Below are 144179 nucleotides of genomic sequence, written 5' to 3'. Positions count from 1 at the left end.
TAGCTGACGACCGTCCTTCCGTCGCTGGTGGTGACCTTGAAGGAGAGGCTCTGGCTACCGAGGTTGGCGTTGCTTTGCCAGTTCTGGCCCCAGTTGCGAGAGAGGGCCTGCCAGTCGGAGGTGGGAGTCTTCAAGGCAACGGCGACGACGTCGCCAGCGCCTCCGACGTTGGTGACGAGAACGAGGTTGAAGAAGCTGTGGCCGTTGACGGTGAAGCGGATTCCGCCGGACTTCACGCAGGGGACGCGCTGGTAGGCGACGGGGACGATGCCGGCGCGGTACTGGGCGATTTTGAGGAAGGCGGGCTGGGCTAAGTCGAAGTGCTCGCGCGGGGGGTTGCACCAGCCGCCGTTGTCGCTGGGGATGGAAGGGTTGGGCGGGCAGAAGTTGGTGGCCGTGACGGTGATGGTTCCGGGTAAGCACCATTTTGGGTCGCCGGCGCACTTGATCGTGTAGCAGGATCCGCAGCTCAGCCCGTTGTTGAACAGCGCCGTGCTTAGCGCCGCCGTGTTCGTCCCATAACCCTGGCTGTATAGGTTTCCGTATCCGCATGCCCCACCTGCATCATTATCCAATTTTTAGTTCAGTTTTCTTCCTCTGTGTCTATCTCTGTCTTTACACCCTCACTCTCTCTTTACAAATCTCTGCACCTATCTCTCCTCTACAACTCTCTACATATATCAGTCTCTAGTACTCTCTCCCTTTATATTTCTCTACGTCCCTCCATTGCTCTCCCTCTATCTCTTTTACAACTCTGTACAGCTCGCTATCTCTCGTTACAGTTCTCTACATTTATTTACTTTTCTAGAACTCTAAAACTCGAGAACTCTTTTTGGGTCATGATTTTCTAGAGAAGCGATGCGGGAGATTCATCTCTTCTCTTTGTTTTTTCTCTCCGTCCATCTATCTCTCTTCCTCTCTGCCACTCAGTCACTCCTCGTTATGTTTATTGGGTACCGATGTCTCTCCATCTAGCTACCCAATTTTTTATCATCTCTTTATTTACTTGCCTATCTGTCTCTGGCAACCGAAGCTGAGAGAGAGAAAAGGATCGATCCCTCACAGAAACTGGCGATCTGTCCATCTCTCTTCTCATGCGCATCTCGTTATCTATCTCTCCAAGGAGAGGGGAAATACGTACCCATTGTGCCGGAGGCGTCGCCGCCGCCGTAGAAGGTGGCGTGGGCGTTCTGCCAGCCGCCCTGGGCGGCGCTCGGCCGGAGAACCGTCGCGAAGAGGAGAACGCCGAGTACGAAGCCCGCCGCTGGTGCCATGGCTGGATGTGTAGAGAGAAAACCTGGCTTGTTTCTGCCTTCTTCTTTCCTGAGTTAGAGAGCGAGATGTAGAGCTGTAAGAGAGAAGAAGAGCTGTAGAGAGAAGAAGAGCTGTAGAGAGATAAAGAGCTGTAGAGAGATAAAGAGCTGAAGAGAGAAGTTGATGATGGGCTGTGGAGGGGAGGTCGGTTGTTTTTATAAAGGGAGAAGGGAGCCTGGGCGGTGGGTCCTATGCAAATACTTTAGCGGTTTTCTCTAGTTGGGAGATCATAAGATTGTCTTTCTTGGTTGGGCCCACCAGGAACATGGGCTGGCTTGTTGCTGATGTGGACCGCCGCCGGAGACCAGCGTTGAAGCGGTTTTCTCTCTCTCTCCTCACTCCTCTCACCATCTCTCCCTCTCTCTCCTCTGCCCCTCTCTCTCCTTCTCTTCCCCTCTCTCTCCCTCTCCCCTTCTATCTCTCTCCCCTTCTGTCTCCTTTTCCTCTCTCTCTCTCTCTTCCCCTCTCCCCCCCTCTATCTCCCTCCCCCTACCTTTCTCTCCCTTCTATCTCCTTCTTTTCCTCTCTCTCTCTATCCCCTTTCTTTAATCCACAAAACTAATCTCCATGTCCAAATCAGGGAGCAAATATTCCAGCTCGCATGTTACTCTATCTGTATAGATATCCAAAGTGAGTCTCTCCTTCGTGACAAAAAAAGAGACGTAGTCCGAGAGAGAAAGTGACGGTTGAAGATCCGGATCGTACGGCTAGACTTGGTGCATTGCATTAGACAGAGTTGATAACTTCCAGTTCGATGGTATTATCAAAACCATTTACTTTTAGAGAAATAGGTCGAGACCTTTGATATTTCTCCAATAAATGATCAGATTTCAAATTCAGAGAATACCAATAGTCAGGAAGTAGCTCCTAGGAAACGATATGGAGCAGCGGTGTTGTAGATAAATGGATAAGCTATAATCTAGGAAAGAAAATTCGACGAGGAAAGATAGAAAGAGATATAGAAGGATTAATAGTCACGACAAATAGATACCGGAGGATGGAGAGAGAGAGACATATAGATCGATACAGAAATAGATAAATAGAGAGAGAGAAAAAGAAAGAAATATAGATGGATAGGTTGATAGTTAGAGAGAGGGAGAGAGAGAGAAACAGTGAGGGGAAGAGGAAGATAAAGAGATAGATACGTGGGTCGAGGCGAGATAGACAAGGAAAGATCAGGGAAGGTAGAGAGAGTTGATAACTTCCAGTTCGATGGTATTATCAAAACCATTTACTTTTAGAGAAATAGGTCGAGACCTTTGATATTTCTCCAATAAATGATCAGATTCCAAATTCAGAGAATACCAATAGTCAGGAAGTAGCTCCTAGGAAACGATATGGAGCAGCGGTGTTGTAGATAAATGGATAAGCTATAATCTAGGAAAGAAAATTCGACGAGGAAAGATAGAAAGAGATATAGAAGGATTAATAGTCACGACAAATAGATACCGGAGGATGGAGAGAGAGAGACATATAGATCGATACAGAAATAGATAAATAGAGAGAGAGAAAGAGAAAGAAATATAGATGGATAGGTTGATAGTTAGAGAGAGGGAGAGAGAGAAACAGTGAGAGGAAGAGGAAGATAAAGAGATAGATACGTGGGTCGAGGCGAGATAGACAAGGAAAGATCAGGAAGGTAGAGAGAGCAAAAGATATCTGTTTGTCACTTGCCAGAGAACGTGATATTGATACGGAGAGATAGAGATAGATTGAAACACATGGTGGACAAAATAGTCACGACAGGGAGGAGTCTGATGTAAGAGAGAAAACGACAGGGTTGAGACAAAATGTCGGTGTTGGTCTAGAGGGAGAGTGAGCAAATGATCAGTAGAGATAAGAGGGTATCGGTGAGAGAAAGAGATAGAGTGAAAAGAGGGTAGAGACGGAAAGAGAAATGCGCTCTTGTTTCAAAGCACCTGGTACTTAACCTGTAGAAATTTAAGCGAGACCGTCCCCTGTTGCAACCAGGAACATTCTTCCCACCAGCCTATCCATCATCTCTCGCATGCCCACGCAAACTTCTCAACAAGACCTTTGTGTGCCTGTTGTTGGGCCTCTATGCGTCCCTAGTGTGCGGGCCTCTCTATGCGCTTAGTGTGCCAGCGATTGGGTGAGAAGACAAAAATAAGGGGTGAATTATCCAATTCTAAACCCTTATCGTTGTTGATTTCAGCTTATGCAATACAATTTATAAAACCCTAACTTAAGACGTATAAAGGTAAGAGTAGGTATCGTCCAAGGAAGCTAGTAGGGTAATTCAATTAGTGATCTAAAATGAATAATTTGACCTAATTAGGGCTAATTTAATCTTCAATGAAGATCAAATCACTATAATTAGACGAAGAATTTGGAAAGGAGGGTAGAGGAGACGGGAAGAATAGAAGAGGTAAGGATCTCTAAATTGACTTCTTAGATCCAATAAAAGGGATCAAAGTAGTCACTTCAATGTCAATTCAATGTCAATTTGTTTTGGGGGGAACTGGTTATCCAAACTAACTTGCCACTTCTCATTAACTTACCTAATCTTTCCCAGGAGTCAAATTCTTTTTTTTCTTTGATGATTTCTTTGTTTTTAAATGTGCAAGTGGAATAGTTAGTTCAATTCAACAATCAATCCTATTTGGTACTTCAGTGTAAGGACTTGTGCATGCAGCTCAAGCCAAGCGATTTCGAGTATCATGCTAATATTAAGAACACCAATCAAGAGATTCATTAGAAAATAATCTAAATTACACGAAAAAATTTAAAAAATAAATACAAAGAAGCAAATATAGTTGATCTGGGCTGGTTCTCTTATCTGTCTTGCACATGTGAAACAGCCCCTTCCATAATGACCTCATCCATTTGAATTTCTATCTTTGTATTTAGGTTAAATGGTAAACACTGCGCTTTACTCCCAACAAGTAATGATTCTTTCGCTCGATCTAGCCTTGATCTGAATGATCCAAACATAGAGATAGAGAGAAGAGGCCAATATGAGCAAACCCATAAATTGTGAACTCAAAACTACTCCAGGATTAAGAGCAATTAATAAATAAATATTGACCTATCTTAGCCATTGGATCAATATATCATTTTTTAATTAAATTTTGAATTACACGCAATGTTGTGTCGCTTCCTGATGGGCTGGAAAATTTTAACTGCATTTTGGCGGTTCTGTCTCGCTGCTACCGTGCCCGAGGAAATAAAAAATAAATAAAATACGTATCAATTTGCACTTACCTGTGCGCTTTTACCGGAGGCAACCTATCTGGTGTTGCAACGTCATCTCATGTGCGTGCATCTTTGTATGCAGACCACGGGCGGTGCACTTAGCGCCTCAAAAGATGCCTCTACCGATTGCATTTAAGTCGCCGATTCTTTTGAACCATCGAGATTTTATCGCGTGGGCCCACTAAAAACTGACGCCACCAAACAATAATAGGAGATAGGCCCTCTAATAACTTTCATATTAAGTATGCTAATATGATTATATTTAGATGTCTATTTGCATTGATCACTCATATTTGCGTGTAATCAAGCTAAAAATGATTTCATCTATTTTTAGAATGAATTCCTGACTTTTCTACATTTTTGTGTCTTTCGTGGAAATTTTCTTACGAGCGATTTTCAAAGAATATAATTTTGAGACAGAATATGATTTTTCTAGAACTTTCAGAAGCGACAAATCCTAGTCCTTGCAGAAGATTGGGGCCAGCCACTCATTAGCTAAGTTAACGATAGGCATCAGCCAATCATTACCCAGCCAATCATTGCTTATAATTTGCGAACCGATGATTGCACTTATGACTGACAGGTTTTTGGGACCACACATTTTTGCATTAGATGACATGTGGACCAAGGCACAAAGGACAAAACATACTTTTATTTCTTTTTCTTTGAAATGGCACGAGCGATGTGGTGCGCGTGTCCACTTATTTTAAACAAAAGAAAGAAAAAATGAGAAAGAGGGTTTTATGTGGCGCATGGCGACGTGCCGCCAGGTCATCCTCGAGAAAGAGTCTTTCTTTCTTTTTTTATTTATTATTTCACTCTTTCTGTTTATCATTTTTAGGTACATTGGACTCCAAAAAGCGCATTCACGGAATACAAAATGCACAGAATTTCAAGCGCTTTGACTTCTTAACGGAAGTGCACGATGAGGAAGCTGGGGAGGAGAAAGAAAGAATCAAGGCCTAGGATTGGCTGAAATGTTCAGCCCTGCTTCAAACAGCCATAACGTTTGATCTACAACTCAGATTGAGCTGAAATGTTCAGCCCTGCTTCGTCTTCTTCTCCTCCTTTCATCCATATCTCGTGATGTATAAATAGAGGCCTGGATCACTGTAAAATTCATCTTGAACTTGCTTTCTACCTGTGTGGGCTGATTGAAAGATAGTGAGTTTTGAGATCCATCAAGTGTGTTCTTGGTGTCCTGGGTGTGTGGGCAGAAGCATTGGAGAAGAGGGTGAGCTTACTAGCCCTCATAAATTGCCCTGATACTGGAAAAACGTAAGGCTCTAAGGTAAGCGTCTTCGCCTTACGTTGTTAATATTCCGATATCATAGTTAGCGTAATTAGGCTTTATCGTATTCTTTTCACTTACATTTTACTTTCTTGTATCCTCGTACCTCGTCTCCCTATCCTGTCCATTTTACTTTATTTCACTACCATCCTTCACACACTCGTCCACCATCGTGTCCTCCAGATTACCTAACTCATGCCCATGCCGCTTCGCATAATTCATGTTCGCTTACTCTTTTCTTTACTAAATAAATGAGCATATAACTTATATCCTTTTACTCGAGATCCCTTGCTCACATACTCTACTTTCCTTTTCATCTCTTTTCCCATGGATCATCGCTATAATAAGAACTTAATTCCTTAATCAGTGTTCCATGGGGACACGGTCCATACTCATCACTAACTAAATATTCTTAAGTAAGCACCATTAAATATAACTTTTATTGAATAATCTCAATTACCAACGATGAATTAACACCCCTAAGTTTGAGATTATCACCATATGTTTCTCTCTCCTCCATATTTCCCTAAGAAAAACCATAGAAAAATTGAGATTAATTCGACAAGACCCCGCAATTATTTTTATTCAACCGCGCGAGTGCGAGCTTTTTTAAGCGCGAATTTGTAACCACAATTTAAAAAGAGTCCCTCTCACTTTAGAAATTACTTTAAACTCCCAAATTGCTTATGATTATATCCTTTTCTACTTAAAAATTCATTTCTTCCTCGAAACAATTCCACACAAATTCAATAAAATTCTAGAAAAATCTAGAATGTTCAGTAATTCATCCAACGTCAATTGACATTAAAATTATTTTTTAAACCTGCATTTCCATTTAAGCAGAGTTATTCCAAGCTTAAATAAGTTCCATAAAATTCTTAAATAAACATGAAATTAGAATAAAATCAGAATTCACTTGGAATAATAATTAACATGTAAATATATGATAACAAGTCTATTTTAAACTCTTTAGATGAAGAAACTTATGCTAATAAATTGAATTAAACACCAAATTTAGGGTGTTTTCAGTGGGCTCCTTGTGTGGCCGTGCTCGATGGCTACTGGCTAAAGTCAGTGTCATGAACTCGCTGGCTGGTGACTCGCTGGACTACTGGCGTGTTTCTTAATTCAACTAGCGCTAGAATACTTTTTTTGTTCTTCTTGTTTTTCACTTAAAGTTTACTGGACTAATAATTCCAAAACATTTTTCGACATGAGATAAACTCTAGTCTTAAAGCACTATTTAGGATTTTAGGAGAACAAATGGTCATGTTGAAGATTTTTAAGAACAAATATATGGAAGGAAATTTATAGAAAAATAGATATAAAAATAATAAAGTAATTCTAAATGTGTATATTTTAGTACTAAAATCACTTTATCACATGTGTCTATTATTGTTGTCGGACCATCAATCAGAAGCACCCCACAAGCACACCAAACGCTCTGACTCAAGGGCTGAAAAACTTAAAAACAAAGCTAGAAGCACAGTTTAAATAGCATAAAGTGTAGTGGCAAGCGTCTTTTATGTTAATTGAAACACAAAATTACACGTGAGTAAAATCAAGTAGAACGCTCTGAACTTATGCTTAAAAACAAAGTGTAGTGGCGTGTGGAGTTCGAATCCACAAGGAATGGGGCATAACAATGTCAAACATTCTGAGGTAATTCAGAAAATTAGATGAATAAATGAGGTTGGCTGAGATATATGAATCATGTATTTAGGAAGAAACTGGACTAGCTTTGCAACAAGTCTAAGATCTGATAATTACGAGTAAATTGAGGACAAGTCGTAGGTAGAAATATAGAGAGAGCAAAGGTGATTAAGGTCTAATTATTACACCAAAAGGTTTGGCAAGCACAGATATGATCTCTTTAAGAAATCAATGACAAGTTTTAGAGGGGATAACAGCCCGCCAAACTCCATACTCCAAAGCTACTGGGAGGATGGACATGTGCCTATGGATCTCACTATGCACATATATCATATGTCAATATTCTCTCAGCAATTCAATATGGACAGAACTGCCCAAATTGAGCCATATGGGCAATCAAAAATGAGTAGGGTGAAAATGTTGGGCGGGTGATCCTCTGCTGTACAATCTGACTCAAAGCGTCCTTAGGCAGCCATATTGCACAGAAAAGTAATTGGATGAGGGAGAAATAGCGGGTGGCCTTTCTCACCATACGATCTAGACGGAATGTCCAGATCGCACCACATGTTCTAGGAAAAAAAGGATTACGCATTAGTCTCACAAGGGTTATTTGAAAGGATTATAACTATATAATATATGTGCGCTGCATAAGATATTTAAAAAATTATATCGAGATGTCACCGCTCTTGCATGCTAATAACATGATAAACCGTGTATATTTCCATACGTTTAGGATTTTTGGTATTATTAACTTATCATTTTATCACTTGAATGAACTAAATATTTGTGCAATAGCTGTAAATTCTAATTTTTGCACATTATGGTTATTTTTTACTAAACTCCTTGACTTCTTTGAAGTCAATAAATTGTATTGCTGATGCGTATTCTATAGTTTCACATGTGCAGAATTTGTATGAATGAGAAGATGGTAATTCTTAAAGAGTTGGAAATTTTTTGAGAGTTGAGTAATTCTCAATAGGGCAAGAAAGGTGCAAAAGGTGCTGTGGGCCTACAAAGAGAGGTCTGAGGAAGCGGGCCACAACCTGGCATGCCCATTGGGCTTCAAAGACTTACAAAGAAAGAAGCTAAAGATTACTACGGGAAGCTCTAAATCAATGGATAAAAAGAGGCAAAAGGGCAAGAAAAGAGCATAGAACATGCCCAAAGTGGTATTTTAGTATTTGTTCCAATGTATAAATATGCTGTTTTCTCCTTCATTTCCCCTCGTTCTGGAGGTGCTCTAGCAAGTGGCTGGCTAGCAAGATAAGGCATATTTCAGAATCCAGGTTGTTCTACATGCTTAATGTAAGGTTATTGAAGTTTTCTCTTAGCCACATCTATTGAATGCATTGAGAAATACCTTATCCTGGAAAAATCTAAGGACTCAGACTTGAGAGGAAGCATTGAGGGCTCAGTAAACTTCCACTGAGGTTTTAAGAACTTAGGTCTACATTTTCCCATGATTATCTAGCCATCGTCCCTTTAAAACAACACTTTCTCACTCTAAACACTCATTTTCCATACTTTCTCCCTCCAGAATCCACCCTTTCTGTACCTAGACTTCATCCATCGGCCCAGTTCATCCTCCCCAATTTCCTAGAAAACTCTCCTTCCTTTGCACTCTCAAACTCCATCTCACACCCCGTCTACCCTCTTCTCCATTTTATCGCTCCATCTCCTCATTTGGACCTTTTCTCTCCCTAAAACCGTTTCGTTCTCTCTCTAAATCCATCTCTATTGCTCTCTAGACTCTGCTGCTCTCTCCTTCGTCCCTAGAAACTTTTCATTAAAATTTTCACTTTTGAACCTTTCAAACTCAAATTATTTCTATCTTCGCTGTCCTTGTCCATTGGTGTGCACTGCACGGCAGCAGCGTGCGCTTAGCGAGCACACTTGCCCGCCGGTCACGCGCCGCGCCACAGCTGCACCCACCGGGCACGGAGGTATCAACAGTGAGCACTTACTTGATTTTTGGTAAGTCCAAAGAGGTCAACCAGTTTGAACTGGTCGAAACTGGATCGAACAAGGTCGAACCCGCCATATAAAAACCGAAAAAACAATAAAATTATATTCATTGATTAAAAGAATATATAATCCCACCACCGCTCTGCCACCGTTGTGTTGATGCTCCAACGCCGCTTCACCACCGCGCGTCTCTGCTCTGCCGCCACTCTACCAACGCCACCGCCGCAGTCGCCCCAGTGATCGCCGAGCAGGTAATTTCTGTTTTTAGCATTTAAAATTATAAAATTAATGTCAGAAAAATTAATAAAATGCCATCAAATACAAAAACAAAATTACACTTCGTCCTAGGGTGTAATAGATTATTTAAACCCTTCACAACCATGATTTAATTTTATTTGAGTGATATTAAACACGTAAATTACATGAGAGTAGGCCGTTTAGGTTTTGAGGGTTTTTTCCCATTCTATGTCTAATTATATGTTTTCCACTAGGTTTCCTTGGTCTTCTGCATACTTTGAATTGTCGATAGAAGGGCATTTAAATTTGGAAGGACATTTGTTTATTCAATAGATACGATGTTTTCTGCTGACGCAATTTCTTTTCTTTCACTTTCTTCTACCACTAAAGATCACCCCTTCAGCTTGGGCCTGCCAATGGCGGCAGGGCCAGCCGAGGCACCCATTCCATGAATAATACAAATCGGTAAAACAGTTTAAAGTGTATGCAGGCGGGCTCCAGACGTGGCGCCGCAGCCCGAACCGGCTAGAACTGGTTGCCCTCGAAGGTCTGGCCAAAGGACCAGCCGCGAGGGGCGACGTCGTAGCTGACGACCGTCCTTCCGTCGCTGGTGGTGACCTTGAAGGAGAGGCTCTGGCTACCGAGGTTGGCGTTGCTTTGCCAGTTCTGGCCCCAGTTGCGAGAGAGGGCCTGCCAGTCGGAGGTGGGAGTCTTCAAGGCAACGGCGACGACGTCGCCAGCGCCTCCGACGTTGGTGACGAGAACGAGGTTGAAGAAGCTGTGGCCGTTGACGGTGAAGCGGATTCCGCCGGACTTCACGCAGGGGACGCGCTGGTAGGCGACGGGGACGATGCCGGCGCGGTACTGGGCGATTTTGAGGAAGGCGGGCTGGGCTAAGTCGAAGTGCTCGCGCGGGTTGCACCAGCCGCCGTTGTCGCTGGGGATGGAAGGGTTGGGCGGGCGAAGTTGGTGGCCGTGACGGTGATGGTTCCGGGTAAGCACCATTTTGGGTCGCCGGCGCACTTGATCGTGTAGCAGGATCCGCAGCTCAGCCCGTTGTTGAACAGCGCCGTGCTTAGCGCCGCCGTGTTCGTCCCATAACCCTGGCTGTATAGGTTTCCGTATCCGCATGCCCCACCTGCATCATTATCCAATTTTTAGTTCAGTTTTCTTCCTCTGTGTCTATCTCTGTCTTTACACCCCTCACTCTCTCTTTACAAATCTCTGCACCTATCTCTCCCTCTACAACTCTCTACATATATCAGTCTCTAGTACTCTCTCCCTTTATATTTCTCTACGTCCCTCCATTGCTCTCCCTCTATCTCTTTTACAACTCTGTACAGCTCACTATCTCTCGTTACAGTTCTCTACATTTATTTACTTTTCTAGAACTCTAAAACTCGAGAACTCTTTTTGGGTCGCGATTTTCTAGAGAAGCGATGCGGGAGATTCATCTCTTCTCTTTGTTTTTTCTCTCCGTCCATCTATCTCTCTTCCTCTCTGCCACTCAGTCACTCCCTCGTTATGTTTATTGGGTACCGATGTCTCTCCATCTAGCTACCCAATTTTTTATCATCTCTTTATTTACTTGCCTATCTGTCTCTGGCAACCGAAGCTGAGAGAGAGAAAAGGATCGATCCCTCACAGAAACTGGCGATCTGTCCATCTCTCTTCTCATGCGCATCTCGTTATCTATCTCTCCAAGGAGAGGGGAAATACGTACCCATTGTGCCGGAGGCGTCGCCGCCGCCGTAGAAGGTGGCGTGGGCGTTCTGCCAGCCGCCCTGGGCGGCGCTCGGCCGGAGAACCGTCGCGAAGAGGAGAACGCCGAGTACGAAGCCCGCCGCTGGTGCCATGGCTGGATGTGTAGAGAGAAAACCTGGCTTGTTTCTGCCTTCTTCTTTCCTGAGTTAGAGAGCGAGATGTAGAGCTGTAAGAGAGAAGAAGAGCTGTAGAGAGAAGAAGAGCTGTAGAGAGATAAAGAGCTGTAGAGAGATAAAGAGCTGAAGAGAGAAGTTGATGATGGGCTGTGGAGGGGAGGTCAGTTGTTTTATAAAGGAGAAGGGAGCCTGGGCAGTGGGTCCTATGCAAATACTTTAGCGGTTTCTCTAGTTGGGAGATCATAAGATTGTCTTTCTTGGTTGGGCCCACCAGGAACATGGGCTGGCTTGTTGCTGATGTGGACCGCCGCCGGAGACCAGCGTTGAAGCGGTTTCTCTCTCTCCTCACTCCTCTCACCATCTCTCCTCTCTCCTCTGCCCCTCTCTCTCCTCTTCCTCTCTCTCTCCCCTCTCCCCCTTCTATCTCTCTCCCCTTCTGTCTCCTTTCCTCTCTCTCTCTCTTCCCTCTCCCCCCTCTATCTCCCTCCCCTACCTTTCTCTCCCTTCTATCTCCTTCTTTTCCTCTCTCTCTATCCCTTTCTTTAATCCACAAAACTAATCTCCATGTCCAAATCAGGGAGCAAATATTCCAGCTCGCATGTTACTCTATCTGTATAGATATCCAAAGTGAGTCTCTCCTTCGTGACAAAAAAAGACGTAGTCCGAGAGAGAAAGTGACGGTTGAAGATCCGGATCGTACAGCTAGACTTGGTGCATTGCATTAGACAGAGTTGATAACTTCCAGTTCGATGGTATTATCAAAACCATTTACTTTTAGAGAAATAGGTCGAGACCTTTGATATTTCTCCAATAAATGATCAGATTTCAAATTCAGAGAATACCAATAGTCAGGAAGTAGCTCCTAGGAAACGATATGGAGCAGCGGTGTTGTAGATAAATGGATAAGCTATAATCTAGGAAAGAAAATTCGACGAGGAAAGATAGAAAGAGATATAGAAGGATTAATAGTCACGACAAATAGATACCGGAGGATGGAGAGAGAGAGACATATAGATCGATACAGAAATAGATAAATAGAGAGAGAGAAAGAGAAAGAAATATAGATGGATAGGTTGATAGTTAGAGAGAGAGAGAGAGAGAAACAGTGAGGGGAAGAGGAAGATAAAGAGATAGATACGTGGGTCGAGGCGAGATAGACAAGGAAAGATCAGGAAGGTAGAGAGAGTTGATAACTTCCAGTTCGATGGTATTATCAAAACCATTTACTTTTAGAAATAGGTCGAGACCTTTGATATTTCTCCAATAAATGATCAGATTCCAAATTCAGAGAATACCAATAGTCAGGAAGTAGCTCCTAGGAAACGATATGGAGCAGCGGTGTTGTAGATAAATGGATAAGCTATAATCTAGGAAAGAAAATTCGACGAGGAAAGATAGAAAGAGATATAGAAGGATTAATAGTCACGACAAATAGATACCGGAGGATGGAGAGAGAGAGACATATGGATCGATACAGAAAGAGATAGATAGAGAGGGAGGAAGAGAAAGAAATATAGATGGATAGGTTGATAGTTAGAGAGAGAGAGAGAGAGAAACAGTGAGAGGAAGAGGAAGATAAAGAGATAGATACGTGGGTCGAGGCGAGATAGACAAGGAAAGATCAGGAAGGTAGAGAGCAAAAGATATCTGTTTGTCACTTGCCAGAGAACGTGATATTGATACGGAGAGATAGAGAGATAGATTGAAACACATGGTGGACAAAATAGTCACGACAGGGAGGAGTCTGATGTAAGAGAGAGAAAACGACAGGGTCGAGACAAAATGTCGGTGTTGGTCTAGAGGGAGAGTGAGCAAATGATCAGTAGAGATAAGAGGGTATCGGTGAGAGAAAGAGATAGAGTGAAAAGAGGGTAGAGACGGAAAGAGAAATGCGCTCTTGTTTCAAAGCACCTGGTACTTAACCTGTAGAAATTTAAGCGAGACCGTCCCCTGTTGCAACCAGGAACATTCTTCCCACCAGCCTATCCATCATCTCTCGCATGCCCACGCAAACTTCTCAACAAGACCTTTGTGTGCCTGTTGTTGGGCCTCTATGCGTCCCTAGTGTGCGGGCCTCTCTATGCGCTTAGTGTGCCAGCGATTGGGTGAGAAGACAAAAATAAGGGGTGAATTATCCAATTCTAAACCCTTATCGTTGTTGATTTCAGCTTATGCAATACAATTTATAAAACCCTAACTTAAGACGTATAAAGGTAAGAGTAGGTATCGTCCAAGGGAAGCTAGTAGGGTAATTCAATTAGTGATCTAAAATGAATAATTTGACCCTAATTAGGGCTAATTTAATCTTCAATGAAGATCAAATCACTATAATTAGACGAAGAATTTGGAAAGGAGGGTAGAGGAGACGGGAAGAATAGAAGAGGTAAGGATCTCTAAATTGACTTCTTAGATCCAATAAAAGGGATCAAAGTAGTCACTTCAATGTCAATTCAATGTCAATTTGTTTTGGGGGGAACTGGTTATCCAAACTAACTTGCCACTTCTCATTAACTTACCCTAATCTTTCCCAGGAGTCAAATTCTTTTTTTTCTTTGATGATTTCTTTGTTTTTAAATGTGCAAGTGGAATAGTTAGTTCAATTCAACAATCAATCCTATTTGGTACTTCAGTGTAAGGACTTGTGCATGCAGCTCAAGCCAAGCGATTTCGAGTATCATGCTAATATTAAGAACACCAATCAAGAGATTCATTAGAAAATAATCTAAATTACACGAAAAAATTTAAAAAATAAATACAAAGAAGCAAATATAGTTGATCTGGGCTGGTTCTCTTATCTGTCTTGCACATGTGAAACAGCCCCTTCCATAATGACCTCATCCATTTGAATTTCTATCTTTGTATTTAGGTTAAATGGTAAACACTGCCGTTTTACTCCCAACAAGTAATGATTCTTTCGCTCGATCTAGCCTTGATCTGAATGATCCAAACATAGAGATAGAGAGAAGAGGCCAATATGAGCAAACCCATAAATTGTGAACTCAAAACTACTCCAGGATTAAGAGCAATTAATAAATAAATATTGACCTATCTTAGCCATTGGATCAATATATCATTTTAATTAAATTTTGAATTACACGCAATGTTGTGTCGCTTCCTGATGGGCTGGAAAATTTTAACTGCATTTTGGCGGTTCTGTCTCGCTGCGCCGTGTGCCCGAGGAAATAAAAATAAATAAAATACGTATCAATTTGCACTTACCTGCGCTTTTACGGAGGCAACCTATCTGGTGTTGCAACGTCATCTCATGTGCGTGCATCTTTGTATGCAGACCACGGGCGGTGCACTTAGCGCCTCAAAAGATGCCTCTACCGATTGCATTTAAGTCGTCGGATTCTTTTTGAACCATCGAGATTTTATCGCGTGGGCCCACTAAAAAACTGACGCCACCAAACAATAATAGGAGATAGGCCCCTCTAATAACTTTCATATTAAGTATGCTAATATGATTATATTTAGATGTCTATTTGCATTGGATCACTCATATTTGCGTGTAATCAAGCTAAAAAATGATTTCATCTATTTTTAGAATGAATTCCTGACTTTTCTACATTTTTGTGTCTTTCGTGGAAATTTTCTTACGAGCGATTTTCAAAGAATGTAATTTTGAGACAGAATATGATTTTTTCTAGAACTTTCAGAAGGCGACAAATCCTAGTCCTTGCAGAAGATTGGGGCCAGCCACTCATTAGCTAAGTTAACGATAGGCATCAGCCAATCATTACCCAGCCATTCATTGCTGCGCAATTTGCGAACTGATGATTGCTCTTATGATTGTCAGGTTTTTTTGGGTCTTCTCATTTTTTGCATTTGATGACATGTTGACCTTGGCACAAATGGACAAATCATACTTTTTACTTCTTTTTTTCTTTGAAATGGCACGAGCGATGTGGTGCGCTCGTGTCCACTTATTTTAAACAAAAGAAAAAAAAAATGAGAAAGAGGGTTTTGCGGCGCGCACTGACGTGCCGCCAGGTCATCCTCGAGAAAGAGTCTTTCTTTCTTTTTTATTTATTATTTCACTCTTTCTGTTTATCATTTTTAGGTACATTGGACTCCAAAAGCGCATTCACGAATACAAAATGCACAGAATTTCAAGCGCTTTGACTTCTTAACGGAAGTGCGCGATGAGGAAGCTGGGGAGGAGAAAGAAAGAATCAAGGCCTAGGATTGGCTGAAATGTTCAGCCCTGCTTCAAACAGCCATAACGTTTGATCTACAACTCAGATTGAGCTGAAATGTTCAGCCCTGCTTCGTCTTCTTCTCCTCCTTTCATCCATATCTCGTGATGTATAAATAGAGGCCTGGATCACTGTAAAATTCATCTTGAACTTGCTTTCTACCTGTGTGGGCTGATTGAAAGATAGTGAGTTTTGAGATCCATCAAGTGTGTTCTTGGTGTCCTGGGTGTGTGGGCAGAAGCATTGGAGAAGAGGGTGAGCTTACTAGCCCTCATAAATTGCCCTGATCCTGGAAAACGTAAGGATCTAAGGTAAGCGTCTTCGCCTTACGTTGTTTATTTTCCGATATCATAGTTAGCGTAATTAGGCTTTATCGTATTCTTTTCACTTACATTTTACTTTCTTGTATCCTCGCACCTCGCCTCCCTATCCTGTCCATTTTACTTTATTTCACTACCATCCTTCACACTCGTCCACCATCGTGTCCTCCAGATTACCTAACTCATGCCCATGCCGCCGCATAATTCATGTTCGCTACTCTTTTCTTTACTAAATAAATGAGCATATAACTTATATCCTTTTACTCGAGATCCCTTGCTCACATACTCTACTTTCCTTTTCATCTCTTTTCCCATGGATCATCGCTATAATAAGAACTTAATTCCTTAATCAGTGTTCCATGGGGACACGGTCCATACTCATCACTAACTAAATATTCTTAAGTAAGCACCATTAAATATAACTTTTATTGAATAATCTCAATTACCAACGATGAATTAACACCCCTAAGTTTGAGATTATCACCATATGTTTCTCTCTCCTCCATATTTCCCTAAGAAAAACCATAGAAAAATTGAGATTAATTCGACAAGACCCCGCAATTATTTTTATTCAACCGCATGAAAAGTAGCTTTTTAAGCGAATTTGTAACCACAATTTAAAAAGAGTCCCTCTCACTTTAGAAATTACTTTAAACTCCCAAATTGCTTATGATTATATCCTTTTCTACTTAAAAATTCATTTCTTCCTCAAACAATTCCACAAATTCAATACAATTCTAGAAAACTCTAGAATGTTCAGTACTTCATCCAACGTCCATTGACATTAAAATTATTTTTTAAACCTGCATTTCCATTTAAGCAGAGTTATTCCAAGCTTAAATAAGTTCCATAAAATTCTTAAATAAACATGAAATTAGAATAAAATCAGAATTCACTTGGAATAATAATTAACATGTAAATATATGATAACAAGTCTATTTTAAACTCTGTAGATGAAGAAACTTATGCTAATAAATTGAATTGAACACCCCATTTAGGGTGTTTTCAGTGGGCTCCTTGTGTGGCCGTGCTCGATGGCTACTGGCTAAAGTCAGTGTCATGAACTCGCTGGCGGGTGACTCGCTGGACTACTGGAGTGATTCTTAATTCAACTAGCCGCTAGAATACTCTTTTTATGTTCTTCTTGTTTTTCACTCAAAGTATACTGGGCTAATAATAACAAACCATATTTCGACATGAGATAAACTCTAGTCTTAAAGCACTATTTAGGATTTTAGGAGAACAAATGGTCATGTTGAAGATTTTTAAGAACAAATATATGGAAGGAAATTTATAGAAAAATAGATATAAAAATAATAAAGTAATTCTAAAATGTGTATATTTTAGTACTAAAAATCACTTTATCACATGTGTCTATTATTGTTGTCGGACCATCAATCAGAAGCACCCCACAAGCACACCAAACGCTCTGACTCAAGGGCTGAAAACTTAAAACAAAGCTAGAAGCACAGTTTAAATAGCATAAAGTGTAGTGGCAAGCGTCTTTTATGTTAATTGAAAACACAAAATTACACGTGAGTAAAATCAAGTAGAACGCTCTGAACTTATGCTTAAAAACAAAGTGTAGTGGCGTGTGGAGTTCGAATCCACAAGGAATGGGGCATAACAATGTCAAACATTCTGAGGTAATTCAGAAAATTAGATGAATAAATGAGGTTGGCTGAGATATATGAATCATGTATTTAGGAAGAAACTGGACTAGCTTTGCAACAAGTCTAAGATCTGATAATTACGAGTAAATTGAGGACAAGTCGTAGGTAGAAATATAGAGAGAGCAAAGGTGATTAAGGTCTAATTATTACACCAAAAGGTTTGGCAAGCACAGATATGATCTCTTTAAGAAATCAATGACAAGTTTTAGAGGGGATAACAGCCCGCCAAACTCCATACTCCAAAGCTACTGGGAGGATGGACATGTGCCTATGGATCTCACTATGCACATATATCATATGTCAATATTCTCTCAGCAATTCAATATGGACAGAACTGCCCAAATTGAGCCATATGGGCAATCAAAATGAGTAGGGTGAAAATGTTGGGTGGGTGATCCTCTGCTGTACAATCTGACTCAAAGCGTCCTTAGGCAGCCATATTGCACAGAAAAAGTAATTGGATGAGGAGAAATAGCGGTGGCCTTTCTAACCATACGATCTAGACGGAATGTCCAGATCGCACCACATGTTCTAGGAAAAAAAGGATTACGCATTAGTCTCACAAGGGTTATTTGAAAGGATTATAACTATATAATATATGTGCGCTGCATAAGATATTTAAAAAATTATATCGAGATGTCACCGCTCTTGCATGCTAATAACATGATAAACCCGTGTATATTTCCATACGTTTAGGATTTTTGGTATTATTAACTTATCATTTTATCACTTGAATGAACTAAATATTTGTGCAATAGCTGTAAATTCTAATTTTTGCACATTATTGTTATTTTTACTAAACTCCTTGACTTCTTTGAAGTCAATAAATTGTATTGCTGATGCGTATTCTATAGTTTCACATGTGCAGAATTTGTATGAATGAGAAGATGGTAATTCTTAAAGAGTTGGAAATTTTTTGAGAGTTGAGTAATTCTCAATAGGGGCAAGAAAGGTGCAAAAGGTGCTGTGGGCCTACAAAAGAGAGGTCTGAGAAACGGGCCACAACCTGGCATGCCCATTGGGCTTCAAAAGACTTACAAAGAAAGAAGCTAAAGATTACTACGGAAGCTCTAAATCAATGGATAAAAAGAGGCAAAGGGCAAGAAAAGAGCATAGAACATGCCCAAAGTGGTATTTTAGTATTTGTTCCAATGTATAAATATGCTGTTTTCTCCTTCATTTCCCTCGTTCTGGAGGTGCTCTAGCAAGTGGCTGGCTAGCAAGATAAGGCATATTTCAGAATCCAGGTTGTTCTACATGCTTAATGTAAGGTTATTGAAGTTTTCTCTTAGCCACATCTATTGAATGCATTGAGAAATGCCTTATCCTGGAAAAATCTAAGGACTCAGACTTGAGAGGAAGCATTGAGGGCTCAGTAAACTTCCACTGAGGTTTTTAAGAACTTAGGTCTACATTTTCCCATGATTATCTATCCATCGTCCCTTTAAACAACACTTTCTCACTCTAAACACTCATTTTTCCATACTTTCTCTCTCTAGAATCCACCCTTTCTGTACCTAGACTTCATCCATAGGCCAAGTTCATCCTCCCCAATTTCATAGAAAAATCTCCTTCATTTGCACTTTCAAATTCCATCTCAAACTCCTTCTACCCTCTTCTTCATTTTATCTCTCTATCTCCTCATTTGGACCTTTCTCTCCCTAAAACCGTTTCGTTCTCTCTCTAAATCCATCTCTATTGCTCTCTAGACTCTGCTGCTCTCTCCACTTCGTCCCTAGAAACTTTTCATTAAAATTTTCACTTTTGAACCTTTCAAACTCAAATTATTTCTATCTTCGCTGTCCTAGTCCATTGGTGTGCACTGCACGGCAGCGCGCAGCGTCTTCGCGAGCACACTTGCCCGCCGGTCACGCTCGCCACAGCTGCACCCACGGGCACGGAGGTATCAACAGTGAGCACTTACTTGATTTTTGGTAAGTCCAAAAGAGGTCAACCAGTTTGAACTGGTCCGAAACTGGATCGAACAAGGTCGAACCCGCCATATAAAAACCGAAAAAAAAACAATAAAATTATATTCATTGATTAAAAGAATATATAATCCCACCACCGCTCTGCCACCGTTGTGTTGATGCTCCAACGCCGCTTCACCACCGCGCGTCTCTGCTCTGCCGCCACTCTACCAACGCCACCGCCGCAGTCGCCCAGTGATCGCGGAGCAGGTAATTTCTGTTTTTAGCATTTAAAATTATAAAATTAATGTCAGAAAAAATTAATAAAATGCCATCAAATACAAAAACAAAATTACACTTCGTCCTAGGGGTGTAATAGATTATTTAAACCCTTCACAACCATGATTTATTTTTATTTGAGTGATATTAAACACGTAAATTACATGAGAGTAGGCCGTTTAGGTTTTGAGGTTTTCCCATTCTAGGTCTAATTATATGTTTTCCACTAGGTTTCCTTGGTCTTCTGCATACTTTGAATTGTCGATAGAAGGGCATTTAAATTTGGAAGGACATTTGTTTATTCAATAGATACGATGTTTTCTGCTGACGCAATTTCTTTTCTTTCACTTTCTTCTACCACTAAAGATCACCCTTCAGCTTGGGCCTGCCAATGGCGGCAGGGCCAGCCGAGGCACCCATTCCATGAATAATACAAATCGGTAAAACAGTTTAAAGTGTATGCAGGCGGGCTCCAGACGTGGCGCCGCAGCCCGAACCGGCTAGAACTGGTTGCCCTCGAAGGTCTGGCCAAAGGACCAGCCGCGAGGGGCGACGTCGTAGCTGACGACCGTCCTTCCGTCGCTGGTGGTGACCTTGAAGGAGAGGCTCTGGCTACCGAGGTTGGCGTTGCTTTGCCAGTTCTGGCCCCAGTTGCGAGAGAGGGCCTGCCAGTCGGAGGTGGGAGTCTTCAAGGCAACGGCGACGACGTCGCCAGCGCCTCCGACGTTGGTGACGAGAACGAGGTTGAAGAAGCTGTGGCCGTTGACGGTGAAGCGGATTCCGCCGGACTTCACGCAGGGGACGCGCTGGTAGGCGACGGGGACGATGCCGGCGCGGTACTGGGCGATTTTGAGGAAGGCGGGCTGGGCTAAGTCGAAGTGCTCGCGCGGGGGGTTGCACCAGCCGCCGTTGTCGCTGGGGATGGAAGGGTTGGGCGGGCAGAAGTTGGTGGCCGTGACGGTGATGGTTCCGGGTAAGCACCATTTTGGGTCGCCGGCGCACTTGATCGTGTAGCAGGATCCGCAGCTCAGCCCGTTGTTGAACAGCGCCGTGCTTAGCGCCGCCGTGTTCGTCCCATAACCCTGGCTGTATAGGTTTCCGTATCCGCATGCCCCACCTGCATCATTATCCAATTTTTAGTTCAGTTTTCTTCCTCTGTGTCTATCTCTGTCTTTACACCCCTCACTCTCTCTTTACAAATCTCTGCACCTATCTCTCCCTCTACAACTCTCTACATATATCAGTCTCTAGTACTCTCTCCCTTTATATTTCTCTACGTCCCTCCATTGCTCTCCCTCTATCTCTTTTACAACTCTGTACAGCTCGCTATCTCTCGTTACAGTTCTCTACATTTATTTACTTTTCTAGAACTCTAAAACTCGAGAACTCTTTTGGGTCATGATTTTCTAGAGAAGCGATGCGGGAGATTCATCTCTTCTCTTTGTTTTTTCTCTCCGTCCATCTATCTCTCTTCCTCTCTGCCACTCAGTCACTCCCTCGTTATGTTTATTGGGTACCGATGTCTCTCCATCTAGCTACCCAATTTTTTATCATCTCTTTATTTACTTGCCTATCTGTCTCTGGCAACCGAAGCTGAGAGAGAGAAAAGGATCGATCCCTCACAGAAACTGGCGATCTGTCCATCTCTCTTCTCATGCGCATCTCGTTATCTATCTCTCCAAGGAGAGGAAATACGTACCCATTGTGCCGGAGGCGTCGCCGCCGCCGTAGAAGGTGGCGTGGGCGTTCTGCCAGCCGCCCTGGGCGGCGCTCGACCGGAGAACCGTCGCGAAGAGGAGAACGCCGAGTACGAAGCCCGCCGCTGGTGCCATGGCTGGATGTGTAGAGAGAAAACCTGGCTTGTTTCTGCCTTCTTCTTTCCTGAGTTAGAGAGCGAGATGTAGAGCTGTAAGAGAGAAGAAGAGCTGTAGAGAGAAGAAGAGCTGTAGAGAGATAAAGAGCTGTAGAGAGATAAAGAGCTGAAGAGAGAAGTTGATGATGGGCTGTGGAGGGGAGGTCGGTTGGTTTTATAAAGGGAGAAGGGCCTGGGCAGTGGGTCCTATGCAAATACTTTAGCGGTTTTCTCTAGTTGGGAGATCATAAGATTGTCTTTCTTGGTTGGGCCCACCAGGAACATGGGCTGGCTTGTTGCCGATGTGGACCGCCGCCGGAGACCAGCGTTGAAGCGGTTTTCTCTCTCTCTCCTCACTCCCTCTCACCATCTCTCCTCTCTCCTCTGCCCCCTCTCTCTCCTTCTCTTCCCCTCTCTCTCCCCCTCCCCCTTCTATCTCTCTCCCTTCTGTCTCCTTTTCCTCTCTCTCTCTCTTCCCCTCTCCCCTCTATCTCCCTCCCCTACCTTTCTCTCCCTTCTATCTCCTTCTTTTCCTCTCTCTCTCTATCCCCTTTCTTTAATCCACAAAACTAATCTCCATGTCCAAATCAGGAGCAAATATTCCAGCTCGCATGTTACTCTATCTGTATAGATATCCAAAGTGAGTCTCTCCTTCGTGACAAAAAAGAGACGTAGTCCGAGAGAGAAAGTGACGGTTGAAGATCCGGATCGTACGGCTAGACTTGGTGCATTGCATTAGACAGAGTTGATAACTTCCAGTTCGATGGTATTATCAAAACCATTTACTTTTAGAGAAATAGGTCGAGACCTTTGATATTTCTCCAATAAATGATCAGATTCCAAATTCAGAGAATACCAATAGTCAGGAAGTAGCTCCTAGGAAACGATATGGAGCAGCGGTGTTGTAGATAAATGGATAAGCTATAATCTAGGAAAGAAAATTCGACGAGGAAAGATAGAAAGAGATATAGAAGGATTAATAGTCACGACAAATAGATACCGGAGAATGGAGAGAGAGAGACATATAGATCGATACAGAAATAGATAAATAGAGAGAGAGAAAGAGAAAGAAATATAGATGGATAGGTTGATAGTTAGAGAGAGGAGAGAGAGAGAAACAGTGAGAGGAAGAGGAAGATAAAGAGATAGATACGTGGGTCGAGGCGAGATAGACAAGGAAAGATCAGGAAGGTAGAGAGCAAAAGATATCTGTTTGTCACTTGCCAGAACGTGATAGTGATACGGAGAGATAGAGAGATAGATTGAAACACATGGTGGACAAAATAGTCACGACAGGGAGGAGTCTGATGTAAGAGAGAGAAAACGACAGGGTTGAGACAAAATGTCGGTGTTGGTCTAGAGGGAGAGTGAGCAAATGATCAGTAGAGATAAGAGGGTATCGGTGAGAGAAAGAGATAGAGTGAAAGAGGGTAGAGACGGAAAGAGAAATGCGCTCTTGTTTCAAAGCACCTGGTACTTAACCTGTAGAAATTTAAGCGAGACCGTCCCCTGTTGCAACCAGGAACATTCTTCCCACCAGCCTATCCATCATCTCTCGCATGCCCACGCAAACTTCTCAACAAGACCTTTGTGTGCCTGTTGTTGGGCCTCTATGCGTCCCTAGTGTGCGGCCTCTCTATGCGCTTAGTGTGCCAGCGATTGGGTGAGAAGACAAAAATAAGGGTGAATTATCCAATTCTAAACCCTTATCGTTGTTGATTTCAGCTTATGCAATACAATTTATAAAACCCTAACTTAAGACGTATAAAGGTAAGAGTAGGTATCGTCCAAGGAAGCTAGTAGGTAATTCAATTAGTGATCTAAAATGAATAATTTGACCCTAATTAGGGCTAATTTAATCTTCAATGAAGATCAAATCACTATAATTAGACGAAGAATTTGGAAAGGAGGGTAGAGGAGACGGGAAGAATAGAAGAGGTAAGGATCTCTAAATTGACTTCTTAGATCCAATAAAAGGGATCAAAGTAGTCACTTCAATGTCAATTCAATGTCAATTTGTTTTGGGGGGAACTGGTTATCCAAACTAACTTGCCACTTCTCATTAACTTACCCTAATCTTTCCCAGGAGTCAAATTCTTTTTTTTCTTTGATGATTTCTTTGTTTTTAAATGTGCAAGTGGAATAGTTAGTTCAATTCAACAATCAATCCTATTTGGTACTTCAGTGTAAGGACTTGTGCATGCAGCTCAAGCCAAGCGATTTCGAGTATCATGCTAATATTAAGAACACCAATCAAGAGATTCATTAGAAAATAATCTAAATTACACGAAAAAATTTAAAAAATAAATACAAAGAAGCAAATATAGTTGATCTGGGCTGGTTCTCTTATCTGTCTTGCACATGTGAAACAGCCCCTTCCATAATGACCTCATCCATTTGAATTTCTATCTTTGTATTTAGGTTAAATGGTAAACACTGCCGTTTACTCCCAACAAGTAATGATTCTTTCGCTCGATCTAGCCTTGATCTGAATGATCCAAACATAGAGATAGAGAAGAGAGGCCAATATGAGCAAACCCATAAATTGTGAACTCAAAACTACTCCAGGATTAAGAGCAATTAATAAATAAATATTGACCTATCTTAGCCATTGGATCAATATATCATTTTTTAATTAAATTTTGAATTACACGCAATGTTGTGTCGCTTCCTGATGGGCTGGAAAATTTTAACTGCATTTTGGCCGGTTCTGTCTCGCTGCGCCGTGTGCCCCGAGGAAATAAAAAATAAATAAAATACGTATCAATTTGCACTTACCTGTGCGCTTTTACGGAGGCAACCTATCTGGTGTTGCAACGTCATCTCATGTGCGTGCATCTTTGTATGCAGACCACGGCGGTGCACTTAGCGCCTCAAAAGATGCCTCTACCGATTGCATTTAAGTCGCGGATTCTTTTTGAACCATCGAGATTTTATCGCGTGGGCCCACTAAAAACTGACGCCACCAAACAATAATAGGAGATAGGCCCTCTAATAACTTTCATATTAAGTATGCTAATATGATTATATTTAGATGTCTATTTGCATTGGATCACTCATATTTGCGTGTAATCAAGCTAAAAAATGATTTCATCTATTTTTAGAATGAATTCCTGACTTTTCTACATTTTTGTGTCTTTCGTGGAAATTTTCTTACGAGCGATTTTCAAAGAATATAATTTTTGAGACAGAATATGATTTTTTCTAGAACTTTCAGAAGGCGACAAATCCTAGTCCTTGCAGAAGATTGGGGCCAGCCACTCATTAGCTAAGTTAACGATAGGCATCAGCCAATCATTACCCAGCCAATCATTGCTTCGCAATTTGCGAACCGATGATTGCACTTATGACTGACAGGTTTTTTTGGGACCACACATTTTTTGCATTAGATGACATGTGGACCAAGGCACAAAGGGACAAAACATACTTTTTATTTCTTTTTCTTTGAAATGGCACGAGCGATGTGGTGCGCTCGTGTCCACTTATTTTAAACAAAAGAAAGAAAAAAATGAGAAAGAGGGTTTTGCGGCGCGCACTGACGTGCCGCCAGGTCATCCTCGAGAAAGAGTCTTTCTTTCTTTTTTTATTTATTATTTCACTCTTTCTGTTTATCATTTTTAGGTACATTGGACTCCAAAAAGCGCATTCACGGAATACAAAATGCACAGAATTTCAAGCGCTTTGACTTCTTAACGGAAGTGCACGATGAGGAAGCTGGGGAGGAGAAAGAAAGAATCAAGGCCTAGGATTGGCTGAAATGTTCAGCCCTGCTTCAAACAGCCATAACGTTTGATCTACAACTCAGATTGAGCTGAAATGTTCAGCCCTGCTTCGTCTTCTTCTCCTCCTTTCATCCATATCTCGTGATGTATAAATAGAGGCCTGGATCACTGTAAAATTCATCTTGAACTTGCTTTCTACCTGTGTGGGCTGATTGAAAGATAGTGAGTTTTGAGATCCATCAAGTGTGTTCTTGGTGTCCTGGGTGTGTGGGCAGAAGCATTGGAGAAGAGGGTGAGCTTACTAGCCCTCATAAATTGCCCTGATCCTGGAAAACGTAAGGATCTAAGGTAGCGTCTTCGCCTTACGTTGTTTATTTTCCGATATCATAGTTAGCGTAATTAGGCTTTATCGTATTCTTTTCACTTACATTTTACTTTCTTGTATCCTCGTGCCTCGTCTCCTATCCTGTCCATTTTACTTTATTTCACTACCATCCTTCACACACTCGTCCACCATCGTGTCCTCCAGATTACCTAACTCATGCCCATGCCGCTCGCATAATTCATGTTCGCTACTCTTTCTTTACTAAATAAATGAGCATATAACTTATATCCTTTTGCTCGAGATCCCTTGCTCACATACTCTACTTTACTTTTCATCTCTTTTCCCATGGATCATCGCTATAATAAGAACTTAATTCCTTAATCAGTGTTCCATGGGGACACGGTCCATACTCATCACTAACTAAATATTCTTAAGTAAGCACCATTAAATATAACTTTTATTGAATAATCTCAATTACCAACGATGAATTAACACCCCTAAGTTTGAGATTATCACCATATGTTTCTCTCTCCTCCATATTTCCCTAAGAAAAACCATAGAAAAATTGAGATTAATTCGACAAGACCCATAATTATTTTTATTCAACCGTGAGTGCGAGCTTTTAAGCGAATTTGTAACCACAATTTAAAAGAGTCCTCTCACTTTAGAAATTACTTTAAACTCCCAAATTGCTTATGATTATATCCTTTTCTACTTAAAAATTCATTTCTTCCTCGAAACAATTCCACACAAATTCAATAAAATTCTAGAAAAATCTAGAATGTTCAGTAATTCATCCAACGTCAATTGACATTAAAATTATTTTTTAAACCTGCATTTCCATTTAAGCAGAGTTATTCCAAGGTTAAATAAGTTCCATAAAATTCTTAAATAAACATGAAATTAGAATAAAATCAGAATTCACTTGGAATAATAATTAACATGTAAATATATGATAACAAGTCTATTTTAAACTCTTTAGATGAAGAAACTTATGCTAATAAATTGAATTAAACACCAAATTTAGGGTGTTTTCAGTGGGCTCCTTGTGTGGCCGTGCTCGATGGCTACTGGCTAAAGTCAGTGTCATGAACTCGCTGGCTGGTGACTCGCTGGACTACTGGCGTGTTTCTTAATTCAACTAGCCACTAGAATACTTTTTTTTTGTTCTTCTTGTTTTTCACTTAAAGTTTACTGGACTAATAATTCCAAAACATTTTTCGACATGAGATAAACTCTAGTCTTAAAGCACTATTTAGGATTTTAGGAGAACAAATGGTCATGTTGAAGATTTTTAAGAACAAATATATGGAAGGAAATTTATAGAAAAATAGATATAAAAATAATAAAGTAATTCTAAAATGTGTATATTTTTAGTACTAAAAATCACTTTATCACATGTGTCTATTATTGTTGTCGGACCATCAATCAGAAGCACCCCACAAGCACACCAAACGCTCTGACTCAAGGGCTGAAAAACTTAAAAACAAAGCTAGAAGCACAGTTTAAATAGCATAAAGTGTAGTGGCAAGTCTTTTATGTTAATTGAAAACACAAAATTACACGTGAGTAAAATCAAGTAGAACGCTCTGAACTTATGCTTAAAAACAAAGTGTAGTGGCGTGTGGAGTTCGAATCCACAAGGAATGGGGCATAACAATGTCAAACATTCTAAGGTAATTCAGAAAATTAGATGAATAAATGAGGTTGGCTGAGATATATGAATCATGTATTTAGGAAGAAACTGGACTAGCTTTGCAACAAGTCTAAGATCTGATAATTACGAGTAAATTGAGGACAAGTCGTAGGTAGAAATATAGAGAGAGCAAAGGTGATTAAGGTCTAATTATTACACCAAAAAGGTTTGTAAGCACAGATATGATCTCTTTAAGAAATCAATGACAAGTTTTAGAGGATAACAGCCCGCCAAACTCCATACTCCAAAGCTACTGGGAGGATGGACATGTGCCTATGGATCTCACTATGCACATATATCATATGTCAATATTCTCTCAGCAATTCAATATGGACAGAACTGCCCAAATTGAGCCATATGGGCAATCAAAATGAGTAGGGTGAAAATGTTGGGCGGGTGATCCTCTGCTGTACAATCTGACTCAAAGCGTCCTTAGGCAGCCATATTGCACAGAAAAGTAATTGGATGAGGGAGAAATAGCGGTGGCCTTTCTCACCATACGATCTAGACGGAATGTCCAGATCGCACCACATGTTCTAGGAAAAAAGGATTACGCATTAGTCTCACAAGGGTTATTTGAAAGGATTATAACTATATAATATATGCGCTGCATAAGATATTTAAAAATTATATCGAGATGTCACCGCTCTTGCATGCTAATAACATGATAAACCGTGTATATTTCCATACGTTTAGGATTTTTGGTATTATTAACTTATCATTTTATCACTTGAATGAACTAAATATTTGTGCAATAGCTGTAAATTCTAATTTTTGCACATTATGGTTATTTTTTACTAAACTCCTTGACTTCTTTGAAGTCAATAAATTGTATTGCTGATGCGTATTCTATAGTTTCACATGTGCAGAATTTGTATGAATGAGAAGATGGTAATTCTTAAAGAGTTGGAAATTTTTTGAGAGTTGAGTAATTCTCAATAGGGGCAAGAAAGGTGCAAAAGGTGCTGTGGGCCTACAAAAGAGAGGTCTGAGGAAACGGGCCACAACCTGGCATGCCCATTGGGCTTCAAAAGACTTACAAAGAAAGAAGCTAAAGATTACTACGGGAAGCTCTAAATCAATGGATAAAAAGAGGCAAAAGGGCAAGAAAAGAGCATAGAACATGCCCAAAGTGGTATTTTAGTATTTGTTCCAATGTATAAATATGCTGTTTTCTCCTTCATTTCCCCTCGTTCTGGAGGTGCTCTAGCAAGTGGCTGGCTAGCAAGATAAGGCATATTTCAGAATCCAGGTTGTTCTACATGCTTAATGTAAGGTTATTGAAGTTTTCTCTTAGCCACATCTATTGAATGCATTGAGAAATGCCTTATCCTGGAAAAATCTAAGGACTCAGACTTGAGAGGAAGCATTGAGGGCTCAGTAAACTTCCACTGAGGTTTTTAAGAACTTAGGTCTACATTTTCCCATGATTATCTATCCATCGTCCCTTTAAAACAACACTTTCTCACTCTAAACACTCATTTTTCCATACTTTCTCTCTCTAGAATCCACCCTTTCTGTACCTAGACTTCATCCATAGGCCAAGTTCATCCTCCCCAATTTCATAGAAAAATCTCCTTCATTTGCACTTTCAAATTCCATCTCAAACTCCTTCTACCCTCTTCTTCATTTTATCTCTCTATCTCCTCATTTGGACCTTTTCTCTCCCTAAAACCGTTTGTTCTCTTTCTAAATCCATCTCTATTGCTCTCTAGACTCTGCTGCTCTCTCCACTTCGTCCCTAGAAACTTTTCATTAAAATTTTCACTTTGAACCTTTCAAACTCAAATTATTTCTATCTTCGCTGTCCTTGTCCATTGGTGTGCACTGCACGGCAGCACGCGTCTTAGCGAAACACACTTGCCCGCGGTCACGCGCGCGCTCGCCACAGCTGCACCCACCGGGCACGGAGGTATCAACAGTGAGCACTTACTTGATTTTTGGTAAGTCAAAAGAGGTCAACCAGTTTGAACTGGTCGAAACTGGATCGAACAAGGTCGAACCGCCATATAAAAACCGAAAAAAACAATAAAATTATATTCATTGATTAAAAGAATATATAATCCCACCACCGCTCTGCCACCGTTGTGTTGATGCTCCAACGTCGCTTCACCACCGCGTCTCTGCTCTGCCGCCACTCTACCAACGCCACCGCCGCAGTCGCCCCAGTGATCGCGGAGCAGGTAATTTCTGTTTTTAGCATTTAAAATTATAAAATTAATGTCAGAAAAAATTAATAAAATGCCATCAAATACAAAAACAAAATTACACTTCGTCCTAGGGGTGTAATAGATTATTTAAACCCTTCACAACCATGATTTATTTTTATTTGAGTGATATTAAACACGTAAATTACATGAGAGTAGGCCGTTTAGGTTTTGAGGGTTTTTTCCATTCTATGTCTAATTATATGTTTTCCACTAGGTTTCCTTGGTCTTCTGCATACTTTGAATTGTCGATAGAAGGGCATTTAAATTTGGAAGGACATTTGTTTATTCAATAGATACGATGTTTTCTGCTGACGCAATTTCTTTTCTTTCACTTTCTTCTACCACTAAAGATCACCCCTTCAGCTTGGGCCTGCCAATGGCGGCAGGGCCAGCCGAGGGCACCCATTCCATGAATAATACAAATCGGTAAAACAGTTTAAAGTGTATGCAGGCGGGCTCCAGACGTGGCGCCGCAGCCCGAACCGGCTAGAACTGGTTGCCCTCGAAGGTCTGGCCAAAGGACCAGCCGCGAGGGGCGACGTCGTAGCTGACGACCGTCCTTCCGTCGCTGGTGGTGACCTTGAAGGAGAGGCTCTGGCTACCGAGGTTGGCGTTGCTTTGCCAGTTCTGGCCCCAGTTGCGAGAGGGCCTGCCAGTCGGAGGTGGGAGTCTTCAAGGCAACGGCGACGACGTCGCCAGCGCCTCCGACGTTGGTGACGAGAACGAGGTTGAAGAAGCTGTGGCCGTTGACGGTGAAGCGGATTCCGCCGGACTTCACGCAGGGGACGCGCTGGTAGGCGACGGGGACGATGCCGGCGCGGTACTGGGCGATTTTGAGGAAGGCGGGCTGGGCTAAGTCGAAGTGCTCGCGCGGGGTTGCACCAGCCGCCGTTGTCGCTGGGGATGGAAGGGTTGGGCGGGCGAAGTTGGTGGCCGTGACGGTGATGGTTCCGGTAAGCACCATTTTGGGTCGCCGGCGCACTTGATCGTGTAGCAGGATCCGCAGCTCAGCCCGTTGTTGAACAGCGCCGTGCTTAGCGCCGCCGTGTTCGTCCCATAACCCTGGCTGTATAGGTTTCCGTATCCGCATGCCCCACCTGCATCATTATCCAATTTTTAGTTCAGTTTTCTTCCTCTGTGTCTATCTCTGTCTTTACACCCTCACTCTCTCTTTACAAATCTCTGCACCTATCTCTCCCTCTACAACTCTCTACATATATCAGTCTCTAGTACTCTCTCCTTTATATTTCTCTACGTCCCTCCATTGCTCTCCCTCTATCTCTTTTACAACTCTGTACAGCTCGCTATCTCTCGTTACAGTTCTCTACATTTATTTACTTTTCTAGAACTCTAAAACTCGAGAACTCTTTTGGGTCATGATTTTCTAGAGAAGCGATGCGGAGATTCATCTCTTCTCTTTGTTTTTCTCTCCGTCCATCTATCTCTCTTCCTCTCTGCCACTCAGTCACTCCTCGTTATGTTTATTGGGTACCGATGTCTCTCCATCTAGCTACCCAATTTTTATCATCTCTTTATTTACTTGCCTATCTGTCTCTGGCAACCGAAGCTGAGAGAGAAAGGATCGATCCTCACAGAAACTGGCGATCTGTCCATCTCTCTTCTCATGCGCATCTCGTTATCTATCTCTCAAGGAGAGGGGAAATACGTACCCATTGTGCCGGAGGCGTCGCCGCCGCCGTAGAAGGTGGCGTGGGCGTTCTGCCAGCCGCCCTGGGCGGCGCTCGACCGGAGAACCGTCGCGAAGAGGAGAACGCCGAGTACGAAGCCCGCCGCTGGTGCCATGGCTGGATGTGTAGAGAGAAAACCTGGCTTGTTTCTGCCTTCTTCTTTCCTGAGTTAGAGAGCGAGATGTAGAGCTGTAAGAGAAGAAGAGCTGTAGAGAAGAAGAGCTGTAGAGAGATAAAGAGCTGTAGAGAGATAAAGAGCTGAAGAGAGAAGTTGATGATGGGCTGTGGAGGGAGGTCAGTTGTTTTTATAAAGGGAGAAGGGAGCCTGGGCGGTGGGTCCTATGCAAATACTTTAGCGGTTTTCTCTAGTTGGGAGATCATAAGATTGTCTTTCTTGGTTGGGCCCACCAGGAACATGGGCTGGCTTGTTGCCGATGTGGACCGCCGCCGGAGACCAGCGTTGAAGCGGTTTTCTCTCTCTCCTCACTCCCTCTCACCATCTCTCCCTCTCTCCTCTGCCCCCTCTCTCTCCTTCTCTTCCCCTCTCTCCCCCCTCTCCCCCTTCTATCTCTCTCCCTTCTGTCTCCTTTTCCTCTCTCTCTCTCTTCCCTCTCCCCCCTCTATCTCCCTCCCCTACCTTTCTCTCCCTTCTATCTCCTTCTTTCCTCTCTCTCTCTATCCCCTTTCTTTAATCCACAAAACTAATCTCCATGTCCAAATCAGGAGCAAATATTCCAGCTCGCATGTTACTCTATCTGTATAGATATCCAAAGTGAGTCTCTCCTTCGTGACAAAAAGAGACGTAGTCCGAGAGAGAAAGTGACGGTTGAAGATCCGGATCGTACGGCTAGACTTGGTGCATTGCATTAGACAGAGTTGATAACTTCCAGTGCGATGGTATTATCAAAACCATTTACTTTTAGAGAAATAGGTCGAGACCTTTGATATTTCTCCAATAAATGATCAGACTCCAAATTCAGAGAATACCAATAGTCAGGAAGTAGCTCCTAGGAAACGATATGGAGCAGCGGTGTTGTAGATAAATGGATAAGCTATAATCTAGGAAAGAAAATTCGACGAGGAAAGAGAGAAATAGATATAGAAGGATTAATAGTCAGGACAAATAGATACCGGGGTATGGAGAGATAGAGACATAGAGATCGATACAGAAATAGATAAATAGAGAGAGAGAAAGAGAAAGAAATATAGATGGATAGGTTGATAGTTAGAGAGAGGAGAGAGAGAGAAACAGTGAGAGGAAGAGGAAGATAAAGAGATAGATACGTGGGTCGAGGCGAGATAGACAAGGAAAGATCAGGAAGGTAGAGAGAGCAAAAGATATCTGTTTGTCCCTAGCCAGCGAACCTGATACTGATCCGGAGAGATAGAGAGATAGATTGAAACACATGGTGGACAAAATAGTCACGACAGGAGGAGTCTGATGTAAGAGAGAGAAAACGACAGGGTTGAGACAAAATGTCGGTGTTGGTCTAGAGGAGAGTGAGCAAATGATCAGTAGAGATAAGAGGGTATCGGTGAGAGAAAGAGATAGAGTGAAAAGAGGGTAGAGACGGAAAGAGAAATGCGCTCTTGTTTCAAAGCACCTGGTACTTAACCTGTAGAAATTTAAGCGAGACCGTCCCCTGTTGCAACCAGGAACATTCTTCCCACCAGCCTATCCATCATCTCTCGCATGCCCACGCAAACTTCTCAACAAGACCTTTGTGTGCCTGTTGTTGGGCCTCTATGCGTCCCTAGTGTGCGGGCCTCTCTATGCGCTTAGTGTGCCAGCGATTGGGTGAGAAGACAAAAATAAGGGTGAATTATCCAATTCTAAACCCTTATCGTTGTTGATTTCAGCTTATGCAATACAATTTATAAAACCCTAACTTAAGACGTATAAAGGTAAGAGTAGGTATCGTCAAGGAAGCTAGTAGGGTAATTCAATTAGTGATCTAAAATGAATAATTTGACCCTAATTAGGGCTAATTTAATCTTCAATGAAGATCAAATCACTATAATTAGGCAGAAGAATTTGGAAAGGAGGGTAGAGGAGACGGGAAGAATAGAAGAGGTAAGGATCTCTAAATTGACTTCTTAGATCCAATAAAAGGGATCAAAGTAGTCACTTCAATGTCAATTCAATGTCAATTTGTTTTGGGGGGAACTGGTTATCCAAACTAACTTGCCACTTCTCATTAACTTACCCTAATCTTTCCCAGAGTCAAATTCTTTTTTCTTTGATGATTTCTTTGTTTTTAAATGTGCAAGTGGAATAGTTAGTTCAATTCAACAATCAATCCTATTTGGTACTTCAGTGTAAGGACTTGTGCATGCAGCTCAAGCCAAGCGATTTCGAGTATCATGCTAATATTAAGAACACCAATCAAGAGATTCATTAGAAAATAATCTAAATTACACGAAAAAATTTAAAAAATAAATACAAAGAAGCAAATATAGTTGATCTGGGCTGGTTCTCTTATCTGTCTTGCACATGTGAAACAGCCCCTTCCATAATGACCTCATCCATTTGAATTTCTATCTTTGTATTTAGGTTAAATGGTAAACACTGCCGTTTTACTCCCAACAAGTAATGATTCTTTCGCTCGATCTAGCCTTGATCTGAATGATCCAAACATAGAGATAGAGAGAAGAGGCCAATATGAGCAAACCCATAAATTGTGAACTCAAAACTACTCCAGGATTAAGAGCAATTAATAAATAAATATTGACCTATCTTAGCCATTGGATCAATATATCATTTTTTAATTAAATTTTGAATTACACGCAATGTTGTGTCGCTTCCTGATGGGCTGGAAAATTTTAACTGCATTTTGGCGGTTCTGTCTCGCTGCCCGTGTGCCCCCGAGGAAATAAAAATAAATAAAATACGTATCAATTTGCACTTACCTGTGCGCTTTACGGAGGCAACCTATCTGGTGTTGCAACGTCATCTCATGTGCGTGCATCTTTGTATGCAGACCACGGGCGGTGCACTTAGCGCCTCAAAAGATGCCTCTACCGATTGCATTTAAGTCGCGGATTCTTTTGAACCATCGAGATTTTATCGTGGGCCCACTAAAAACTGACGCCACCAAACAATAATAGGAGATAGGCCCCTCTAATAACTTTCATATTAAGTATGCTAATATGATTATATTTAGATGTCTATTTGCATTGGATCACTCATATTTGCGTGTAATCAAGCTAAAAATGATTTCATCTATTTTTAGAATGAATTCCTGACTTTTCTACATTTTTGTGTCTTTCGTGGAAATTTTCTTGAAGCGATTTTCAAAGAATATAATTGTTGAGACAGAATATGATTTTTTCTAGAACTTTCAGAAGGCGACAAATCCTATTCCTTGCAGAAGATTGGGGCCAGCCACTCATTAGCTAAGTTAACGATAGGCATCAGCCAAGCATTACCCAGCCAATCATTGCTTCAATTTGCGAACCGATGATTGCACTTATGACTGACAGGTTTTTGGGACCACACATTTTTGCATTAGATGACATGGACCAAGGCACAAAGGACAAAACATACTTTTATTTCTTTTTCTTTGAAATGGTACGAGCGACGTGGTGCGCTCGTGTCCACTTATTTTAAACAAAAGAAAAAAAAAATGAGAAAGAGGGTTTTGCGGCGCGCACTGACGTGCCGCCAGGTCATACTCGAGAAAGAGTCTTTCTTTCTTTTTTTATTTATTATTTCACTCTTTCTGTTTATCATTTTTAGGTACATTGGACTCCAAAAAGCGCATTCACGGAATACAAAATGCACAGAATTTCAAGCGCTTTGACTTCTTAACGGAAGTGCACGATGAGGAAGCTGGGGAGAAAAGAAAGAATCAAGGCCTAGGATTGGCTGAAATGTTCAGCCCTGCTTCAAACAGCCATAACGTTTGATCTACAACTCAGATTGAGCTGAAATGTTCAGCCCTGCTTCGTCTTCTTCTCCTCCTTTCATCCATATCTCGTGATGTATAAATAGAGGCCTGGATCACTGTAAAATTCATCTTGAACTTGCTTTCTACCTGTGTGGGCTGATTGAAAGATAGTGAGTTTTGAGATCCATCAAGTGTGTTCTTGGTGTCCTGGGTGTGTGGGCAGAAGCATTGGAGAAGAGGGTGAGCTTACTAGCCCTCATAAATTGCCTGATCCTGGAAAACGTAAGGATCTAAGGTAAGCGTCTTCGCCTTACGTTGTTTATTTTCCCGATATCATAGTTAGCGTAATTAGGCTTTATCGTATTCTTTTCACTTACATTTTACTTTCTTGTATCCTCGTACCTCGTCTCCCTATCCTGTCCATTTTACTTTATTTCACTACCATCCTTCACACACTCGTCCACCATCGTGTCCTCCAGATTACCTAACTCATGCCCATGCCGCCGCATAATTCATGTTCGCTACTCTTTTCTTTACTAAATAAATGAGCATATAACTTATATCCTTTTACTCGAGATCCCTTGCTCACATACTCTACTTTCCTTTTCATCTCTTTTCCCATGGATCATCGCTATAATAAGAACTTAATTCCTTAATCAGTGTTCCATGGGGACACGGTCCATACTCATCACTAACTAAATATTCTTAAGTAAGCACCATTAAATATAAGTTTTATTGAATAATCTCAATTACCAACGATGAATTAACACCCTAAGTTTGAGATTATCACCATATGTTTCTCTCTCCTCCATATTTCCCTAAGAAAACCATAGAAAAATTGAGATTAATTAACAAGACCCATAATTATTTTTATTCAACCGTCACGAGTAGTCTGAGCTTTTAAGCGCAATTTGTAACCACAATTTAAAAAGAGTCCCTCACTTTAGAAATTACTTTAAACTCCCAAATTGCTTATGATTATATCCTTTTCTACTTAAAATTCATTTCTTCCTCGAAACAATTCCACACAAATTCAATAAAATTCTAGAAAAATCTTGAATGTTCAGTAATTCATCCAACGTCAATTGACATTAAAATTATTTTTTAAACCTGCATTTCCATTTAAGCAGAGTTATTCCAAGCTTAAATAAGTTCCATAAAATTCTTAAATAAACATGAAATTAGAATAAAATCAGAATTCACTTGGAATAATAATTAACATGTAAATATATGATAACAAGTCTATTTTAAACTCTTTAGATGAAGAAACTTATGCTAATAAATTGAATTAAACACCAAATTTAGGGTGTTTTCAGTGGGCTCCTTGTGTGGCCGTGCTCGATGGCTACTGGCTAAAGTCAGTGTCATGAACTCTGGCTGGTGACTCTGGACTACTGGCGTGTTTCTTAATTCAACTAGCCGCTAGAATACTTTTTTTGTTCTTCTTGTTTTTCACTTAAAGTTTACTGGACTAATAATTCCAAAACATTTTTAGACATGAGATAAACTCTAGTCTTAAAAAGCACTATTTAGGATTTTAGGAGAACAAATGGTCATGTTGAAGATTTTTAAGAACAAATATATGGAAGGAAATTTATAGAAAAATAGATATAAAAATAATAAAGTAATTCTAAAATGTGTATATTTTTAGTACTAAAAATCACTTTATCACATGTGTCTATTATTGTTGTCGGACCATCAATCAGAAGCACCCCACAAGCACACCAAACGCTCTGACTCAAGGGCTGAAAAACTTAAAAACAAAGCTAGAAGCACAGTTTAAATAGCATAAAGTGTAGTGGCAAGCGTCTTTTATGTTAATTGAAAACACAAAATTACACGTGAGTAAAATCAAGTAGAACGCTCTGAACTTATGCTTAAAAACAAAGTGTAGTGGCGTGTGGAGTTCGAATCCACAAGGAATGGGGCATAACAATGTCAAACATTCTGAGGTAATTCAGAAAATTAGATGAATAAATGAGGTTGGCTGAGATATATGAATCATGTATTTAGGAAGAAACTGGACTAGCTTTGCAACAAGTCTAAGATCTGATAATTACGAGTAAATTGAGGACAAGTCGTAGGTAGAAATATAGAGAGAGCAAAGGTGATTAAGGTCTAATTATTACACCAAAAAGGTTTGGCAAGCACAGATATGATCTCTTTAAGAAATCAATGACAAGTTTTAGAGGATAACAGCCCGCCAAACTCCATACTCCAAAGCTACTGGGAGGATGGACATGTGCCTATGGATCTCACTATGCACATATATCATATGTCAATATTCTCTCAGCAATTCAATATGGACAGAACTGCCCAAATTGAGCCATATGGGCAATCAAAAATGAGTAGGGTGAAAATGTTGGGCGGGTGATCCTCTGCTGTACAATCTGACTCAAAGCGTCCTTAGGCAGCCATATTGCACAGAAAAAGTAATTGGATGAGGAGAAATAGCGGGTGGCCTTTCTCACCATACGATCTAGACGGAATGTCCAGATCGCACCACATGTTCTAGGAAAAAAAGGATTACGCATTAGTCTCACAAGGGTTATTTGAAAGGATTATAACTATATAATATATGTGCGCTGCATAAGATATTTAAAAAATTATATCGAGATGTCACCGCTCTTGCATGCTAATAACATGATAAACCCGTGTATATTTCCATCGTTTAGGATTTTGGTATTATTAACTTATCATTTTATCACTTGAATGAACTAAATATTTGTGCAATAGCTGTAAATTCTAATTTTTGCACATTATGGTTATTTTTTACTAAACTCCTTGACTTCTTTGAAGTCAATAAATTGTATTGCTGATGCGTATTCTATAGTTTCACATGTGCAGAATTTGTATGAATGAGAAGATGGTAATTCTTAAAGAGTTGGAAATTTTTTGAGAGTTGAGTAATTCTCAATAGGGGCAAGAAAGGTGCAAAAGGTGCTGTGGGCCTACAAAAGAGAGGTCTGAGAAGCGGGCCACAACCTGGCATGCCCATTGGGCTTCAAAGACTTACAAAGAAAGAAGCTAAAGATTACTACAGGAAGCTCTAAATCAATGGATAAAAAGAGGCAAAGGGCAAGAAAAGAGCATAGAACATGCCCAAAGTGGTATTTTAGTATTTGTTCCAATGTATAAATATGCTGTTTTCTCCTTCATTTCCCCTCGTTCTGGAGGTGCTCTAGCAAGTGGCTGGCTAGCAAGATAAGGCATATTTCAGAATCCAGGTTGTTCTACATGCTTAATGTAAGGTTATTGAAGTTTTCTCTTAGCCACATCTATTGAATGCATTGAGAAATGCCTTATCCTGGAAAAATCTAAGGACTCAGACTTGAGAGGAAGCATTGAGGGCTCAGTAAACTTCCACTGAGGTTTTTAAGAACTTAGGTCTACATTTTCCCATGATTATCTATCCATCGTCCCTTTAAAACAACACTTTCTCACTCTAAACACTCATTTTCCATACTTTCTCTCTCTAGAATCCACCCTTTCTGTACCTAGACTTCATCCATAGGCCAAGTTCATCCTCCCAATTTCATAGAAAAATCTCCTTCATTTGCACTTTCAAATTCCATCTCAAACTCCTTCTACCCTCTTCTTCATTTTATCTCTCTATCTCCTCATTTGGACCTTTTCTCTCCTAAAACCGTTTGTTCTCTCTCTAAATCCATCTCTATTGCTCTCTAGACTCTGCTGCTCTCTCCACTTCGTCCTAGAAACTTTTCATTAAAATTTTCACTTTTGAACCTTTCAAACTCAAATTATTTCTATCTTCGCTGTCCTTGTCCATTGGTGTGCACTGCACGGCAGCAGCGTCTTGCTAGCGAGCACACTTGCCCGCCGGTCACGGCGCTCGCCACAGCTGCACCACCGGGCACGGAGGTATCAACAGTGAGCACTTACTTGATTTTTGGTAAGTCCAAAGAGGTCAACCAGTTTGAACTGGTCGAAACTGGATCGAACAAGGTCGAACCCGCCATATAAAAACGAAAAAAAACAATAAAATTATATTCATTGATTAAAAGAATATATAATCCCACCACCGCTCTGCCACCGTTGTGTTGATGCTCCAACGCCGCTTCACCACCGGCGTCTCTGCTCTGCCGCCACTCTACCAACGCCACACGTGATCGCCCAGTGATCGCGGGCAGGTAATTTCTGTTTTTTTGCATTTAAAATTATAAAATTAATGTCAGAAAAAAATTAATAAAATGCCATCAAATACAAAAAACAAAATTACACTTCGTCCTAGGGTGTTAATAGAGTATTTAATCCCTTCACAACCATGATTTATTTTTATTTGATTGATGTTAAACACGTAAATTACATGAGAGTAGGCCGTTTAGGTTTTGAGGGTTTTTTACCATTCTATGTTTAATTATATGTTTTCCACTAGGTTTCTTTGGTATTCTGCATACTTTGAATTGTTGATAGAAGGGCATTTAAATTTGGAAGGGCATTTAAATTTGGAAGGATATTTGTTTATTCAATAGATACGATGTTTTCTGCTGACGCAATTTCTTTTCTTTCACTTTCTTCTACCACTAAAGATCACCCCTTCAGCTTGGGCCCTGCCCATGGCAGCAGGGCCAGCCGAGGCACCCATTCCATGAATAATACAAATCGGTAAAACAGTTTAAAGTGTATGCAGGCGGGCTCCAGACGTGGCGCCGCAGCCCGAACCGGCTAGAACTGGTTGCCCTCGAAGGTCTGGCCAAAGGACCAGCCGCGAGGGGCGACGTCGTAGCTGACGACCGTCCTTCCGTCGCTGGTGGTGACCTTGAAGGAGAGGCTCTGGCTACCGAGGTTGGCGTTGCTTTGCCAGTTCTGGCCCCAGTTGCGAGAGGGCCTGCCAGTCGGAGGTGGGAGTCTTCAAGGCAACGGCGACGACGTCGCCAGCGCCTCCGACGTTGGTGACGAGAACGAGGTTGAAGAAGCTGTGGTCGTTGACGGTGAAGCGGATTCCGCCGGACTTCACGCAGGGGACGCGCTGGTAGGCGACGGGGACGATGCCGGCGCGGTACTGGGCGATTTTGAGGAAGGCGGGCTGGGCTAAGTCGAAGTGCTCGCGCGGGGTTGCACCAGCCGCCGTTGTCGCTGGGGATGGAAGGGTTGGGCGGGCAGAAGTTGGTGGCCGTGACGGTGATGGTTCCGGGTAAGCACCATTTTGGGTCGCCGGCGCACTGATCGTGTAGCAGGATCCGCAGCTCAGCCCGTTGTTGAACAGCGCCGTGCTTAGCGCCGCCGTGTTCGTCCCATAACCCTGGCTGTATAGGTTTCCGTATCCGCATGCCCCACCTGCATCATTATCCAATTTTTAGTTCAGTTTTCTTCCTCTGTGTCTATCTCTGTCTTTACACCCCTCACTCTCTCTTTACAAATCTCTGCACCTATCTCTCCTCTACAACTCTCTACACATATCAGTCTCTAGTACTCTCTCCCTTTATATTTCTCTACGTCCCTCCATTGCTCTCCCTCTATCTCTTTTTACAACTCTGTACAGCTCGCTATCTCTCGTTACAGTTCTCTACATTTATTTACTTTTCTAGAACTCTAAAACTCGAGAACTCTTTTTGGGTCATGATTTTCTAGAGAAGCGATGCAGGAGATTCATCTCTTCTCTTTGTTTTTCTCTCCGTCCATCTATCTCTCTTCCTCTCTGCCACTCAGTCACTCCTCGTTATGTTTATTGGGTACCGATGTCTCTCCATCTAGCTACCCAATTTTTATCATCTCTTTATTTACTTGCCTATCTGTCTCTGGCAGCCGAAGCTGAGAGAGAGAAAGGATCGATCCTCACAGAAACTGGCGATCTGTCCATCTCTCTTCTCATGCGCATCTCGTTATCTATCTCTCCAAGGAGGAAATACGTACCCATTGTGCCGGAGGCGTCGCCGCCGCCGGAGACGGTGGCGTGGGCGTTCTGCCAGCCGCCCTGGGCGGCGCTCGACCGGAGAACCGTCGCGAAGAGGAGAACGCCGAGTACGAAGCCCGCCGCTGGTGCCACGGCTGGATGTGTAGAGAAAACCTGGCTTGTTTCTGCCTTCTTCTTTCCTGAGTTAGAGAGCGAGATGTAGAGCTGTAAGAGAGAAGAAGAGCTGTAGAGAGAAGAGCTGTAGAGAGATAAAGAGCTGTAGAGATAAAGAGCTGAAGAGAGAAGTTGATGATGGGCTGTGGAGGAGGTCGGTTGGTTTTATAAAGGAGAAGGGAGCCTGGGCGGTGGGTCCTATGCAAATACTTTAGCGGTTTTCTCTAGTTGGGAGATCATAAGATTGTCTTTCTTGGTTGGGCCCACCAGGAACATGGGCTGGCTTGTTGCTGATGTGGACCGCCGCCGGAGCCAGCGTTGAAGCGGTTTTCTCTCTCCTCCTCCCTCTCACCATCTCTCCCTCTCTCCTCTGCCCCCTCTCTCCTTCTCTTCCCCTCTCTCCCCTCTCCCCCTTCTATCTCTCGCCCCTTCTGTCTCCTTTTCCTCTCTCTCTCTCTTCCCCTCTCCCCCCCTCTATCTCCCTCCCCCGACCTTTCTCTCCCTTCTATCTCCTTCTTTTCCTCTCTCTCTCTATCCCCTTTCGTTAATCCACAAAACTAATCTCCATGTCCAAATCAGGAGCAAATATTCCAGCTCGCATGTTACTCTATCTGTATAGATATCCAAAGTGAGTCTCTCCTTCGTGACAAAAAAAGAGACGTAGTCCGAGAGAAAGTGACGGTTGAAGATCCGGATCGTACGGCTAGACTTGGTGCATTGCATTAGACAGAGTTGATAACTTCCAGTTCGATGGTATTATCAAAACCATTTACTTTTAGAGAAATAGGTCGAGACCTTTGATATTTCTCCAATAAATGATCAGATTCCAAATTCAGAGAATACCAATAGTCAGGAAGTAGCTCCTAGGAAACGATATGGAGCAGCGGTGTTGTAGATAAATGGATAAGCTATAATCTAGGAAAGAAAATTCGACGAGGAAAGATAGAAAGAGATATAGAAGGATTAATAGTCACGACAAATAGATACCGGAGGATGGAGAGAGAGAGACATATAGATCGATACAGAAATAGATAAATAGAGAGAGAGAAAGAGAAAGAAATATAGATGGATAGGTTGATAGTTAGAGAGAGGAGAGAGAGAGAGAAACAGAGGAAGAGGAAGATAAAGAGATAGATACGTGGGTCGAGGCGAGATAGACAAGGAAAGATCAGGAAGGTAGAGAGAGTTGATAACTTCCAGTTCGATGGTATTATCAAAACCATTTACTTTTAGAGAAATAGGTCGAGACCTTTGATATTTCTCAATAAATGATCAGATTCCAAATTCAGAGAATACCAATAGTCAGGAAGTAGCTCCTAGGAAACGATATGGAGCAGCGGTGTTGTAGATAAATGGATAAGCTATAATCTAGGAAAGAAAATTCGACGAGGAAAGATAGAAAGAGATATAGAAGGATTAATAGTCACGACAAATAGATACCGGAGGATGGAGAGAGAGAGACATATAGATCGATACAGAAATAGATAAATAGAGAGAGAGAAAGAGAAAGAAATATAGATGGATAGGTTGATAGTTAGAGAGAGGGAGAGAGAGAGAAACAGTGAGAGGAGGAAGATAAAGAGATAGATACATTAGGTCGAGGCGAGATAGACAAGGAAAGATCAGGAAGGTAGAGAGTTGATAACTTCCAGTTCGATGGTATTATCAAAACCATTTACTTTTAGAGAAATAGGTCGAGACCTTTGATATTTCTCCAATAAATGATCAGATTCCAAATTCAGAGAATACCAATAGTCAGGAAGTAGCTCTAGGAAACGATATGGAGCAGCGGTGTTGTAGATAAATGGATAAGCTATAATCTAGGAAAGAAAATTCGACGAGGAAAGATAGAAAGAGATATAGAAGGATTAATAGTCACGACAAATAGATACCGGAGGATGGAGAGAGAGAGACATATAGATCGATACAGAAATAGATAAATAGAGAGAGAGAAAGAGAAAGAAATATAGATGGATAGGTTGATAGTTAGAGAGAGAGAGCGAGAGAGAAACAGTGAGAGGAAGAGGAAGATAAAGAGATAGATACGGGGGTCGAGGCGAGATAAACAAGGAAAGATCAGGGAAGGTAGAGAGAGCAAAAGATAACTGTTTGTCACTTGCCAGAGAACGTGATATTGATACGGAGAGATAGAGATAGATTGAAACACATGGTGGACAAAATAGTCACGACAGTGAGGAGTCTGATGTAAGAGAGAAAACGACAGGGTTGAGACAAAATGTCGGTGTTGGTCTAGAGAGAGTGAGCAAATGATCAGTAGAGATAAGAGGGTATCGGTGAGAGAAAGAGATAGAGTGAAAAGAGGGTAGAGACGGAAAGAGAAATGCGCTCTTGTTTCAAAGCACCTGGTACTTAACCTGTAGAAATTTAAGCGAGACCGTCCCCTGTTGCAACCAGGAACATTCTTCCCACCAGCCTATCCATCATCTCTCGCATGCCGACGCAAACTTCTCAACAAGACCTTTGTGTGCCTGTTGTTGGGCCTCTATGCATCCCTAGTGTGTGGGCCTCTCTATGCGCTTAGTGTGCCAGCGATTGGGTGAGAAGACAAAAATAAGGGTGAATTATCAATTCTAAACCCTTATCGTTGTTGATTTCAGCTTATGCAATACAATTTATAAAACCCTAACTTAAGACGTATAAAGGTAAGAGTAGGTATCGTCCAAGGAAGCTAGTAGGGTAATTCAATTAGTGATCTAAAATGAATAATTTGACCTAATTAGGGCTAATTTAATCTTCAATGAAGATCAAATCACTATAATTAGACGAAGAATTTGGAAAGGAGGGTAGAGGAGACGGGAAGAATAGAAGAGGTAAGGATCTCTAAATTGACTTCTTAGATCCAATAAAAGGGATCAAAGTAGTCACTTCAATGTCAATTCAATGTCAATTTGTTTTGGGGAACTGGTTATCCAAACTAACTTGCCACTTCTCATTAACTTACCTAATCTTTCCCAGGAGTCAAAGTCTTTTTCTTTGATGATTTCTTTGTTTTTAAATGTGCAAGTGGAATAGTTAGTTCAATTCAACAATCAATCCTATTTGGTACTTCAGTGTAAGGACTTGTGCATGCAGCTCAAGCCAAGCGATTTAGTATCATGCTAATATTAAGAACACCAATCAAGAGATTCATTAGAAAATAATCTAAATTACGAAAAAAATTTAAAAAATAAATACAAAGAAGCAAATATAGTTGATCTGGGCTGGTTCTCTTATCTGTCTTGCACATGTGAAACAGCCCCTTCCATAATGACATCCTCCATTTGAATTTCTATCTTTGTATTTAGGTTAAATGGTAAACACTGCCGTTTTACTCCCAACAAGTAATGATTCTTTCGCTCGATCTAGCCTTGATCTGAATGATCCAAACATAGAGATAGAGAGAAGAGGCCAATATGAGCAAACCCATAAATTGTGAACTCAAAACTACTCCAGGATTAAGAGCAATTAATAAATAAATATTGACCTATCTTAGCCATTGGATCAATATATCATTTTTTAATTAAATTTTGAATTACACGCAATGTTGTGTCGCTTCCTGATGGGCTGGAAAATTTTAACTGCATTTTGGCCGGTTCTGTCTCGCTGCGCCGTGTGCCCCGAGGAAATAAAAAATAAATAAAATACGTATCAATTTGCACTTACCTGTGCGCTTTTACCGGAGAGGCAACCTATCTGGTGTTGCAACGTCATCTCATGTGCGTGCATCTTTGTATGCAGACCACGGCGGTGCACTTAGCGCCTCAAAAGATGCCTCTACCGATTGCATTTAAGTCGCGATTCTTTTGAACCATCGAGATTTTATCGCGTGGGCCCACTAAAAAACTGACGCCACCAAACAATAATAGGAGATAGGCCCCTCTAATAACTTTCATATTAAGTATGCTAATATGATTATATTTAGATGTCTATTTGCATTGGATCACTCATATTTGCGTGTAATCAAGCTAAAAAATGATTTCATCTATTTTTAGAATGAATTCCTGACTTTTCTACATTTTTGTGTCTTTCGTGGAAATTTTCTTACGAGCGATTTTCAAAGAATATAATTTTTGAGACAGAATATGATTTTCTAGAACTTTCAGAAGGCGACAAATCCTAGTCCTTGCAGAAGATTGGGGCCAGCCACTCATTAGCTAAGTTAACGATAGGCATCAGCCAATCATTACCCAGCCAATCATTGCTTCGCAATTTGCGAACCGATGATTGCACTTATGACTGACAGGTTTTTTTTGGACCACACATTTTTTGCATTAAATGACATGTGACCAAGGCACAAAGGACAAAACATACTTTTTATTTCTTTTTCTTTGAAATGGCACGAGCGATGTGGTGCGCTCGTGTCCACTTATTTAAACAAAAGAAAGAAAAAATGAGAAAGAGGGTTTTGCGCGCCTGACGTGCCAGGTCATCCTCGAGAAAGAGTCTTTCTTTCTTTTTTTATTTATTATTTCACTCTTTCTGTTTATCATTTTTAGGTACATTGGACTCCAAAAAGCGCATTCACGGAATACAAAATGCACAGAATTTCAAGCGCTTTGACTTCTTAACGGAAGTGCACGATGAGGACGCTGGGAGAGAAGGAAAGAATCAAGGCGTAGGATTGGCTGAACTTCAAACAGCCATAACGTTTGATCTACAACTCAGATTGAGCTGAAATGTTCAGCCCTGCTTCGTCTTCTTCTCCTCCTTTCATCCATATCTCGTGATGTATAAATAGAGGCCTGGATCACTGTAAAATTCATCTTGAACTTGCTTTCTACCTGTGTGGGCTGATTGAAAGATAGTGAGTTTTGAGATCCATCAAGTGTGTTCTTGGTGTCCTGGGTGTGTGGGCAGAAGCATTGGAGAAGAGGGTGAGCTTACTAGCCTCATAAATTGCCCTGATCCTGGAAAACGTAAGGATCTAAGGTAGCGTCTTCGCCTTACGTTGTTTATTTTCCGATATCATAGTTAGCGTAATTAGGCTTTATCGTATTCTTTTCACTTACATTTTACTTTCTTGTATCCTCGCACTCGTCTCCCTATCCTGTCCATTTTACTTTATTTCACTACCATCCTTCACACACTCGTCCACCATCGTGTCCTCCAGATTACCTAACTCATGCCCATGCGCTTCGCATAATTCATGTTCGCTACTCTTTTCTTTACTAAATAAATGAGCATATAACTTATATCCTTTTGCTCGAGATCCCTTGCTCACATACTCTACTTTCCTTTTCATCTCTTTTCCATGGATCATCGCTATAATAAGAACTTAATTCCTTAATCAGTGTTCCATGGGGACACGGTCCATACTCATCACTAACTAAATATTCTTAAGTAAGCACCATTAAATATAACTTTTATTGAATAATCTCAATTACCAACGATGAATTAACACCCTAAGTTTGAGATTATCACCATATGTTTCTCTCTCCTCCATATTTCCTAAGAAAAACCATAGAAAAATTGAGATTAATTGACAAGACCCGCAATTATTTTTATTCAACCGCATGAAAGTGAGCTTTTTAAGCGCGAATTTGTAACCACAATTTAAAAAGAGTCCCTCTGACTTTAGAAATTACTTTAAACTCCCAAATTGCTTATGATTATATCCTTTTCTTAAAATTCATTTCTTCCTAAACAATTCCACACAAATTCAATAAAATTCTGAAAAAATCTAGAATGTTCAGTAATTCATCCAACGTCAATTGACATTAAAATTATTTTTTAAACCTGCATTTCCATTTAAGCAGAGTTATTCCAAGGTTAAATAAGTTCCATAAAATTCTTAAATAAACATGAAATTAGAATAAAATCAGAATTCACTTGGAATAATAATTAACATGTAAATATATGATAACAAGTCTATTTTAAACTCTTTAGATGAAGAAACTTATGCTAATAAATTGAATTAAACACCAAATTTAGGGTGTTTTCAGTGGGCTCCTTGTGTGGCCGTGCTCGATGGCTACTGGCTAAAGTCAGTGTCATGAACTCGCTGGCTGGTGACTCGCTGGACTACTGGCGTGTTTCTTAATTCAACTAGCCACTAGAATACTTTTTTTTTGTTCTTCTTGTTTTTCACTTAAAGTTTACTGGACTAATAATTCCAAAACATTTTTCGACATGAGATAAACTCTAGTCTTAAAGCACTATTTAGGATTTTAGGGAGAACAAATGGTCATGTTGAAGATTTTTAAGAACAAATATATGGAAGGAAATTTATAGAAAAATAGATATAAAAATAATAAAGTAATTCTAAAATGTGTATTTTTAGTACTAAAAATCACTTTATCACATGTGTCTATTATTGTTGTCGGACCATCAATCAGAAGCACCCCACAAGCACACCAAACGCTCTGACTCAAGGGCTGAAAAACTTAAAAACAAAGCTAGAAGCACAGTTTAAATAGCATAAAGTGTAGTGGCAAGCGTCTTTTATGTTAATTGAAAACACAAAATTACACGTGAGTAAAATCAAGTAGAACGCTCTGAACTTATGCTTAAAAACAAAGTGTAGTGGCGTGTGGAGTTCGAATCCACAAGGAATGGGGCATAACAATGTCAAACATTCTGAGGTAATTCAGAAAATTAGATGAATAAATGAGGTTGGCTGAGATATATGAATCATGTATTTAGGAAGAAACTGGACTAGCTTTGCAACAAGTCTAAGATCTGATAATTACGAGTAAATTGAGGACAAGTCGTAGGTAGAAATATAGAGAGAGCAAAGGTGATTAAGGTCTAATTATTACACCAAAAAGGTTTGGCAAGCACAGATATGATCTCTTTAAGAAATCAATGACAAGTTTTAGAGGGGATAACAGCCCGCCAAACTCCATACTCCAAAGCTACTGGGAGGATGGACATGTGCCTATGGATCTCACTATGCACATATATCATATGTCAATATTCTCTCAGCAATTCAATATGGACAGAACTGCCCAAATTGAGCCATATGGGCAATCAAAATGAGTAGGGTGAAAATGTTGGGTGGTGATCCTCTGCTGTACAATCTGACTCAAAGCGTCCTTAGGCAGCCATATTGCACAGAAAAAGTAATTGGATGAGGGAGAAATAGCGGGTGGCCTTTCTCACCATACGATCTAGACGGAATGTCCAGATCGCACCACATGTTCTAGGAAAAAAAGGATTACGCATTAGTCTCACAAGGGTTATTTGAAAGGATTATAACTATATAATATATGTGCGCTGCATAAGATATTTAAAAAATTATATCGAGATGTCACCGCTCTTGCATGCTAATAACATGATAAACCCGTGTATATTTCCATACGTTTAGGATTTTTGGTATTATTAACTTATCATTTTATCACTTGAATGAACTAAATATTTGTGCAATAGCTGTAAATTCTAATTTTTGCACATTATGGTTATTTTTTACTAAACTCCTTGACTTCTTTGAAGTCAATAAATTGTATTGCTGATGCGTATTCTATAGTTTCACATGTGCAGAATTTGTATGAATGAGAAGATGGTAATTCTTAAAGAGTTGGAAATTTTTTGAGAGTTGAGTAATTCTCAATAGGGGCAAGAAAGGTGCAAAAGGTGCTGTGGGCCTACAAAAGAGAGGTCTGAGGAAACGGGCCACAACCTGGCATGCCCATTGGGCTTCAAAAGACTTACAAAGAAAGAAGCTAAAGATTACTACGGGAAGCTCTAAATCAATGGATAAAAAGAGGCAAAAGGGCAAGAAAAGAGCATAGAACATGCCCAAAGTGGTATTTTAGTATTTGTTCCAATGTATAAATATGCTGTTTTCTCCTTCATTTCCCTCGTTCTGGAGGTGCTCTAGCAAGTGGCTGGCTAGCAAGATAAGGCATATTTCAGAATCCAGGTTGTTCTACATGCTTAATGTAAGGTTATTGAAGTTTTCTCTTAGCCACATCTATTGAATGCATTGAGAAATGCCTTATCCTGGAAAAATCTAAGGACTCAGACTTGAGAGGAAGCATTGAGGGCTCAGTAAACTTCCACTGAGGTTTTTAAGAACTTAGGTCTACATTTTCCCATGATTATCTATCCATCGTCCCTTTAAAACAACACTTTCTCCTCTAAACACTCATTTTTCATACTTTCTCTCTCTAGAATCCACCCTTTCTGTACCTAGACTTCATCCATAGGCCAAGTTCATCCTCCCCAATTTCATAGAAAAATCTCCTTCATTTGCACTTTCAAATTCCATCTCAAACTCCTTCTACCCTCTTCTTCATTTTATCTCTCTATCTCCTCATTTGGACCTTTTCTCTCCTAAAACCATTTCGTTCTCTCTCTAAATCCATCTCTATTGCTCTCTAGACTCTGCTGCTCTCTCCACTTCGTCCCTAGAAACTTTTCATTAAAATTTTCACTTTTGAACCTTTCAAACTCAAATTATTTCTATCTTCGCTGTCCTTGTCCATTGGTGTGCACTGCACGGCAGCAGCGTCTTCATGAAGCACACTTGCCCGCCGGTCACGCGCGCCACAGCTGCACCCACCGGGCACGGAGGTATCAACAGTGAGCACTTACTTGATTTTTGGTAAGTCAAAAGAGGTCAACCAGTTTGAACTGGTCGAAACTGGATCGAACAAGGTCGAACCCGCCATATAAAAACCGAAAAGAAACAATAAAATTATATTCATTGATTAAAAGAATATATAATCCCACCACCGCTCTGCCACCGTTGTGTTGATGCTCCAACGTCGCTTCACCACCGCGCGTCTCTGCTCTGCGCCACTCTACCAACGCCACGCCGCAGTCGCCCCAGTGATCGCGAGCAGGTAATTTCTGTTTTTAGCATTTAAAATTATAAAATTAATGTCAGAAAAAAATTAATAAAATGCCATCAAATACAAAAAACAAAATTACACTTCGTCCTAGGGGTGTAATAGATTATTTAAACCCTTCACAACCATGATTTATTTTTATTTGAGTGATATTAAACACGTAAATTACATGAGAGTAGGCCGTTTAGGTTTTGAGGGTTTTCCCATTCTATGTCTACTTATATGTTTTCCACTAGGTTTCCTTGGTCTTCTGCATACTTTGAATTGTCGATAGAAGGGCATTTAAATTTGGAAGGGCATTTAAATTTGGAACGACATTTGTTTATTCAATAGATACGATGTTTTCTGCTGACGCAATTTCTTTTCTTTCACTTTCTTCTACTAAAGATCACCCCTTCAGCTTGGGCCCTGCCAATGGCAGCAGGGCCAGCCGAGGCACCCATTCCATGAATAATACAAATCGGTAAAACAGTTTAAAGTGTATGCAGGCGGGCTCCAGACGTGGCGCCGCAGCCCGAACCGGCTAGAACTGGTTGCCCTCGAAGGTCTGGCCAAAGGACCAGCCGCGAGGGGCGACGTCGTAGCTGACGACCGTCCTTCCGTCGCTGGTGGTGACCTTGAAGGAGAGGCTCTGGCTCCCGGGGTTGGCGTTGCTTTGCCAGTTCTGGCCCCAGTTGCGAGAGGGCCTGCCAGTCGGAGGTGGGAGTCTTCAAGGCAACGGCGACGACGTCGCCAGCGCCTCCGACGTTGGTGACGAGAACGAGGTTGAAGAAGCTGTGGTCGTTGACGGTGAAGCGGATTCCGCCGGACTTCACGCAGGGGACGCGCTGGTAGGCGACGGGGACGATGCCGGCGCGGTACTGGGCGATTTTGAGGAAGGCGGGCTGGGCTAAGTCGAAGTGCTCGCGCGGGGGGTTGCACCAGCCGCCGTTGTCGCTGGGGATGGAAGGGTTGGGCGGGCAGAAGTTGGTGGCCGTGACGGTGATGGTTCCGGGTAAGCACCATTTTGGGTCGCCGGCGCACTTGATCGTGTAGCAGGATCCGCAGCTCAGCCCGTTGTTGAACAGCGCCGTGCTTAGCGCCGCCGTGTTCGTCCCATAACCCTGGCTGTATAGGTTTCCGTATCCGCATGCCCCACCTGCATCATTATCCAATTTTTAGTTCAGTTTTCTTCCTCTGTGTCTATCTCTGTCTTTACACCCCTCACTCTCTCTTTACAAATCTCTGCACCTGTCTCTCTCTCTACAACTCTCTACATATATCAGTCTCTAGTACTCTCTCCCTTTATATTTCTCTACGTCCCTCCATTGCTCTCCCTCTATCTCTTTTTACAACTCTGTACAGCTCGCTATCTCTCGTTACAGTTCTCTACATTTATTTACTTTTCTAGAACTCTAAAACTCGAGAACTCTTTTTGGGTCGCGATTTTCTAGAGAAGCGATGCGGGAGATTCATCTCTTCTCTTTGTTTTTTCTCTCCGTCCATCTATCTCTCTTCCTCTCTGCCACTCAGTCACTCCCTCGTTATGTTTATTGGGTACCGATGTCTCTCCATCTAGCTACCCAATTTTTTATCATCTCTTTATTTACTTGCCTATCTGTCTCTGGCAACCGAAGCTGAGAGAGAGAAAAGGATCGATCCCTCACAGAAACTGGCGATCTGTCCATCTCTCTTCTCATGCGCATCTCGTTATCTATCTCTCCAAGGAGAGGGGAAATACGTACCCATTGTGCCGGAGGCGTCGCCGCCGCCGTAGAAGGTGGCGTGGGCGTTCTGCCAGCCGCCCTGGGCGGCGCTCGACCGGAGAACCGTCGCGAAGAGGAGAACGCCGAGTACGAAGCCCGCCGCTGGTGCCATGGCTGGATGTGTAGAGAGAAAACCTGGCTTGTTTCTGCCTTCTTCTTTCCTGAGTTAGAGAGCGAGATGTAGAGCTGTAAGAGAGAAGAAGAGCTGTAGAGAGAAGAAGAAGAGCTGTAGAGATAAAGAGCTGTAGAGATAAAGAGCTGAAGAGAGAAGTTGATGATGGGCTGTGGAGGAGGTCAGTTGGTTTTATAAAGGAGAAGGGAGCCTGGGCGGTGGGTCCTATGCAAATACTTTAGCGGTTTTCTCTAGTTGGGAGATCATAAGATTGTCTTTCTTGGTTGGGCCCACCAGGAACATGGGCTGGCTTGTTGCTGATGTGGACCGCCGCCGGAGCCAGCGTTGAAGCGGTTTTCTCTCTCTCTCCTCACTCCCTCTCACCATCTCTCCCTCTCTCCTCTGCCCCCCTCTCTCTCCTTCTCTTCCCCTCTCTCTCCCCCTCTCCCCCCTTCTATCTCTCTCCCCTTCTGTCTCCTTTTCCTCTCTCTCTCTCTTCCCCTCTCCCCCCCTCTATCTCCCTCCCCCTACCTTTCTCTCCCTTCTATCTCCTTCTTTTCCTCTCTCTCTCTATCCCTTTCTTTAATCCACAAACTAATCTCCATGTCCAAATCAGGAGCAAATATTCCAGCTCGCATGTTACTCTATCTGTATAGATATCCAAAGTGAGTCTCTCCTTCGTGACAAAAAAAGAGACGTAGTCCGAGAGAAAGTGACGGTTGAAGATCCGGATCGTACGGCTAGACTTGGTGCATTGCATTAGACAGAGTTGATAACTTCCAGTTCGATGGTATTATCAAAACCATTTACTTTAGAGAAATAGGTCGAGACCTTTGATATTTCTCCAATAAATGATCAGATTCCAAATTCAGAGAATACCAATAGTCAGGAAGTAGCTCCTAGGAAACGATATGGAGCAGCGGTGTTGTAGATAAATGGATAAGCTATAATCTAGGAAAGAAAATTCGACGAGGAAAGATAGAAAGAGATATAGAAGGATTAATAGTCACGACAAATAGATACCGGAGGATGGAGAGAGAGACATATAGATCGATACAGAAATAGATAAATAGACAGAGAGAAAGAGAAAGAAATATAGATGGATAGGTTGATAGTTAGAGAGGAGAGAGAGAGAAACAGTGAGAGGAAGAGGAAGATAAAGAGATAGATACGTGGGTCGAGGCGAGATAGACAAGGAAAGATCAGGGAAGGTAGAGAGAGTTGATAACTTCCAGTTCGATGGTATTATCAAAACCATTTACTTTTAGAGAAATAGGTCGAGACCTTTGATATTTCTCCAATAAATGATCAGATTCCAAATTCAGAGAATACCAATAGTCAGGAAGTAGCTCCTAGGAAACGATATGGAGCAGCGGTGTTGTAGATAAATGGATAAGCTATAATCTAGGAAAGAAAATTCGACGAGGAAAGATAGAAAGAGATATAGAAGGATTAATAGTCACGACAAATAGATACCGGAGGATGGAGAGAGAGACATATAGATCGATACAGAAATAGATAAATAGAGAGAGAGAAAGAGAAAGAAATATAGATGGATAGGTTGATAGTTAGAGAGAGGGAGAGAGAGAGAAACAGTGAGAGGAAGAGGAAGATAAAGAGATAGATACGTGGGTCGAGGCGAGATAGACAAGGAAAGATCAGGGAAGGTAGAGAGAGTTGATAACTTCCAGTTCGATGGTATTATCAAAACCATTTACTTTTAGAGAAATAGGTCGAGACCTTTGATATTTCTCCAATAAATGATCAGATTCCAAATTCAGAGAATACCAATAGTCAGGAAGTAGCTCTAGGAAACGATATGGAGCAGCGGTGTTGTAGATAAATGGATAAGCTATAATCTAGGAAAGAAAATTCGACGAGGAAAGATAGAAAGAGATATAGAAGGATTAATAGTCACGACAAATAGATACCGGAGGATGGAGAGAGAGAGACATATAGATCGATACAGAAATAGATAAATAGAGAGAGAGAAAGAGAAAGAAATATAGATGGATAGGTTGATAGTTAGAGAGAGGGAGAGAGAGAAACAGTGAGAGGAAGAGGAAGATAAAGAGATAGATACGTGGGTCGAGGCGAGATAGACAAGGAAAGATCAGGGAAGGTAGAGAGAGTTGATAACTTCCAGTTCGATGGTATTATCAAAACCATTTACTTTTAGAGAAATAGGTCGAGACCTTTGATATTTCTCCAATAAATGATCAGATTCCAAATTCAGAGAATACCAATAGTCAGGAAGTAGCTCCTAGGAAACGATATGGAGCAGCGGTGTTGTAGATAAATGGATAAGCTATAATCTAGGAAAGAAAATTCGACGAGGAAAGATAGAAAGAGATATAGAAGGATTAATAGTCACGACAAATAGATACCGGAGGATGGAGAGAGAGAGACATATAGATCGATACAGAAATAGATAAATAGAGAGAGAGAAAGAGAAAGAAATATAGATGGATAGGTTGATAGTTAGAGAGAGGGAGAGAGAGAGAAACAGTGAGAGGAAGAGGAAGATAAAGAGATAGATACGTGGGTCGAGGCGAGATAGACAAGGAAAGATCAGGGAAGGTAGAGAGAGTTGATAACTTCCAGTTCGATGGTATTATCAAAACCATTTACTTTTAGAGAAATAGGTCGAGACCTTTGATATTTCTCCAATAAATGATCAGATTCCAAATTCAGAGAATACCAATAGTCAGGAAGTAGCTCCTAGGAAACGATATGGAGCAGCGTGATGAAGATAAATGGATAAGCAATAATCTAGGAAAGAAAATTCGACGAGGAAAGATAGAAAGAGATATAGAAGGATTAATAGTCACGACAAATAGATACCGGAGGATGGAGAGAGAGAGACATATAGATCGATACAGAAATAGATAAATAGAGAGAGAGAAAGAGAAAGAAATATAGATGGATAGGTTGATAGTTAGAGAGAGAGAGAGAGAAACAGTGAGAGGAAGAGGAAGATAAAGAGATAGATACGTGGGTCGAGGCGAGATAGACAAGGAAAGATCAGGAAGGTAGAGAGAGTTGATAACTTCCAGTTCGATGGTATTATCAAAACCATTTACTTTTAGAGAAATAGGTCGAGACCTTTGATATTTCTCCAATAAATGATCAGATTCCAAATTCAGAGAATACCAATAGTCAGGAAGTAGCTCCTAGGAAACGATATGGAGCAGCGGTGTTGTAGATAAATGGATAAGCTATAATCTAGGAAAGAAAATTCGACGAGGAAAGATAGAAAGAGATATAGAAGGATTAATAGTCACGACAAATAGATACCGGAGGATGGAGAGAGAGAGACATATAGATCGATACAGAAATAGATAAATAGAGAGAGAGAAAGAGAAGAAATATAGATGGATAGGTTGATAGTTAGAGAGAGGAGAGAGACAAACAGTGAGAGGAAGAGGAAGATAAAGAGATAGATACGTGGGTCGAGGCGAGATAGACAAGGAAAGATCAGGGAAGGTAGAGAGAGCAAAAGATATCTGTTTGTCACTTGCCAGAGAACGTGATATTGATACGGAGAGATAGAGAGATAGATTGAAACACATGGTGGACAAAATAGTCACGACAGTGAGGAGTCTGATGTAAGAGAGAGAAAACGACAGGGTTGAGACAAAATGTCGGTGTTGGTCTAGAGAGAGAGTGAGCAAATGATCAGTAGAGATAAGAGGGTATCGGTGAGAGAAAGAGATAGAGTGAAAAGAGGGTAGAGACGGAAAGAGAAATGCGCTCTTGTTTCAAAGCACCTGGTACTTAACCTGTAGAAATTTAAGCGAGACCGTCCCCTGTTGCAACCAGGAACATTCTTCCCACCAGCCTATCCATCATCTCTCGCATGCCGACGCAAACTTCTCAACAAGACCTTTGTGTGCCTGTTGTTGGGCCTCTATGCATCCCTAGTGTGTGGGCCTCTCTATGCGCTTAGTGTGCCAGCGATTGGGTGAGAAGACAAAAATAAGGGGTGAATTATCCAATTCTAAACCCTTATCGTTGTTGATTTCAGCTTATGCAATACAATTTATAAAACCCTAACTTAAGACGTATAAAGGTAAGAGTAGGTATCGTCCAAGGGAAGCTAGTAGGGTAATTCAATTAGTGATCTAAAATGAATAATTTGACCCTAATTAGGGCTAATTTAATCTTCAATGAAGATCAAATCACTATAATTAGACGAAGAATTTGGAAAGGAGGGTAGAGGAGCGGGAAGAATAGAAGAGGTAAGGATCTCTAAATTGACTTCTTAGATCCAATAAAAGGGATCAAAGTAGTCACTTCAATGTCAATTCAATGTCAATTTGTTTTGGGGAACTGGTTATCCAAACTAACTTGCCACTTCTCATTAACTTACCTAATCTTTCCCAGGAGTCAAAGTCTTTTTTTTCTTTGATGATTTCTTTGTTTTTAAATGTGCAAGTGGAATAGTTAGTTCAATTCAACAATCAATCCTATTTGGTACTTCAGTGTAAGGACTTGTGCATGCAGCTCAAGCCAAGCGATTTCGAGTATCATGCTAATATTAAGAACACCAATCAAGAGATTCATTAGAAAATAATCTAAATTACGAAAAATTTAAAAAATAAATACAAAGAAGCAAATATAGTTGATCTGGGCTGGTTCTCTTATCTGTCTTGCACATGTGAAACAGCCCCTTCCATAATGACATCCTCCATTTGAATTTCTATCTTTGTATTTAGGTTAAATGGTAAACACTGCCGTTTTACTCCCAACAAGTAATGATTCTTTCGCTCGATCTAGCCTTGATCTGAATGATCCAAACATAGAGATAGAGAGAAGAGGCCAATATGAGCAAACCCATAAATTGTGAACTCAAAACTACTCCAGGATTAAGAGCAATTAATAAATAAATATTGACCTATCTTAGCCATTGGATCAATATATCATTTTTTAATTAAATTTTGAATTACACGCAATGTTGTGTCGCTTCCTGATGGGCTGGAAAATTTTAACTGCATTTTGGCGGTTCTGTCTCGCTGCGTGTGCCCGAGGAAATAAAAAAATAAAATACGTATCAATTTGCACTTACCTGTGCTTTTACCGGAGGCAACCTATCTGGTGTTGCAACGTCATCTCATGTGCGTGCATCTTTGTATGCAGACCACGGCGGTGCACTTAGCGCCAAAAGATGCCTCTACCGATTGCATTTAAGTCTGGATTCTTTTTGAACCATCGAGATTTTATCGCGTGGCCACTAAAAACTGACGCCACCAAACAATTATAGGAGATAGGCCCTCTAATAACTTTCATATTAAGTATGCTAATATGATTATATTTAGATGTCTATTTGCATTGGATCACTCATATTTGCGTGTAATCAAGCTAAAAATGATTTCATCTATTTTTAGAATGAATTCTGACTTTTCTACATTTTTGTGTCTTTCGTGGAAATTTTCTTACGATTTTCAAAGAATATAATTTTTGAGACAGAATATGATTTTTCTAGAACTTTCAGAAGGCGACAAATCCTAGTCCTTGCAGAAGATTGGGGCCAGCCACTCATTAGCTAAGTTAACGATAGGCATCAGCCAATCATTACCCAGCCAATCATTGCTTCGCAAATTTGCGAACCGATGATTGCACTTATGACTGACAGGTTTTTTGGACCACACATTTTTGCATTAAATGACATGGACCAAGGCACAAAGGACAAAACATACTTTTTATTTCTTTTTCTTTGAAATGGCACGGCGATGTGGTGCGCTCGTGTCCACTTATTTTAAACAAAGAAAGAAAAAATGAGAAAGAGGGTTTTTGCGCACTGGCGTGCCGCCAGGTCATCCTCGAGAAGAGTCTTTCTTTCTTTTTATTTATTATTTCACTCTTTCTGTTTATCATTTTTAGGTACATTGGACTCCAAAAAGCGCATTCACGGAATACAAAATGCACAGAATTTCAAGCGCTTTGACTTCTTAACGGAAGTGCACGATGAGGACGCTGGGGAGGAGAAGGAAAGAATCAAGGCGTAGGATTGGCTGAACTTCAAACAGCCATAACGTTTGATCTACAACTCAGATTGAGCTGAAATGTTCAGCCCTGCTTCGTCTTCTTCTCCTCCTTTCATCCATATCTCGTGATGTATAAATAGAGGCCTGGATCACTGTAAAATTCATCTTGAACTTGCTTTCTACCTGTGTGGGCTGATTGAAAGATAGTGAGTTTTGAGATCCATCAAGTGTGTTCTTGGTGTCCTGGGTGTGTGGGCAGAAGCATTGGAGAAGAGGGTGAGCTTACTAGCCCTCATAAATTGCCCTGATCCTGGAAAAACGTAAGGATCTAAGGTAGCGTCTTCGCTTACGTTGTTTATTTTCGATATCATAGTTAGCGTAATTAGGCTTTATCGTATTCTTTTCACTTACATTTTACTTTCTTGTATCCTCGTACCTCGTCTCCCTATCCTGTCCATTTTACTTTATTTCACTACCATCCTTCACACACTCGTCCACCATCGTGTCCTCCAGATTACCTAACTCATGCCCATGCCGCTTCGCATAATTCATGTTCGCTTACTCTTTTCTTTACTAAATAAATGAGCATATAACTTATATCCTTTTGCTCGAGATCCCTTGCTCACATACTCTACTTTACTTTTCATCTCTTTTCCCATGGATCATCGCTATAATAAGAACTTAATTCCTTAATCAGTGTTCCATGGGGACACGGTCCATACTCATCACTAACTAAATATTCTTAAGTAAGCACCATTAAATATAACTTTTATTGAATAATCTCAATTACCAACGATGAATTAACACCCCTAAGTTTGAGATTATCACCATATGTTTCTCTCTCCTCCATATTTCCCTAAGAAAAACCATAGAAAAATTGAGATTAATTCGACAAGACCCCGCAATTATTTTTATTCAACTTGTGAGTCTGAGCTTTTAAGCGAATTTGTAACCACAATTTAAAAAGAGTCCCTCTGACTTTAGAAATTACTTTAAACTCCCAAATTGCTTATGATTATATCCTTTTCTACTTAAAAATTCATTTCTTCCTCGAAACAATTCCACACAAATTCAATAAAATTCTGAAAAAATCTAGAATGTTCAGTAATTCATCCAACGTCAATTGACATTAAAATTATTTTTTAAACCTGCATTTCCATTTAAGCAGAGTTATTCCAAGGTTAAATAAGTTCCATAAAATTCTTAAATAAACATGAAATTAGAATAAAATCAGAATTCACTTGGAATAATAATTAACATGTAAATATATGATAACAAGTCTATTTTAAACTCTTTAGATGAAGAAACTTATGCTAATAAATTGAATTAAACACCAAATTTAGGGTGTTTTCAGTGGGCTCCTTGTGTGGCCGTGCTCGATGGCTACTGGCTAAAGTCAGTGTCATGAACTCGCTGGCTGGTGACTCGCTGGACTACTGGCGTGTTTCTTAATTCAACTAGCCACTAGAATACTTTTTTTTTGTTCTTCTTGTTTTTCACTTAAAGTTTACTGGACTAATAATTCCAAAACATTTTTCGACATGAGATAAACTCTAGTCTTAAAGCACTATTTAGGATTTTAGGAGAACAAATGGTCATGTTGAAGATTTTTAAGAACAAATATATGGAAGGAAATTTATAGAAAAATAGATATAAAAATAATAAAGTAATTCTAAAATGTGTATATTTTAGTACTAAAATCACTTTATCACATGTGTCTATTATTGTTGTCGGACCATCAATCAGAAGCACCCCACAAGCACACCAAACGCTCTGACTCAAGGGCTGAAAAACTTAAAAACAAAGCTAGAAGCACAGTTTAAATAGCATAAAGTGTAGTGGCAAGCGTCTTTTATGTTAATTGAAAACACAAAATTACACGTGAGTAAAATCAAGTAGAACGCTCTGAGCTTATGCTTAAAAACAAAGTGTAGTGGCGTGTGGAGTTCGAATCCACAAGGAATGGGGCATAACAATGTCAAACATTCTGAGGTAATTCAGAAAATTAGATGAATAAATGAGGTTGGCTGAGATATATGAATCATGTATTTAGGAAGAAACTGGACTAGCTTTGCAACAAGTCTAAGATCTGATAATTACGAGTAAATTGAGGACAAGTCGTAGGTCGAAATATAGAGAGCAAAGGTGATTAAGGTCTAATTATTACACCAAAAAGGTTTGGCAAGCACAGATATGATCTCTTTAAGAAATCAATGACAAGTTTTAGAGGGGATAACAGCCACAAACTCCATACTCCAAAGCTACTGGGAGGATGGACATGTGCCTATGGATCTCACTATGCACATATATCATATGTCAATATTCTCTCAGCAATTCAATATGGACAGAACTGCCCAAATTGAGCCATATGGGCAATCAAAAATGAGTAGGGTGAAAATGTTGGCGGGTGATCCTCTGCTGTACAATCTGACTCAAAGCGTCCTTAGGCAGCCATATTGCACAGAAAAGTAATTGGATGAGGAGAAATAGCGGTGGCCTTTCTCACCATACGATCTAGACGGAATGTCCAGATCGCACCACATGTTCTAGGAAAAAAGGATTACGCATTAGTCTCACAAGGGTTATTTGAAAGGATTATAACTATATAATATATATGCGCTGCATAAGATATTTAAAAATTATATCGAGATGTCACCGCTCTTGCATGCTAATAACATGATAAACCGTGTATATTTCCATACGTTTAGGATTTTTGGTATTATTAACTTATCATTTTATCACTTGAATGAACTAAATATTTGTGCAATAGCTGTAAATTCTAATTTTTGCACATTATGGTTATTTTTACTAAACTCCTTGACTTCTTTGAAGTCAATAAATGTATTGCTGATGCGTATTCTATAGTTTCACATGTGCAGAATTTGTATGAATGAGAAGATGGTAATTCTTAAAGAGTTGGAAATTTTTTGTGAGTTGAGTAATTCTCAATAGGGGCAAGAAAGGTGGAAAAGGTGCTGTGGGCCTACAAAAGAGAGGTCTGAGGAAGCGGGCCACAACCTGGCATGCCCATTGGGCTTCAAAAGACTTACAAAGAAAGAAGCTAAAGATTACTACGGGAAGCTCTAAATCAATGGATAAAAAGAGGCAAAGGGCAAGAAAAGAGCATAGAACATGCCCAAAGTGGTATTTTAGTATTTGTTCCAATGTATAAATATGCTGTTTTCTCCTTCATTTCCCCTCGTTCTGGAGGTGCTCTAGCAAGTGGCTGGCTAGCAAGATAAGGCATATTTCAGAATCCAGGTTGTTCTACATGCTTAATGTAAGGTTATTGAAGTTTTCTCTTAGCCACATCTATTGAATGCATTGAGAAATGCCTTATCCTGGAAAAATCTAAGGACTCAGACTTGAGAGGAAGCATTGAGGGCTCAGTAAACTTCCACTGAGGTTTTTAAGATCTTAGGTCTACATTTTTCCTTGATTATCTAGCCATCGTCCCTTCAATACAACACTTTCTCCTCTAAACACTCATTTTCCATACTTTCTCTCTCTAGAATCCACCCTTTCTGTACCTAGACTTCATCCATAGGCCAAGTTCATCCTCCCCAATTTCATAGAAAAATCTCCTTCATTTGCACTTTCAAATTCCATCTCAAACTCCTTCTACCCTCTTCTTCATTTTATCTCTCTATCTCCTCATTTGGACCTTTTCTCTCCCTAAAACCGTTTCGTTCTCTCTCTAAATCCATCTCTATTGCTCTCTAGACTCTGCTGCTCTCTCCACTTCGTCCCTAGAAACTTTTCATTAAAATTTTCACTTTGAACCTTTCAAACTCAAATTATTTCTATCTTCGCTGTCCTTGTCCATTGGTGTGCACTGCACGGCAGCACCAGGCGTCTTAGCGAGCACACTTGCCCGCCGGTCACGCGCTGCCACAGCTGCACCCACCGGCACGGAGGTATCAACAGTGAGCACTTACTTGATTTTTGGTAAGTCCAAAGAGGTCAACCAGTTTGAACTGGTCGAAACTGGATCGAACAAGGTCGAACCCGCCATATAAAAACGAAAAAGAAACAATAAAATTATATTCATTGATTAAAAGAATATATAATCCCACCACCGCTCTGCCACCGTTGTGTTGATGCTCCAACGTCGCTTCACCACCGCGGCGTCTGCTCTGCCGCCACTCTACCAACGCCACCGCCGCAGTCGCCCAGTGATCGCGGAGCAGGTAATTTCTGTTTTTAGCATTTAAAATTATAAAATTAATGTCAGAAAAAATTAATAAAATGCCATCAAATACAAAAACAAAATTACACTTCGTCCGAGGGTGTAATAGATTATTTAAACCCTTCACAACCATGATTTATTTTTATTTGAGTGATATTAAACACGTAAATTACATGAGAGTAGGCCGTTTAGGTTTTGAGTTTTCCATTCTATGTCTAATTATATGTTTTCCACTAGGTTTCCTTGGTCTTCTGCATACTTTGAATTGTCGATAGAAGGGCATTTAAATTTGGAAGGGCATTTAAATTTGGAAGGACATTTGTTTATTCAATAGATACGATGTTTTCTGCTGACGCAATTTCTTTTCTTTCACTTTCTTCTACCACTAAAGATCACCCCTTCAGCTTGGGCCCTGCCAATGGCGGCAGGGCCAGCCGAGGCACCCATTCCATGAATAATACAAATCGGTAAAACAGTTTAAAGTGTATGCAGGCGGGCTCCAGACGTGGCGCCGCAGCCCGAACCGGCTAGAACTGGTTGCCCTCGAAGGTCTGGCCAAAGGACCAGCCGCGAGGGGCGACGTCGTAGCTGACGACCGTCCTTCCGTCGCTGGTGGTGACCTTGAAGGAGAGGCTCTGGCTACCGAGGTTGGCGTTGCTTTGCCAGTTCTGGCCCCAGTTGCGAGAGAGGGCCTGCCAGTCGGAGGTGGGAGTCTTCAAGGCAACGGCGACGACGTCGCCAGCGCCTCCGACGTTGGTGACGAGAACGAGGTTGAAGAAGCTGTGGTCGTTGACGGTGAAGCGGATTCCGCCGGACTTCACGCAGGGGACGCGCTGGTAGGCGACGGGGACGATGCCGGCGCGGTACTGGGCGATTTTGAGGAAGGCGGGCTGGGCTAAGTCGAAGTGCTCGCGCGGGGGGCTGCACCAGCCGCCGTTGTCGCTGGGGATGGAAGGTTGGGCGGACAGAAGTTGGTGGCCGTGACGGTGATGGTTCCGGGTAAGCACCATTTTGGGTCGCCGGCGCACTTGATCGTGTAGCAGGATCCGCAGCTCAGCCCGTTGTTGAACAGCGCCGTGCTTAGCGCCGCCGTGTTCGTCCCATAACCCTGGCTGTATAGGTTTCCGTATCCGCATGCCCCACCTGCATCATTATCCAATTTTTAGTTCAGTTTTCTTCCTCTGTGTCTATCTCTGTCTTTACACCCCTCACTCTCTCTTTACAAAGCTCTGCACCTATCTCTCCCTCTACCACTCTCTACCTATATCAGTCTCTAGTCCTCTCTCCCTTTATATTTCTCTACGTCCCTCCATTGCTCTCCTCTATCTCTTTTACAACTCTGTACAGCTCGCTATCTCTCGTTACAGTTCTCTACATTTATTTACTTTTCTAGAACTCTAAAACTCGAGAACTCTTTTTGGTCGCGATTTTCTAGAGAAGCGATGCGAGATTCATCTCTTCTCTTTGTTTTTCTCTCCGTCCATCTATCTCTCTCTTCCTCTCTGCCACTCAGTCACTCCCTCGTTATGTTTATTGGGTACCGATGTCTCTCCATCTAGCTACCCAATTTTTTATCATCTCTTTATTTACTTGCCTATCTGTCTCTGGCAACCGAAGCTGAGAGAGAGAAAAGGATCGATCCCTCACAGAAACTGGCGATCTGTCCATCTCTCTTCTCATGCGCATCTCGTTATCTATCTCTCCAAGGAGGAAATACGTACCCATTGTGCCGGAGGCGTCGCCGCCGCCGTAGAAGGTGGCGTGGGCGTTCTGCCAGCCGCCCTGGGCGGCGCTCGACCGGAGAACCGTCGCGAAGAGGAGAACGCCGAGTACGAAGCCCGCCGCTGGTGCCATGGCTGGATGTGTAGAGAGAAAACCTGGCTTGTTTCTGCCTTCTTCTTTCCTGAGTTAGAGAGCGAGATGTAGAGCTGTAAGAGAGAAGAAGAGCTGTAGAGAGAAGAAGAGCTGTAGAGAGATAAAGAGCTGTAGAGAGATAAAGAGCTGAAGAGAGAAGTTGATGATGGGCTGTGGAGGAGGTCGGTTGGTTTTATAAAGGAGAGAAGGAGCCTGGGCGGTGGGTCCTATGCAAATACTTTGCGGTTTTCTCTAGTTGGGAGATCATAAGATTGTCTTTCTTGGTTGGGCCCACCAGGAACATGGGCTGGCTTGTTGCTGATGTGGACCGCCGCCGAGCCAGCGTTGAAGCGGTTTCTCTCTCTCTCCTCACTCCCTCTCACCATCTCTCCCTCTCTCCTCTGCCCCCCCCCCTCCCCTTCCCTTCCCCTCCCTCCCCCCCTCTCCCCCCTTCTCTCTCTCTCCCCGTCTGTCTCCTTTTCCTCTCTCTCTCTCTCCCCCTCCCCCCCCCTCTATCTCCCTCCCCCTACCTTTCTCTCCCTTCTATCTCCTTCTTTTCCTCTCTCTCTCTATCCCTTTCTTTAATCCACAAAACTAATCTCCATGTCCAAATCAGGAGCAAATATTCCAGCTCGCATGTTACTCTATCTGTATAGATATCCAAAGTGAGTCTCTCCTTCGTGACAAAAAGAGACGTAGTCCGAGAGAAAGTGACGGTTGAAGATCCGGATCGTACGGCTAGACTTGGTGCATTGCATTAGACAGAGTTGATAACTTCCAGTTCGATGGTATTATCAAAACCATTTACTTTTAGAGAAATAGGTCGAGACCTTTGATATTTCTCCAATAAATGATCAGATTCCAAATTCAGAGAATACCAATAGTCAGGAAGTAGCTCCAAGGAAACGATATGGAGCAGCGGTGTTGTAGATAAATGGATAAGCTATAATCTAGGAAAGAAAATTCGACGAGGAAAGATAGAAAGAGATATAGAAGGATTAATAGTCACTACAAATAGATACCGGAGGATGGAGAGAGAGAGACATATAGATCGATACAGAAATAGATAAATAGAGAGAGAAAGAGAAAGAAATATAGATGGATAGGTTGATAGTTAGAGAGAGGAGAGAGAGAGAAACAGTGAGAGGAAGAGGAAGATAAAGAGATAGATACGTGGGTCGAGGCGAGATAGACAAGGAAAGATCAGGAAGGTAGAGAGAGTTGATAACTTCCAGTTCGATGGTATTATCAAACGCATTTACTTTTAGAGAAATAGGTCGAGACCTTTGATATTTCTCCAATAAATGATCAGATTCCAAATTCAGAGAATACCCATAGTCAGGAAGTAGCTCCTAGGAAACGATATGGAGTAGCGGTGTTGTAGATAAATGGATAAGCTATAATCTAGGAAAGAAAATTCGACGAGGAGAGATAGAGAGAGATATAGATGGCTAAATAGTCACGACAAATAGATAACGGAGGATGGAGAGAGAGACATATTGATAGATACAGAAATAATTAAATAGAGAGAGAAAGAGAAAGAAATATAGATAGATAGGTTGACAGTTAGAGAGAGGGAGAGAGAGAGACAGTGAGATGAAGATGAAGATAGAGAGATAGATACGTCTGTCGAAGCGAGATAGACAAGGAAAAATCAGGGAAGGTAGAGAGAGCAAAAGATATCTGTTTGTCACTTGCCAGAGAACGTGATATTGATACGGAGAGATAGAGATAGATTGAAACACATGGTGGACAAAATAGTCACGACAGTGAGGAGTCTGATGTAAGAGAGAGAAAACGACAGGGTTGAGACAAAATGTCGGTGTTGGTCTAGAGAGAGTGAGCAAATGATCAGTAGAGATAAGAGGGTATCGGTGAGAGAAAGAGATAGAGTGAAAAGAGGGTAGAGACGGAAAGAGAAATGCGCTCTTGTTTCAAAGCACCTGGTACTTAACCTGTAGAAATTTAAGCGAGACCGTCCCCTGTTGCAACCAGGAACATTCTTCCCACCAGCCTATCCATCATCTCTCGCATGCCGACGCAAACTTCTCAACAAGACCTTTGTGTGCCTGTTGTTGGGCCTCTATGCATCCCTAGTGTGTGGGCCTCTCTATGCGCTTAGTGTGCCAGCGATTGGGTGAGAAGACAAAAATAAGGGGTGAATTATCCAATTCTAAACCCTTATCGTTGTTGATTTCAGCTTATGCAATACAATTTATAAAACCCTAACTTAAGACGTATAAAGGTAAGAGTAGGTATCGTCCAAGGGAAGCTAGTAGGGTAATTCAATTAGTGATCTAAAATGAATAATTTGACCCTAATTAGGGCTAATTTAATCTTCAATGAAGATCAAATCACTATAATTAGACGAAGAATTTGGAAAGGAGGGTAGAGGAGACGGGAAGAATAGAAGAGGTAAGGATCTCTAAATTGACTTCTTAGATCCAATAAAAGGGATCAAAGTAGTCACTTCAATGTCAATTCAATGTCAATTTGTTTTGGGGGGAACTGGTTATCCAAACTAACTTGCCACTTCTCATTAACTTACCCTAATCTTTCCCAGGAGTCAAATTCTTTTTTTTCTTTGATGATTTCTTTGTTTTTAAATGTGCAAGTGGAATAGTTAGTTCAATTCAACAATCAATCCTATTTGGTACTTCAGTGTAAGGACTTGTGCATGCAGCTCAAGCCAAGCGATTTCGAGTATCATGCTAATATTAAGAACACCAATCAAGAGATTCATTAGAAAATAATCTAAATTACACGAAAAAATTTAAAAAATAAATACAAAGAAGCAAATATAGTTGATCTGGGCTGGTTCTCTTATCTGTCTTGCACATGTGAAACAGCCCCTTCCATAATGACCTCATCCATTTGAATTTCTATCTTTGTATTTAGGTTAAATGGTAAACACTGCCGTTTTACTCCCAACAAGTAATGATTCTGTCGCTCGATCTAGCCTTGATCTGAATGATCCAAACATAGAGATAGAGAGAAGAGGCCAATATGAGCAAACCCATAAATTGTGAACTCAAAACTACTCCAGGATTAAGAGCAATTAATAAATAAATATTGACCTATCTTAGCCATTGGATCAATATATCATTTTTTAATTAAATTTTGAATTACACGCAATGTTGTGTCGCTTCCTGATGGGCTGGAAAATTTTAACTGCATTTTGGCAGTTCTGTCTCGCCATGCCCGTGTGCCCGAGGAAATAAAAATAAATAAAATACGTATCAATTTGCACTTACCTGTGCGCTTTACGAGGCAACCTATCTGGTGTTGCAACGTCATCTCATGTGTGTGCATCTTTGTATGCAGACCACGGGCGGTGCACTTAGCGCCTCAAAAGATGCCTCTACCGATTGCATTTAAGTCGTCAGTTCTTTTTGAACCATCGAGATTTTATCGCGTGGGCCCACTAAAAAACTGACGCCACCAAACAATAATAGGAGATAGGCCCCTCTAATAACTTTCATATTAAGTATGCTAATATGATTATATTTAGATGTCTATTTGCATTGGATCACTCATATTTGCGTGTAATCAAGCTAAAAATGATTTCATCTATTTTTAGAATGAATTCCTGACTTTTCTACATTTTGTGTCTTTCGTGGAAATTTTCTTACGAGCGATTTTCAAAGAATATAATTTTGAGACAGAATATGATTTTTCTAGAACTTTCAGAAGGCGACAAATCCTAGTCCTTGCAGAAGATTGGGGCCAGCCACTCATTAGCTAAGTTAATGATAGGCATCAGCCAATCATTACCAGCCAATCATTGCTTAGCAATTTGCGAACCGATGATTGCACTTATGACTGACAGGTTTTTGGGACCACACATTTTTGCATTAGATGACATGTGGACCAAGGCACAAGGGACAAAACATACTTTTATTTATTTCTTTTTCTTTGAAATGGCACGAGCGATGCTGATTTCGTGTCCACTTATTTTAAACAAAAGAAAGAAAAAAAGAAAGAGGTTTTATGGCACTGACGTGCCGCCAGGTCATCCTCGAGAAAGAGTCTTTCTTTCTTTTTATTTATTATTTCACTCTTTCTGTTTATCATTTTTAGGTACATTGGACTCCAAAAAGCGCATTCACGAATACAAAATGCACAGAATTTCAAGCGCTTTGACTTCTTAACGGAAGTGCGATGAGGAAGCTGGGGAGGAGAAAGAAAGAATCAAGGCCTAGGATTGGCTGAAATGTTCAGCCCTGCTTCAAACAGCCATAACGTTTGATCTACAACTCAGATTGAGCTGAAATGTTCAGCCCTGCTTCGTCTTCTTCTCCTCCTTTCATCCATATCTCGTGATGTATAAATAGAGGCCTGGATCACTGTAAAATTCATCTTGAACTTGCTTTCTACCTGTGTGGGCTGATTGAAAGATAGTGAGTTTTGAGATCCATCAAGTGTGTTCTTGGTGTCCTGTGTGGGCAGAAGCATTGGAGAAGAGGGTGAGCTTACTAGCCCTCATAAATTGCCCTGATCCTGGAAAAACGTAAGGATCTAAGGTAAGCGTCTTCGCCTTACGTTGTTTATTTTCCCGATATCATAGTTAGCGTAATTAGGCTTTATCGTATTCTTTTCACTTACATTTTACTTTCTTGTATCCTCGTACCTCGTCTCCCTATCCTGTCCATTTTACTTTATTTCACTACCATCCTTCACACACTCGTCCACCATCGTGTCCTCCAGATTACCTAACTCATGCCCATGCCGCTTCGCATAATTCATGTTAAACACTCTTTTCTTTACTAAATAAATGAGCATATAACTTATATCCTTTTGCTCGAGATCCCTTGCTCACATACTCTACTTTCCTTTTCATCTCTTTTCCCATGGATCATCGCTATAATAAGAACTTAATTCCTTAATCAGTGTTCCATGGGGACACGGTCCATACTCATCACTAACTAAATATTCTTAAGTAAGCACCATTAAATATAACTTTTATTGAATAATCTCAATTACCAACGATGAATTAACACCCCTAAGTTTGAGATTATCACCATATGTTTCTCTCTCCTCCATATTTCCTAAGAAAAACCATAGAAAAATTGAGATTAATTCGACAAGACCCGCAATTATTTTTATTCAACCACATGAAGTGCGAGAAGCTTTTTAAGCGCAATTTGTAACCACAATTTAAAAAGAGTCCCTCTCACTTTAGAAATTACTTTAAACTCCCAAATTGCTTATGATTATATCCTTTTCTACTTAAAATTCATTTCTTCCTAAACAATTCCACACAAATTCAATAAAATTCTAGAAAAATCTAGAATGTTCAGTAATTCATCCAACGTCAATTGACATTAAAATTATTTTTTAAACCTGCATTTCCATTTAAGCAGAGTTATTCCAAGCTTAAATAAGTTCCATAAAATTCTTAAATAAACATGAAATTAGAATAAAATCAGAATTCACTTGGAATAATAATTAACATGTAAATATATGATAACAAGTCTATTTTAAACTCTTTAGATGAAGAAACTTATGCTAATAAATTGAATTAAACACCAAATTTAGGGTGTTTTCAGTGGGCTCCTTGTGTGGCCGTGCTCGATGGCTACTGGCTAAAGTCAGTGTCATGAACTCATTGGCTGGTGACTCGCTGGACTACTGGCGTGTTTCTTAATTCAACTAGCCACTAGAATACTTTTTTTGTTCTTCTTGTTTTTCACTTAAAGTTTACTGGACTAATAATTCCAAAACATTTTGACATGAGATAAACTCTAGTCTTAAAGCACTATTTAGGATTTTAGGGAGAACAAATGGTCATGTTGAAGATTTTTAAGAACAAATATATGGAAGGAAATTTATAGAAAAATAGATATAAAAATAATAAAGTAATTCTAAAATGTGTATATTTTTAGTACTAAAAATCACTTTATCACATGTGTCTATTGTTGTCGGACCATCAATCAGAAGCACCCCAAGCACACCAAACGCTCTGACTCAAGGGCTGAAAAACTTAAAACAAAGCTAGAAGCACAGTTTAAATAGCATAAAGTGTAGTGGCAAGCGTCTTTTATGTTAATTGAAAACACAAAATTACACGTGAGTAAAATCAAGTAGAACGCTCTGAGCTTATGCTTAAAAACAAAGTGTAGTGGCGTGTGGAGTTGAATCCACAAGGAATGGGGCATAACAATGTCAAACATTCTGAGGTAATTCAGAAAATTAGATGAATAAATGAGGTTGGCTGAGATATATGAATCATGTATTTAGGAAGAAACTGGACTAGCTTTGCAACAAGTCTAAGATCTGATAATTCTGAGTAAATTGAGGACAAGTCGTAGGTAGAAATATAGAGAGAGCAAAGGTGATTAAGGTCTAATTATTACACCAAAAGGTTTGGCAAGCACAGATATGATCTCTTTAAGAAATCAATGACAAGTTTTAGAGGATAACAGCCCGCCAAACTCCATACTCCAAAGCTACTGGGAGGATGGACATGTGCCTATGGATCTCACTATGCACATATATCATATGTCAATATTCTCTCAGCAATTCAATATGGACAGAACTGCCCAAATTGAGCCATATGGGCAATCAAAAATGAGTAGGGTGAAAATGTTGGGCGGGTGATCCTCTGCTGTACAATCTGACTCAAAGCGTCCTTAGGCAGCCATATTGCACAGAAAAAGTAATTGGATGAGGGAGAAATAGCGGGTGGCCTTTCTCACCATCTGATCTAGACGGAATGTCCAGATCGCACCACATGTTCTAGGAAAAAAGGATTACGCATTAGTCTCACAAGGGTTATTTGAAAGGATTATAACTATATAATATATATGCGCTGCATAAGATATTTAAAAATTATATCGAGATGTCACCGCTCTTGCATGCTAATAACATGATAAACCCGTGTATATTTCCATACGTTAGGATTTTTGGTATTATTAACTTATCATTTTATCACTTGAATGAACTAAATATTTGTGCAATAGCTGTAAATTCTAATTTTGCACATTATGGTTATTTTTTACTAAACTCCTTGACTTCTTTGAAGTCAATAAATTGTATTGCTGATCGTATTCTATAGTTTCACATGTGCAGAATTTGTATGAATGAGAAGATGGTAATTCTTAAAGAGTTGGAAATTTTTGAGAGTTGAGTAATTCTCAATAGGGGCAAGAAAGGTGCAAAAGGTGCTGTGGGCCTACAAAGAGAGGTCTGAGAAGCGGGCCACAACCTGGCATGCCCATTGGGCTTCAAAAGACTTACAAAGAAAGAAGCTAAAGATTACTACGGAAGCTCTAAATCAATGGATAAAAAGAGGCAAAAGGGCAGAAAAAGAGCATAGAACATGCCCAAAGTGGTATTTTAGTATTTGTTCCAATGTATAAATATGCTGTTTTCTCCTTCATTTCCCCTCGTTCTGGAGGTGCGCTAGCAAGTGGCTGGCTAGCAAGATGCGGCATATGTCAGAATCCAGGTTGTTCTACATGCTTAAGGTAAGGTTATTGCAGTTGTCTCTTAGCCACATCTATTGAATGCATTGAGAAATGCCTTATCCTGGAAAAATCTAAGGACTCAGACTTGAGAGGAAGCATTGAGGGCTCAGTAAACTTCCACTGAGGTTTTTAAGAACTTAGGTCTACATTTTCCCATGATTATCTATCCATCGTCCCTTTAAAACAACACTTTCTCACTCTAAACACTCATTTTCCATACTTTCTCTCTCTAGAATCCACCCTTTCTGTACCTAGACTTCATCCATAGGCCAAGTTCATCCTCCCCAATTTCATAGAAAAATCTCCTTCATTTGCACTTTCAAATTCCATCTCAAACTCCTTCTACCCTCTTCTTCATTTTATCTCTCTATCTCCTCATTTGGACCTTTTCTCTCCCTAAAACCGTTTCGTTCTCTCTCTAAATCCATCTCTATTGCTCTCTAGACTCTGCTGCTCTCTCCACTTCGTCCCTAGAAACTTTTCATTAAAATTTTCACTTTTGAACCTTTCAAACTCAAATTATTTCTATCTTCGCTGTCCTTGTCCATTGGTGTGCACTGCGGCATGCGTCTTCATGAGCACACTTGCCCGCCGATCACGCGCGCGCCAGCTGCACCCACCGGCACGGAGGTATCAACAGTGAGCACTTACTTGATTTTTGGTAAGTCCAAAAGGTCAACCAGTTTGAACTGGTCGAAACTGGATCGAACAAGGTCGAACCCGCCATATAAAAACCGAAAAAAACAATAAAATTATATTCATTGATTAAAGAATATATAATCCCACCACCGCTCTGCCACCGTTGTGTTGATGCTCCAACGTCGCTTCACCACCGCGCGTCTCTGCTCTGCCGCCACTCTACCAACGCCACCGCGCAGTTCAGTGATCGCGGAGCAGGTAATTTCTGTTTTTTAGCATTTAAAATTATAAAATTAATGTCAGAAAAAAATTAATAAAATGCCATCAAATACAAAAAACAAAATTACACTTCGTCCTAGGGGTGTAATAGATTATTTAAACCCTTCACAACCATGATTTATTTTTATTTGAGTGATATTAAACACGTAAATTACATGAGAGTAGGCCGTTTAGGTTTTGAGGTTTTCCATTCTATGTCTAATTATATGTTTTCCACTAGGTTTCCTTGGTCTTCTGCATACTTTGAATTGTCGATAGAAGGGCATTTAAATTTGGAAGGACATTTGTTTATTCAATAGATACGATGTTTTCTGCTGACGCAATTTCTTTTCTTTCACTTTCTTCTACCACTAAAGATCACCCCTTCAGCTTGGGCCCTGCCAATGGCGGCAGGGCCAGCCGAGGGCACCCATTCCATGAATAATACAAATCGGTAAAACAGTTTAAAGTGTATGCAGGCGGGCTCCAGACGTGGCGCCGCAGCCCGAACCGGCTAGAACTGGTTGCCCTCGAAGGTCTGGCCAAAGGACCAGCCGCGAGGGGCGACGTCGTAGCTGACGACCGTCCTTCCGTCGCTGGTGGTGACCTTGAAGGAGAGGCTCTGGCTACCGAGGTTGGCGTTGCTTTGCCAGTTCTGGCCCCAGTTGCGAGAGGGCCTGCCAGTCGGAGGTGGGAGTCTTCAAGGCAACGGCGACGACGTCGCCAGCGCCTCCGACGTTGGTGACGAGAACGAGGTTGAAGAAGCTGTGGCCGTTGACGGTGAAGCGGATTCCGCCGGACTTCACGCAGGGGACGCGCTGGTAGGCGACGGGGACGATGCCGGCGCGGTACTGGGCGATTTTGAGGAAGGCGGGCTGGGCTAAGTCGAAGTGCTCGCGCGGGGTTGCACCAGCCGCCGTTGTCGCTGGGGATGGAAGGGTTGGGCGGGCAGAAGTTGGTGGCCGTGACGGTGATGGTTCCGGTAAGCACCATTTTGGGTCGCCGGCGCACTTGATCGTGTAGCAGGATCCGCAGCTCAGCCCGTTGTTGAACAGCGCCGTGCTTAGCGCCGCCGTGTTCGTCCCATAACCCTGGCTGTATAGGTTTCCGTATCCGCATGCCCCACCTGCATCATTATCAATTTTTAGTTCAGTTTTCTTCCTCTGTGTCTATCTCTGTCTTTACACCCCTCACTCTCTCTTTACAAATCTCTGCACCTATCTCTCCTCTACAACTCTCTACATATATCAGTCTCTAGTACTCTCTCCCTTTATAGTTCTCTACGTCCCTCCATTGGTCTCCCTCTATCTCTTTTTACAACTCTGTACAGCTCTCTATCTCTCTTGACATGTCTCGACAGTTATATACTTTTCTATAACTCTAAAACTCGAGAACTCTTTTTGGGTCGCGATTTTCTAGAGAAGCGATGTGAGATTCATCTCTTCTCTTTGTTTTCTCTCCGTCCATCTATCTCTCTTCCTCTCTGCCACTCAGTCACTCCTCGTTATGTTTATTGGGTACCGATGTCTCTCCATCCAGCTACCCACTTTTTTATCATCTCTTTCTTTACTTGCCTATCTGTCTCTGGCCACCGAAGATGAGAGAGAGACAAGGATCGATCCCTCACAGAAACTGGCGATCTGTCCATCTCTCTTCTCATGCGCATCTCGTTCTCTATCTCTCAAGAGGGGAAATACGTACCCATTGTGCCGGAGGCGTCGCCGCCGCCGTAGAAGGTGGCGTGGGCGTTCTGCCAGCCGCCCTGGGCGGCGCTCGACCGGAGAACCGTCGCGAAGAGGAGAACGCCGAGTACGAAGCCCGCCGCTGGTGCCATGGCTGGATGTGTAGAGAGAAAAGCTGGCTTGTTTCTGCCTTCTTCTTTCCTGAGTTAGGGAGGGAGATGTAGAGCTGTAAGAGAGAGAAGAAGAGCTGTAGAGAAGAAGAGCGGTAGAGAGATCAAGAGCTGTAGAGAGATAAAGAGCTGAAGAGAGAAGTTGATGATGGGCTGTGGAGGGGAGGTCGGTTGGTTTTATAAAGGGAGAAGGGAGCCTGGGCGGTGGGTCCTATGCAAATACTTTAGCGGTTTTCTCTAGTTGGGAGATCATAAGATTGTCTTTCTTGGTTGGGCCCACCAGGAACATGGGCTGGCTTGTTGCTGATGTGGACCGCCGCCGGAGACCAGCGTTGAAGCGGTTTCTCTCTCTCTCCTCCTCCCTCTCCCCATCTCTCCCTCTCTCCTCTGCCCCCTCTCTCTCCTTCTCTTCCCCTCTCTCTCCCCTCTCCCCCTTCTATCTCTCTCCCTTCTGTCTCCTTTTCCTCTCTCTCTCTTCCCCTCTCCCCTCTCTCTCCCTCCCCCTACCTTTCTCTCCCTTCTATCTCCTTCTTTTCCTCTCTCTCTCTATCCCCTTTCTTTAATCCACAAAACTAATCTCCATGTCCAAATCAGGGAGCAAATATTCCAGCTCGCATGTTACTCTATCTGTATAGATATCCAAAGTGAGTCTCTCCTTCGTGACAAAAAGAGACGTAGTCCGAGAGAGAAAGTGACGGTTGAAGATCCGGATCGTACGGCTAGACTTGGTGCATTGCATTAGACAGAGTTGATAACTTCCAGTTCGATGGTATTATCAAAACCATTTACTTTTAGAGAAATAGGTCGAGACCTTTGATATTTCTCCAATAAATGATCAGATTTCAAATTCAGAGAATACCAATAGTCAGGAAGTAGCTCCTAGGAAACGATATGGAGCAGCGGTGTTGTAGATAAATGGATAAGCTATAATCTAGGAAAGAAAATTCGACGAGGAAAGATAGAAAGAGATATAGAAGGATTAATAGTCACGACAAATAGATACCGGAGGATGGAGAGAGAGACATATAGATCGATACAGAAATAGATAAATAGAGAGAGAGAAAGAGAAAGAAATATAGATGGATAGGTTGATAGTTAGAGAGAGGGAGAGAGAGAGAAACAGTGAGGGGAAGAGGAAGATAAAGAGATAGATACGTGGGTCGAGGCGAGATAGACAAGGAAAGATCAGGGAAGGTAGAGAGAGTTGATAACTTCCAGTTCGATGGTATTATCAAAACCATTTACTTTTAGAGAAATAGGTCGAGACCTTTGATATTTCTCCAATAAATGATCAGATTCCAAATTCAGAGAATACCATTAGTCAGGAAGTAGCTCTAGGAAACGATATGGAGCAGCGGTGTTGTAGATAAATGGATAAGCTATAATCTAGGAAAGAAAATTCGACGAGGAAAGATAGAAAGAGATATAGAAGGATTAATAGTCACGACAAATAGATACCGGAGGATGGAGAGAGAGAGACATATAGATCGATACAGAAATAGATAAATAGAGAGAGAAAGAGAAAGAAATATAGATGGATAGGTTGATAGTTAGAGAGAGGGAGAGAGAGAAACAGTGAGAGGAAGAGGAAGATAAAGAGATAGATACGTGGGTCGAGGCGAGATAGACAAGGAAAGATCAGGGAAGGTAGAGAGAGCAAAAGATATCTGTTTGTCACTTGCCAGAGAACGTGATATTGATACGGAGAGATAGAGATAGATTGAAACACATGGTGGACAAAATAGTCACGACAGGAGGAGTCTGATGTAAGAGAGAGAAAACGACAGGGTTGAGACAAAATGTCGGTGTTGGTCTAGAGGGAGAGTGAGCAAATGATCAGTAGAGATAAGAGGGTATCGGTGAGAGAAAGAGATAGAGTGAAAAGAGGGTAGAGACGGAAAGAGAAATGCGCTCTTGTTTCAAAGCACCTGGTACTTAACCTGTAGAAATTTAAGCGAGACCGTCCCCTGTTGCAACCAGGAACATTCTTCCCACCAGCCTATCCATCATCTCTCGCATGCCCACGCAAACTTCTCAACAAGACCTTTGTGTGCCTGTTGTTGGGCCTCTATGCGTCCCTAGTGTGCGGGCCTCTCTATGCGCTTAGTGTGCCAGCGATTGGGTGAGAAGACAAAAATAAGGGGTGAATTATCCAATTCTAAACCCTTATCGTTGTTGATTTCAGCTTATGCAATACAATTTATAAAACCCTAACTTAAGACGTATAAAGGTAAGAGTAGGTATCGTCCAAGGAAGCTAGTAGGGTAATTCAATTAGTGATCTAAAATGAATAATTTGACCTAATTAGGGCTAATTTAATCTTCAATGAAGATCAAATCACTATAATTAGACGAAGAATTTGGAAAGGAGGGTAGAGGAGACGGGAAGAATAGAAGAGGTAAGGATCTCTAAATTGACTTCTTAGATCCAATAAAAGGGATCAAAGTAGTCACTTCAATGTCAATTCAATGTCAATTTGTTTTGGGGGGAACTGGTTATCCAAACTAACTTGCCACTTCTCATTAACTTACCTAATCTTTCCCAGGAGTCAAATTCTTTTTTCTTTGATGATTTCTTTGTTTTTAAATGTGCAAGTGGAATAGTTAGTTCAATTCAACAATCAATCCTATTTGGTACTTCAGTGTAAGGACTTGTGCATGCAGCTCAAGCCAGCGATTTGAGTATCATGCTAATATTAAGAACACCAATCAAGAGATTCATTAGAAAATAATCTAAATTACGAAAAAATTTAAAAATAAATACAAAGAAGCAAATATAGTTGATCTGGGCTGGTTCTCTTATCTGTCTTGCACATGTGAAACAGCCCCTTCCATAATGACCTCATCCATTTGAATTTCTATCTTTGTATTTAGGTTAAATGGTAAACACTGCCGTTTACTCCCAACAAGTAATGATTCTTTACATTCGATCTAGCCTTGATCTGAATGATCCAAACATAGAGATAGAGAGAAGAGGCCAATATGAGCAAACCCATAAATTGTGAACTCAAAACTACTCCAGGATTAAGAGCAATTAATAAATAAATATTGACCTATCTTAGCCATTGGATCAATATATCATTTTTTAATTAAATTTTGAATTACACGCAATGTTGTGTCGCTTCCTGATGGGCTGGAAAATTTTAACTGCATTTTGGCAGTTCTGTCTCGCTGCGCCAGTGTGCCCGAGGAAATAAAAATAAATAAAATACGTATCAATTTGCACTTACCTGTGCGCTTTTACCGGAGGCAACCTATCTGGTGTTGCAACGTCATCTCATGTGCGTGCATCTTTGTATGCAGACCACGGGCGGTGCACTTAGCGCCTCAAAAGATGCCTCTACCGATTGCATTTAAGTCGCCGGATTCTTTTTGAACCATCGAGATTTTATCGCGTGGGCCCACTAAAAAACTGACGCCACCAAACAATAATAGGAGATAGGCCCCTCTAATAACTTTCATATTAAGTATGCTAATATGATTATATTTAGATGTCTATTTGCATTGGATCACTCATATTTGCGTGTAATCAAGCTAAAAAATGATTTCATCTATTTTTAGAATGAATTCCTGACTTTTCTACATTTTTGTGTCTTTCGTGGAAATTTTCTTACGAGCGATTTTCAAAGAATATAATTTTTGAGACAGAATATGATTTTTTCTAGAACTTTCAGAAGGCGACAAATCCTAGTCCTTGCAGAAGATTGGGGCCAGCCACTCATTAGCTAAGTTAACGATAGGCATCAGCCAATCATTACCCAGCCAATCATTGCTTCGCAATTTGCGAACCGATGATTGCACTTATGACTGACAGGTTTTTTTGGGACCACACATTTTTGTATTAGATGACATGTGGACCAAGGCACAAAGGACAAAACATACTTTTATTTCTTTTTTTCTTTGAAATGGCACGAGCGATGTAGTGCGCTTCGTGTCCACTTATTTTAAAACAAAAGAAAGAAAAAATGAGAAAGAGGGTTTTGCGCGCATCGACGTGCCGCCAGGTCATCCTCGAGAAAGAGTCTTTCTTTCTTTTTTTATTTATTATTTCACTCTTTCTGTTTATCATTTTTAGGTACATTGGACTCCAAAAAGCGCATTCACGGAATACAAAATGCACAGAATTTCAAGCGCTTTGACTTCTTAACGGAAGTGCACGATGAGGAAGCTGGGGAGGAGAAAGAAAGAATCAAGGCCTAGGATTGGCTGAAATGTTCAGCCCTGCTTCAAACAGCCATAACGTTTGATCTACAACTCAGATTGAGCTGAAATGTTCAGCCCTGCTTCGTCTTCTTCTCCTCCTTTCATCCATATCTCGTGATGTATAAATAGAGGCCTGGATCACTGTAAAATTCATCTTGAACTTGCTTTCTACCTGTGTGGGCTGATTGAAAGATAGTGAGTTTTGAGATCCATCAAGTGTGTTCTTGGTGTCCTGGGTGTGTGGGCAGAAGCATTGGAGAAGAGGGTGAGCTTACTAGCCCTCATAAATTGCCCTGATCCTGGAAAAACGTAAGGATCTAAGGTAAGCGTCTTCGCCTTACGTTGTTTATTTTCCCGATATCATAGTTAGCGTAATTAGGCTTTATCGTATTCTTTTCACTTACATTTTACTTTCTTGTATCCTCGTACCTCGTCTCCCTATCCTGTCCATTTTACTTTATTTCACTACCATCCTTCACACACTCGTCCACCATCGTGTCCTCCAGATTACCTAACTCATGCCCATGCCGCTTCGCATAATTCATGTTAAGCTTACTCTTTTCTTTACTAAATAAATGAGCATATAACTTATATCCTTTTACTAGATCCCTTGCTCACATACTCTACTTTCCTTTTCATCTCTTTTCCATGGATCATCGCTATAATAAGAACTTAATTCCTTAATCAGTGTTCCATGGGGACACGGTCCATACTCATCACTAACTAAATATTCTTAAGTAAGCACCATTAAATATAACTTTTATTGAATAATCTCAATTACCAACGATGAATTAACACCCCTAAGTTTGAGATTATCACCATATGTTTCTCTCTCTCCATATTTCCCTAAGAAAACCATAGAAAAATTGAGATTAATTCGACAAGACCCGCAATTATTTTTATTCAACTTGTAGTCTGAGCTTTTTAAGCGCGAATTTGTAACCACAATTTAAAAAGAGTCCCTCTCACTTTAGAAATTACTTTAAACTCCCAAATTGCTTATGATTATATCCTTTTCTACTTAAAAATTCATTTCTTCCTCGAAACAATTCCACAAATTCAACAAAAATCTAGAAAAATCTATAATGTTCAGTAATCCATCCAACGTCAATTGACATTAAAATTATTTTTTAAACCTGCATCTCCATTCAAGCAGAGTTATTCCAAGGTTAAATAAGTTCCATAAAATTCTTAAATAAACATGAAATTAGAATAAAATCAGAATTCACTTGGAATAATAATTAACATGTAAATATATGATAACAAGTCTATTTTAAACTCTTTAGATGAAGAAACTTATGCTAATAAATTGAATTAAACACCAAATTTAGGGTGTTTTCAGTGGGCTCCTTGTGTGGCCGTGCTCGATGGCTACTGGCTAAAGTCAGTGTCATGAACTCGCTGGCTGGTGACTCGCTGGACTACTGGCGTGTTTCTTAATTCAACTAGCCACTAGAATACTTTTTTTTTGTTCTTCTTGTTTTTCACTTAAAGTTTACTGGACTAATAATTCCAAACATTTTTCGACATGAGATAAACTCTAGTCTTAAAGCACTATTTAGGATTTTAGGAGAACAAATGGTCATGTTGAAGATTTTAAGAACAAATATATGGAAGGAAATTTATAGAAAAATAGATATAAAAATAATAAAGTAATTCTAAAATGTGTATATTTTAGTACTAAAAATCACTTTATCACATGTGTCTATTATTGTTGTCGGACCATCAATCAGAAGCACCCCACAAGCACACCAAACGCTCTGACTCAAGGGCTGAAAAACTTAAAAACAAAGCTAGAAGCACAGTTTAAATAGCATAAAGTGTAGTGGCAAGCGTCTTTTATGTTAATTGAAAACACAAAATTACACGTGAGTAAAATCAAGTAGAACGCTCTGAACTTATGCTTAAAAACAAAGTGTAGTGGCGTGTGGAGTTCGAATCCACAAGGAATGGGGCATAACAATGTCAAACATTCTGAGGTAATTCAGAAAATTAGATGAATAAATGAGGTTGGCTGAGATATATGAATCATGTATTTAGGAAGAAACTGGACTAGCTTTGCAACAAGTCTAAGATCTGATAATTACGAGTAAATTGAGGACAAGTCGTAGGTAGAAATATAGAGAGAGCAAAGGTGATTAAGGTCTAATTATTACACCAAAAAGGTTTGGCAAGCACAGATATGATCTCTTTAAGAAATCAATGACAAGTTTTAGAGGGGATAACAGCCCGCCAAACTCCATACTCCAAAGCTACTGGGAGGATGGACATGTGCCTATGGATCTCACTATGCACATATATCATATGTCAATATTCTCTCAGCAATTCAATATGGACAGAACTGCCCAAATTGAGCCATATGGGCAATCAAAAATGAGTAGGGTGAAAATGTTGGGCGGGTGATCCTCTGCTGTACAATCTGACTCAAAGCGTCCTTAGGCAGCCATATTGCACAGAAAAAGTAATTGGATGAGGGAGAAATAGCGGGTGGCCTTTCTCACCATACGATCTAGACGGAATGTCCAGATCGCACCACATGTTCTAGGAAAAAAAGGATTACGCATTAGTCTCACAAGGGTTATTTGAAAGGATTATAACTATATAATATATGTGCGCTGCATAAGATATTTAAAAAATTATATCGAGATGTCACCGCTCTTGCATGCTAATAACATGATAAACCCGTGTATATTTCCATACGTTTAGGATTTTTGGTATTATTAACTTATCATTTTATCACTTGAATGAACTAAATATTTGTGCAATAGCTGTAAATTCTAATTTTTGCACATTATGGTTATTTTTTACTAAACTCCTTGACTTCTTTGAAGTCAATAAATTGTATTGCTGATGCGTATTCTATAGTTTCACATGTGCAGAATTTGTATGAATGAGAAGATGGTAATTCTTAAAGAGTTGGAAATTTTTTGAGAGTTGAGTGATTCTCAATAGGGGCAAGAAAGGTGCAAAAGGTGCTGTGGGCCTACAAAAGAGAGGTCTGAGGAAACGGGCCACAACCTGGCATGCCCATTGGGCTTCAAAAGACTTACAAAGAAAGAAGCTAAAGATTACTACGGGAAGCTCTAAATCAATGGATAAAAAGAGGCAAAGGGCAAGAAAAGAGCATAGAACATGCCCAAAGTGGTATTTTAGTATTTGTTCCAATGTATAAATATGCTGTTTTCTCCTTCATTTCCCCTCGTTCTGGAGGTGCTCTAGCAAGTGGCTGGCTAGCAAGATAAGGCATATTTCAGAATCCAGGTTGTTCTACATGCTTAATGTAAGGTTATTGAAGTTTTCTCTTAGCCACATCTATTGAATGCATTGAGAAATGCCTTATCCTGGAAAAATCTAAGGACTCAGACTTGAGAGGAAGCATTGAGGGCTCAGTAAACTTCCACTGAGGTTTTTAAGAACTTAGGTCTACATTTTCCCATGATTATCTATCCATCCCTTTAAAACAACACTTTCTCACTCTAAACACTCATTTTCCATACTTTCTCTCTCTAGAATCCACCCTTTCTGTACCTAGACTTCATCCATAGGCCAAGTTCATCCTCCCCAATTTCATAGAAAAATCTCCTTCATTTGCACTTTCAAATTCCATCTCAAACTCCTTCTACCCTCTTCTTCATTTTATCTCTCTATCTCCTCATTTGGACCTTTTCTCTCCCTAAAACCGTTCTCTCTCTCTAAATCCATCTCTATTGCTCTCTAGACTCTGCTGCTCTCTCCACTTCGTCCCTAGAAACTTTTCATTAAAATTTTCACTTTTGAACCTTTCAAACTCAAATTATTTCTATCTTCGCTGTCCTAGTCCATTGGTGTGCACTGCACGGCAGCACGCGTCTTCAGCGAGCACACTTGCCCGCCGGTCACGCGCTGCCACAGCTGCACCCACCGGGCACGGAGGTATCAACAGTGAGCACTTACTTGATTTTTGGTAAGTCCAAAGAGGTCAACCAGTTTGAACTGGTCGAAACTGGATCGAACAAGGTCGAACCGCCATATAAAAACCGAAAAAAAAACAATAAAATTATATTCATTGATTAAAAGAATATATAATCCCACCACCGCTCTGCCACCGTTGTGTTGATGCTCCAACGTCGCTTCACCACCGCCGCGTCTCTGCTCTGCCGCCACTCTACCAACGCCACCGCCAGTCGCCCCAGTGATCGCGGAGCAGGTAATTTCTGTTTTTAGCATTTAAAATTATAAAATTAATGTCAGAAAAAATTAATAAAATGCCATCAAATACAAAAACAAAATTACACTTCGTCCTAGGGGTGTAATAGATTATTTAAACCCTTCACAACCATGATTTATTTTTATTTGAGTGATATTAAACACGTAAATTACATGAGAGTAGGCCGTTTAGGTTTTGAGGTTTTTCCCATTCTATGTCTAATTATATGTTTTCCACTAGGTTTCCTTGGTCTTCTGCATACTTTGAATTGTCGATAGAAGGGCATTTAAATTTGGAAGGACATTTGTTTATTCAATAGATACGATGTTTTCTGCTGACGCAATTTCTTTTCTTTCACTTTCTTCTACCACTAAAGATCACCCCTTCAGCTTGGGCCCTGCCAATGGCAGCAGGGCCAGCCGAGGCACCCATTCCATGAATAATACAAATCGGTAAAACAGTTTAAAAGTGTATGCAGGCGGGCTCCAGACGTGGCGCCGCAGCCCGAACCGGCTAGAACTGGTTGCCCTCGAAGGTCTGGCCAAAGGACCAGCCGCGAGGGGCGACGTCGTAGCTGACGACCGTCCTTCCGTCGCTGGTGGTGACCTTGAAGGAGAGGCTCTGGCTACCGAGGTTGGCGTTGCTTTGCCAGTTCTGGCCCCAGTTGCGAGAGAGGGCCTGCCAGTCGGAGGTGGGAGTCTTCAAGGCAACGGCGACGACGTCGCCAGCGCCTCCGACGTTGGTGACGAGAACGAGGTTGAAGAAGCTGTGGCCGTTGACGGTGAAGCGGATTCCGCCGGACTTCACGCAGGGGACGCGCTGGTAGGCGACGGGGACGATGCCGGCGCGGTACTGGGCGATTTTGAGGAAGGCGGGCTGGGCTAAGTCGAAGTGCTCGCGCGGGGGGTTGCACCAGCCGCCGTTGTCGCTGGGGATGGAAGGGTTGGGCGGGCAGAAGTTGGTGGCCGTGACGGTGATGGTTCCGGTAAGCACCATTTTGGGTCGCCGGCGCACTTGATCGTGTAGCAGGATCCGCAGCTCAGCCCGTTGTTGAACAGCGCCGTGCTTAGCGCCGCCGTGTTCGTCCCATAACCCTGGCTGTATAGGTTTCCGTATCCGCATGCCCCACCTGCATCATTATCCAATTTTTAGTTCAGTTTTCTTCCTCTGTGTCTATCTCTGTCTTTACACCCTCACTCTCTCTTTACAAATCTCTGCACCTATCTCTCCTCTACAACTCTCTACATATATCAGTCTCTAGTACTCTCTCCTTTATATTTCTCTACGTCCCTCCATTGCTCTCCTCTATCTCTTTTACAACTCTGTACAGCTCGCTATCTCTCGTTACAGTTCTCTACATTTATTTACTTTTCTAGAACTCTAAAACTCGAGAACTCTTTTTGGGTCGCGATTTTCTAGAGAAGCGATGCGGAGATTCATCTCTTCTCTTTGTTTTTTCTCTCCGTCCATCTATCTCTCTTCCTCTCTGCCACTCAGTCACTCCCTCGTTATGTTTATTGGGTACCGATGTCTCTCCATCTAGCTACCCAATTTTTTATCATCTCTTTATTTACTTGCCTATCTGTCTCTGGCAACCGAAGCTGAGAGAGAGAAAAGGATCGATCCCTCACAGAAACTGGCGATCTGTCCATCTCTCTTCTCATGCGCATCTCGTTATCTATCTCTCCAAGGAGGGAAATACGTACCCATTGTGCCGGAGGCGTCGCCGCCGCCGTAGAAGGTGGCGTGGGCGTTCTGCCAGCCGCCCTGGGCGGCGCTCGACCGGAGAACCGTCGCGAAGAGGAGAACGCCGAGTACGAAGCCCGCCGCTGGTGCCATGGCTGGATGTGTAGAGAGAAAACCTGGCTTGTTTCTGCCTTCTTCTTTCCTGAGTTAGAGAGCGAGATGTAGAGCTGTAAGAGAGAAGAAGAGCTGTAGAGAGAAGAAGAGCTGTAGAGAGATAAAGAGCTGTAGAGAGATAAAGAGCTGAAGAGAGAAGTTGATGATGGGCTGTGGAGGGGAGGTCGGTTGGTTTTATAAAGGGAGAAGGGAGCCTGGGCGGTGGGTCCTATGCAAATACTTTAGCGGTTTTCTCTAGTTGGGAGATCATAAGATTGTCTTTCTTGGTTGGGCCCACCAGGAACATGGGCTGGCTTGTTGCTGATGTGGACCGCCGCCGGAGCCAGCGTTGAAGCGGTTTTCTCTCTCTCTCCTCACTCCCTCTCACCATCTCTCCCTCTCTCCTCTGCCCCCTCTCTCTCCTTCTCTTCCCCTCTCTCCCCTCTCTCCCCTTCTATCTCTCTCCTTCTGTCTCCTTTCCCTCTCTCTCTCTCTTCCCCTCTCCCCCCCTCTATCTCCCTCCCCCTACCTTTCTCTCCCTTCTATCTCCTTCTTTTCCTCTCTCTCTCTATCCCCTTTCTTTAATCCACAAAACTAATCTCCATGTCCAAATCAGGGAGCAAATATTCCAGCTCGCATGTTACTCTATCTGTATAGATATCCAAAGTGAGTCTCTCCTTCGTGACAAAAAAGAGACGTAGTCCGAGAGAGAAAGTGACGGTTGAAGATCCGGATCGTACGGCTAGACTTGGTGCATTGCATTAGACAGAGTTGATAACTTCCAGTTCGATGGTATTATCAAAACCATTTACTTTTAGAGAAATAGGTCGAGACCTTTGATATTTCTCCAATAAATGATCAGATTCCAAATTCAGAGAATACCAATAGTCAGGAAGTAGCTCCTAGGAAACGATATGGAGCAGCGGTGTTGTAGATAAATGGATAAGCTATAATCTAGGAAAGAAAATTCGACGAGGAAAGATAGAAAGAGATATAGAAGGATTAATAGTCACGACAAATAGATACCGGAGGATGGAGAGAGAGACATATTGATAGATACAGAAATAATTAAATAGAGAGAGAAAGAGAAAGAAATATAGATAGATAGGTTGACAGTTAGAGAGGGAGAGAGAGAGAAACAGTGAGAGGAAGAGGAAGATAAAGAGATAGATACGTGGGTCGAGGCGAGATAGACAAGGAAAGATCAGGGAAGGTAGAGAGAGTTGATAACTTCCAGTTCGATGGTATTATCAAAACCATTTACTTTTAGAGAAATAGGTCGAGACCTTTGATATTTCTCCAATAAATGATCAGATTCCAAATTCAGAGAATACCAATAGTCAGGAAGTAGCTCCTAGGAAACGATATGGAGCAGCGGTGTTGTAGATAAATGGATAAGCTATAATCTAGGAAAGAAAATTCGACGAGGAAAGATAGAAAGAGATATAGAAGGATTAATAGTCACGACAAATAGATACCGGAGGATGGAGAGAGAGAGACATATAGATCGATACAGAAATAGATAAATAGAGAGAGAAAGAGAAAGAAATATAGATGGATAGGTTGATAGTTAGAGAGAGGGAGAGAGAGAGAAACAGTGAGAGGAAGAGGAAGATAAAGAGATAGATACGTGGGTCGAGGCGAGATAGACAAGGAAAGATCAGGGAAGGTAGAGAGAGTTGATAACTTCCAGTTCGATGGTATTATCAAAACCATTTACTTTTAGAAATAGGTCGAGACCTTTGATATTTCTCCAATAAATGATCAGATTCCAAATTCAGAGAATACCAATAGTCAGGAAGTAGCTCCTGAAACGATATGGAGCAGCGGTGTTGTAGATAAATGGATAAGCTATAATCTAGGAAAGAAAATTCGACGAGGAAAGATAGAAAGAGATATAGAAGGATTAATAGTCACGACAAATAGATACCGGAGGATGGAGAGAGAGAGACATATAGATCGATACAGAAATAGATAAATAGAGAGAGAGAAAGAGAAAGAAATATAGATGGATAGGTTGATAGTTAGAGAGAGGAGAGAGAAACAGTGAGAGGAAGAGGAAGATAAAGAGATAGATACGTGGGTCGAGGCGAGATAGACAAGGAAAGATCAGGGAAGGTAGAGAGAGTTGATAACTTCCAGTTCGATGGTATTATCAAAACCATTTACTTTAGAGAAATAGGTCGAGACCTTTGATATTTCTCCAATAAATGATCAGATTCCAAATTCAGAGAATACCCATAGTCAGGAAGTAGCTCCTAGGAAACGATATGGAGTAGCGGTGTTGTAGATAAATGGATAAGCTATAATCTAGGAAAGAAAATTCGACGAGGAAAGATAGAGAGAGATATAGATGGCTAAATAGTCACGACAAAAAGAAAACGGAGGATGGAGAGAGAGACATATTGATAGATACAGAAATAATTAAATAGAGAGAGAAAGAGAAAGAAATATAGATAGAGAGGTTGACAGTTAGAGAGAGGGAGAGAGAGAGACAGTGAGATGAAGATGAAGATAAAGAGATAGATACGTGGGTCGAGGCGAGATAGACAAGGAAAGATCAGGAAGGTAGAGAGAGTTGATAACTTCCAGTTCGATGGTATTATCAAAACCATTTACTTTTAGAGAAATAGGTCGAGACCTTTGATATTTCTCCAATAAATGATCAGATTCCAAATTCAGAGAATACCAATAGTCAGGAAGTAGCTCCTAGGAAACGATATGGAGCAGCGGTGTTGTAGATAAATGGATAAGCTATAATCTAGGAAAGAAAATTCGACGAGGAAAGATAGAAAGAGATATAGAAGGATTAATAGTCACGACAAATAGATACCGGAGGATGGAGAGAGAGAGACATATAGATCGATACAGAAATAGATAAATAGAGAGAGAAAGAGAAAGAAATATAGATGGATAGGTTGATAGTTAGAGAGAGGAGAGAGAGAAACAGTGAGAGGAAGAGGAAGATAAAGAGATAGATACGTGGGTCGAGGCGAGATAGACAAGGAAAGATCAGGGAAGGTAGAGAGAGTTGATAACTTCCAGTTCGATGGTATTATCAAAACCATTTACTTTTAGAGAAATAGGTCGAGACCTTTGATATTTCTCCAATAAATGATCAGATTCCAAATTCAGAGAATACCAATAGTCAGGAAGTAGCTCTAGGAAACGATATTGAGCAGCGGTGTTGTAGATAAATGGATAAGCTATAATCTAGGAAAGAAAATTCGACGAGGAAAGATAGAAAGAGATATAGAAGGATTAATAGTCACGACAAATAGATACCGGAGGATGGAGAGAGAGAGACATATAGATCGATACAGAAATAGATAAATAGAGAGAGAAAGAGAAAGAAATATAGATGGATAGGTTGATAGTTAGAGAGAGGAGAGAGAGAGAACAGTGAGAGGAAGAGGAAGATAAAGAGATAGATACGTGGGTCGAGGCGAGATAGACAAGGAAAGATCAGGAAGGTAGAGAGTTGATAACTTCCAGTTCGATGGTATTATCAAAACCATTTACTTTTAGAGAAATAGGTCGAGACCTTTGATATTTCTCCAATAAATGATCAGATCCCAAATTCAGAGAATACCAATAGTCAGGAAGTAGCTCCTAGGAAACGATATGGAGCAGCGGTGTTGTAGATAAATGGATAAGCTATAATCTAGGAAAGAAAATTCGACGAGGAAAGATAGAAAGAGATATAGAAGGATTAATAGTCACGACAAATAGATACCGGAGGATGGAGAGAGAGAGACATATATATCGATACAGAAATAGATAAATAGAGAGAGAGAAGAGAAAGAAATATAGATGGATAGGTTGATAGTTAGAGAGAGGGAGAGAGAGAGAAACAGTGAGAGGAAGAGGAAGATAAAGAGATAGATACGTGGGTCGAGGCGAGATAGACAAGGAAAGATCAGGAAGGTAGAGAGTTGATAACTTCCAGTTCGATGGTATTATCAAAACCATTTACTTTAGAGAAATAGGTCGAGACCTTTGATATTTCTCCAATAAATGATCAGATTCCAAATTCAGAGAATACCAATAGTCAGGAAGTAGCTCTAGGAAACGATATGGAGCAGCGGTGTTGTAGATAAATGGATAAGCTATAATCTAGGAAAGAAAATTCGACGAGGAAAGATAGAAAGAGATATAGAAGGATTAATAGTCACGACAAATAGATACCGGAGGATGGAGAGAGAGAGACATATAGATCGATACAGAAATAGATAAATAGAGAGAGAGAAAGAGAAAGAAATATAGATGGATAGGTTGATAGTTAGAGAGAGGAGAGAGAGAAACAGTGAGAGGAAGAGGAAGATAAAGAGATAGATACGTGGGTCGAGGCGAGATAGACAAGGAAAGATCAGGGAAGGTAGAGAGAGTTGATAACTTCCAGTTCGATGGTATTATCAAAACCATTTACTTTTAGAGAAATAGGTCGAGACCTTTGATATTTCTCAATAAATGATCAGATTCCAAATTCAGAGAATACCAATAGTCAGGAAGCTCCTAGGAAACGATATGGAGCAGCGGTGTTGTAGATAAATGGATAAGCTATAATCTAGGAAAGAAAATTCGACGAGGAAGATAGAAAGAGATATAGAAGGATTAATAGTCACGACAAATAGATACCGGAGGATGGAGAGAGAGAGACATATAGATCGATACAGAAATAGATAAATAGAGAGAGAGAAAGAAATATAGATGGATAGGTTGATAGTTAGAGAGGGAGAGAGAGAGAAACAGTGAGAGGAAGAGGAAGATAAAGAGATAGATACGTGGGTCGAGGCGAGATAGACAAGGAAAGATCAGGGAAGGTAGAGAGAGTTGATAACTTCCAGTTCGATGGTATTATCAAAACCATTTACTTTTAGAGAAATAGGTCGAGACCTTTGATATTTCTCCAATAAATGATCAGATTCCAAATTCAGAGAATACCAATAGTCAGGAAGTAGCTCCTAGGAAACGATATGGAGCAGCGGTGTTGTAGATAAATGGATAAGCTATAATCTAGGAAAGAAAATTCGACGAGGAAAGATAGAAAGAGATATAGAAGGATTAATAGTCACGACAAATAGATACCGGAGGATGGAGAGAGAGAGACATATAGATCGATACAGAAATAGATAAATAGAGAGAAAGAGAAAGAAATATAGATGGATAGGTTGATAGTTAGAGAGAGGGAGAGAGAGAGAAACAGTGAGAGGAAGAGGAAGATAAAGAGATAGATACGTGGGTCGAGGCGAGATAGACAAGGAAAGATCAGGGAAGGTAGAGAGAGTTGATAACTTCCAGTTCGATGGTATTATCAAAACCATTTACTTTTAGAGAAATAGGTCGAGACCTTTGATATTTCTCCAATAAATGATCAGATTCCAAATTCAGAGAATACCAATAGTCAGGAAGTAGCTCCTAGGAAACGATATGGAGCAGCGGTGTTGTAGATAAATGGATAAGCTATAATCTAGGAAAGAAAATTCGACGAGGAAAGATAGAAAGAGATATAGAAGGATTAATAGTCGACAAATAGATACCGGAGGATGGAGAGAGAGAGACATATAGATCGATACAGAAATAGATAAATAGAGAGAGAAGAGAAAGAAATATAGATGGATAGGTTGATAGTTAGAGAGAGAGAGAGAAACAGTGAGAGGAAGAGGAAGATAAAGAGAGATACGTGGGTCGAGGCGAGATAGACAAGGAAAGATCAGGGAAGGTAGAGAGAGCAAAAGATATCTGTTTGTCACTTGCCAGAGAACGTGATATTGATACGGAGAGATAGAGATAGATTGAAACACATGGTGGACAAAATAGTCACGACAGGAGGAGTCTGATGTAAGAGAGAAAACGACAGGGTTGAGACAAAATGTCGGTGTTGGTCTAGAGGAGAGTGAGCAAATGATCAGTAGAGATAAGAGGGTATCGGTGAGAGAAAGAGATAGAGTGAAAAGAGGGTAGAGACGGAAAGAGAAATGCGCTCTTGTTTCAAAGCACCTGGTACTTAACCTGTAGAAATTTAAGCGAGACCGTCCCTGTTGCAACCAGGAACATTCTTCCCACCAGCCTATCCATCATCTCTCGCATGCCCACGCAAACTTCTCAACAAGACCTTTGTGTGCCTGTTGTTGGGCCTCTATGCGTCCCTAGTGTGCGGGCCTCTCTATGCGCTTAGTGTGCCAGCGATTGGGTGAGAAGACAAAAATAAGGGTGAATTATCCAAATTCTAAACCCTTATCGTTGTTGATTTCAGCTTATGCAATACAATTTATAAAACCCTAACTTAAGACGTATAAAGGTAAGAGTAGGTATCGTCAAGGGAAGCTAGTAGGGTAATTCAATTAGTGATCTAAAATGAATAATTTGACCTAATTAGGGCTAATTTAATCTTCAATGAAGATCAAATCACTATAATTAGGCGAAGAATTTGGAAAGGAGGGTAGAGGAGACGGGAAGAATAGAAGAGGTAAGGATCTCTAAATTGACTTCTTAGATCCAATAAAAGGGATCAAAGTAGTCACTTCAATGTCAATTCAATGTCAATTTGTTTTGGGGAACTGGTTATCCAAACTAACTTGCCACTTCTCATTAACTTACCTAATCTTTCCCAGGAGTCAAATTCTTTTTTTCTTTGATGATTTCTTTGTTTTTAAATGTGCAAGTGGAATAGTTAGTTCAATTCAACAATCAATCCTATTTGGTACTTCAGTGTAAGGACTTGTGCATGCAGCTCAAGCCAAGCGATTTGAGTATCATGCTAATATTAAGAACACCAATCAAGAGATTCATTAGAAAATAATCTAAATTACGAAAAAATTTAAAAATAAATACAAAGAAGCAAATATAGTTGATCTGGGCTGGTTCTCTTATCTGTCTTGCACATGTGAAACAGCCCCTTCCATAATGACCTCATCCATTTGAATTTCTATCTTTGTATTTAGGTTAAATGGTAAACACTGCCGTTTACTCCCAACAAGTAATGATTCTTTCGCTCGATCTAGCCTTGATCTGAATGATCCAAACATAGAGATAGAGAGAAGAGGCCAATATGAGCAAACCCATAAATTGTGAACTCAAAACTACTCCAGGATTAAGAGCAATTAATAAATAAATATTGACCTATCTTAGCCATTGGATCAATATATCATTTTTTAATTAAATTTTGAATTACACGCAATGTTGTGTCGCTTCCTGATGGGCTGGAAAATTTTAACTGCATTTTGGCCGGTTCTGTCTCGCTGCGCCGTGTGCCCCGAGGAAATAAAAAATAAATAAAATACGTATCAATTTGCACTTACCTGTGCGCTTTGCGAGGCAACCTATCTGGTGTTGCAACGCGTCATCTCATGTGCGTGCATCTTTGTATGCAGACCACAGGCGGTGCACTTAGCGCCTCAAAAGATGCCTCTACCGATTGCATTTAAGTCGCGGATTCTTTTTGAACCATCGAGATTTTATCGCGTGGGCCCACTAAAAAACTGACGCCACCAAACAATAATAGGAGATAGGCCCCTCTAATAACTTTCATATTAAGTATGCTAATATGATTATATTTAGATGTCTATTTGCATTGGATCACTCATATTTGCGTGTAATCAAGCTAAAAAATGATTTCATCTATTTTTAGAATGAATTCTGACTTTTCTACATTTTGTGTCTTTCGTGGAAATTTTCTTCTGAGCGATTTTCAAAGAATATAATTTTTGAGACAGAATATGATTTTTTCTAGAACTTTCAGAAGGCGACAAATCCTAGTCCTTGCAGAAGATTGGGGCCAGCCACTCATTAGCTAAGTTAACGATAGGCATCAGCCAATCATTACCCAGCCAATCATTGCTTCGCAATTTGCGAACCGATGATTGCACTTATGACTGACAGGTTTTTTTTGGACCACACATTTTTTGCATTAAATGACATGTGGACCAAGGCACAAAGGGACAAAACATACTTTTTATTTCTTTTTTTCTTTGAAATGGCACGGCGATGTAGTGCGCTCGTGTCCACTTATTTAAACAAAAGAAAGAAAAATGAGAAAGAGAGGTTTTATGGCGCACTGACGTGCCGCCAGGTCATCCTCGAGAAAGAGTCTTTCTTTCTTTTTTTATTTATTATTTCACTCTTTCTGTTTATCATTTTTAGGTACATTGGACTCCAAAAAGCGCATTCACGGAATACAAAATGCACAGAATTTCAAGCGCTTTGACTTCTTAACGGAAGTGCACGATGAGGAAGCTGGGGAGGAGAAAGAAAGAATCAAGGCCTAGGATTGGCTGAAATGTTCAGCCCTGCTTCAAACAGCCATAACGTTTGATCTACAACTCAGATTGAGCTGAAATGTTCAGCCCTGCCGTCTTCTTCTCCTCCTTTCATCCATATCTCGTGATGTATAAATAGAGGCCTGGATCACTGTAAAATTCATCTTGAACTTGCTTTCTACCTGTGTGGGCTGATTGAAAGATAGTGAGTTTTGAGATCCATCAAGTGTGTTCTTGGTGTCCTGGGTGTGTGGGCAGAAGCATTGGAGAAGAGGGTGAGCTTACTAGCCCTCATAAATTGCCCTGATCCTGGAAAAACGTAAGGATCTAAGGTAAGCGTCTTCGCCTTACGTTGTTTATTTTCCCGATATCATAGTTAGCGTAATTAGGCTTTATCGTATTCTTTTCACTTACATTTTACTTTCTTGTATCCTCGTACCTCGTCTCCCTATCCTGTCCATTTTACTTTATTTCACTACCATCCTTCACACACTCGTCCACCATCGTGTCCTCCAGATTACCTAACTCATGCCCATGCCGCTTCGCATAATTCATGTTCGCTTACTCTTTTCTTTACTAAATAAATGAGCATATAACTTATATCCTTTTACTCGAGATCCCTTGCTCACATACTCTACTTTCCTTTTCATCTCTTTTCCCATGGATCATCGCTATAATAAGAACTTAATTCCTTAATCAGTGTTCCATGGGGACACGGTCCATACTCATCACTAACTAAATATTCTTAAGTAAGCACCATTAAATATAACTTTTATTGAATAATCTCAATTACCAACGATGAATTAACACCCCTAAGTTTGAGATTATCACCATATGTTTCTCTCTCCTCCATATTTCCCTAAGAAAAACCATAGAAAAATTGAGATTAATTCGACAAGACCCCGCAATTATTTTTATTCAACTTGTAGTGCGAGCTTTTTAAGCGCAATTTGTAACCACAATTTAAAAGAGTCCCTCTCACTTTAGAAATTACTTTAAACTCCCAAATTGCTTATGATTATATCCTTTTCTACTTAAAAATTCATTTCTTCCTCAAAACAATTCCACACAAATTCAATAAAATTCTAGAAAAATCTAGAATGTTCAGTAATTCATCCAACGTCAATTGACATTAAAATTATTTTTTAAACCTGCATTTCCATTTAAGCAGAGTTATTCCAAGCTTAAATAAGTTCCATAAAATTCTTAAATAAACATGAAATTAGAATAAAATCAGAATTCACTTGGAATAATAATTAACATGTAAATATATGATAACAAGTCTATTTTAAACTCTTTAGATGAAGAAACTTATGCTAATAAATTGAATTAAACACCAAATTTAGGGTGTTTTCAGTGGGCTCCTTGTGTGGCCGTGCTCATGGCTCTTGGCTAAAGTCAGTGTCATGAACTCGCTGGCTGGTGACTCGCTGGACTACTGGCGTGTTTCTTAATTCAACTAGCCACTAGAATACTTTTTTGTTCTTCTTGTTTTTCACTTAAAGTTTACTGGACTAATAATTCCAAAACATTTTTAGACATGAGATAAACTCTAGTCTTAAAGCACTATTTAGGATTTTAGGGAGAACAAATGGTCATGTTGAAGATTTTAAGAACAAATATATGGAAGAAATTTATAGAAAAATAGATATAAAAATAATAAAGTAATTCTAAAATGTGTATATTTTTAGTACTAAAAATCACTTTATCACATGTGTCTATTATTGTTGTCGGACCATCAATCAGAAGCACCCCACAAGCACACCAAACGCTCTGACTCAAGGGCTGAAAAACTTAAAAACAAAGCTAGAAGCACAGTTTAAATAGCATAAAGTGTAGTGGCAAGCGTCTTTTATGTTAATTGAAAACACAAAATTACACGTGAGTAAAATCAAGTAGAACGCTCTGAACTTATGCTTAAAACAAAGTGTAGTGGCGTGTGGAGTTCGAATCCACAAGGAATGGGCATAACAATGTCAAACATTCTGAGGTAATTCAGAAAATTAGATGAATAAATGAGGTTGGCTGAGATATATGAATCATGTATTTAGGAAGAAACTGGACTAGCTTTGCAACAAGTCTAAGATCTGATAATTACGAGTAAATTGAGGACAAGTCGTAGGTAGAAATATAGAGAGAGCAAAGGTGATTAAGGTCTAATTATTACACCGAAAAGGTTTGGCAAGCACAGATATGATCTCTTTAAGAAATCAATGACAAGTTTTAGAGGGGATAACAGCCCGCCAAACTCCATACTCCAAAGCTACTGGGAGGATGGACATGTGCCTATGGATCTCACTATGCACATATATCATATGTCAATATTCTCTCAGCAATTCAATATGGACAGAACTGCCCAAATTGAGCCATATGGGCAATCAAAAATGAGTAGGGTGAAAATGTTGGGCGGGTGATCCTCTGCTGTACAATCTGACTCAAAGCGTCCTTAGGCAGCCATATTGCACAGAAAAAGTAATTGGATGAGGGAGAAATAGCGGGTGGCCTTTCTCACCATACGATCTAGACGGAATGTCCAGATCGCACCACATGTTCTAGGAAAAAAAGGATTACGCATTAGTCTCACAAGGGTTATTTGAAAGGATTATAACTATATAATATATGTGCGCTGCATAAGATATTTAAAAATTATATCGAGATGTCACCGCTCTTGCATGCTAATAACATGATAAACCGTGTATATTTCCATACGTTTAGGATTTTTGGTATTATTAACTTATCATTTATCACTTGAATGAACTAAATATTTGTGCAATAGCTGTAAATTCTAATTTTTGCACATTATGGTTATTTTTACTAAACTCCTTGACTTCTTTGAAGTCAATAAATTGTATTGCTGATCGTATTCTATAGTTTCACATGTGCAGAATTTGTATGAATGAGAAGATGGTAATTCTTAAAGAGTTGGAAATTTTTGAGAGTTGAGTAATTCTCAATAGGGGCAAGAAAGGTGCAAAAGGTGCTGTGGGCCTACAAAAGAGATGTCTGAGAACGGGCCACAACCTGGCATGCCCATTGGGCTTCAAAGACTTACAAAGAAAGAAGCTAAAGATTACTGGAAGCTCTAAATCAATGGATAAAAAGAGGCAAAGGGCAAGAAAAGAGCATAGAACATGCCCAAAGTGGTATTTTAGTATTTGTTCCAATGTATAAATATGCTGTTTTCTCCTTCATTTCCCCTCGTTCTGGAGGTGCTCTAGCAAGTGGCTGGCTAGCAAGATAAGGCATATTTCAGAATCCAGGTTGTTCTACATGCTTAATGTAAGGTTATTGAAGTTTTCTCTTAGCCACATCTATTGAATGCATTGAGAAATGCCTTATCCTGGAAAAATCTAAGGACTCAGACTTGAGAGGAAGCATTGAGGGCTCAGTAAACTTCCACTGAGGTTTTTAAGAACTTAGGTCTACATTTTCCCATGATTATCTATCCATCGTCCCTTTAAAACAACACTTTCTCACTCTAAACACTCATTTTCCATACTTTCTCTCTCTAGAATCCACCCTTTCTGTACCTAGACTTCATCCATAGGCCAAGTTCATCCTCCCCAATTTCATAGAAAAATCTCCTTCATTTGCACTTTCAAATTCCATCTCAAACTCCTTCTACCCTCTTCTTCATTTTATCTCTCTATCTCCTCATTTGGACCTTTTCTCTCCTAAAACCGTTTCGTTCTCTCTCTAAATCCATCTCTATTGCTCTCTAGACTCTGCTGCTCTCTCCACTTCGTCCCAAGAAACTTTTCATTAAAATTTTCACTTTTGAACCTTTCAAACTCAAATTATTTCTATCTTCGCTGTCCTTGTCCATTGGTGTGCACTGCGGCAACGCAGCGTCTTCGAAGCACACTTGCCCGCCGGTCACGCGCTCGCCACAGCTGCACCCACGAACGGAGGTATCAACAGTGAGCACTTACTTGATTTTTGGTAAGTCCAAAGAGGTCAACCAGTTTGAACTGGTCGAAACTGGATCGAACAAGGTCGAACCCGCCATATAAAAACCGAAAAAACAATAAAATTATATTCATTGATTAAAAGAATATATAATCCCACCACCGCTCTGCCACCGTTGTGTTGATGCTCCAACGTCGCTTCACCACCGGGCGTCTCTGCTCTGCCGCCACTCTACCAACGCCACCGCGCAGTCGCCCCAGTGATCGCGGAGCAGGTAATTTCTGTTTTTAGCATTTAAAATTATAAAATTAATGTCAGAAAAAATTAATAAAATGCCATCAAATACAAAAACAAAATTACACTTCGTCCTAGGGGTGTAATAGATTATTTAAACCCTTCACAACCATGATTTATTTTTATTTGAGTGATATTAAACACGTAAATTACATGAGAGTAGGCCGTTTAGGTTTTGAGGTTTTCCCATTCTATGTCTAATTATATGTTTTCCACTAGGTTTCCTTGGTCTTCTGCATACTTTGAATTGTCGATAGAAGGGCATTTAAATTTGGAAGGACATTTGTTTATTCAATAGATACGATGTTTTCTGCTGACGCAATTTCTTTTCTTTCACTTTCTTCTACCACTAAAGATCACCCCTTCAGCTTGGGCCCTGCCAATGGCAGCAGGGCCAGCCGAGCACCATTCCATGAATAATACAAATCGGTAAAACAGTTTAAAGTGTATGCAGGCGGGCTCCAGACGTGGCGCCGCAGCCCGAACCAGCTAGAACTGGTTGCCCTCGAAGGTCTGGCCAAAGGACCAGCCGCGAGGGGCGACGTCGTAGCTGACGACCGTCCTTCCGTCGCTGGTGGTGACCTTGAAGGAGAGGCTCTGGCTACCGAGGTTGGCGTTGCTTTGCCAGTTCTGGCCCCAGTTGCGAGAGAGGGCCTGCCAGTCGGAGGTGGGAGTCTTCAAGGCAACGGCGACGACGTCGCCAGCGCCTCCGACGTTGGTGACGAGAACGAGGTTGAAGAAGCTGTGGCCGTTGACGGTGAAGCGGATTCCGCCGGACTTCACGCAGGGGACGCGCTGGTAGGCGACGGGGACGATGCCGGCGCGGTACTGGGCGATTTTGAGGAAGGCGGGCTGGGCTAAGTCGAAGTGCTCGCGCGGGGGGTTGCACCAGCCGCCGTTGTCGCTGGGGATGGAAGGGTTGGGCGGGCAGAAGTTGGTGGCCGTGACGGTGATGGTTCCGGGTAAGCACCATTTTGGGTCGCCGGCGCACTTGATCGTGTAGCAGGATCCGCAGCTCAGCCCGTTGTTGAACAGCGCCGTGCTTAGCGCCGCCGTGTTCGTCCCATAACCCTGGCTGTATAGGTTTCCGTATCCGCATGCCCCACCTGCATCATTATCCAATTTTTAGTTCAGTTTTCTTCCTCTGTGTCTATCTCTGTCTTTACACCCCTCACTCTCTCTTTACAAATCTCTGCACCTATCTCTCCCTCTACAACTCTCTACATATATCAGTCTCTAGTACTCTCTCCCTTTATATTTCTCTACGTCCCTCCATTGCTCTCCCTCTATCTCTTTTTACAACTCTGTACAGCTCGCTATCTCTCGTTACAGTTCTCTACATTTATTTACTTTTCTAGAACTCTAAAACTCGAGAACTCTTTTTGGGTCGCGATTTTCTAGAGAAGCGATGCGGGAGATTCATCTCTTCTCTTTGTTTTTTCTCTCCGTCCATCTATCTCTCTTCCTCTCTGCCACTCAGTCACTCCTCGTTATGTTTATTGGGTACCGATGTCTCTCTATCTAGCTACCCATTCTTTTATCACCTCTTTATTTACTTGCCTATCTGTCTCTGGCAGCCAGAAGCTGAGAGAGAGAAAGGATCGATCCCTCACAGAAACTGGCGATCTGTCCATCTCTCTTCTCATGCGCATCTCGTTATCTATCTCTCCAAGGAGGGAAATACGTACCCATTGTGCCGGAGGCGTCGCCGCCGCCGTAGAAGGTGGCGTGGGCGTTCTGCCAGCCGCCCTGGGCGGCGCTCGGCCGGAGAACCGTCGCGAAGAGGAGAACGCCGAGTACGAAGCCCGCCGCTGGTGCCATGGCTGGATGTGTAGAGAGAAAACCTGGCTTGTTTCTGCCTTCTTCTTTCCTGAGTTAGAGAGCGAGATGTAGAGCTGTAAGAGAGAAGAAGAGCTGTAGACAGAAGAAGAGCTGTAGAGAGATAAAGAGCTGTAGAGAGATAAAGAGCTGAAGAGAGAAGTTGATGATGGGCTGTGGAGGGGAGGTCGGTTGGTTTTATAAAGGGAGAAGGGAGCCTGGGCGGTGGGTCCTATGCAAATACTTTAGCGGTTTTCTCTAGTTGGGAGATCATAAGATTGTCTTTCTTGGTTGGGCCCACCAGGAACATGGGCTGGCTTGTTGCCGATGTGGACCGCCGCCGGAGACCAGCGTTGAAGCGGTTTTCTCTCTCTCTCCTCACTCCCTCTCACCATCTCTCCCTCTCTCCTCTGCCCCCCTCTCTACCTCTCTTCCCCTCTCTCTCCCCTCTCCCCCTTCTATCTCTCTCCCTTCTGTCTCCTTTTCCTCTCTCTCTCTCTTCCCCTCTCCCCCTCTATCTCCCTCCCCTACCTTTCTCTCCCTTCTATCTCCTTCTTTTCCTCTCTCTCTCTCTATCCCCTTTCTTTAATCCACAAAACTAATCTCCATGTCCAAATCAGGAGCAAATATTCCAGCTCGCATGTTACTCTATCTGTATAGATATCCAAAGTGAGTCTCTCCTTCGTGACAAAAAAAGAGACGTAGTCCGAGAGAAAGTGACGGTTGAAGATCCGGATCATGCAGCTAGACTTGGTGCATTGCATTAGACAGAGTTGATAACTTCCAGTTCGATGGTATTATCAAAACCATTTACTTTTAGAGAAATAGGTCGAGACCTTTGATTTTTCTCAATAAATGATCAGATTCCAAATTCAGAGAATACCAATAGTCAGGAAGTAGCTCCTAGGAAACGATATGGAGCAGCGGTGTTGTAGATAAATGGATAAGCTATAATCTAGGAAAGAAAATTCGACGAGGAAAGATAGAAAGAGATATAGAAGGATTAATAGTCACGACAAATAGATACCGGAGGATGGAGAGAGAGAGACATATAGATCGATACAGAAATAGATAAATAGAGAGAGAGAAAGAGAAAGAAATATAGATGGATAGGTTGATAGTTAGAGAGAGGGAGAGAGAGAGAAACAGTGAGAGGAAGAGGAAGATAAAGAGATAGATACGTGGGTCGAGGCGAGATAGACAAGGAAAGATCAGGGAAGGTAGAGAGAGCAAAAGATATCTGTTTGTCACTTGCCAGAGAACGTGATATTGATACGGAGAGATAGAGATAGATTGAAACACATGGTGGACAAAATAGTCACGACAGGAGGAGTCTGATGTAAGAGAGAAAACGACAGGGTTGAGACAAAATGTCGGTGTTGGTCTAGAGGAGAGTGAGCAAATGATCAGTAGAGATAAGAGGGTATCGGTGAGAGAAAGAGATAGAGTGAAAAGAGGGTAGAGACGGAAAGAGAAATGCGCTCTTGTTTCAAAGCACCTGGTACTTAACCTGTAGAAATTTAAGCGAGACCGTCCCCTGTTGCAACCAGGAACATTCTTCCCACCAGCCTATCCATCATCTCTCGCATGCCCACGCAAACTTCTCAACAAGACCTTTGTGTGCCTGTTGTTGGCCTCTATGCGTCCCTAGTGTGCGGGCCTCTCTATGCGCTTAGTGTGCCAGCGATTGGGTGAGAAGACAAAAATAAGGGGTGAATTATCCAATTCTAAACCCTTATCGTTGTTGATTTCAGCTTATGCAATACAATTTATAAAACCCTAACTTAACGTATAAAGGTAAGAGTAGGTATCGTCAAGGGAAGCTAGTAGGGTAATTCAATTAGTGATCTAAAATGAATAATTTGACCCTAATTAGGGCTAATTTAATCTTCAATGAAGATCAAATCACTATAATTAGGCGAAGAATTTGGAAAGGAGGGTAGAGGAGACGGAAGAATAGAAGAGGTAAGGATCTCTAAATTGACTTCTTAGATCCAATAAAAGGGATCAAAGTAGTCACTTCAATGTCAATTCAATGTCAATTTGTTTTGGGGAACTGGTTATCCAAACTAACTTGCCACTTCTCATTAACTTACCTAATCTTTCCCAGGAGTCAAATTCTTTTTTCTTTGATGATTTCTTTGTTTTTAAATGTGCAAGTGGAATAGTTAGTTCAATTCAACAATCAATCCTATTTGGTACTTCAGTGTAAGGACTTGTGCATGCAGCTCAAGCCAAGCGATTTCAGTATCATGCTAATATTAAGAACACCAATCAAGAGATTCATTAGAAAATAATCTAAATTACACGAAAAATTTAAAAATAAATACAAAGAAGCAAATATAGTTGATCTGGGCTGGTTCTCTTATCTGTCTTGCACATGTGAAACAGCCCCTTCCATAATGACCTCATCCATTTGAATTTCTATCTTTGTATTTAGGTTAAATGGTAAACACTGCCGTTTTACTCCCAACAAGTAATGATTCTTTCGCTCGATCTAGCCTTGATCTGAATGATCCAAACATAGAGATAGAGAGAAGAGGCCAATATGAGCAAACCCATAAATTGTGAACTCAAAACTACTCCAGGATTAAGAGCAATTAATAAATAAATATTGACCTATCTTAGCCATTGGATCAATATATCATTTTTTAATTAAATTTTGAATTACACGCAATGTTGTGTCGCTTCCTGATGGGCTGGAAAATTTTAACTGCATTTTGGCCGGTTCTGTCTCGCTGCGCCGTGTGCCCCGAGGAAATAAAAAATAAATAAAATACGTATCAATTTGCACTTACCTGTGCGCTTTTACCGGAGGCAACCTATCTGGTGTTGCAACGTCATCTCATGTGCGTGCATCTTTGTATGCAGACCACGGGCGGTGCACTTAGCGCCTCAAAAGATGCCTCTACCGATTGCATTTAAGTCGCCGGATTCTTTTTGAACCATCGAGATTTTATCGCGTGGGCCCACTAAAAAACTGACGCCACCAAACAATAATAGGAGATAGGCCCCTCTAATAACTTTCATATTAAGTATGCTAATATGATTATATTTAGATGTCTATTTGCATTGGATCACTCATATTTGCGTGTAATCAAGCTAAAAAATGATTTCATCTATTTTTAGAATGAATTCCTGACTTTTCTACATTTTGTGTCTTTCGTGGAAATTTTCTTACGAGCGATTTTCAAAGAATATAATTTTGAGACAGAATATGATTTTTCTAGAACTTTCAGAGGCGACAAATCCTAGTCCTTGCAGAAAGATTGGGGCCAGCCACTCATTAGCTAAGTTAACGATAGGCATCAGCCAATCATTACCCAGCCAATCATTGCTGCAATTTGCGAACCGATGATTGCACTTATGACTGACAGGTTTTTTGGGACCACATTTTTGCATTAGATGACATGGACCAAGGCACAAAGGGACAAAACATACTTTTTATTTCTTTTTTTCTTTGAAATGGCACGAGCGATGTGGTGCGCTCGTGTCCACTTATTTTAAACAAAAGAAAGAAAGAAATGAGAAAGAGGGTTTTGCGGCGCGCACTGACGTGCCGCCAGGTCATCCTAGAAAGAGTCTTTCTTTCTTTTTTATTTATTATTTCACTCTTTCTGTTTATCATTTTAGGTACATTGGACTCCAAAAAGCGCATTCACGGAATACAAAATGCACAGAATTTCAAGCGCTTTGACTTCTTAACGGAAGCGCACGATGAGGAAGCTGGGGAGGAGAAAGAAAGAATCAAGGCCTAGGATTGGCTGAAATGTTCAGCCCTGCTTCAAACAGCCATAACGTTTGATCTACAACTCAGATTGAGCTGAAATGTTCAGCCCTGCAAATCTTCTTCTCCTCCTTTCATCCATATCTCGTGATGTATAAATAGAGGCCTGGATCACTGTAAAATTCATCTTGAACTTGCTTTCTACCTGTGTGGGATGATTGAAAGATAGTGAGTTTTGAGATCCATCAAGTGTGTTCTTGGTGTCCTGGGTGTGTGGGCAGAAGCATTGGAGAAGAGGGTGAGCTTACTAGCCCTCATAAATTGCCCTGATCCTGGAAACGTAAGGATCTAAGGTGGCGTCTTCGCCTTCGTTGTTTATTTTCCCGATATCATAGTTAGCGTAATTAGGCTTTATCGTATTCTTTCACTTACATTTTACTTTCTTGTATCCTCGTACCTCGTCTCCCTATCCTGTCCATTTTACTTTATTTCACTACCATCCTTCACACACTCGTCCACCATCGTGTCCTCCAGATTACCTAACTCATGCCCATGCCGCTTCGCCTAATTCATGTTAAACACTCTTTTCTTTACTAAATAAATGAGCATATAACTTATATCCTTTTACTCGAGATCCCTTGCTCACATACTCTACTTTCCTTTTCATCTCTTTTCCCATGGATCATCGCTATAATAAGAACTTAATTCCTTAATCAGTGTTCCATGGGGACACGGTCCATACTCATCACTAACTAAATATTCTTAAGTAAGCACCATTAAATATAACTTTTATTGAATAATCTCAATTACCAACGATGAATTAACACCCTAAGTTTGAGATTATCACCATATGTTTCTCTCTCCTCCATATTTCCCTAAGAAAAACCATAGAAAAATTGAGATTAATTCGACAAGACCCGCAATTATTTTTATTCAACTTGCAGTCTGAAGCTTTTTAAGCGCAATTTGTAACCACAATTTAAAAGAGTCCCTCTCACTTTAGAAATTACTTTAAACTCCCAAATTGCTTATGATTATATCCTTTTCTACTTAAAAATTCATTTCTTCCTCAAAACAATTCCACACAAATTCAATAAAATTCTAGAAAAATCTAGAATGTTCAGTAATTCATCCAACGTCAATTGACATTAAAATTATTTTTTAAACCTGCATTTCCATTTAAGCAGAGTTATTCCAAGCTTAAATAAGTTCCATAAAATTCTTAAATAAACATGAAATTAGAATAAAATCAGAATTCACTTGGAATAATAATTAACATGTAAATATATGATAACAAGTCTATTTTAAACTCTTTAGATGAAGAAACTTATGCTAATAAATTGAATTAAACACCAAATTTAGGGTGTTTTCAGTGGGCTCCTTGTGTGGCGTGCTCATAACTCTGGCTAAAGTCAGTGTCATGAACTTCGCTGGCTGGTGACTCGCTGGACTACTGGCGTGTTTCTTAATTCAACTAGCCACTAGAATACTTTTTTTGTTCTTCTTGTTTTCACTTAAAGTTTACTGGACTAATAATTCCAAAACATTTTCGACATGAGATAAACTCTAGTCTTAAAGCACTATTTAGGATTTTAGGGAGAACAAATGGTCATGTTGAAGATTTTTAAGAACAAATATATGGAAGGAAATTTATAGAAAAATAGATATAAAAATAATAAAGTAATTCTAAAATGTGTATATTTTTAGTACTAAAAATCACTTTATCACATGTGTCTATTATTGTTGTCGGACCATCAATCAGAAGCACCCCACAAGCACACCAAACGCTCTGACTCAAGGGCTGAAAAACTTAAAAACAAAGCTAGAAGCACAGTTTAAATAGCATAAAGTGTAGTGGCAGCGTCTTTTATGTTAATTGAAAACACAAAATTACACGTGAGTAAAATCAAGTAGAACGCTCTGAACTTATGCTTAAAAACAAAGTGTAGTGGCGTGTGAGTTCGAATCCACAAGGAATGGGGCATAACAATGTCAAACATTCTGAGGTAATTCAGAAAATTAGATGAATAAATGAGGTTGGCTGAGATATATGAATCATGTATTTAGGAAGAAACTGGACTAGCTTTGCAACAAGTCTAAGATCTGATAATTACGAGTAAATTGAGGACAAGTCGTAGGTAGAAATATAGAGAGAGCAAAGGTGATTAAGGTCTAATTATTACACCAAAAAGGTTTGGCAAGCACAGATATGATCTCTTTAAGAAATCAATGACAAGTTTTAGAGGATAACAGCCCGCCAAACTCCATACTCCAAAGCTACTGGGAGGATGGACATGTGCCTATGGATCTCACTATGCACATATATCATATGTCAATATTCTCTCAGCAATTCAATATGGACAGAACTGCCCAAATTGAGCCATATGGGCAATCAAAAATGAGTAGGGTGAAAATGTTGGTGGTGATCCTCTGCTGTACAATCTGACTCAAAGCGTCCTTAGGCAGCCATATTGCACAGAAAAAGTAATTGGATGAGGAGAAATAGCGGGTGGCCTTTCTCACCATACGATCTAGCGGAATGTCCAGATCGCACCACATGTTCTAGGAAAAAGGATTACGCATTAGTCTCACAAGGGTTATTTGAAAGGATTATAACTATATAATATATGTATGCGCTGCATAAGATATTTAAAAATTATATCGAGATGTCACCGCTCTTGCATGCTAATAACATGATAAACCCGTGTATATTTCCATACGTTTAGGATTTTTGGTATTATTAACTTATCATTTTATCACTTGAATGAACTAAATATTTGTGCAATAGCTGTAAATTCTAATTTTTGCACATTATGGTTATTTTTACTAAACTCCTTGACTTCTTTGAAGTCAATAAATTGTATTGCTGATCGTATTCTATAGTTTCACATGTGCAGAATTTGTATGAATGAGAAGATGGTAATTCTTAAAGAGTTGGAAATTTTTGAGAGTTGAGTGATTCTCAATAGGGGCAAGAAAGGTGCAAAAGGTGCTGTGGGCCTACAAAGAGAGGTCTGAGAAGCGGGCCACAACCTGGCATGCCCATTGGGCTTCAAAAGACTTACAAAGAAAGAAGCTAAAGATTACTACGGGAAGCTCTAAATCAATGGATAAAAAGAGGCAAAGGGCAAGAAAAGAGCATAGAACATGCCCAAAGTGGTATTTTAGTATTTGTTCCAATGTATAAATATGCTGTTTTCTCCTTCATTTCCCCTCGTTCTGGAGGTGCTCTAGCAAGTGGCTGGCTAGCAAGATAAGGCATATTTCAGAATCCAGGTTGTTCTACATGCTTAATGTAAGGTTATTGAAGTTTTCTCTTAGCCACATCTATTGAATGCATTGAGAAATACCTTATCCTGGAAAAATCTAAGGACTCAGACTTGAGAGGAAGCATTGAGGGCTCAGTAAACTTCCACTGAGGTTTTAAGAACTTAGGTCTACATTTTCCCATGATTATCTATCCATCGTCCCTTTAAAACAACACTTTCTCCTCTAAACACTCATTTTCCATACTTTCTCTCTCTAGAATCCACCCTTTCTGTACCTAGACTTCATCCATAGGCCAAGTTCATCCTCCCCAATTTCATAGAAAAATCTCCTTCATTTGCACTTTCAAATTCCATCTCAAACTCCTTCTACCCTCTTCTTCATTTTATCTCTCTATCTCCTCATTTGGACCTTTTCTCTCCCTAAAACCGTTTCGTTCTCTCTCTAAATCCATCTCTATTGCTCTCTAGACTCTGCTGCTCTCTCCACTTCGTCCTAGAAACTTTTCATTAAAATTTTCACTTTTGAACCTTTCAAACTCAAATTATTTCTATCTTCGCTGTCCTTGTCCATTGGTGTGCACTGCGGCAGCACGCAGCGTCTTCAGCGATCACACTTGCCCGCCGGTCACGCGCGCTCGCCACAGCTGCACCCACCGAACGCGGAGGTATCAACAGTGAGCACTTACTTGATTTTTGGTAAGTCCAAAGAGGTCAACCAGTTTGAACTGGTCGAAACTGGATCGAACAAGGTCGAACCCGCCATATAAAAACCGAAAAAACAATAAAATTATATTCATTGATTAAAGAATATATAATCCCACCACCGCTCTGCCACCGTTGTGTTGATGCTCCAACGTCGCTTCACCACCGCGTCTCTGCTCTGCCGCCACTCTACCAACGCCACCGCCGCAGTCGCCCCCAGTGATCGCCGGAGCAGGTAATTTCTGTTTTTTAGCATTTAAAATTATAAAATTAATGTCAGAAAAAAATTAATAAAATGCCATCAAATACAAAAAACAAAATTACACTTCGTCCTAGGGGTGTAATAGATTATTTAAACCCTTCACAACCATGATTTATTTTTATTTGAGTGATATTAAACACGTAAATTACATGAGAGTAGGCCGTTTAGGTTTTGAGGGTTTTTTCCCATTCTATGTCTAATTATATGTTTTCCACTAGGTTTCCTTGGTCTTCTGCATACTTTGAATTGTCGATAGAAGGGCATTTAAATTTGGAAGGACATTTGTTTATTCAATAGATACGATGTTTTCTGCTGACGCAATTTCTTTTCTTTCACTTTCTTCTACCACTAAAGATCACCCCTTCAGCTTGGGCCCTGCCAATGGCGGCAGGGCCAGCCGAGGGCACCCATTCCATGAATAATACAAATCGGTAAAACAGTTTAAAGTGTATGCAGGCGGGCTCCAGACGTGGCGCCGCAGCCCGAACCGGCTAGAACTGGTTGCCCTCGAAGGTCTGGCCAAAGGACCAGCCGCGAGGGCGACGTCGTAGCTGACGACCGTCCTTCCGTCGCTGGTGGTGACCTTGAAGGAGAGGCTCTGGCTACCGAGGTTGGCGTTGCTTTGCCAGTTCTGGCCCCAGTTGCGAGAGAGGGCCTGCCAGTCGGAGGTGGGAGTCTTCAAGGCAACGGCGACGACGTCGCCAGCGCCTCCGACGTTGGTGACGAGAACGAGGTTGAAGAAGCTGTGGCCGTTGACGGTGAAGCGGATTCCGCCGGACTTCACGCAGGGGACGCGCTGGTAGGCGACGGGGACGATGCCGGCGCGGTACTGGGCGATTTTGAGGAAGGCGGGCTGGGCTAAGTCGAAGTGCTCGCGCGGGGGGTTGCACCAGCCGCCGTTGTCGCTGGGGATGGAAGGGTTGGGCGGGCAGAAGTTGGTGGCCGTGACGGTGATGGTTCCGGGTAAGCACCATTTTGGGTCGCCGGCGCACTTGATCGTGTAGCAGGATCCGCAGCTCAGCCCGTTGTTGAACAGCGCCGTGCTTAGCGCCGCCGTGTTCGTCCCATAACCCTGGCTGTATAGGTTTCCGTATCCGCATGCCCCACCTGCATCATTATCCAATTTTTAGTTCAGTTTTCTTCCTCTGTGTCTATCTCTGTCTTTACACCCCTCACTCTCTCTTTACAAATCTCTGCACCTATCTCTCCCTCTACAACTCTCTACATATATCAGTCTCTAGTACTCTCTCCCTTTATATTTCTCTACGTCCCTCCATTGCTCTCCCTCTATCTCTTTTTACAACTCTGTACAGCTCGCTATCTCTCGTTACAGTTCTCTACATTTATTTACTTTTCTAGAACTCTAAAACTCGAGAACTCTTTTTGGGTCGCGATTTTCTAGAGAAGCGATGCGGGAGATTCATCTCTTCTCTTTGTTTTTTCTCTCCGTCCATCTATCTCTCTTCCTCTCTGCCGCTCAGTCACTTCCTCGTTATGTTTATTGGGGAGCGTTGTCTGTCCATCTAGCTACCCAATTTTTATCATCTCTTTATTTACTTGCCTATCTGTCTCTGGCAGCCGAAGCTGAGAGAGAAAAGGATCGATCCCTCACAGAAACTGGCGATCTGTCCATCTCTCTTCTCATGCGCATCTCGTTATCTATCTCTCCAAGGAGAGGGGAAATACGTACCCATTGTGCCGGAGGCGTCGCCGCCGCCGTAGAAGGTGGCGTGGGCGTTCTGCCAGCCGCCCTGGGCGGCGCTCGGCCGGAGAACCGTCGCGAAGAGGAGAACGCCGAGTACGAAGCCCGCCGCTGGTGCCATGGCTGGATGTGTAGAGAAAACCTGGCTTGTTTCTGCCTTCTTCTTTCCTGAGTTAGAGAGCGAGATGGAGAGCTGTAAGAGAGAAGAAGAGCTGTAGAGAGAAGAAGAGCTGTAGAGAGATAAAGAGCTGTAGAGAGATAAAGAGCTGAAGAGAGAAGTTGATGATGGGCTGTGGAGGGAGGTCAGTTGTTTTTATAAAGGGAGAAGGAGCCTTGTCAGTGGGTCCTATGCCAATACTTTAGCGGTTTTCGCTAGTTGCGAGATCATAAGATTGTCTTTCTTGGTTGGGCCCACCAGGAACATGGGCTGGCTTGTTGCCGATGTGGACCGCCGCCGGAGACCAGCGTTGAAGCGGTTTTCTCTCTCTCTCCTCCCTCCCTCTCACCATCTCTCCTCTCTCCTCTGCCCCCTCTCTCTCCTTCTCTTCCCCTCTCTCTCCCCTCTCTCCCCTTCTATCTCTCTCCCCTTCTGTCTCCTTTTCCTCTCTCTCTCTCTTCCCCTCTCCCCCCTCTATCTCCTCCCCTACCTTTCTCTCCTTCTATCTCCTTCTTTTCCTCTCTCTCTCTATCCCCTTTCTTTAATCCACAAAACTAATCTCCATGTCCAAATCAGGGAGCAAATATTCCAGCTCGCATGTTACTCTATCTGTATAGATATCCAAAGTGAGTCTCTCCTTCGTGACAAAAAAAGAGACGTAGTCCGAGAGAGAAAGTGACGGTTGAAGATCCGGATCGTACGGCTAGACTTGGTGCATTGCATTAGACAGAGTTGATAACTTCCAGTTCGATGGTATTATCAAAACCATTTACTTTTAGAGAAATAGGTCGAGACATTTGATATTTCTCAATAAATGATCAGATTCCAAATTCAGAGAATACCAATAGTCAGGAAGTAGCTCCTAGGAAACGATATGGAGCAGCGGTGTTGTAGATAAATGGATAAGCTATAATCTAGGAAAGAAAATTCGACGAGGAAAGATAGAAAGAGATATAGAAGGATTAATAGTCACGACAAATAGATACCGGAGGATGGAGAGAGAGACATATAGATCGATACAGAAATAGATAAATAGAGAGAGAGAGAAAGAGAAAGAAATATAGATGGATAGGTTGATAGTTAGAGAGAGGAGAGAGAGAGAAACAGTGAGAGGAAGAGGAAGATAAAGAGATAGATACGTGGGTCGAGGCGAGATAGACAAGGAAAGATCAGGGAAGGTAGAGAGCAAAAGATATCTGTTTGTCACTTGCCAGAGAACGTGATATTGATACGGAGAGATAGAGATAGATTGAAACACATGGTGGACAAAATAGTCACGACAGGGAGGAGTCTGATGTAAGAGAGAGAAAACGACAGGGTTGAGACAAAATGTCGGTGTTGGTCTAGAGGGAGAGTGAGCAAATGATCAGTAGAGATAAGAGGGTATCGGTGAGAGAAAGAGATAGAGTGAAAAGAGGGTAGAGACGGAAAGAGAAATGCGCTCTTGTTTCAAAGCACCTGGTACTTAACCTGTAGAAATTTAAGCGAGACCGTCCCCTGTTGCAACCAGGAACATTCTTCCCACCAGCCTATCCATCATCTCTCGCATGCCCACGCAAACTTCTCAACAAGACCTTTGTGTGCCTGTTGTTGGGCCTCTATGCGTCCCTAGTGTGCGGGCCTCTCTATGCGCTTAGTGTGCCAGCGATTGGGTGAGAAGACAAAAATAAGGGGTGAATTATCCAATTCTAAACCCTTATCGTTGTTGATTTCAGCTTATGCAATACAATTTATAAAACCCTAACTTAAGACGTATAAAGGTAAGAGTAGGTATCGTCCAAGGGAAGCTAGTAGGGTAATTCAATTAGTGATCTAAAATGAATAATTTGACCCTAATTAGGGCTAATTTAATCTTCAATGAAGATCAAATCACTATAATTAGGCAGAAGAATTTGGAAAGGAGGGTAGAGGAGACGGAAGAATAGAAGAGGTAAGGATCTCTAAATTGACTTCTTAGATCCAATAAAGGGATCAAAGTAGTCACTTCAATGTCAATTCAATGTCAATTTGTTTTGGGGAACTGGTTATCCAAACTAACTTGCCACTTCTCATTAACTTACCTAATCTTTCCCAGGAGTCAAATTCTTTTTTCTTTGATGATTTCTTTGTTTTTAAATGTGCAAGTGGAATAGTTATTTCAATTCAACAATCAATCCTATTTGGTACTTCAGTGTAAGGACTTGTGCATGCAGCTCAAGCCAGCGATTTAGTATCATGCTAATATTAAGAACACCAATCAAGAGATTCATTAGAAAATAATCTAAATTACACGAAAAATTTAAAAATAAATACAAAGAAGCAAATATAGTTGATCTGGGCTGGTTCTCTTATCTGTCTTGCACATGTGAAACAGCCCCTTCCATAATGACCTCATCCATTTGAATTTCTATCTTTGTATTTAGGTTAAATGGTAAACACTGCCGTTTACTCCCAACAAGTAATGATTCTTTCGCTCGATCTAGCCTTGATCTGAATGATCCAAACATAGAGATAGAGAGAAGAGGCCAATATGAGCAAACCCATAAATTGTGAACTCAAAACTACTCCAGGATTAAGAGCAATTAATAAATAAATATTGACCTATCTTAGCCATTGGATCAATATATCATTTTTAATTAAATTTTGAATTACACGCAATGTTGTGTCGCCTGATGGGCTGGAAAATTTTAACTGCATTTTGGCGGTTCTGTCTCGCTGCGCCGTGTGCCCGAGGAAATAAAAATAAATAAAATACGTATCAATTTGCACTTACCTGTGCGCTTTTACGGAGGCAACCTATCTGGTGTTGCAACGTCATCTCATGTGTGTGCATCTTTGTATGCAGACCACGGGCGGTGCATAGCGCCTCAAAGATGCCTCTACCGATTGCATTTAAGTCGCGGATTCTTTTTGAACCATCGAGATTTTATCGCGTGGGCCCACTAAAAACTGACGCCACCAAACAATAATAGGAGATAGGCCCTCTAATAACTTTCATATTAAGTATGCTAATATGATTATATTTAGATGTCTATTTGCATTGGATCACTCATATTTGCGTGTAATCAAGCTAAAAATGATTTCATCTATTTTTAGAATGAATTCCTGACTTTTCTACATTTTGTGTCTTTCGTGGAAATTTTCTTACAGCGATTTTCAAAGAATATAATTTTGAGACAGAATATGATTTTTCTAGAACTTTCAGAAGCGACAAATCCTAGTCCTTGCAGAAGATTGGGGCCACTCATTAGCTAAGTTAACGATAGGCATCAGCCAATCATTACCCAGCCAATCATTGCTTCGCAATTTGCGAACGATGATTGCACTTATGACTGACAGGTTTTTTTGGGACCACACATTTTTTGCATTAGATGACATGTGGACCAAGGCACAAAGGGACAAAACATACTTTTTATTTCTTTTTTTCTTTGAAATGGCACGAGCGATGTGGTGCGCTCGTGTCCACTTATTTTAAACAAAAGAAAAAAAAAATGAGAAAGAGGGTTTTGCGGCGCGCACTGACGTGCCGCCAGGTCATCCTCGAGAAAGAGTCTTTCTTTCTTTTTTTATTTATTATTTCACTCTTTCTGTTTATCATTTTTAGGTACATTGGACTCCAAAAAGCGCATTCACGGAATACAAAATGCACAGAATTTCAAGCGCTTTGACTTCTTAACGGAAGTGCGCGATGAGGAAGCTGGGGAGGAGAAAGAAAGAATCAAGGCCTAGGATTGGCTGAAATGTTCAGCCCTGCTTCAAACAGCCATAACGTTTGATCTACAACTCAGATTGAGCTGAAATGTTCAGCCCTGCTTCGTCTTCTTCTCCTCCTTTCATCCATATCTCGTGATGTATAAATAGAGGCCTGGATCACTGTAAAATTCATCTTGAACTTGCTTTCTACCTGTGTGGGCTGATTGAAAGATAGTGAGTTTTGAGATCCATCAAGTGTGTTCTTGGTGTCCTGGGTGTGTGGGCAGAAGCATTGGAGAAGAGGGTGAGCTTACTAGCCCTCATAAATTGCCCTGATCCTGGAAAGCGTAAGGATCTAAGGTAAGCGTCTTAGCCTTCGTTGTTTATTTTCCGATATCATAGTTAGCGTAATTAGGCTTTATCGTATTCTTTTCACTTACATTTTACTTTCTTGTATCCTCGTGCCTCGTCTCCTATCCTGTCCATTTTACTTTATTTCACTACCATCCTTCACACACTCGTCCACCATCGTGTCCTCCAGATTACCTAACTCATGCCCATGCCGCCGCATAATTCATGTTAAGCTTACTCTTTTCTTTACTAAATAAATGAGCATATAACTTATATCCTGTGACTCGAGTTCGCTTGCTCACATACTCTACTTTCCTTTTCATCTCTTTTCCCATGGATCATCGCTATAATAAGAAGTTAATTCCTTAATCAGTGTTCCATGGGACACGGTCCATACTCATCACTAACTAAATATTCTTAAGTAAGCACCATTAAATATAACTTTTATTGAATAATCTCAATTACCAACGATGAATTAACACCCCTAAGTTTGAGATTATCACCATATGTTTCTCTCTCCTCCATATTTCCTAAGAAAAACCATAGAAAAATTGAGATTAATTCGACAAGACCCATAATTATTTTTATTCAACCGCGCGAGTGCGAGCTTTTTTAGCGAATTTGTAACCACAATTTAAAAAGGGTCCCTCTCACTTTAGAAATTACTTTAAACTCCCAAATTGCTTATGATTATATCCTTTTCTACTTAAAAATTCATTTCTTCCTCGAAACAATTCCACACAAATTCAATAAAATTCTAGAAAAATCTAGAATGTTCAGTAATTCATCCAACGTCAATTGACATTAAAATTATTTTTTAAACCTGCATTTCCATTTAAGCAGAGTTATTCCAAGCTTAAATAAGTTCCATAAAATTCTTAAATAAACATGAAATTAGAATAAAATCAGAATTCACTTGGAATAATAATTAACATGTAAATATATGATAACAAGTCTATTTTAAACTCTTTAGATGAAGAAACTTATGCTAATAAATTGAATTAAACACCAAATTTAGGTGTTTTCAGTGGGCTCCTTGTGTGGCCGTGCTCGATGGCTAAAGTCAGTGTCATGAACTCGCTGGCTGGTGACTCGCTGGACTACTGGCGTGTTTCTTAATTCAACTAGCCACTAGAATACTTTTTTTTTGTTCTTCTTGTTTTTCACTTAAAGTTTACTGGACTAATAATTCCAAAACATTTTTACATGAGATAAACTCTAGTCTTAAAGCACTATTTAGGATTTTAGGAGAACAAATGGTCATGTTGAAGATTTTAAGAACAAATATATGGAAGGAAATTTATAGAAAAATAGATATAAAAATAATAAAGTAATTCTAAAATGTGTATATTTTTAGTACTAAAAATCACTTTATCACATGTGTCTATTATTGTTGTCGGACCATCAATCAGAAGCACCCCACAAGCGCACCAAGCGCTCTGACTCAAGGGCTGAAAGACTTGAAAACAAAGGTAGAAGCACAGTTTAAATGGCATAAAGTGTAGTGGCAAGCGTCTTTTATGTTAATTGAAAACACATAGTTACAGGTGAGTAAAATCAAGTAGAAACGCTCTGAACTTATGCTTAAAAACAAAGTGTAGTGGCGTGTGGAGTTCGAATCCACAAGGAATGGGGCATAACAATGTCAAACATTCTGAGGTAATTCAGAAAATTAGATGAATAAATGAGGTTGGCTGAGATATATGAATCATGTATTTAGGAAGAAACTGGACTAGCTTTGCAACAAGTCTAAGATCTGATAATTACGAGTAAATTGAGGACAAGTCGTAGGTAGAAATATAGAGAGAGCAAAGGTGATTAAGGTCTAATTATTACACCAAAAAGGTTTGGCAAGCACAGATATGATCTCTTTAAGAAATCAATGACAAGTTTTAGAGGATAACAGCCCGCCAAACTCCATACTCCAAAGCTACTGGGAGGATGGACATGTGCCTATGGATCTCACTATGCACATATATCATATGTCAATATTCTCTCAGCAATTCAATATGGACAGAACTGCCCAAATTGAGCCATATGGGCAATCAAAAATGAGTAGGGTGAAAATGTTGGGCGGGTGATCCTCTGCTGTACAATCTGACTCAAAGCGTCCTTAGGCAGCCATATTGCACAGAAAAAGTAATTGGATGAGGAGAAATAGCGGGTGGCCTTTCTCACCATACGATCTAGACGGAATGTCCAGATCGCACCACATGTTCTAGGAAAAAAGGATTACGCATTAGTCTCACAAGGGTTATTTGAAAGGATTATAACTATATAATATATATGCGCTGCATAAGATATTTAAAAATTATATCGAGATGTCACCGCTCTTGCATGCTAATAACATGATAAACCCGTGTATATTTCCATACGTTTAGGATTTTTGGTATTATTAACTTATCATTTTATCACTTGAATGAACTAAATATTTGTGCAATAGCTGTAAATTCTAATTTTTGCACATTATGGTTATTTTACTAAACTCCTTGACTTCTTTGAAGTCAATAAATTGTATTGCTGATGCGTATTCTATAGTTTCACATGTGCAGAATTTGTATGAATGAGAAGATGGTAATTCTTAAAGAGTTGGAAATTTTTTGAGAGTTGAGTAATTCTCAATAGGGGCAAGAAAGGTGCAAAAGGTGCTGTGGGCCTACAAAGAGAGGTCTGAGAAGCGGGCCACAACCTGGCATGCCCATTGGGCTTCAAAAGACTTACAAAGAAAGAAGCTAAAGATTACTACGGAAGCTCTAAATCAATGGATAAAAAGAGGCAAAGGGCAAGAAAAGAGCATAGAACATGCCCAAAGTGGTATTTTAGTATTTGTTCCAATGTATAAATATGCTGTTTTCTCCTTCATTTCCTCGTTCTGGAGGTGCTCTAGCAAGTGGCTGGCTAGCACGATAAGGCATATTTCAGAATCCAGGTTGTTCTACATGCTTAATGTAAGGTTATTGAAGTTTTCTCTTAGCCACATCTATTGAATGCATTGAGAAATGCCTTATCCTGGAAAAATCTAAGGACTCAGACTTGAGAGGAAGCATTGAGGGCTCAGTAAACTTCCACTGAGGTTTTTAAGAACTTAGGTCTACATTTTCCCATGATTATCTATCCATCGTCCCTTTAAAACAACACTTTCTCACTCTAAACACTCATTTTTCCATACTTTCTCTCTCTAGAATCCACCCTTTCTGTACCTAGACTTCATCCATAGGCCAAGTTCATCCTCCCCAATTTCATAGAAAAATCTCCTTCATTTGCACTTTCAAATTCCATCTCAAACTCCTTCTACCCTCTTCTTCATTTTATCTCTCTATCTCCTCATTTGGACCTTTTCTCTCCCTAAAACCGTTTCGTTCTCTCTCTAAATCCATCTCTATTGCTCTCTAGACTCTGCTGCTCTCTCCACTTCGTCCCTAGAAACTTTTCATTAAAATTTTCACTTTTGAACCTTTCAAACTCAAATTATTTCTATCTTCGCTGTCCTTGTCCATTGGTGTGCACTGCACGGCAGCACGCGTGCGCTAGCGAGCACACTTGCCCGCCGGTCACGCGCGCTCGCCACAGCTGCACCCACCGGGCACGGAGGTATCAACAGTGAGCACTTACTTGATTTTTGGTAAGTCCAAAAGAGGTCAACCAGTTTGAACTGGTCCGAAACTGGATCGAACAAGGTCGAACCCGCCATATAAAAACCGAAAAAAAAACAATAAAATTATATTCATTGATTAAAAGAATATATAATCCCACCACCGCTCTGCCACCGTTGTGTTGATGCTCCAACGTCGCTTCACCACCGCCGCGTCTCTGCTCTGCCGCCACTCTACCAACGCCACCGCCGCAGTCGCCCCAGTGATCGCGGGCAGGTAATTTCTGTTTTTAGCATTTAAAATTATAAAATTAATGTCAGAAAAAATTAATAAAATGCCATCAAATACAAAAACAAAATTACACTTCGTCCTAGGGTGTAATAGATTATTTAAACCCTTCACAACCATGATTTATTTTTATTTGAGTGATATTAAACACGTAAATTACATGAGAGTAGGCCGTTTAGGTTTTGAGGGTTTTTTCCCATTCTATGTCTAATTATATGTTTTCCACTAGGTTTCCTTGGTCTTCTGCATACTTTGAATTGTCGATAGAAGGGCATTTAAATTTGGAAGGACATTTGTTTATTCAATAGATACGATGTTTTCTGCTGACGCAATTTCTTTTCTTTCACTTTCTTCTACCACTAAGATCACCCCTTCAGCTTGGGCCTGCCAATGGCAGCAGGGCCAGCCGAGCACCCATTCCATGAATAATACAAATCGGTAAAACAGTTTAAAGTGTATGCAGGCGGGCTCCAGACGTGGCGCCGCAGCCCGAACCGGCTAGAACTGGTTGCCCTCGAAGGTCTGGCCAAAGGACCAGCCGCGAGGGGCGACGTCGTAGCTGACGACCGTCCTTCCGTCGCTGGTGGTGACCTTGAAGGAGAGGCTCTGGCTACCGAGGTTGGCGTTGCTTTGCCAGTTCTGGCCCCAGTTGCGAGAGGGCCTGCCAGTCGGAGGTGGGAGTCTTCAAGGCAACGGCGACGACGTCGCCAGCGCCTCCGACGTTGGTGACGAGAACGAGGTTGAAGAAGCTGTGGCCGTTGACGGTGAAGCGGATTCCGCCGGACTTCACGCAGGGGACGCGCTGGTAGGCGACGGGGACGATGCCGGCGCGGTACTGGGCGATTTTGAGGAAGGCGGGCTGGGCTAAGTCGAAGTGCTCGCGCGGGGTTGCACCAGCCGCCGTTGTCGCTGGGGATGGAAGGGTTGGGCGGGCAGAAGTTGGTGGCCGTGACGGTGATGGTTCCGGTAAGCACCATTTTGGGTCGCCGGCGCACTTGATCGTGTAGCAGGATCCGCAGCTCAGCCCGTTGTTGAACAGCGCCGTGCTTAGCGCCGCCGTGTTCGTCCCATAACCCTGGCTGTATAGGTTTCCGTATCCGCATGCCCCACCTGCATCATTATCCAATTTTTAGTTCAGTTTTCTTCCTCTGTGTCTATCTCTGTCTTTACACCCCTCACTCTCTCTTTACAAATCTCTGCACCTATCTCTCCCTCTACAACTCTCTACATATATCAGTCTCTAGTACTCTCTCCCTTTATATTTCTCTACGTCCCTCCATTGCTCTCCCTCTATCTCTTTTTACAACTCTGTACAGCTCGCTATCTCTCGTTACAGTTCTCTACATTTATTTACTTTTCTAGAACTCTAAAACTCGAGAACTCTTTTTGGGTCGCGATTTTCTAGAGAAGCGATGCGGGAGATTCATCTCTTCTCTTTGTTTTTTCTCTCCGTCCATCTATCTCTCTTCCTCTCTGCCACTCAGTCACTCCCTCGTTATGTTTATTGGGTACCGATGTCTCTCCATCTAGCTACCCAATTTTTTATCATCTCTTTATTTACTTGCCTATCTGTCTCTGGCAACCGAAGCTGAGAGAGAGAAAAGGATCGATCCCTCACAGAAACTGGCGATCTGTCCATCTCTCTTCTCATGCGCATCTCGTTATCTATCTCTCCAAGGAGAGGGGAAATACGTACCCATTGTGCCGGAGGCGTCGCCGCCGCCGTAGAAGGTGGCGTGGGCGTTCTGCCAGCCGCCCTGGGCGGCGCTCGACCGGAGAACCGTCGCGAAGAGGAGAACGCCGAGTACGAAGCCCGCCGCTGGTGCCATGGCTGGATGTGTAGAGAAAACCTGGCTTGTTTCTGCCTTCTTCTTTCCTGAGTTAGAGAGCGAGATGTAGAGCTGTAAGAGAGAAGAAGAGCTGTAGAGAGAGAAGAGCTGTAGAGAGATAAAGAGCTGTAGAGAGATAAAGAGCTGAAGAGAGAAGTTGATGATGGGCTGTGGAGGAGGTCAGTTGGTTTTATAAAGGGAGAAGGGAGCCTGGGCGGTGGGTCCTATGCAAATACTTTAGCGGTTTTCTCTAGTTGGGAGATCATAAGATTGTCTTTCTTGGTTGGGCCCACCAGGAACATGGGCTGGCTTGTTGCTGATGTGGACCGCCGCCGGAGACCAGCGTTGAAGCGGTTTTCTCTCTCTCTCCTCACTCCTCTCACCATCTCTCCTCTCTCCTCTGCCCCCTCTCTCTCCTTCTCTTCCCCTCTCTCTCCCCCTCTCCCCCTTCTATCTCTCTCCCTTCTGTCTCCTTTTCCTCTCTCTCTCTCTTCCCCTCTCCCCCTCTATCTCCCTCCCCTACCTTTCTCTCCTTCTATCTCCTTCTTTTCCTCTCTCTCTCTATCCCCTTTCTTTAATCCACAAAACTAATCTCCATGTCCAAATCAGGAGCAAATATTCCAGCTCGCATGTTACTCTATCTGTATAGATATCCAAAGTGAGTCTCTCCTTCGTGACAAAAAAGAGACGTAGTCCGAGAGAGAAAGTGACGGTTGAAGATCCGGATCGTGCAGCTAGACTTGGTGCATTGCATTAGACAGAGTTGATAACTTCCAGTTCGATGGTATTATCAAAACCATTTACTTTTAGAGAAATAGGTCGAGACCTTTGATATTTCTCCAATAAATGATCAGATTTCAAATTCAGAGAATACCAATAGTCAGGAAGTAGCTCCTAGGAAACGATATGGAGCAGCGGTGTTGTAGATAAATGGATAAGCTATAATCTAGGAAAGAAAATTCGACGAGGAAAGATAGAAAGAGATATAGAAGGATTAATAGTCACGACAAATAGATACCGGAGGATGGAGAGAGAGAGACATATAGATCGAGACAGAAAAAGATAAATAGAGAGAGAAAGAGAAAGAAATATAGATGGATAGGTTGATAGTTAGAGAGAGGGAGAGAGAGAGAAACAGTGAGGGGAAGAGGAAGATAAAGAGATAGATACGTGGGTCGAGGCGAGATAGACAAGGAAAGATCAGGGAAGGTAGAGAGAGTTGATAACTTCCAGTTCGATGGTATTATCAAAACCATTTACTTTTAGAGAAATAGGTCGAGACCTTTGATATTTCTCCAATAAATGATCAGATTCCAAATTCAGAGAATACCAATAGTCAGGAAGTAGCTCCTAGGAAACGATATGGAGCAGCGGTGTTGTAGATAAATGGATAAGCTATAATCTAGGAAAGAAAATTCGACGAGGAAAGATAGAAAGAGATATAGAAGGATTAATAGTCACGACAAATAGATACCGGAGGATGGAGAGAGAGAGACATATAGATCGATACAGAAATAGATAAATAGAGAGAGAGAAAGAGAAAGAAATATAGATGGATAGGTTGATAGTTAGAGAGAGGGAGAGAGAGAAACAGTGAGAGGAAGAGGAAGATAAAGAGATAGATACGTGGGTCGAGGCGAGATAGACAAGGAAAGATCAGGAAGGTAGAGAGAGCAAAAGATATCTGGTTGTCACTTGCCAGAGAACGTGATATTGATACGGAGAGACAGAGAGATAGATTGAAACACATGGTGGACAAAATAGTCACGACAGGGAGGAGTCTGATGTAAGAGAGAGAAAACGACAGGGTTGAGACAAAATGTCGGGGTTGGTCTAGAGGGAGAGGGAGCAAATGATCAGTAGAGATAAGAGGGTATCGGTGAGAGAAAGAGATAGAGTGAAAAGAGGGTAGAGACGGAAAGAGAAATGCGCTCTTGTTTCAAAGCACCTGGTACTTAACCTGTAGAACTTTAAGCGAGGCCGTCCCTGTTGCAACCAGGAACATTCTTCCCACCAGCCTATCCATCATCTCTCGCATGCCCACGCAAACTTCTCAACAAGACCTTTGTGTGCCTGTTGTTGGGCCTCTATGCGTCCCTAGTGTGCGGGCCTCTCTATGCGCTTAGTGTGCCAGCGATTGGGTGAGAAGACAAAAATAAGGGGTGAATTATCAATTCTAAACCCTTATCGTTGTTGATTTCAGCTTATGCAATACAATTTATAAAACCCTAACTTAAGACGTATAAAGGTAAGAGTAGGTATCGTCCAAGGGAAGCTAGTAGGGTAATTCAATTAGTGATCTAAAATGAATAATTTGACCCTAATTAGGGCTAATTTAATCTTCAATGAAGATCAAATCACTATAATTAGGCGAAGAATTTGGAAAGGAGGGTAGAGGAGGCGGGAAGAATAGAAGAGGTAAGGATCTCTAAATTGACTTCTTAGATCCAATAAAAGGGATCAAAGTAGTCACTTCAATGTCAATTCAATGTCAATTTGTTTTGGGGAACTGGTTATCCAAACTAACTTGCCACTTCTCATTAACTTACCCTAATCTTTCCCAGGAGTCAAATTCTTTTTTTTCTTTGATTGTTTCTTTGTTTTTAAATGTTCAAGTGGGATAGTTAATTCAATTCAACAATCAATCCTAATTGGTACCTCAGGGTAAGGACTTGTGCGTGCAGCTCAAGCCAAGCGATTTAGTATCATGCTAATATTAAGAACACCAATCAAGAGATTCATTAGAAAATAATCTAAATTACGAAAAAATTTAAAAAATAAATACAAAGAAGCAAATATAGTTGATCTGGGCTGGTTCTCTTATCTGTCTTGCACATGTGAAACAGCCCCTTCCATAATGACCTCATCCATTTGAATTTCTATCTTTGTATTTAGGTTAAATGGTAAACACTGCGTTTTACTCCCAACAAGTAATGATTCTTTAGCTCGATCTAGCCTTGATCTGAATGATCCAAACATAGAGATAGAGAGAAGAGGCCAATATGAGCAAACCCATAAATTGTGAACTCAAAACTACTCCAGGATTAAGAGCAATTAATAAATAAATATTGACCTATCTTAGCCATTGGATCAATATATCATTTTTTAATTAAATTTTGAATTACACGCAATGTTGTGTCGCTTCCTGATGTGCTGGAAACTTTTAACTGCATTTTGGCCGGTTCTGTCTCGCTGCGCCGTGTGCCCGAGGAAATAAAAATAAATAAAATACGTATCAATTTGCACTTACCTGTGCGCTTTTACGGAGGCAACCTATCTGGTGTTGCAACGTCATCTCATGTGTGCATCTTTGTATGCAGACCACGGGCGGTGCACTTAGCGCCTCAAAAGATGCCTCTACCGATTGCATTTAAGTCGCAGATTCTTTTTGAACCATCGAGATTTTATCGCGTGGGCCCACTAAAAAACTGCGCCACCAAACAATAATAGGAGATAGGCCCTCTAATAACTTTCATATTAAGTATGCTAATATGATTATATTTAGATGTCTTTTTGCATTGTATCTCTCGTATTTGCGTGTAATCAAGCTAAAAAATGATTTCATCTATTTTTAGAATGAATTCCTGACTTTTCTACATTTTGTGTCTTTCGTGGAAATTTTCTTACGGCGATTTTCAAAGAATATAATTTTGAGACAGAATATGATTTTTCTAGAACTTTCAGAAGGCGACAAATCCTAGTCCTTGCAGAAGATTGGGGCCAGCCACTCATTAGCTAAGTTAACGATAGGCATCAGCCAATCATTACCCAGCCAATCATTGCTTCGCAATTTGCGAACCGATGATTGCACTTATGACTGACAGGTTTTTGGGACCACACATTTTTGCATTAGATGACATGTGGACCAAGGCACAAAGGACAAAACATACTTTTTATTTCTTTTTCTTTGAAATGGCACGGCGATGTAGTGCGCTCGTGTCCACTTATTTTAAACAAAAGAAAGAAAAAATGAGAAAGAGGGTTTTATGGCGCGCACTGGCGTGCCGCCAGGTCATCCTCGAGAAGAGTCTTTCTTTCTTTTTTATTTATTATTTCACTCTTTCTGTTTATCATTTTTAGGTACATTGGACTCCAAAAGCGCATTCACGGAATACAAAATGCACAGAATTTCAAGCGCTTTGACTTCTTAACGGAAGTGCACGATGAGGAAGCTGGGAGGAGAAAGAAAGAATCAAGGCCTAGGATTGGCTGAAATGTTCAGCCCTGCTTCAAACAACCATAACGTTTGATCTACAACTCAGATTGAGCTGAAATGTTCAGCCCTGCTTCGTCTTCTTCTCCTCCTTTCATCCATATCTCGTGATGTATAAATAGAGGCCTGGATCACTGTAAAATTCATCTTGAACTTGCTTTCTACCTGTGTGGGCTGATTGAAAGATAGTGAGTTTTGAGATCCATCAAGTGTGTTCTTGGTGTCCTGGGTGTGTGGGCAGAAGCATTGGAGAAGAGGGTGAGCTTACTAGCCCTCATAAATTGCCCTGATCCTGGAAAAGCGTAAGGATCTAAGGTAGCGTCTTCGCCTTCGTTGTTTATTTTCCCGATATCATAGTTAGCGTAATTAGGCTTTATCGTATTCTTTTCACTTACATTTTACTTTCTTGTATCCTCGTACCTCGTCTCCCTATCCTGTCCATTTTACTTTATTTCACTACCATCCTTCACACACTCGTCCACCATCGTGTCCTCCAGATTACCTAACTCATGCCCATGCCGCTTCGCATAATTCATGTTAAACTTACTCTTTTCTTTACTAAATAAATGAGCATATAACTTATATCCTTTTACTCGAGATCCCTTGCTCACATACTCTACTTTCCTTTTCATCTCTTTTCCCATGGATCATCGCTATAATAAGAACTTAATTCCTTAATCAGTGTTCCATGGGGACACGGTCCATACTCATCACTAACTAAATATTCTTAAGTAAGCACCATTAAATATAACTTTTATTGAATAATCTCAATTACCAACGATGAATTAACACCCCTAAGTTTGAGATTATCACCATATGTTTCTCTCTCCTCCATATTTCCCTAAGAAAAACCATAGAAAAATTGAGATTAATTCGACAAGACCCCGCAATTATTTTTATTCAACTTGTAGTCTGAGCTTTTTAAGCGAATTTGTAACCACAATTTAAAAAGAGTCCCTCTCACTTTAGAAATTACTTTAAACTCCCAAATTGCTTATGATTATATCCTTTTCTACTTAAAAATTCATTTCTTCCTCGAAACAATTCCACACAAATTCAATAAAATTCTAGAAAAATCTAGAATGTTCAGTAATTCATCCAACGTCAATTGACATTAAAATTATTTTTTAAACCTGCATTTCCATTTAAGCAGAGTTATTCCAAGCTTAAATAAGTTCCATAAAATTCTTAAATAAACATGAAATTAGAATAAAATCAGAATTCACTTGGAATAATAATTAACATGTAAATATATGATAACAAGTCTATTTTAAACTCTTTAGATGAAGAAACTTATGCTAATAAATTGAATTAAACACCAAATTTAGGGTGTTTTCAGTGGGCTCCTTGTGTGGCCGTGCTCGATGGCTACTGGCTAAAGTCAGTGTCATGAACTCGCTGGCTGGTGACTCGCTGGACTACTGGCGTGTTTCTTAATTCAACTAGCCTAGAATACTTTTTTTCTTCTTCTTGTTTTTCACTTCAAGTTTACTGGACTCATAATTCCAAACCATTTTTAGTCATGGGATAAGCTCTAGTCTTAAAGCACTATTTAGGATTTTAGGGAGAACAAATGGTCATGTTGAAGATTTTTAAGAACAAATATATGGAAGGAAATTTATAGAAAAATAGATATAAAAATAATAAAGTAATTCTAAAATGTGTATATTTTTAGTACTAAAAATCACTTTATCACATGTGTCTATTATTGTTGTCGGACCATCAATCAGAAGCACCCACAAGCACACCAGCGCTCTGACTCAAGGGCTGAAAAACTTAAAAACAAAGCTAGAAGCACAGTTTAAATAGCATAAAGTGTAGTGGCAAGCGTCTTTTATGTTAATTGAAAACACAAAATTACACGTGAGTAAAATCAAGTAGAAACGCTCTGAACTTATGCTTAAAAACAAAGTGTAGTGGCGTGTGGAGTTCGAATCCACAAGGAATGGGGCATAACAATGTCAAACATTCTGAGGTAATTCAGAAAATTAGATGAATAAATGAGGTTGGCTGAGATATATGAATCATGTATTTAGGAAGAAACTGGACTAGCTTTGCAACAAGTCTAAGATCTGATAATTCTGAGTAAATTGAGGACAAGTCGTAGGTAGAAATATAGAGAGAGCAAAGGTGATTAAGGTCTAATTATTACACCAAAAGGTTTGGCAAGCACAGATATGATCTCTTTAAGAAATCAATGACAAGTTTTAGAGGATAACAGCCGCCAAACTCCATACTCCAAAGCTACTGGGAGGATGGACATGTGCCTATGGATCTCACTATGCACATATATCATATGTCAATATTCTCTCAGCAATTCAATATGGACAGAACTGCCCAAATTGAGCCATATGGGCAATCAAAAATGAGTAGGGTGAAAATGTTGGGCGGGTGATCCTCTGCTGTACAATCTGACTCAAAGCGTCCTTAGGCAGCCATATTGCACAGAAAAAGTAATTGGATGAGGGAGAAATAGCGGGTGGCCTTTCTCACCATACGATCTAGACGGAATGTCCAGATCGCACCACATGTTCTAGGAAAAAAAGGATTACGCATTAGTCTCACAAGGGTTATTTGAAAGGATTATAACTATATAATATATGTGCGCTGCATAAGATATTTAAAAAATTATATCGAGATGTCACCGCTCTTGCATGCTAATAACATGATAAACCCGTGTATATTTCCATACGTTTAGGATTTTTGGTATTATTAACTTATCATTTTATCACTTGAATGAACTAAATATTTGTGCAATAGCTGTAAATTCTAATTTTTGCACATTATGGTTATTTTTTACTAAACTCCTTGACTTCTTTGAAGTCAATAAATTGTATTGCTGATCGTATTCTATAGTTTCACATGTGCAGAATTTGTATGAATGAGAAGATGGTAATTCTTAAAGAGTTGGAAATTTTTGAGAGTTGAGTAATTCTCAATAGGGGCAAGAAAGGTGCAAAAGGTGCTGTGGGCCTACAAAGAGAGGTCTGAGAAGCGGGCCACAACCTGGCATGCCCATTGGGCTTCAAAGACTTACAAAGAAAGAAGCTAAAGATTACTACAGGAAGCTCTAAATCAATGGATAAAAAGAGGCAAAGGGCAAGAAAAGAGCATAGAACATGCCCAAAGTGGTATTTTAGTATTTGTTCCAATGTATAAATATGCTGTTTTCTCCTTCATTTCCCCTCGTTCTGGAGGTGCTCTAGCAAGTGGCTGGCTAGCAAGATAAGGCATATTTCAGAATCCAGGTTGTTCTACATGCTTAATGTAAGGTTATTGAAGTTTTCTCTTAGCCACATCTATTGAATGCATTGAGAAATGCCTTATCCTGGAAAAATCTAAGGACTCAGACTTGAGAGGAAGCATTGAGGGCTCAGTAAACTTCCACTGAGGTTTTTAAGAACTTAGGTCTACATTTTCCCATGATTATCTATCCATCGTCCCTTTAAAACAACACTTTCTCACTCTAAACACTCATTTTCCATACTTTCTCTCTCTAGAATCCACCCTTTCTGTACCTAGACTTCATCCATAGGCCAAGTTCATCCTCCCCAATTTCATAGAAAAATCTCCTTCATTTGCACTTTCAAATTCCATCTCAAACTCCTTCTACCCTCTTCTTCATTTTATCTCTCTATCTCCTCATTTGGACCTTTTCTCTCCCTAAAACCGTTTCGTTCTCTCTCTAAATCCATCTCTATTGCTCTCTAGACTCTGCTGCTCTCTCCACTTCGTCCCTAGAAACTTTTCATTAAAATTTTCACTTTTGAACCTTTCAAACTCAAATTATTTCTATCTTCGCTGTCCTAGTCCATTGGTGTGCACTGCACGGCAGCACGCGTCTTCATGCAGCACACTTGCCCGCCGGTCACGCAGCGCCACAGCTGCACCCACCGGGCACGGAGGTATCAACAGTGAGCACTTACTTGATTTTTGGTAAGTCCAAAAGAGGTCAACCAGTTTGAACTGGTCCGAAACTGGATCGAACAAGGTCGAACCCGCCATATAAAAACCGAAAAAAAAACAATAAAATTATATTCATTGATTAAAAGAATATATAATCCCACCACCGCTCTGCCACCGTTGTGTTGATGCTCCAACGTCGCTTCACCACCGCGCGTCTCTGCTCTGCCGCCACTCTACCAACGCCACCGCCGATGCCCAGTGATCGCGAGCAGGTAATTTCTGTTTTTAGCATTTAAAATTATAAAATTAATGTCAGAAAAAATTAATAAAATGCCATCAAATACAAAAACAAAATTACACTTCGTCCTAGGGTGTAATAGATTATTTAAACCCTTCACAACCATGATTTATTTTTATTTGAGTGATATTAAACACGTAAATTACATGAGAGTAGGCCGTTTAGGTTTTGAGGTTTTCCCATTCTATGTCTAATTATATGTTTTCCACTAGGTTTCCTTGGTCTTCTGCATACTTTGAATTGTCGATAGAAGGGCATTTAAATTTGGAAGGACATTTGTTTATTCAATAGATACGATGTTTTCTGCTGACGCAATTTCTTTTCTTTCACTTTCTTCTACCACTAAAGATCACCCCTTCAGCTTGGGCCTGCCAATGGCAGCAGGGCCAGCCGAGGCACCCATTCCATGAATAATACAAATCGGTAAAACAGTTTAAAGTGTATGCAGGCGGGCTCCAGACGTGGCGCCGCAGCCCGAACCGGCTAGAACTGGTTGCCCTCGAAGGTCTGGCCAAAGGACCAGCCGCGAGGGGCGACGTCGTAGCTGACGACCGTCCTTCCGTCGCTGGTGGTGACCTTGAAGGAGGCTCTGGCTACCGAGGTTGGCGTTGCTTTGCCAGTTCTGGCCCCAGTTGCGAGAGAGGGCCTGCCAGTCGGAGGTGGGAGTCTTCAAGGCAACGGCGACGACGTCGCCAGCGCCTCCGACGTTGGTGACGAGAACGAGGTTGAAGAAGCTGTGGCCGTTGACGGTGAAGCGGATTCCGCCGGACTTCACGCAGGGGACGCGCTGGTAGGCGACGGGGACGATGCCGGCGCGGTACTGGGCGATTTTGAGGAAGGCGGGCTGGGCTAAGTCGAAGTGCTCGCGCGGGGGGTTGCACCAGCCGCCGTTGTCGCTGGGGATGGAAGGGTTGGGCGGGCAGAAGTTGGTGGCCGTGACGGTGATGGTTCCGGGTAAGCACCATTTTGGGTCGCCGGCGCACTTGATCGTGTAGCAGGATCCGCAGCTCAGCCCGTTGTTGAACAGCGCCGTGCTTAGCGCCGCCGTGTTCGTCCCATAACCCTGGCTGTATAGGTTTCCGTATCCGCATGCCCCACCTGCATCATTATCCAATTTTTAGTTCAGTTTTCTTCCTCTGTGTCTATCTCTGTCTTTACACCCCTCACTCTCTCTTTACAAATCTCTGCACCTATCTCTCCCTCTACAACTCTCTACATATATCAGTCTCTAGTACTCTCTCCCTTTATATTTCTCTACGTCCCTCCATTGCTCTCCCTCTATCTCTTTTTACAACTCTGTACAGCTCACTATCTCTCATTACAGTTCTCTACATTTATTTACTTTTCTAGAACTCTAAAACTCGAGAACTCTTTTTGGGTCATGATTTTCTAGAGAAGCGATGCGGGAGATTCATCTCTTCTCTTTGTTTTTTCTCTCCGTCCATCTATCTCTCTTCCTCTCTGCCACTCAGTCACTCCCTCGTTATGTTTATTGGGTACCGATGTCTCTCCATCTAGCTACCCAATTTTTTATCATCTCTTTATTTACTTGCCTATCTGTCTCTGGCAACCGAAGCTGAGAGAGAGAAAAGGATCGATCCCTCACAGAAACTGGCGATCTGTCCATCTCTCTTCTCATGCGCATCTCGTTATCTATCCCTCCAAGGAGAGGAAATACGTACCCATTGTGCCGGAGGCGTCGCCGCCGCCGTAGAAGGTGGCGTGGGCGTTCTGCCAGCCGCCCTGGGCGGCGCTCGACCGGAGAACCGTCGCGAAGAGGAGAACGCCGAGTACGAAGCCCGCCGCTGGTGCCATGGCTGGATGTGTAGAGAGAAAACCTGGCTTGTTTCTGCCTTCTTCTTTCCTGAGGTAGAGAGCTGGATGTAGAGCTGTAAGAGGGAAGAAGAGCTGTGGAGAGAAGAAGAGCTGTAGAGAGATAAAGAGCTGTAGAGAGATAAAGAGCTGAAGAGAGAAGTTGATGATGGGCTGTGGAGGAGGTCAGTTGGTTTTATAAAGGAGAAGGAGCCTGGGCGGTGGGTCCTATGCAAATACTTTAGCGGTTTTCTCTAGTTGGGAGATCATAAGATTGTCTTTCTTGGTTGGGCCCACCAGGAACATGGGCTGGCTTGTTGCTGATGTGGACCGCCGCCGGAGACCAGCGTTGAAGCGGTTTTCTCTCTCTCTCCTCACTCCCTCTCACCATCTCTCCCTCTCTCCTCTGCCCCCCTCTCTCTCCTTCTCTTCCCTCTCTCTCCCCTCTCCCCTTCTATCTCTCTCCCCTTCTGTCTCCTTTTCCTCTCTCTCTCTCTTCCCCTCTCCCCCTCTATCTCCCTCCCCTACCTTTCTCTCCCTTCTATCTCCTTCTTTTCCTCTCTCTCTCTATCCCTTTCTTTAATCCACAAAACTAATCTCCATGTCCAAATCAGGAGCAAATATTCCAGCTCGCATGTTACTCTATCTGTATAGATATCCAAAGTGAGTCTCTCCTTCGTGACAAAAAGAGACGTAGTCCGAGAGAAAGTGACGGTTGAAGATCCGGATCGTACAGCTAGACTTGGTGCATTGCATTAGACAGAGTTGATAACTTCCAGTTCGATGGTATTATCAAAACCATTTACTTTTAGAGAAATAGGTCGAGACCTTTGATATTTCTCCAATAAATGATCAGATTCCAAATTCAGAGAATACCAATAGTCAGGAAGTAGCTCCTAGGAAACGATATGGAGCAGCGGTGTTGTAGATAAATGGATAAGCTATAATCTAGGAAAGAAAATTCGACGAGGAAAGATAGAAAGAGATATAGAAGGATTAATAGTCACGACAAATAGATACCGGAGGATGGAGAGAGAGAGACATATAGATCGATACAGAAATAGATAAATAGAGAGAGAGAAAGAGAAAGAAATATAGATGGATAGGTTGATAGTTAGAGAGAGGAGAGAGAGAAACAGTGAGAGGAAGAGGAAGATAAAGAGATAGATACGTGGGTCGAGGCGAGATAGACAAGGAAAGATCAGGGAAGGTAGAGAGAGCAAAAGATATCTGTTTGTCACTTGCCAGAGAACGTGATATTGATACGGAGAGATAGAGAGATAGATTGAAACACATGGTGGACAAAATAGTCACGACAGGGAGGAGTCTGATGTAAGAGAGAGAAAACGACAGGGTTGAGACAAAATGTCGGTGTTGGTCTAGAGAGAGAGTGATCAAATGATCAGTAGAGATAAGAGGGTTTCGGTGAGAGAAAGAGATAGAGTGAAAAGAGGGTAGAGACGGAAAGAGAAATGCGCTCTTGTTTCAAAGCACCTGGTACTTAACCTGTAGAAATTTAAGCGAGACCGTCCCCTGTTGCAACCAGGAACATTCTTCCCACCAGCCTATCCATCATCTCTCGCATGCCCACGCAAACTTCTCAACAAGACCTTTGTGTGCCTGTTGTTGGGCCTCTATGCGTCCCTAGTGTGCGGGCCTCTCTATGCGCTTAGTGTGCCAGCGATTGGGTGAGAAGACAAAAATAAGGGTGAATTATCAATTCTAAACCCTTATCGTTGTTGATTTCAGCTTATGCAATACAATTTATAAAACCCTAACTTAAGGCGTATAAAGGTAAGAGTAGGTATCGTCCAAGGGAAGCTAGTAGGGTAATTCAATTAGTGATCTAAAATGAATAATTTGACCCTAATTAGGGCTAATTTAATCTTCAATGAAGATCAAATCACTATAATTAGGCGAAGAATTTGGAAAGGAGGGTAGAGGAGCGGGAAGAATAGAAGAGGTAAGGATCTCTAAATTGACTTCTTAGATCCAATAAAAGGGATCAAAGTAGTCACTTCAATGTCAATTCAATGTCAATTTGTTTTGGGGAACTGGTTATCCAAACTAACTTGCCACTTCTCATTAACTTACCTAATCTTTCCCAGGAGTCAAATTCTTTTTTTTCTTTGATGATTTCTTTGTTTTTAAATGTGCAAGTGGAATAGTTATTTCAATTCAACAATCAATCCTATTTGGTACTTCAGTGTAAGGACTTGTGCATGCAGCTCAAGCCAAGCGATTTCGAGTATCATGCTAATATTAAGAACACCAATCAAGAGATTCATTAGAAAATAATCTAAATTACACGAAAAAATTTAAAAAATAAATACAAAGAAGCAAATATAGTTGATCTGGGCTGGTTCTCTTATCTGTCTTGCACATGTGAAACAGCCCCTTCCATAATGACCTCATCCATTTGAATTTCTATCTTTGTATTTAGGTTAAATGGTAAACACTGCGTTTACTCCCAACAAGTAATGATTCTTTCGCTCGATCTAGCCTTGATCTGAATGATCCAAACATAGAGATAGAGAGAAGAGGCCAATATGAGCAAACCCATAAATTGTGAACTCAAAACTACTCCAGGATTAAGAGCAATTAATAAATAAATATTGACCTATCTTAGCCATTGGATCAATATATCATTTTTTAATTAAATTTTGAATTACACGCAATGTTGTGTCGCTTCCTGATGGGCTGGAAAATTTTAACTGCATTTTGGCGGTTCTGTCTCGCTGCGCGTGTGCCCGAGGAAATAAAAATAAATAAAATACGTATCAATTTGCACTTACCTGTGCGCTTTTACCGGAGGCAACCTATCTGGTGTTGCAACGTCATCTCATGTGTGTGCATCTTTGTATGCAGACCACGGGCGGTGCACTTAGCGCCTCAAAAGATGCCTCTACCGATTGCATTTAAGTCGTCGGATTCTTTTTGAACCATCGAGATTTTATCGCGTGGGCCCACTAAAAAACTGACGCCACCAAACAATAATAGGAGATAGGCCCCTCTAATAACTTTCATATTAAGTATGCTAATATGATTATATTTAGATGTCTATTTGCATTGGATCACTCATATTTGCGTGTAATCAAGCTAAAAAATGATTTCATCTATTTTTAGAATGAATTCCTGACTTTTCTACATTTTTGTGTCTTTCGTGGAAATTTTCTTACGAGCGATTTTCAAAGAATATAATTTTTGAGACAGGATATGATTTTTTCTAGAACTTTCAGAAGGGGACAAATCCTAGTCCTTGCAGAAGATTGGGGCCAGCCACTCATTAGCTAAGTTAACGATAGGCATCAGCCAATCATTACCCAGCCAATCATTGCTTCGCAATTTGCGAACCGATGATTGCACTTATGACTGACAGGTTTTTTTGGGACCACACATTTTTTGCATTAGATGACATGTGGACCAAGGCACAAAGGGACAAAACATACTTTTTATTTCTTTTTTTCTTTGAAATGGCACGAGCGATGTGGTGCGCTCGTGTCCACTTATTTTAAACAAAAGAAAAAAAAAATGAGAAAGAGGGTTTTGCGGCGCGCACTGACGTGCCGCCAGGTCATACTCGAGAAAGAGTCTTTCTTTCTTTTTTTATTTATTATTTCACTCTTTCTGTTTATCATTTTTTGGTACATTGGACTCCAAAAAGCGCATTCACGGAATACAAAATGCACAGAATTTCAAGCGCTTTGACTTCTTGCGGAAGTGCACGATGAGGAAGCTGGGGAGGAGAAAGAAAGAATCAAGGCCTAGGATTGGCTGAAATGTTCAGCCCTGCTTCAAACAGCCATAACGTTTGATCTACAACTCAGATTGAGCTGAAATGTTCAGCCCTGCTTCGTCTTCTTCTCCTCCTTTCATCCATATCTCGTGATGTATAAATAGAGGCCTGGATCACTGTAAAATTCATCTTGAACTTGCTTTCTACCTGTGTGGGCTGATTGAAAGATAGTGAGTTTTGAGATCCATCAAGTGTGTTCTTGGTGTCCTGGGTGTGTGGGCAGAAGCATTGGAGAAGAGGGTGAGCTTACTAGCCCTCATAAATTGCCTGATCCTGGAAAAGCGTAAGGATCTAAGGTAGCGTCTTCGCCTTACGTTGTTTATTTTCCGATATCATAGTTAGCGTAATTAGGCTTTATCGTATTCTTTTCACTTACATTTTACTTTCTTGTATCCTCGTACCTCGTCTCCCTATCCTGTCCATTTTACTTTATTTCACTACCATCCTTCACACACTCGTCCACCATCGTGTCCTCCAGATTACCTAACTCATGCCCATGCCGCTTCGCATAATTCATGTTAAACTTACTCTTTTCTTTACTAAATAAATGAGCATATAACTTATATCCTTTTACTCGAGATCCCTTGCTCACATACTCTACTTTCCTTTTCATCTCTTTTCCCATGGATCATCGCTATAATAAGAACTTAATTCCTTAATCAGTGTTCCATGGGGACACGGTCCATACTCATCACTAACTAAATATTCTTAAGTAAGCACCATTAAATATAACTTTTATTGAATAATCTCAATTACCAACGATGAATTAACACCCCTAAGTTTGAGATTATCACCATATGTTTCTCTCTCCTCCATATTTCCTAAGAAAACCATAGAAAAATTGAGATTAATTAAACAAGACCCGCAATTATTTTTATTCAACTTGTGAGTGCGAGCTTTTAAGCGAATTTGTAACCACAATTTAAAAGAGTCCCTCTCACTTTAGAAATTACTTTAAACTCCCAAATTGCTTATGATTATATCCTTTTCTACTTAAAAATTCATTTCTTCCTCAAAACAATTCCACACAAATTCAATAAAATTCTAGAAAAATCTAGAATGTTCAGTAATTCATCCAACGTCAATTGACATTAAAATTATTTTTTAAACCTGCATTTCCATTTAAGCAGAGTTATTCCAAGCTTAAATAAGTTCCATAAAATTCTTAAATAAACATGAAATTAGAATAAAATCAGAATTCACTTGGAATAATAATTAACATGTAAATATATGATAACAAGTCTATTTTAAACTCTTTAGATGAAGAAACTTATGCTAATAAATTGAATTAAACACCAAATTTAGGGTGTTTTCAGTGGGCTCCTTGTGTGGCCGTGCTCGATGGCTACTGGCTAAAGTCAGTGTCATGAACTCGCTGGCTGGTGACTCGCTGGACTACTGGCGTGTTTCTTAATTCAACTAGCCGCTAGAATACTTTTTTTTTGTTCTTCTTGTTTTTCACTTAAAGTTTACTGGACTAATAATTCCAAAACATTTTTCGACATGAGATAAACTCTAGTCTTAAAGCACTATTTAGGATTTTAGGGAGAACAAATGGTCATGTTGAAGATTTCTAAGAACAAATATATGGAAGGAAATTTATAGAAAAATAGATATAAAAATAATAAAGTAATTCTAAAATGTGTATATTTTTAGTACTAAAAATCACTTTATCACATGTGTCTATTATTGTTGTCGGACCATCAATCAGAAGCACCCACAAGCACACCAAACGCTCTGACTCAAGGGCTGAAAAACTTAAAAACAAAGCTAGAAGCACAGTTTAAATAGCATAAAGTGTAGTGGCAAGCGTCTTTTATGTTAATTGAAAACACAAAATTACACGTGAGTAAAATCAAGTAGAACGCTCTGAACTTATGCTTAAAAACAAAGTGTAGTGGCGTGTGGAGCTCGAATCCACAAGGAATGGGGCATAACAATGTCAAACATTCTGAGGTAATTCAGAAAATTAGATGAATAAATGAGGTTGGCTGAGATATATGAATCATGTATTTAGGAAGAAACTGGACTAGCTTTGCAACAAGTCTAAGATCTGATAATTCTGAGTAAATTGAGGACAAGTCGTAGGTAGAAATATAGAGAGAGCAAAGGTGATCAAGGTCTAATTATTACACCAAAAAGGTTTGGCAAGCACAGATATGATCTCTTTAAGAAATCCATTACAAGTTTTAGAAAAGATAACAGCCCGCCAAACTCCATACTCCAAAGCTACTGGGAGGATGGACATGTGCCTATGGATCTCACTATGCACATATATCATATGTCAATATTCTCTCAGCAATTCAATATGGACAGAACTGCCCAAATTGAGCCATATGGGCAATCAAAAATGAGTAGGGTGAAAATGTTGGGGGTGATCCTCTGCTGTACAATCTGACTCAAAGCGTCCTTAGGCAGCCATATTGCACAGAAAAAGTAATTGGATGAGGAGAAATAGCGGGTGGCCTTTCTCACCATACGATCTAGGCGGAATGTCCAGATCGCACCACATGTTCTAGGAAAAAGGATTACGCATTAGTCTCACAAGGGTTATTTGAAAGGATTATAACTATATAATATATGTGCGCTGCATAAGATATTTAAAAATTATATCGAGATGTCACCGCTCTTGCATGCTAATAACATGATAAACCGTGTATATTTCCATACGTTTAGGATTTTTGGTATTATTAACTTATCATTTTATCACTTGAATGAACTAAATATTTGTGCAATAGCTGTAAATTCTAATTTTGCACATTATGGTTATTTTTACTAAACTCCTTGACTTCTTTGAAGTCAATAAATTATATTGCTGATCGTATTCTATAGTTTCACATGTGCAGAATTTGTATGAATGAGAAGATGGTAATTCTTAAAGAGTTGGAAATTTTTGAGAGTTGAGTAATTCTCAATAGGGGCAAGAAAGGTGCAAAAGGTGCTGTGGGCCTACAAAAGAGAGGTCTGAGGAAGCGGGCCACAACCTGGCATGCCCATTGGGCTTCAAAAGACTTACAAAGAAAGAAGCTAAAGATTACTACGGGAAGCTCTAAATCAATGGATAAAAAGAGGCAAAGGGCAAGAAAAGAGCATAGAACATGCCCAAAGTGGTATTTTAGTATTTGTTCCAATGTATAAATATGCTGTTTTCTCCTTCATTTCCCCTCGTTCTGGAGGTGCTCTAGCAAGTGGCTGGCTAGCAAGATAAGGCATATTTCAGAATCCAGGTTGTTCTACATGCTTAATGTAAGGTTATTGAAGTTTTCTCTTAGCCACATCTATTGAATGCATTGAGAAATGCCTTATCCTGGAAAAATCTAAGGACTCAGACTTGAGAGGAAGCATTGAGGGCTCAGTAAACTTCCACTGAGGTTTTTAAGAACTTAGGTCTACATTTTCCCATGATTATCTATCCATCGTCCCTTTAAAACAACACTTTCTCCTCTAAACACTCATTTTCCATACTTTCTCTCTCTAGAATCCACCCTTTCTGTACCTAGACTTCATCCATAGGCCAAGTTCATCCTCCCCAATTTCATAGAAAAATCTCCTTCATTTGCACTTTCAAATTCCATCTCAAACTCCTTCTACCCTCTTCTTCATTTTATCTCTCTATCTCCTCATTTGGACCTTTTCTCTCCCTAAAACCGTTTAGTTCTCTCTCTAAATCCATCTCTATTGCTCTCTAGACTCTGCTGCTCTCTCCACTTCGTCCTAGAAACTTTTCATTAAAATTTTCACTTTTGAACCTTTCAAACTCAAATTATTTCTATCTTCGCTGTCCTTGTCCATTGGTGTGCACTGCGGCAGCAGCGTCTTCGCGAGCACACTTGCCCGCCGGTCACGCGCGCTCGCCACAGCTGCACCCACGGGCACGGAGGTATCAACAGTGAGCACTTACTTGATTTTTGGTAAGTCAAAGAGGTCAACCAGTTTGAACTGGTCGAAACTGGATCGAACAAGGTCGAACCCGCCATATAAAAACCGAAAAAACAATAAAATTATATTCATTGATTAAAGAATATATAATCCCACCACCGCTCTGCCACCGTTGTGTTGATGCTCCAACGTCGCTTCACCACCGCCGCGTCTCTGCTCTGCCGCCACTCTACCAACGCCACCGCCGCAGTCGCCCCCAGTGATCGCCGGAGCAGGTAATTTCTGTTTTTTAGCATTTAAAATTATAAAATTAATGTCAGAAAAAATTAATAAAATGCCATCAAATACAAAAACAAAATTACACTTCGTCCTAGGGTGTAATAGATTATTTAAACCCTTCACAACCATGATTTATTTTTATTTGAGTGATATTAAACACGTAAATTACATGAGAGTAGGCCGTTTAGGTTTTGAGGTTTCCCATTCTATGTCTAATTATATGTTTTCCACTAGGTTTCCTTGGTCTTCTGCATACTTTGAATTGTCGATAGAAGGGCATTTAAATTTGGAAGGACATTTGTTTATTCAATAGATACGATGTTTTCTGCTGACGCAATTTCTTTTCTTTCACTTTCTTCTACCACTAAAGATCACCCCTTCAGCTTGGGCCCTGCCAATGGCGGCAGGGCCAGCCGAGGCACCCATTCCATGAATAATACAAATCGGTAAAACAGTTTAAAGTGTATGCAGGCGGGCTCCAGACGTGGCGCCGCAGCCCGAACCGGCTAGAACTGGTTGCCCTCGAAGGTCTGGCCAAAGGACCAGCCGCGAGGGCGACGTCGTAGCTGACGACCGTCCTTCCGTCGCTGGTGGTGACCTTGAAGGAGGCTCTGGCTACCGAGGTTGGCGTTGCTTTGCCAGTTCTGGCCCCAGTTGCGAGAGGGCCTGCCAGTCGGAGGTGGGAGTCTTCAAGGCAACGGCGACGACGTCGCCAGCGCCTCCGACGTTGGTGACGAGAACGAGGTTGAAGAAGCTGTGGCCGTTGACGGTGAAGCGGATTCCGCCGGACTTCACGCAGGGGACGCGCTGGTAGGCGACGGGGACGATGCCGGCGCGGTACTGGGCGATTTTGAGGAAGGCGGGCTGGGCTAAGTCGAAGTGCTCGCGCGGGGTTGCACCAGCCGCCGTTGTCGCTGGGGATGGAAGGGTTGGGCGGGCAGAAGTTGGTGGCCGTGACGGTGATGGTTCCGGGTAAGCACCATTTTGGGTCGCCGGCGCACTTGATCGTGTAGCAGGATCCGCAGCTCAGCCCGTTGTTGAACAGCGCCGTGCTTAGCGCCGCCGTGTTCGTCCCATAACCCTGGCTGTATAGGTTTCCGTATCCGCATGCCCCACCTGCATCATTATCAATTTTTAGTTCAGTTTTCTTCCTCTGTGTCTATCTCTGTCTTTACACCCCTCACTCTCTCTTTACAAATCTCTGCACCTATCTCTCCCTCTACAACTCTCTACATATATCAGTCTCTAGTACTCTCTCCCTTTATATTTCTCTACGTCCCTCCATTGCTCTCCCTCTATCTCTTTTTACAACTCTGTACAGCTCGCTATCTCTCGTTACAGTTCTCTACATTTATTTACTTTTCTAGAACTCTAAAACTCGAGAACTCTTTTTGGGTCGCGATTTTCTAGAGAAGCGATGCGGGAGATTCATCTCTTCTCTTTGTTTTTTCTCTCCGTCCATCTATCTCTCTTCCTCTCTGCCACTCAGTCACTCCCTCGTTATGTTTATTGGGTACCGATGTCTCTCCATCTAGCTACCCAATTTTTTATCATCTCTTTATTTACTCGCCTATCTGTCTCTGGCAACCGAAGCTGAGAGAGAGAAAAGGATCGATCCCTCACAGAAACTGGCGATCTGTCCATCTCTCTTCTCATGCGCATCTCGTTATCTATCTCTCCAAGGAGAGAAATACGTACCCATTGTGCCGGAGGCGTCGCCGCCGCCGTAGAAGGTGGCGTGGGCGTTCTGCCAGCCGCCCTGGGCGGCGCTCGACCGGAGAACCGTCGCGAAGAGGAGAACGCCGAGTACGAAGCCCGCCGCTGGTGCCATGGCTGGATGTGTAGAGAGAAAACCTGGCTTGTTTCTGCCTTCTTCTTTCCTGAGTTAGAGAGCGAGATGTAGAGCTGTAAGAGAGAAGAAGAGCTGTAGAGAGAAGAAGAGCTGTAGAGAGATAAAGAGCTGTAGAGAGATAAAGAGCTGAAGAGAGAAGTTGATGATGGGCTGTGGAGGGGAGGTCGGTTGGTTTTATAAAGGGAGAAGGGAGCCTGGGCGGTGGGTCCTATGCAAATACTTTAGCGGTTTTCTCTAGTTGGGAGATCATAAGATTGTCTTTCTTGGTTGGGCCCACCAGGAACATGGGCTGGCTTGTTGCCGATGTGGACCGCCGCCGGAGACCAGCGTTGAAGCGGTTTTCTCTCTCTCTCCTCACTCCCTCTCACCATCTCTCCCTCTCTCCTCTGCCCCCCTCTCTCTCCTTCTCTTCCCCTCTCTCTCCCCCTCTCCCCCCTTCTATCTCTCTCCCCTTCTGTCTCCTTTTCCTCTCTCTCTCTCTTCCCCTCTCCCCCCCTCTATCTCCCTCCCCCTACCTTTCTCTCCCTTCTATCTCCTTCTTTTCCTCTCTCTCTCTATCCCCTTTCTTTAATCCACAAAACTAATCTCCATGTCCAAATCAGGGAGCAAATATTCCAGCTCGCATGTTACTCTATCTGTATAGATATCCAAAGTGAGTCTCTCCTTCGTGACAAAAAAAGAGACGTAGTCCGAGAGAGAAAGTGACGGTTGAAGATCCGGATCGTACGGCTAGACTTGGTGCATTGCATTAGACAGAGTTGATAACTTCCAGTTCGATGGTATTATCAAAACCATTTACTTTTAGAGAAATAGGTCGAGACCTTTGATATTTCTCCAATAAATGATCAGATTCCAAATTCAGAGAATACCAATAGTCAGGAAGTAGCTCCTAGGAAACGATATGGAGCAGCGGTGTTGTAGATAAATGGATAAGCTATAATCTAGGAAAGAAAATTCGACGAGGAAAGATAGAAAGAGATATAGAAGGATTAATAGTCACGACAAATAGATACCGGAGGATGGAGAGAGAGAGACATATAGATCGATACAGAAATAGATAAATAGAGAGAGAGAAAGAGAAAGAAATATAGATGGATAGGTTGATAGTTAGAGAGAGGAGAGAGAGAGAAACAGGGAGAGGAAGAGGAAGATAAAGAGATAGATACGTGGGTCGAGGCGAGATAGACAAGGAAAGATCAGGGAAGGTAGAGAGAGCAAAAGATATCTGTTTGTCACTTGCCAGAGAACGTGATATTGATACGGAGAGATAGAGAGATAGATTGAAACACATGGTGGACAAAATAGTCACGACAGGAGGAGTCTGATGTAAGAGAGAGAAAACGACAGGGTTGAGACAAAATGTCGGTGTTGGTCTAGAGGAGAGTGAGCAAATGATCAGTAGAGATAAGAGGGTATCGGTGAGAGAAAGAGATAGAGTGAAAAGAGGGTAGAGACGGAAGAGAAATGCGCTCTTGTTTCAAAGCACCTGGTACTTAACCTGTAGAAATTTAAGCGAGACCGTCCCTGTTGCAACCAGGAACATTCTTCCCACCAGCCTATCCATCATCTCTCGCATGCCCACGCAAACTTCTCAACAAGACCTTTGTGTGCCTGTTGTTGGGCCTCTATGCGTCCCTAGTGTGCGGGCCTCTCTATGCGCTTAGTGTGCCAGCGATTGGGTGAGAAGACAAAAATAAGGGGTGAATTATCAATTCTAAACCCTTATCGTTGTTGATTTCAGCTTATGCAATACAATTTATAAAACCCTAACTTAAGGCGTATAAAGGTAAGAGTAGGTATCGTCCAAGGAAGCTAGTAGGGTAATTCAATTAGTGATCTAAAATGAATAATTTGACCTAATTAGGGCTAATTTAATCTTCAATGAAGATCAAATCACTATAATTAGGCGAAGAATTTGGAAAGGAGGGTAGAGGAGACGGGAAGAATAGAAGAGGTAAGGATCTCTAAATTGACTTCTTAGATCCAATAAAGGGATCAAAGTAGTCACTTCAATGTCAATTCAATGTCAATTTGTTTTGGGGAACTGGTTATCCAAACTAACTTGCCACTTCTCATTAACTTACCTAATCTTTCCCAGGAGTCAAATTCTTTTTTCTTTGATGATTTCTTTGTTTTTAAATGTGCAAGTGGAATAGTTATTTCAATTCAACAATCAATCCTATTTGGTACTTCAGTGTAAGGACTTGTGCATGCAGCTCAAGCCAAGCGATTTAGTATCATGCTAATATTAAGAACACCAATCAAGAGATTCATTAGAAAATAATCTAAATTACGAAAAAATTTAAAAATAAATACAAAGAAGCAAATATAGTTGATCTGGGCTGGTTCTCTTATCTGTCTTGCACATGTGAAACAGCCCCTTCCATAATGACCTCATCCATTTGAATTTCTATCTTTGTATTTAGGTTAAATGGTAAACACTGCCGTTTACTCCCAACAAGTAATGATTCTTTAGCTCGATCTAGCCTTGATCTGAATGATCCAAACATAGAGATAGAGAGAAGAGGCCAATATGAGCAAACCCATAAATTGTGAACTCAAAACTACTCCAGGATTAAGAGCAATTAATAAATAAATATTGACCTATCTTAGCCATTGGATCAATATATCATTTTTAATTAAATTTTGAATTACACGCAATGTTGTGTCGCTTCCTGATGGGCTGGAAAATTTTAACTGCATTTTGGCGGTTCTGTCTCGCTGCGCCGTGTGCCCGAGAAATAAAAATAAATAAAATACGTATCAATTTGCACTTACCTGTGCGCTTTTACGGAGGCAACCTATCTGGTGTTGCAACGTCATCTCATGTCGTGCATCTTTGTATGCAGACCACAGGCGGTGCACTTAGCGCCTCAAAAGATGCCTCTACCGATTGCATTTAAGTCGCGGATTCTTTTTGAACCATCGAGATTTTATCGCGTGGGCCCACTAAAAAACTGACGCCACCAAACAATAATAGGAGATAGGCCCCTCTAATAACTTTCATATTAAGTATGCTAATATGATTATATTTAGATGTCTATTTGCATTGGATCACTCATATTTGCGTGTAATCAAGCTAAAAAATGATTTCATCTATTTTTAGAATGAATTCTGACTTTTCTACATTTTTGTGTCTTTCGTGGAAATTTTCTTGAGCGATTTTCAAAGAATATAATTTTGAGACAGAATATGATTTTTTCTAGAACTTTCAGAAGGCGACAAATCCTAGTCCTTGCAGAAGATTGGGGCCAGCCACTCATTAGCTAAGTTAACGATAGGCATCAGCCAATCATTACCCAGCCAATCATTGCTTCGCAATTTGCGAACCGATGATTGCACTTATGACTGACAGGTTTTTTTGGGACCACACATTTTTTGCATTAGATGACATGTGGACCAAGGCACAAAGGGACAAAACATACTTTTTATTTCTTTTTTTCTTTGAAATGGCACGAGCGATGTGGTGCGCTCGTGTCCACTTATTTTAAACAAAAGAAAAAAAAAATGAGAAAGAGGGTTTTGCGGCGCGCACTGACGTGCCGCCAGGTCATACTCGAGAAAGAGTCTTTCTTTCTTTTTTTATTTATTATTTCACTCTTTCTGTTTATCATTTTAGGTACATTGGACTCCAAAAGCGCATTCACGGAATACAAAATGCACAGAATTTCAAGCGCTTTGACTTCTTAACGGAAGTGCGCGATGAGGAAGCTGGGGAGGAGAAAGAAAGAATCAAGGCCTAGGATTGGCTGAAATGTTCAGCCCTGCTTCAAACAGCCATAACGTTTGATCTACAACTCAGATTGAGCTGAAATGTTCAGCCCTGCTTCGTCTTCTTCTCCTCCTTTCATCCATATCTCGTGATGTATAAATAGAGGCCTGGATCACTGTAAAATTCATCTTGAACTTGCTTTCTACCTGTGTGGGCTGATTGAAAGATAGTGAGTTTTGAGATCCATCAAGTGTGTTCTTGGTGTCCTGGGTGTGTGGGCAGAAGCATTGGAGAAGAGGGTGAGCTTACTAGCCCTCATAAATTGCCCTGATCCTGGAAACGTAAGGATCTAAGGTAGCGTCGTCGCCTTACGTTGTTTATTTTCCCGATATCATAGTTAGCGTAATTAGGCTTTATCGTATTCTTTTCACTTACATTTTACTTTCTTGTATCCTCGTACCTCGTCTCCCTATCCTGTCCATTTTACTTTATTTCACTACCATCCTTCACACACTCGTCCACCATCGTGTCCTCCAGATTACCTAACTCATGCCCATGCCGCTTCGCATAATTCATGTTCGCTTACTCTTTTCTTTACTAAATAAATGAGCATATAACTTATATCCTTTTACTCGAGATCCCTTGCTCACATACTCTACTTTCCTTTTCATCTCTTTTCCCATGGATCATCGCTATAATAAGAACTTAATTCCTTAATCAGTGTTCCATGGGGACACGGTCCATACTCATCACTAACTAAATATTCTTAAGTAAGCACCATTAAATATAACTTTTATTGAATAATCTCAATTACCAACGATGAATTAACACCCCTAAGTTTGAGATTATCACCATATGTTTCTCTCTCCTCCATATTTCCCTAAGAAAAACCATAGAAAAATTGAGATTAATTCGACAAGACCCATAATTATTTTTATTCAACTTGTGAGTCGAGCTTTTTAAGCGCGAATTTGTAACCACAATTTAAAAAGAGTCCCTCTCACTTTAGAAATTACTTTAAACTCCCAAATTGCTTATGATTATATCCTTTTCTACTTAAAAATTCATTTCTTCCTCGAAACAATTCCACACAAATTCAATAAAATTCTAGAAAAATCTAGAATGTTCAGTAATTCATCCAACGTCAATTGACATTAAAATTATTTTTTAAACCTGCATTTCCATTTAAGCAGAGTTATTCCAAGCTTAAATAAGTTCCATAAAATTCTTAAATAAACATGAAATTAGAATAAAATCAGAATTCACTTGGAATAATAATTAACATGTAAATATATGATAACAAGTCTATTTTAAACTCTTTAGATGAAGAAACTTATGCTAGTAAATTGAATTAAACACCAAATTTAGGGTGTTTTCAGTGGGCTCCTTGTGTGGCCGTGCTCGATGGCTACTGGCTAAAGTCAGTGTCATGAACTCGCTGGCTGGTGACTCGCTGGACTACTGGCGTGTTTCTTAATTCAACTAGCCGCTAGAATACTTTTTTTTTGTTCTTCTTGTTTTTCACTTAAAGTTTACTGGACTAATAATTCCAAAACATTTTTCGACATGAGATAAACTCTAGTCTTAAAGCACTATTTAGGATTTTAGGGAGAACAAATGGTCATGTTGAAGATTTTTAAGAACAAATATATGGAAGGAAATTTATAGAAAAATAGATATAAAAATAATAAAGTAATTCTAAAATGTGTATATTTTTAGTACTAAAAATCACTTTATCACATGTGTCTATTATTGTTGTCGGACCATCAATCAGAAGCACCCCACAAGCACACCAAACGCTCTGACTCAAGGGCTGAAAAACTTAAAAACAAAGCTAGAAGCACAGTTTAAATAGCATAAAGTGTAGTGGCAAGCGTCTTTTATGTTAATTGAAAACACAAAATTACACGTGAGTAAAATCAAGTAGAACGCTCTGAACTTATGCTTAAAAACAAAGTGTAGTGGCGTGTGGAGTTCGAATCCACAAGGAATGGGGCATAACAATGTCAAACATTCTGAGGTAATTCAGAAAATTAGATGAATAAATGAGGTTGGCTGAGATATATGAATCATGTATTTAGGAAGAAACTGGACTAGCTTTGCAACAAGTCTAAGATCTGATAATTCTG

General features: G+C 41.0%; 14 pseudogenes; all 14 read right to left on the bottom strand.

Annotated features, from left to right (window-relative positions):
- LOC144706562 (expansin-A10 pseudogene) overlaps positions 1–1274 on the bottom strand; it is a 1505-nt pseudogene extending 231 nt beyond the window's left edge.
- An 8844-nt stretch (positions 1275–10118) lies between these two features.
- Positions 10119–11674, bottom strand: LOC144707085 (expansin-A10-like; annotated as a pseudogene).
- Positions 11675–20354: 8680 nt separating this feature from the next.
- On the bottom strand, positions 20355–21769 carry LOC144706561 (expansin-A10 pseudogene; annotated as a pseudogene).
- An 8374-nt stretch (positions 21770–30143) lies between these two features.
- Positions 30144–31612, bottom strand: LOC144706696 (expansin-A10-like; annotated as a pseudogene).
- Positions 31613–39923: 8311 nt separating this feature from the next.
- LOC144706560 (expansin-A10 pseudogene) lies at positions 39924–43802 on the bottom strand (annotated as a pseudogene).
- A 6778-nt stretch (positions 43803–50580) lies between these two features.
- Positions 50581–52100, bottom strand: LOC144707082 (expansin-A10-like; annotated as a pseudogene).
- Positions 52101–62617: 10517 nt separating this feature from the next.
- Positions 62618–64027, bottom strand: LOC144706559 (expansin-A10 pseudogene; annotated as a pseudogene).
- Positions 64028–72697: 8670 nt separating this feature from the next.
- LOC144706558 (expansin-A10 pseudogene) lies at positions 72698–74227 on the bottom strand (annotated as a pseudogene).
- Positions 74228–83119: 8892 nt separating this feature from the next.
- On the bottom strand, positions 83120–84472 carry LOC144706557 (expansin-A10 pseudogene; annotated as a pseudogene).
- A 12950-nt stretch (positions 84473–97422) lies between these two features.
- Positions 97423–98754, bottom strand: LOC144706555 (expansin-A10 pseudogene; annotated as a pseudogene).
- An 8283-nt stretch (positions 98755–107037) lies between these two features.
- LOC144706554 (expansin-A10 pseudogene) lies at positions 107038–108534 on the bottom strand (annotated as a pseudogene).
- Positions 108535–116891: 8357 nt separating this feature from the next.
- Positions 116892–118303, bottom strand: LOC144706552 (expansin-A10 pseudogene; annotated as a pseudogene).
- Positions 118304–127120: 8817 nt separating this feature from the next.
- On the bottom strand, positions 127121–128535 carry LOC144706551 (expansin-A10 pseudogene; annotated as a pseudogene).
- An 8376-nt stretch (positions 128536–136911) lies between these two features.
- Positions 136912–143481, bottom strand: LOC144706654 (expansin-A8 pseudogene; annotated as a pseudogene).
- Positions 143482–144179: the final 698 nt, after the last annotated feature.

Source organism: Wolffia australiana, chromosome 8 (genome assembly GCF_029677425.1).
Source record: "Wolffia australiana isolate 7733 chromosome 8, ASM2967742v1".
In the NCBI taxonomy this organism is placed as follows: Eukaryota; Viridiplantae; Streptophyta; class Magnoliopsida; order Alismatales; family Araceae; genus Wolffia; species Wolffia australiana.
This window is presented reverse-complemented; position numbering and strand designations above follow the sequence as displayed.